At 43.7% G+C, this 144179-nt stretch overlaps 6 protein-coding genes and 1 long non-coding RNA gene across 21 annotated transcripts in view; 2 read left to right on the plus strand and 5 right to left on the minus strand.

The window, feature by feature from the left end:
• Positions 1 to 401: 401 nt before the first annotated feature.
• On the plus strand, positions 402 to 18235 carry LOC109873831 (ras-related protein Rab-14). The gene is made up of 8 exons (XM_020465553.2): positions 402 to 773; positions 7383 to 7441; positions 8951 to 9004; positions 10144 to 10321; positions 11138 to 11204; positions 12988 to 13075; positions 16416 to 16446; positions 16553 to 18235. The coding sequence occupies exons 2-8, from the start codon at positions 7390 to 7392 to the stop codon at positions 16731 to 16733; spliced, it is 651 nt and encodes a 216-aa protein (XP_020321142.1). The 5' UTR covers positions 402 to 773; positions 7383 to 7389; the 3' UTR covers positions 16734 to 18235.
• Positions 18236 to 18660: 425 nt separating this feature from the next.
• LOC109873830 (tyrosine-protein kinase ABL1-like) lies at positions 18661 to 70789 on the minus strand. Of its 2 annotated transcripts, none has more exons than XM_020465551.2 (11): positions 68985 to 70789; positions 31566 to 31730; positions 28625 to 28920; positions 26505 to 26777; positions 26060 to 26144; positions 25765 to 25942; positions 23710 to 23894; positions 22300 to 22452; positions 21728 to 21817; positions 21381 to 21506; positions 18661 to 21228 (listed from the first exon to the last, which is right to left on the minus strand). In XM_020465551.2, the coding sequence occupies exons 1-11, from the start codon at positions 69115 to 69117 to the stop codon at positions 19622 to 19624; spliced, it is 3291 nt and encodes a 1096-aa protein (XP_020321140.1). In that variant the 5' UTR covers positions 69118 to 70789; the 3' UTR covers positions 18661 to 19621. The 2 variants fall into 2 exon arrangements, with proteins under 2 accessions (XP_020321140.1, XP_020321141.1); XM_020465552.2 differs by lacking the exon at positions 68985 to 70789 and adding an exon at positions 45304 to 45911.
• A 23-nt stretch (positions 70790 to 70812) lies between these two features.
• Positions 70813 to 80576, plus strand: LOC109874282 (uncharacterized). Its single transcript, XR_002252687.2, has 2 exons — positions 70813 to 71193; positions 80211 to 80576. It is a non-coding gene; the product is annotated as an uncharacterized LOC109874282 (long non-coding RNA).
• Positions 72459 to 79234, minus strand: LOC109874281 (exosome complex component RRP4-like). The gene is made up of 9 exons (XM_020466130.2): positions 79070 to 79234; positions 74791 to 74892; positions 74536 to 74581; positions 74342 to 74431; positions 74065 to 74130; positions 73761 to 73829; positions 73463 to 73639; positions 73116 to 73244; positions 72459 to 72862 (listed from the first exon to the last, which is right to left on the minus strand). The coding sequence occupies exons 1-9, from the start codon at positions 79228 to 79230 to the stop codon at positions 72782 to 72784; spliced, it is 921 nt and encodes a 306-aa protein (XP_020321719.1). The 5' UTR covers positions 79231 to 79234; the 3' UTR covers positions 72459 to 72781.
• A 259-nt stretch (positions 80577 to 80835) lies between the features above and the next one.
• On the minus strand, positions 80836 to 85650 carry LOC109873524 (PR domain zinc finger protein 12-like). Its single transcript, XM_020465183.2, has 5 exons — positions 85221 to 85650; positions 83330 to 83520; positions 82829 to 82984; positions 82362 to 82476; positions 80836 to 82118 (listed from the first exon to the last, which is right to left on the minus strand). The coding sequence occupies exons 1-5, from the start codon at positions 85438 to 85440 to the stop codon at positions 81679 to 81681; spliced, it is 1122 nt and encodes a 373-aa protein (XP_020320772.1). The 5' UTR covers positions 85441 to 85650; the 3' UTR covers positions 80836 to 81678.
• A 5796-nt stretch (positions 85651 to 91446) lies between these two features.
• Positions 91447 to 120877, minus strand: LOC109873747 (far upstream element-binding protein 3-like). Of its 14 annotated transcripts, none has more exons than XM_031809525.1 (18): positions 120554 to 120877; positions 116150 to 116261; positions 113130 to 113163; positions 111648 to 111697; positions 111411 to 111482; positions 110995 to 111052; positions 108683 to 108845; positions 108265 to 108363; positions 106890 to 107097; positions 106433 to 106533; positions 106144 to 106278; positions 105644 to 105785; positions 96016 to 96176; positions 95674 to 95747; positions 95387 to 95463; positions 94224 to 94295; positions 93897 to 94027; positions 91447 to 93755 (listed from the first exon to the last, which is right to left on the minus strand). In XM_031809525.1, the coding sequence occupies exons 1-18, from the start codon at positions 120650 to 120652 to the stop codon at positions 93726 to 93728; spliced, it is 1818 nt and encodes a 605-aa protein (XP_031665385.1). In that variant the 5' UTR covers positions 120653 to 120877; the 3' UTR covers positions 91447 to 93725. The 14 variants fall into 14 exon arrangements, with proteins under 14 accessions (XP_031665385.1, XP_031665387.1, XP_031665382.1 ...); XM_031809527.1 differs by having other exon boundaries at positions 91447 to 93764; XM_031809522.1 differs by having other exon boundaries at positions 106427 to 106533.
• A 17102-nt stretch (positions 120878 to 137979) lies between these two features.
• The window catches only part of ass1 (argininosuccinate synthase 1), a 29849-nt gene continuing 23649 nt past the window's right edge, over positions 137980 to 144179 (minus strand). The window contains exons 12-15 of the mRNA XM_020465539.2: positions 143649 to 143780; positions 142369 to 142525; positions 138350 to 138415; positions 137980 to 138204 (exon numbers count right to left, since the gene is read on the minus strand). Coding sequence (XP_020321128.1) covers positions 138156 to 138204; positions 138350 to 138415; positions 142369 to 142525; positions 143649 to 143780 — 404 coding nt within the window. The 3' untranslated portion in view covers positions 137980 to 138155. The remainder of the gene's footprint in view (positions 138205 to 138349; positions 138416 to 142368; positions 142526 to 143648; positions 143781 to 144179) is intronic.

The raw sequence follows: 144179 nt of genomic DNA on the forward strand, positions 1-144179 counted from the left end.
GCACAGGGGCCAGAATTGACCCCTGCGGGACACCTTTCTTAATATCGAGGAAACCTTATTTAACACCATCAGTAGATACACATTGACTTCTGTCAAGTCATTTTTAAACAAGTTACATGCAGCATGAAGCCTTCCCTCCATAGCCTATTCCATATCAACAAAAGGGAATTGGGTCTGATAGCCTCTGAGGTTTACAAAATAGATCATCTTATTGTGTCTGGGTGTGAATCATAAAGAAAATACATTTGATCTACAAATCATAAGTCTAGTTATGGAATATGTTGTAGTTGGCTTAGATCCCATTCCCAACACAGGTCTTTCTTTATAAATATTCCTAGTGTGGGGCCACAACAAAAGGACCAGCAATTAAATATATAGTACTGTACTTTGACACTGATGGTAGAATATTAGGTTAGTCTACTCGCACACATGTAGGCTGAGGCCGTCGGATGCAGCACTGTCATCACACCGACCAAAGCATAAGTGATTCTTCATGCCACTAAACTGTTTAACATCGGCGACACTACCTATCGCGTCCAATACATTGATAATGATTTTTCAGTTTGCGCACTTCATTGCGCATTTATAATTAGTGCAAACAGCGCAAATCGCCCCATATGCATTGCCCTTTGTCCCAGAAGCCACACAACAGAAGGAAAAACCCTGTGCAGTGCAAGCAGCCATCTTGGACAGGCAGGCAAGGTAGATACTTCAGCCAGGATAACCTGCATATCTCTTCTGAAGAGCTCAAGACATTAAATCGACAATTTCCGGTAAGAATATAAACATAATATAGGAGTGTTCGTATCCACATATAGCTGACACATTTATAAAACTTTGAACCTTCTGTGTTACAAATTATAGTGGCTAGCTAACAGCAAGCTACTACGCTAATATAGTTAAGTTAGCGGCTAGCTAGCCAACGAGTAAAGTGTACTAGCTAATGTTATCTATCTTGCGCTGTGTAATATATTACCATTCTTCACAGGCACTCGTGGTTTTGTCTAGCGATTGTGGATCTAGCCAGGTGTCTGTCGTTTTTGGGAACAGGCCATTGCTTTTGAGCTAACGTTGGCTAACTACGGTAGTATCCGAAAGAGTAACGTTACGCTGGCTATCATTTGTTGGCCCCAACATTTCGCCTCAGTTAGTTATCAAGGCTCATGTCATGGTAACGGTATTCCTCCCTTTAGGTCGACACGGCTAGCTACCTGTTCGCCAATAAATGATGACACATGTATTATGGTTCTCTAGTTAGCCAGTTTAGCCTGTTTCCAGCTGGCTAGTTAGCTAGCAGGTCAATGGAGATGGCTAATGTTAACTAGTCTAGTACGTTATGGTCATAGCTGGACATTTAACCGCTCCAGCTAGCAACACACATCTGTCCCAACTTCACTGCCAGTACATTTTACATTACATTATTTTAGAGTCCCGTCTTAACAATAAACCAATATGCTAGCTTTCTAAACAGACTGTTGCCACGGTTTGTGTTGATAGCATCAGCTAGCTAACGTCGTTGGCCAGTAGATAGAAGCTTTGGGGTGTTGTATTCGTAGGTAATTAGTTTATCAACGTTTTCATCTCATGTAGCTAGCTATAGTCAGATGTGTACTTTAACTGTCATGAGCAGTTAGCTAGATTATGCCCTCCCACTAGCCTACACGGTCACAAGCCAACTGTATTGTTCTGAAATTGTGGCGTTCATTCATCCATTAAAAGGTCCAACGCTGCCGTTTAATCTCAATATCAAATCATTTCTGGGTAACAATTAAGTACATTACTGTCATTGTTTTCAATTTAAGTTGTAAAAAATAAACAAACAATTTCTCAAGCATAAATGTTGCTAGGAGTGGTCTGATTGAGTGGTCTAATGCAGGGTTTCCAAAACTCGGTCCTGGGGCCCCACTAGGTGCATGTTTTGGTTTTTGTCCTAGCACTACAAAACTGATTCAAATAACCAACTCATTATCAAGCTTTGATCATTTGAATCAGCTATGTTTGGGAAACCCTGGCCCAATGGAAGGGACATGTAACCTAAAAATGAGCTTTTATTGGCAGAGAGGAGGGCAAACTCTCTTTGTTATTGGTCTATTAACTTATTCTGCCTGGCAGGCAGTCCAACCCAATTTCATAGTGTGGAAATATATTTAAAACACAGGAAAATTACATTTTTTACTGCACAGGCCCTTTAGTTTAAAAATGTATAGTACAGTCGCTGTTTAGCTCAGCCAGCTATCCAGTAATAACATAGATGACACAGCATGCATCCATATCTAGGCCTTGTCTCGGGCCAGCCTTTACTTTCAATCACTGAAATATTTATTTGATATAAGAATGAGGCTTTGATTAGGATGGGATATGAATGTATTCATGTAGATGTGTCATCACCTGAGATACTCCTCTCTGTGTGACAAGAGCTGAGGCATTGTGTATTTTCTTGGCCTTGAATTTTACTTTGATGGAAAAATATTCCCTTAAAAGGTCAGATCACACAGTGAAAGAAATACACTCTATGTGCACTGATTGAACCCAAGTTTTGCAATTGATTTGTCCATTCCATCTCTGCCTTTGGTAATGGTGATCACAACCCAAATGCGCTTCTGCAATTTACAGCAGGATTTTGTTTGTATAGCAGCATAGCAATATGACAATGAGGAAGATAAAAAATAGCCCAGATGTACAGTATGTGACACCAATTCTATTTGTTCAACAACAGGAAGTGGATGTGATAAGGTGACAGCGCTCTGTTTTATGAATCAGTGCTAGTGTATGGAGAAGTGCTGAGACTGCAGTCTGGTCACATGCTCTCAATCGCGCTCTCCTTGGATGTATACTTCTCCAGGGCCTCGTTTGGGGAAAAAGGGAATTATTCCTATAATTTACCCAAAGAAGGAGTAGCCCTAGTGTGTACAGCTCTAGTAGGCCTATAGCTTTCCCCTTATGGAAAAACTCACACGAGTCTGGAGGCACCACATGACAGAGGGTCATGTGAGGGGAGGCAGTCAGGCTAGCAGCAAGGCAGGCTGTGATACTAGTTCACGTCACGGTCAGTGTATCAAATCCCTTATTGGAGCTTATCCCACACGCTAACTACATGACTTCCCTTACCACCTCAACTGTCTTTCTACTTGTTTACTTCTCTACTGTACTCTCGCTGCACTTTGTTTTCCAAGCAGGCAGAGCTGGAGTGGGGCCATTTTGTTGAGAGGATGAGGCAACGGGGACACCTTGACCTGGAATTAACCCCCTCAGATGATCAGCACAAATTCATTCAAATCTGGAAGATGATCCTAAATATCAGTCTTCCGTGATTAGCCTATTTGCCTCTTTATATCACAATGTGAGCGTCCCTAATGCACCCCTCTTTCTTCACCCGGACTGTTCTCCTTTAACACTCCTTTTCTTCACCTTCTCCCATCTTCTCTCAAGTCAACCCACCCCAGCTCTAGCCTGAGGCATTTGTCATAGTGCTATATTGTTTAGCAGGAAAACTTGGTCATTGAACAGCAGGCCACATCATGTGTTTTTCTGGTTTGCACCAGGCTCTATTGCATAGCAATTTTAATCTCCAACATCTGGTTTAACTGCAATGCATTTATAATTGCTGTGTACTGAACCACAGACTTAAGAGAAACTTCTCAGATAGAGGGAAACATTCTCTAGAGATGATAACAGATAGCCTAGTCACAATTAATCGCAAGTTAGAAGACTTGTATGTGTAGGCTATTATTCAGGGTGATTGATTTGTAATCAGATCCCATTGTTCCCTTGTGCCTTCTACTTGCATTACAGATGTCCACTATAGTGTGAGACTGAATTACTGACAAGTGAATTATTTGAATCGATCGTGAGAATGCCCTCTCTCTTCCTGAAAAGTTGATGCTCTTATGTGAAGTCAGATCATGTATTCATAAACGAGGATCATTTCAATTTGAGACTATATTTAATCCAAGCATTTGTTTGAATATTTTCAAATGTAAATGACTGTATGTGTGTCTATATTCCTGATTATCACCCATTCTTTCTTATAGACTATGGAATAGACTATATTACCATATAAGCAGCAATGGATAATAATTCAGAGAGGTGTCTGTGCTATAAATAGCAGGCAGCTTCTAACAGCGATGCCTGATCGTCTCTTTATATACAGTACCAGTCAAAAGTTTGGACACACCTACTCATTCAAGGGTTTTTCTTTATTTGTACTATTTTCTACATTGTAGAATAATAGAGAAGACATAAACACTGAAATAACACACATGGAATCATGTAGTAATCAAAAAAAGTGGGTAACTGTGCCTTGAATTCTAAATAAATCAGATCATCCGTTCACCTGCTCTGCGTCTCACAAAGACACGACAGTTGGAACCAAATATCTCAAATTTGGACTCATCAGACCAAAGGACAGATATCCACCAGTCTAATGTCCATTGTTTGTGTTTCTTGGCCCAAGCAAGTCTCTTCTTCTTATTGGTGTCCTTTAGTAGTGGTTTCTTTGCAGCAATTCAACCATGAAGGTCGGATTCGTGCAGTCTCCTCTGAACAGTTGATGTTGAGATGTCTGTTACTTGAACTCTGTGAAGCATTTATTTGGGCTCTAATCTGAGACTGGTATCTAATTAACTTATCCTCTGCAGCAGAGGTAACTCGAGGTCTTCCTTTCCTGTGGCGATCTTCATGAGAGCCAGTTTCATCATAGCCTTTGATGGTTTTTGCTACTGCACTTGAAGAAACATTCAAAGTTCTTGAAATGTTCCGTATTGACTGACCTTCATGTCTTAAAGTAATGATGGACTGTCGTTTCTCTTTGCTTATTTGAGCTGTTCTTGCCATAATATGGACTTGGTCATTTACCAAATGGGGCTATCTTCTGTATACCACCCCTACCTTGTCACAATGCAACTGATTGTCTCAAACGCATTAAGAAGGAAATCAATTCCACAAATGAACTTTTAACAAGGCACACTGGTTAATTGAAATGCATTCCAGGTGACTACCTCATGAAGCTGGTTGAGAGAAAGCCACGAGTGTGCAAAGCTGTCATCAAGGCAAAGGGTGGTTACTTTGAAGAATCTAAAATATATGTTGATTTGTTTAACACTTTTTTTGGTTACTACATGATTCCATGTGTGTTACTTAATAGTTTTGATATCTTCACTAATCTTCTACAATGTAGAAAATAGTGAAACAATAAAGAAACCCTGTAATGAGTAGGTGTCCAAAATTTTAACTGCTACTGTAGGTGTAGTTAGTTATTCTAACCCATATGAATGAATGTCGCTCAGCAGAAAGGCAACAGATGAGTTGTGTGGGTAGCTGGTATCTAGGGATACCAATTACTTAGGGCCTAGACCTGTGTGTTTCCATGCAGTATCTAGCCAGACTGTTAAGTGGAATCTAAAGGTGCTACTTGTCCTCCCTTGGGTACTCTTGTGAAATGACACCTGCTAATGGTTCTGACAGAGCCTCTGTATAATGGACTAGGGAGACGCAAGGAAACGCTATCCCTCTTAAAACCTTTCCTCTTCCTCAGCCTAATGTAACGTCTTCCTTTCATTTGAGATTAAAAGGAGCTGTGCACATATGATGCAATTTCCTGAATGTGAAGTCTAATGAAATCGCTTGCCTCAAAGTGACACAACACTGCTGGGGATGTTGGCTGCCTGTACTTGCTGTATCGATGACACAGTTGGCTAGAAGCCTCATATTTATCTGAGTGTATCATAGAAAATAGCTGCTTATTTTCTATGCAGATCGATGTTGTTCTTTTTAATGATGTTCATACACACACCTCAGTCTGCCCGGGACCATGGACCTAAGCCGTTGCTGTTGTGGAGAGTATAGCCTTGTTCCCCCATTGGCTAAGCACAGGACAAGGCTAATGCTTACCATTAAATTTAAACCTCTCTGTTTACTCCGACATCTGTCTGAGAGTTCTCAGAGCAGCAGTTGTTCGAGGTTTGTGATGCAGAGAGAGGAAACACGCCACTGAACATGGTGCATAATGGTGATGATCAACCAACCCAACATAAACACCCATTTGGTCCTATGCACTTGTTTTAGCTTCTGTTGTGTGAGATTAGGCTACATCTAGAGAAGTTCTCTATCTTCATCTTGATGAAAACCAGATTAATGAGCCTCTCAAAATGATTAATATCCGTATTGTAATTGGTGGTTATTCATCCTCTAACTAACCCCATTAGTTAATGGCTGCTGGCCTGAAGATCATAATGGAAACTTCAAATTGTAGGTGCATCTCGGGATAGTAATACAGGGGAGTCTGGAGTCTGGCTCTGCCCCGTCTCCACTTGTTACAGTCCGTGGTACTGTTCTGAATAAGATGGCTTATTGGAAGAGCTCCCCTGACAGGCCCTGTCCATCAGTGTGTGTGATCTATGATGACCTTCCCTGTCTGAATTTTATTTTATTTAAAAAAATGATTTTGCAGCCTCCCTCCCCTTTTTAGGTCTCTTTTCCTCAACTAGGCTAAGAGTCGTTGTCAAATCCTGGTTGGTTTCTCTTCTTACACAACCTGTCCACAGGGTGCGTCCTAATAATCTTTCCTTTCTCCTGAAGTGTACACTCGTTCACCACTTCCCATAAATCTAAATGCGTTGGATTGGTGGAGGCATGAGCTAGATCTAGTTTCCACCATGTTTCTTATACCAGAAATGTCCTTTCAAATCAGTGTAGGGAAGTGAAAAAGTGCGCACTTTGGGAGGAAGGACAGATAATTGGGACCATTCCAGTGATAGCTGGGTGAAGCTTGACTTCTTCATGCTGATTTGATGGACAGACATCAGTTGAGTTTGGCCCTGTAGATTAATATCCGATATTGGAGTTACAAATACGTTGACTTTATGTGGTCAGATGCATCGCTATCAGATGGTTTCTGCTCTTCCAGCTGGGTTGAGTCCTACCCATATGTTTGAGAGGTCAGTGCTCCTGGGCCTGCTGTCTAACTGAGAAATCACATGACAGGAATCCTGAGAAATCAGGAATTATTCATACTACCTAGAATAATGTTTTAGTTCTCATACAGCACACCAGCTGCTCAGTCTGTCTAGTACGGTCTGAGACATGGTGACATCATTCTTTACTGAGCATGTTGACCAATTCACAGGCCCATGCTATCTGCCAGGCATAATGTTGTAGTTTAATGTTATGGAGTGCTAGTGGTCGAGCAGCGAGATGCAATGTTTCAGTTGACTAAGTGTGTGGTCAAACCAAGCACTGTACAATTAAATGGGATAGTGAGTGATGTCGACAGACAGAATTCAATGATAATGTGTGGTTTCTGCATGATGCCCAGCTAGAGTTGGTTCATAGACAGCACCCTGATTCTTTCTCTGACTCACCTTGAGCCTTTCTCTCTCTTTCAGAGTCACGATGGCCACCGCACCGTACAACTACTCCTACATTTTTAAATACATCATCATCGGTAAGTGAGGCGCGAGCATGCGTGTTGACTGGATTGGAATGGAGGCCTGTTTGTTTGTGTGTACAGTGCTGTATGTAGGTCACCCATTGGTTGCAGTTAGCACACAGCTCACTGAGATGCTACAAGCACTGAAAGAGCACCAATCACGAGACTAGAACTGTAGCTCAGGAGTTGGTTCTGGTCAGGTCATGTGGTCAGGATTACTCCAGGTCTCAACCATGACCCCATTACAGCAGATTCCTTTTGATTCGGTATGTGGGTCGCCATCTCTGTGATTTTTTTTTTTTCATCAATAAATGTTTTCCCCGGAAGCTAGCCTAAGCAAAGCTAAATGGTTTGTGTTCTAATGACATACTGTACCGACAATGTGCTCGTAACAGGGTTATTAATGAACTTAAAAAAGAACGATTGCTCTCCTGTTTGATTTAAATTACCAACAGAAGCAATGAGTGTACAATAACCTTATGCATCGTTGGTGCATAGCCCAGGCCAAAATGTTCTGAGTTGTGGTGGTAGTTTTATCTTGTTGTGCATTCCACTCTTCCCCTTCATCTATTTTCCAACCAGTTTGGCACCTCAAAGTAGGGAAGTTAAATCTCCATATCTCTCCAACTCCCTGGAGCTTGTTTACCCTGCTGCGTTGAGGCCTTTAAAACCCCCACCTCAATGTCAACTTTGTGGACTTGTTTGACAACTGCCAAAGGCCCCCTCTTGTTTGCTGTCTGTTACCTAGACATTAATGTGGTCATACAACACAAACACGTCACTTTAGCTCCGTAGCTAGAGCAGACATTCGTATATAGGCCTTAAAGGTGCAATATGCAGAAATCGCTCCGCCATTTCCTGGTTGCTAAAATTTGAGTAGTTTGCCTAATTTCAGTTTGACAAAACAAACAAGTATTCAGAAACATTGTACCATCTAAACCGCTGTGAAATATATTTTCAATAACTACAAATATTGTATTATTCAGCTGTTTGAAGCTGATGTACAAAAACCGACTGCAGAAGACGCAAGAATGGGAGGCCTAGAACTAGCACACAGAACAGATCTACTGCTTCTTAGACTTGCTTTCAATAAGAATGACAGATCTATGACTCACATTTCTATGTGAATTTGGTCGGGTCACCCAAAAAGTTACATATTGCAGCTTTAAAAAGTAAATAAAATGCTCTGCTCTCCCCACTCCACTAGAGGTGACCATGCCAGCTATTAAGCCCTGCAGGCCTGTTCATGCTGCCTCTTCAAGCGCCCTCCATATGTGTAAAGCACACAACTGGCAACCACCATAGCATTCTGTTAACAATGTCTGAGGGGGAGAGGGAAGATACTCTTTCTGTGTTACAACCAGAGTTGTTCCTGGTCAGACCGAGTGGTCAGTGAAAACGAATCCCTTCATAGGAAAATATGAAACAAGTTGTATGTCTGTGTGTTTTTTGTCCTCTTCGTCTTGTATGTAATGTTAATATTTGAACATGGATCCTGACACATCTCCCTCTCTCTCTCTGTAGGGGACATGGGGGTAGGGAAGTCATGTTTGCTTCACCAGTTCACAGAGAAGAAATGTAAGTACATCTCTGGCTCCCCACTGACTCCAAACAGATACCCCCCCCATCTCACACAGGCTGTAGGAATGGACTGTTTCACTTTAAATCCCCTCTGACGACTTCAGCTCATTTAGAGAGGGGGAGAGTGTGGGTGCCACTTTGAAATGTGTGTCTGCTTCATGTTATTTGTGTGTGCTTTCTCAGCTGTAGCCTCAGTCAGTTCACTATAACACCCAGGCGTTTGAATGCATTTTAATGGCATTATTAGCAGGCAGCAGTAAATGCAAATGCTCTGCTCCTCATTCATCTATTTAGCATCGCATCCTGCATGTCCCGTAGACTTGGGCTCGGAACAGGCAGCTGCTTTGTGAGTGCTGAATGCCAGGTTTGAAGACTTCCTCCCTGTCTCTGGTTAACATTGAAATGCAAGTGGTAAAAACCAACTGATCTGCCAGTCTGAAATGGATGCTCAACCCAACCCACCTGCAATCTCTGTTCCCTCACAATGGAGGTGATGAAGTGCGTGTATACGGTCAAGGGTGCACCTGTTTTCTCTGTGTGGTTGGATGTGTTTGACTGTGTGGAAAGATGCGTATGTATATGGGTGCTGTTCATAGTTCAAGTTGGTGCTAGCTGTGCCACTGGCAGGCTGTTTTATATGGTAGGGAGAGGAGTGAGATTGTGCAGGGGAAGGAGGAGGTGGTGTAGTAACAGTAAATGGAGTAGAGAGCAGGTTAATCACAGCAGTCTGACACTCCGGAGAGGAGGAAGGGAGAGCGAGAAAGGGAGGCAGGCTGCGGAAGGTCGACTGAGTCAGACTTCCGTGATGGGAGATGTAGTCGGTGAAGAAGATGCGAAGCAAGAGGTTTCACCAATGCATTTCTATGGGCTTATTTTGTCCCGACACTTGTCGCCTGCCTTCCCCGCCTTTAGGAAAACGACTCTCATTGTTTGGGCGGAGACACGAGCATCTCGTCATTATTTTCAGATCTCTGATGTAGTTCACTCCCCAGAGTCTCTTCATGTCTCTTGACAAAGTGACAATACTCTGTTTTGATATTTATTGAATTCTGTGTGTTATAAAGGAATGTTGTCTCCTTGGATTCCTCATAGCTATACTGACTATCTATTCCTTTCCCCACCTCTCGCTCCTCCAGTCATGGCGGACTGCCCCCACACGATCGGCGTGGAGTTTGGCACGAGGATAATCGAGGTGAGCGGCCAGAAGATCAAGCTGCAGATCTGGGACACGGCGGGCCAGGAGCGCTTCAGGGCCGTCACCCGTAGTTATTACAGGGGGGCCGCGGGCGCACTCATGGTCTACGACATCACCAGGTACGCGCACACACACCGACGTGCCCGAACCTTAATGCTCCAGATAGAAGCTGTCTGTAGGCAAAGAGCTAGGGTCAAATTACCCTTCCCCAATCCTAGCTCAAACCATACAGAAAAGAAAATGAAAAACTGGCCTCCGATAAGCATCAAGGGCCAACTTCATCCTACTCCCACCTAGTCCCCTCAGCTTGTTCTACAATACACAACCCACCCCGTTAGCTGTACTAGTCAGATTGCTCTCGGTCTGTAGGCCTATATGTCTGTGTGGGAGACAAAGGAAAGGAAAAGGGGCAGATGGCCCTCTCTTCCTGAACGAACATGGTGTCTGCATCCTGTTGCCCTCCCCACCTTCCTCCCCCAAACTGTGAGAATGTATCAGTGGCCATCTAAACTAACAGTGGAATGTGTGTCTCCTCTCATAGAAAGCATAGGCTCAGAGTAAAGCTTTAAGTAGTGCAGTATTTCTATATTGTAGTTTTCCCACTAATAGTAGTTGGTGTCTATGCAGCATATCATTGCCTCTGTTTTATGAATTGGGATTCGATTGTGCGTTTTGTTCCCTAGCCTAATTTTAGAGTTCCATATTGACACCCGTCTCTCGGACTGTAAGAACTTTTGTCAAAACTGAATCAGTAAGTGATATCAGAAAGTTTATTCTATTAGTGAAAGGATATATATATAGATACAGACCCAGGAACATTTCTCCATTCGTCACAGCCTCTCCTTTGATCCCACTTATGATGTGGCACACTCGGTTTTGTCCCGACCTGCCACCAGGTTAACTAACTCCCACTCTTCCCTGTGTGTGTTCCACAGGAGAAGTACGTACAACCACCTCAGCAGTTGGCTGACTGATGCCAGAAATCTGACCAACCCAAATACTGTGAGTATGGTTTCACACTGCTCCACTCTAGCTGCCTGTCAAACACACTGTGTCTGGTTGGATGTACTACCAAGTAGTCACTCCTTCTTGCATTCCCTCATCTAATGCTCTTTGTGTCTCTGCTGTATCCCAACGCAGCACACCCAGTGTGTATGATTGATGCCCCAGAGCCCCGTCCATTTCTAAATTGCATTTTGACTATATGATAATGGCCAAATCACGCTGCTTTCATGTACAGATTAGAATATGCGTTTAGCTTGCTTATACAACGTCAACATCCTAAACTCACTCAGACTGTGCTTGTTTGTACCCGAAGACCAGTCTCTCGTTGGAAAATGGGACATGACTAGTGCCCAGTTGTGTATTCATTAGAGGTCAACCGGTTATGATTTTTCAATGCTGATACCGATACCGATTTATTGGAGGACCAAAAAAAGCTGTTTTAATTCAAAAAAATATATATTTGTAATAATGACAATTACAACAATACGGAATGAATAATGCACACTTTTATTTTAACTTAATATAATACATAAATAAAACCAATTTAGTCTCAAATAAATAATGAAACATGTTACATTTGTTTTAAATAATGCAAAAACAAAGCGTTGGTGAAGAAAGTAATGTGCCATGTAAAAACTTTTAAGTTCCTTGCTCAGAACATGAGAACAAGCTGGTGGTTCCTTTTAACATGAATCTTCAATATTCCAGGTAAGAAGCTTTAGGTTTTAGTTGTTATAGGACTATTTCTCTCTATACAATTTGTATTTCATATACCTTTGACTATTGGATGTTCTAATAGGTACTTTAGTATTGCCAGCCTAATCTCAGGAGTTGATAGGCTTGATGTCATAAACAGCGCAATGCTTGAAGCATTGCGAAGAGCTGCTGGCAAATGCAGTAAAGTGCTGTTTGAATGAATGCTTACGGGCCTGCTGCTGCCTACCCCCGCTCAGTCAGACTGCTCTATCAAATCATAGACTTAATGGACCTCCCGGTCGTGGCCGGTTGCAAACAGAGCCTGGGCGTGAACCCAGAGTCTCTGGTGGCACAGCTGGCGCTGCAGTACAGCGCCCTTAACCACTGCGCCACCCGGGAGGCCCATGTATTGATTTTAAGAAAGGTGTTTATGGTTAGGTACACATTGGTGCAACGACAGTGCTTTTTATGCGAATGCGCTTGTTAAATCACCTGTTTGGCGAGGTATGATTCAATGATAAATTAACAGGCACTGCATCGATTATATGCAACGCAGGACAAGCTAGATAAACTAGTAATATCATCAACCATGTGTAGTTAACTAGTGATTATGTTAAGATTGATTGATTGTTTTTTATAAGATACGTTTAATGCTAGCTAGCACCTTACCTTGGCTCCTTGCTGCAGTCGCATAAACAGGTAGTCAGCCTGCCACGGAATCTCCTCATGGAGTGCAATGTAATCGGCCATGATCGGTGTCCAAAAATGCTCATTACCGATTGTTATGAAAACTTGAAATCGGCCCTAATTATTCGTCCATTCCGATTAATCTGTCGACCTCTAATATTAATATCTGTGTCTTTCACGGTGTGTAGCCGATACAGTATTGTTGAATCCTTTTCTCCCACTGGAGCTAAGTTCTGTAAGAGCTCTCGCTCAGTGAAGTGTGTGAGCTGTCTCGTATGTCGTTTTCTGACTATAAGTGAGTGAGGATGTGAGTTTAGTGCTTGCCAGGCTGCTACTGCCACTGTGTTAATGTGTTTGGTGCCTGGAGGACTGACCGACTCATTGTGTCCTCCCACAGGTGATCATTCTCATAGGTAACAAAGCAGATCTGGAGGCCCAGAGAGATGTCACGTATGAGGAGGCCAAGCAGTTCGCCGAGGAGAACGGTGAGACAGGGAACACCCTCAGGCTCAATGAGAGGGATGATGGGAGAGGAGTAACTCCCATCAATCTGTCTCTTCCACCCTATCTGAATGGCTGTGAGAATGCCCCCAGGCCCCTCCATTCTCACAAGGTGATTGGAAGGGGGAGTGTGAGGGAGACCAAGAGAGAAGAGACTCCTCCATATAGGGAGAGATGGAGAGTTTGAGAAGTAGCAACTCGTCTCTGATTGAGAGGATGAAAGGGAGTAAATGGAGCATACATTCAGGTACAGAGGGAGAATGCAAAAGAGGTGAACGCATAAGTGAGGACACATTCATAGTGAGCGAGTGAGAGACACTATATACAGTACCATTCAAGTTTGGATGCACCTACTCATTCAAGGGTTTTTATTTTATTTTTACCATTTTCTACATTGTAGAATAATAGTGAAGACAAACTATGAAATAACACATGGAATCATGTAGTAACCAAAAAGGTGTTAAACTAATCAAAATATATTTTAAATTCTTCTTTGCCTTGATGACAGCTTTGCACACTCTTGGCATTCTCTCACACATGCAGGAGTTCCCACACATGCAGAGCACTTGTTGGCTGCTTTTCCTTCACTGTGGTCCAACTCATCCCCAACCATCTCAATTGGGTTGAGGTCGGGTGAATGGAGGCCAGGTCATCTGATGCAGCAGTACATCACACTCCTTCTTGGTTAAATAGCCCTTACACAGCCTGGAGGTGTGTTTTGGGTCATTGGCCTTTTGAAAAACAAATGATAGTCCCACTAAGTGCAAACCAGATGGGATAGCGTATCGCTGCTGAATGCTGTGGTAGCCATGCTGGTTAAGTGTGCCTTGAATTCTAAATAAATCACAGACAGTGTCACCAGCAAAGCACCATCACACCTACTCCTCCATGCTTCATGGTGGGAACCACACATGCGGAGATCATCCGTTCACCTAGTCTGCATCTCACAAAGACACGGCGGCTGGAACCAAAAATCTCAGGACAGATTTCCACTGGTCTAATGTCCATTGCTCGTGTTTCTTGGCCCAAGCAATTCTCTTCTTCTTATTGGTGTCCTTTAGTAGTGGTTTCTTTGCAGCAATTTGACCATGAAGGCCTGATTCATGCAGTCTCTGAACAGTTGATGTTAAGATGTGCATGTTACTCTAATTCAAAAGCATTTATTTGGTCTGCAATTTCTGAGGCTGGTAATTAACTTGTCCTCTACAGCAGAGGTAACTCTGGGTCTTCCTTTCATGTGGCGGTCCTCATGAGAGCCAATTTCATCATAGCGCTTGATGGTTTTTGCGACTGACCTTGAAGAAAGTTTTTAAATATTCCATATTGACTGACTATTCATGTCTTAAAGTAATGATGGACTGTTGTTTCTCTTTGCTTATTTGAGCTGTTCTTGCCATAATATGGACTTGGTATTTTACCAAATAGGGCTATCTTCTGTTTACCACCCTACTTTGTCACAACACAACTGATTGGCCCAAATGCATTAAGAAGGAAAGAAATTCCACAAATGAAAGGCAGGGAAGGGTAGATATAAATCTGTAACAGTTTGGGTCTGGAGTTTCTCCCCCTTTAAAGAGGGGGATGACCGCGGGTGCTTTCCAATCTTTGGGAATCTCAGATGATATGAAAGATAGGTTGAACAGGCTATTAATGGGGTTTGCAACAATTTCGGCAGATCATTTTAGAAAGAGAGGGTCCAGATTGTCTAGCCCGGCTGATTTGTAGGTGTCCAGATTTTGCAGCTCTTTCAGAACATCGGCTATCTGGATTTGGATGATGGAGAAATGGGGAGGCTTGGGCGTGTTGCTGTGGGGGGTGCAGGGCTGTTGACTGGAGTAGGGGTATCTAGGTGGAAAGCATGGCCAGCCATAGAAATATGCTTACTGAAATTCTCAATTATAGTGGCTTTATCGGTGGTGACAGTGTTTCCTAACCTCAGTGCAGTGGGCAGCTGGGAGGAGGTGCTTTTATTCTCCATGGACTAGTGTCCCAGAACTTTTTGGAGTTTGTGCTATAGGATGCAAATTTCTGCTTGAAAAAGCTAGCCTTCGCTTTCCTGACTGCCTGTGTATACTGGTTTCTAACTTCCCTGGAAAGTTGCATATCACGAGGGCTAACAAGGCACACCTGTTTTAATTGAACTCCATTCTAGGTGACTGCCTCATGAAGCTGGTTGAGAGAATTCCAAGAGTGTGCAATGCTGTCATCAAGGCAAAGGGTGGCTACTTTGAAGAATCTACAATTATATGTTGATTTGTTTAACATTTTTTTGGTTACAACATGATTCCATACTGTATGTGTAATTTTATAGTTTTGATGCCATCACTATTATTTTATAATATAGTAACAATAGAGTAAAACCCTTGAATGAGTAGGTGTCTAAACTTTTGACTGGTACTGTATACAAAAGTATGTGGACAGCCCTTCAAATGAGTGAATTTGGCATGCATGCGTAAAAATCGTCTATCCTCGATTACAACACTCATTACCGAGTTCCAAACGGCCTCTGAGCAACGTCAGCACAAGAACTCTTCATCGGGAGCTTCATGAAATGGGTTTCCATGGCTAAGCAGCCGCATGCAAGCCTAAGATCCCCATGTGCTATGCCAAGCGTTGACTGGAGAGGTGCAAAGTTGGAGCAGTAGAGGGATAAATCACGCTTCACCATCTGGCAGTCCAAATGACAAATCTGGGTTTGGCGGATGCCAGGAGATCTCTACCTGCCCCAATGCATAGTGCCAACTGTGAAGTTTGGTGGAGGAGGAATAATGGCCTGGTCTGTTTTTCATGGTTCGGGCTAGGCCCCTTAGTTCCAGTGAAGGGAAATCTTAACACTACAGCATACAATGACATTCTAGATGATTCTGTGCCTCCAACTTAGTCACAACAGTTTGGGGAAGGACCTTTCCTGTTTCGGCATGACAATGCCCCCGTGCACAAAGCGAGGTCCATACATAAATGGTTGTTAAGATCGGCGTGGAAGAACTTGACTTGCCTGACCTCAACTCTATCAAACACTTTTGGGATGAACTGGAACGCTGACTTAAAAATATTTTTTTATCCAGTCAGATAAACACTCCAAACAGCCTACCCGACCGCTCGGGGGGTGTCCTCATGGTCCTAAAGCACACTGTTGTCTCGTTTTGTATCACATACCAATGATACAAGGGGGGTGACAATAATGCATTTTCAGAATGTAGGGGGGGGCATGTCCTTGTGAAAGTTGCACCCCTGAGCATAGGCATGAGTAAGGAGGATGGTTGGGGATCTGTCATTTTCTTCTGCAGTAGTCTAACTCCATCTTGTGTCCATTCCTTGTTACAGGTCTCTTATTCCTGGAAGCCAGCGCAAAAACGTAAGGCGTAGGCCACTGCCTGCTTTTACCTCACATTTGGTCTGAAATGTGCTGAAATGCTTTGTGTTCCTAACCGTGTGACTGACTGTGTCTGTCCTCTGCTCAGGGGTGAGAACGTGGAGGATGCCTTCCTGGAGGCAGCTAAGAAGATCTACCAGAACATCCAGGATGGCAGTCTGGACCTGAATGCTGCAGAGTCTGGTGTCCAGCACAAGCCCTCCGCACCCCAGGGAGGCCGGCTAATAACCAACGAACCACAGCCCCAGAGGGAAGGCTGCGGCTGCTAATGACCAACGCCTCTCTGTTCTCATCCTCCCTCCATCTCCCCCACCCCACTCCACTGGGGCTGCATGAGTGTAGGGCACGGGTGGGGGGAGGGAATGAGGGATGGGCTGAATGGGAGTGTACCTCTCTATGAATCTGTCATTCCTCCTCCCCCACCTTTTTCACTTTGTCTTCTTCCTCACTTCTCTCTTGTTCCCTCTCTTCGTCTGCCCCATTCAGTCCAGCTCATCTGCCATGGAAACCCAGATCCACACACATTTAATATATATAAAGACATGGGTTACTGACAAAGATAGGTAATGTTCATAACACAACCAGAATAAATGCTTTTTAAACATTTCCTTTTATAGCTTCTACCTATACTATATACACCGAAGTCTCATCCACCACATCCCAAACCAAGCCTGTGTAGTCGATAACCGCCATTGACATGAAGCTATCCAGACACACTCCCCCCGCGTCAGTCCTGCATGGTTTAATGATCTAGGACTGTTTTAAACTGAAATGGTTAGCGAAGGGATTGATGTAATGTATGACACAGCCCCGCTACAGCTCGCTATCGGCGATGGCAGATGTCTGTTCATGTTTGGTCCAGTTGTTGAACAGGGTCTAGAGCAGTCCTTAGCCAAAGCTTTACCCCTGGTCCTTATGGTGAAGCTCTGATACTAGACAGATATTTCATCCTTCTGATGGTGTCCTACAATACAGTACACCTCAGTGTGGCAACACTAGTGTAGTAGACACTTAAAGCCCAAGAGACCTGGAATTCCCCAGAATCTCCTCTACCTACATGATGTCACAGGAAAGGGTGTGCGTTGCCGGGGGGTGGGGCAGGATTTATGACTGTTAATGACACTTCAAATAAAACTTCTCATCTTGTTTTTTATGGGAAGGATTCCTTCGGATCATCAGTTTCATTGCACCCGCCCCATATCAATACAATCTGTCCTTAACAGCATTTTCTTTGTTGTGGTTTGCCTTATGATTTAATGTTAAATATTTTCTTTGCTGCACTTGCTCTACATACTGCTGTCAAATTGTTTTACTATATGGTAATATTGTAGTGGAGAACATGGAACTGGTTTAACAATGAGGAAAAGACTGGGGTAGAAGTTTACCCTACTCCAGTCCTTACTGAGGTGAGGAATTCAAACTGACCCCAGATCAATGCTAAGGGTCATCTTAGACCTGTTTGCACCACAGGTGTAGGGTTCTCTCTCCAGCCTGCTCTCCCCATAGGCTTGTATAACAAGACCAAGCGACACGCCCCATATTGGATGAGTGACTCATCCCAAATCAATTTCTGTACCATAGAATAATTCCCCCAATTCGGCAGCTGTGTATATAGCTTATATATGTTGGTGACCATGCTACTTTGAGGATAAACAAACCATGCTGGCTTCGTAGAGATCTGTACAGTTGTTTGTGGGATGCTTGTATTTCGTGCTTGGGAATTCTGTAACATAGTTTCTATGAATAAATGTGTATGGACAGACTTCCTCTACTCACTAGTGATACTTGATGTTTCTTCCCTCTGTTCAGTCTCTGGGTACAGGGAAAGTGTGGTCCATTTCCTCCTAACTCTTTTTTAAGGGGCGGGGGGTGGAGAATGTCCAATTTATATATATATATTTTACTCTTTCCATGTTATATTAGAGGGGCCTGTGCTGTCTTAATTTTGGGGAGTGGGGATTGGCTGCAGGGGCTAGTGATGGCTCCTTGTGCTGTCCCACCTCTGCTATCGGAGTCACAACGTACATGTATAAATTGAAGGAGCTGTGCATGATTAAGATGTTGACTTTGATTTCAATGACGATAACATGCTCTAGACAGAAATACATAACCTGTTCTGCTTGCGTCATTCGTCACATTGTCCATGGACAATCACACTTCCACCAATACTGTGAAGTAAAAACACAGGACATTGTGTTGCAAATTGCTTTGTATTTTAATGTTACATTGCACCACGGTTACAGGGAGGAACAAATGGAAGAGGGAAAATAAAGTGTACTTATTTACAAAGGAGCAAAATTAGTCTAAAAAATTTTTGAGGCGGCTCGGATCCAACAAAAGTAGTGGCATGATTTTTATGGGAAGAATAAAACAAGGACTCAACATCGAAATAAAGGCAACTTGTGGTTGATGGCATCGCAGTCAGACAGGGCAAAGGTACATTTAACTGAAATCATTATTTCAATGACAAGTAGAAAAGAAACACGTCTTGGTCACCCCCTGACTACACAGTGAGATTTCATTGGTTTGTTAAGTAGTAAATCAAATTGATGCATGTCCTCAGATCCATCTAGTTTAGTTGGAGACAGTGTTCAGTATTTGTAAGGCCATACTGCTCTGTTTATAGTTTGGCTTTCAGTAGAATTACAAAGTAATTCCACATAGTGTTAAGGCACTTTATTCAGACGCAAAATGTTTCCAGGTGGTCTTCTTTCCTCTATGGTGCAATACTGACAGTCACATCTTTACCATTCACATCAGAGATCGGCAGCAAGCTAAGGGGAAAAAGGTAGAGACAATGTGCACTTCCCATTGTAAACCACGACAGTAACGGAAAGAATGTGACATGCGTTTTGTCTATAGTGTCATAATTGATGCAGAATTGGGCCCAGGCCTCCATAGTTAAGGGAAACTAACTTCTGAATTTTGATTCTGAACACAGTAACCAGTCTTTAGTGTTCTCCGACCTCCTGTAAAGCTGAATAAAGTCTTCCTCTGAGGTGTGCGTCATGCTTTAACCATCCAGTGGCACTGTAACATGTCCTGCCCTCAACCTCAGCACGACCCCGGTAGAGGAAACACAGAATGGAACATTACATGCAGGGGGGGGGGGGGGGGGGGGGTTCAGCTTTTTATCCCAGTCAATGTGGCCTCTCTGCTACCTCTGAACGATGTCACTGATCTCTTTGACAGACAAGAGCAGCTTGCTGAAGTCCTGCTGCGCTCCGCTGGCGCCCCCGGTGGAAGCAGGGCAGATCTGCAGCTCACGCAGACTGCTCTCCAGCTTGTTGATTGCCTCACGGAAGGCAAACTTGTTCCTCATCTGCTGGATGGAGTCCACGTAGCTGACGCAGTACTTGGACAGGTTCTTGCCCGCCTCCAGCACGGCGCTGTGGCTGCCCGTCTGCTCAGAGTTGTGTCCGATGGCGGTGCGCAGCAGCTCCGTGCCCTCCAGGACCATCTCCCTGGTGATGGCAGAGTTGGGCTGGCGCTCTGGGGGCGCACGTGTCTTCCTCAGGGAGCGGCGGGTGTTCATCAAGGGGATAAAGGCTGTGGGAGAGGCCTGGTCTCCTGGGGAGTTGAGGGAGGAGAAGCCCAGGGGGCTGGAGGTAGAGCCAGACACTGAAGAGGAGGGGGTCTTTAATGGCTGTGGTTTGGAGGAAGTGGTGTTGAGGTTGAGTTTCTTGTGGGCCTCCAGGGGAGAGCGGACTTGGTCACTGAAGCTAGATGGGTAGTGGGGGTCTGAGGCCTTGGCTTTGGCATCTGTGGGTGAGGGGAGCTCGTGGGTGGGGCTGCGGGAGATCTTGGCACTGGGGGGTGGAGGGGGAGCAGGTTTGGTCTTCTGGAACTTGCCTCTCTCCCTGGGGCCGGAGGAGTCCAGGTTGGGTTTGTGGCGGCGGGCCCTGCACTCATCCCCGGCTGCCCCCAAAGCAGGGAACACGTTGGGCTTGAGCAGCTCGGCCTGCAGGGCGCTGGTCTTGGAGCTGTCCACCCCCAATCCTAGAAGCCTTCTGCCAAGCTTGGGCGTCAGGAGGCTGGGCTCAGCGTCCTTAAACACCTCGTCTGACATGTCCTCTGTCTTCTTGGGCAGGCGGGGCGGGGGGGTCAGGGTGCCCATGCGAGGGGCGCTGATCTCTGGCTTCTCGTTGGCCCTCTTGCGTGGCAGGGCGGGCTTGCTCCTAAAGGTGCCCGAGTCAAAGTGGCCTTTATGCAGGTCGCGTGGCAGCGTGACTGACTTCCACTCAGTGCGCTCTGAGCCCGGGGGCATGCTAGAGGCCGAGGAGGAGCGCAGGAAACGCTTGGAGTTAGAGACTATATCCTCCTCATTGGGTGTTTTACCCACTACACTGGGCACCACCGGCGTACCTTTCTTCCTGGCATGATGCGGGGGGAACAGGGGGCCTGGGTAGGTGGGGCCCCCGTTGGTAATACCCCCTACCCCATTGTTGTTAGCACTCGGGAACTTGCTGGGGTCGATGGTATGTGTAACACTGAAGGCTGAAGAGACGTTGTTGAAGTCGTCTCGGGGGTCGGGCGCTAGCCCCAGTCTCTCCGCGTGTCCGTCCATGTCCCTGAAAGAGCTGCTGCGTTTGGGCGGGGCGGGCGCAGTCTTCTTCTTCTTCTTGATGAGGTTGAAAAGGCTGTTGCGGGACTTGTCCTTGTCTTTGGGCAGGAGGCGGTCGTCCTCGTTCAGGTTGCTGTCCAGGAACGGACGCTCTTTCCTTGGGAGCATGGGGGACACAGCCACCTCCGGCTCCACGGCGTCTGGGTGAACACACAGATATGCAAATCATCAGTTTGGAAGACACTGTAGCATTGAAAATGTAGTAGAACATTGTCCCAATGGCATCGGTTTAAATATGGGTTCCATCCATTTAGGGTGCAGTGTATTCGGACGAGGGGTAGATAAGTCTCACCAGGGCTGTCTCCGTCTCTGTCCACATTCCTACGGAGGGTCCTGGTCTTGGTGGGCAGCTGTGGAGCCTGTTGGATGGGGCCCAGTGTCACCTTCTTCCCTTTCTTCCCCAGCTCCTTCTCCACCTCTGTCACATGATACACAAACAAGCATCAGAGACTGTTTTAACCTACTACTTACTCTGATGTACAGCAACTGGAAAACATATGGTAATGACCCAAATCTCTCGGTCCGATCTTTTTGCAACAAGCACAAAACCTACAGCTAATGCCTCAAATTAAAGTTGTAGTTGCTGTCTTAAATTCAGCTATAACGTGTGTAATTGTGACAGGAGACAGGTGTTCTCACCATCAGAGATGCTGGATTCCTGAAACATGGTCTCAAAGGCCTGGTGGGTCTCTGCAAAGGAGGGCCGTTCCGCAGGGTTCCACTTCCAGCCTGGGAGAGGAGAGAACAGGAAATTGGTAATGTCTAGAAGGGATACAGCGATTGTTAAATTAAGTCAAAATATATATATTTTTGTTGCATTTTAACTAACCCCAACCTGTTGCATAAATTCTCCTCACCTATGAAAAGTCCATTTTACAAAAGCTGTATCCCTTCAAGACAAATCCCAGGAAAGGAGGTTTGGTACTGGTCAATAATTTAATTCCCGTAGACATTACACAACAAACATTACACAAACAAAAAAATGAAGTACTGACTGGCTCAGCCAGGTTGTGCTAATCAGCCATTATCCGATGTAAACCGAGTGAACAAAACATTACGAACACCTTCCTAATATTGAGTTGCACTGCACCCCATTTTGCAGTGGATTTAACAAGTGACATCAATAAGGGATCATAGCTTTCACCTGGTCAATCTATATGGAAAGAGCAGGTGGTCCTAATGTTTTGTACACTCAGTGTATGCATACTCACAGGCCCTCATGAGCTGGTAGACCTTCTCTGGGCAGCCCTCCGGCCGGTCCATGCGGTAGTCCTTCTCTAGGAGCTCATACACCTGGGAGAGGTCTATGCCAGGGTACGGAGACATCCCATAGGTGGCGATCTCCCATAGCAACACTCCAAACGCTGGGAGTTTGGGATGAAGTACAGAGATGAGTCGATTTTCATGCAAAAACAGGACTATTCATGACATTGTAATCGTAAACACTGAATAAAAATATAAAACAACAATTTGCACGATTTTACTGAGTTACAGTTCATAGAAGGAAATCAGTCAATTGAAATGAATGAATTAGGGCTAGAGTTGATCACGCTGTTGATTGTGGCCTGTTGTCCCACTCCTCTTCAATGGCTGTGCGAAGTTGCTGAATATTGCCAGGAACACGCTGTCATACACGTCGATCATCCTAGACATGCTCAATGGGTGACATGACTGGTGAGTAATGCAGGCCTTGGAAGAACTGGGACATTTTCAGCTTCCGGGAATTGTGTACAGATCCTTGCAACATGGGGCCGTACATCATCATGCTGAAATGGCGGAGGATGAATGGCACGAGAATGGGCCTTAGGATCTCGTCAAGGTATCTGCATTCATAAATTGCCATCGATAAAATGCAATTATGTTGACTGTCTGTAGCTTAATGCCTGCCCTTACCATATGGAGCACTCTGATCATGTTGACATCAGCGAACCGCTCACCCACACAAGCCGTCTGTCGTCAGCCCGGTACAGTTGAAACCGGAATTCATCCATGAAGAGCACACGTGCTACTGTCCCATCAAAGGTGAGCATTTGCCCACTGAAGTCAGTTAACTACAGTCAGGTGAAGACCCTTGTGAGGACGACAAGCACGCAGTTGAGCTTCCCTGAGACGGCTTGTGATAGTTTGTGCAGAAATGTTTTGGTTGTGCAAACCCAGTTTCATCAGCTGTCTGGGTGGATGGTCTCAGACGATCCCAGAGGTGAAGAAGTCGAATGTGGAGGTCCTGGGCTTGCATGGTTACACGTGGTCTGTGGTTGTGAGGCCGGTTGGATGTACTGCCAAATTCTCTAAGATGCCGTGTGAGGCGGCTTATGGAAGAGAAATGAACATGAAATTCTCTGGCAACAGTTCGGGTGGACATTCCTGCAGTCAGCATGCCAATTGAACGCTCCCTCAAAACATCTGTGGCATTGTGTTGTGTGACAAAACTGCACATTTTGGTTCCATTTTATTGTCCCCAGCACAATGTGCACCTGTGTATTGATCATGCTATTTAATTTTAGAGAAAAGCTTTTTGTGCGTATGGAACATTTATGGAATCTTCACTTTACATGTTGCATTTATATTTTTGTTCAGTATAAAAGTCATTCTAAATACAGTTGTCGCATCTCCAAACTCACCCCAGACGTCAGATTTGATGGAGAACTTGTTGTAGGCCAGGCTCTCCGGGGCAGTCCACTTGATGGGGAACTTGGCCCCAGCGTGGGCCGTGTACGTGTCCCCCGTCATCAGCCTGCTCAGCCCAAAGTCAGCCACCTTCACAAGGTGGTTCTCCCCTACCAGACAGTTACGGGCTGCTAGGTCCCTGGAGCAAAGAGAACATGGCGTCAAAGGCAGCACTAGGTTTTTATTTTGGATGGCAATCTCTTCTAATATCCATGTCTTGAAGTGTTGGCGTTGCGTGCACACTTGAGCAAGCAGGGGAGTCTCGACAAGCTTGAAAATTGACGGCAGGACATAAATCATATCACCTTCTAGACCATCATAAAACATGCTGGGGCAAAGTCAATCTGACAGCAATAGCACACATACAGTGTATTCGGAAAGTATTCAGACCCCTTTACTTTCCCCACTTTGTTATGTTACAGCCTTATTCTAAAAATCCCATAAAGACTAAGTGAAAACAGGTTTTTAGAAATGTTTGCAAATTAACAATAAAAAAAAAATATATATATATATCTTAATTACCTAAGTATTCAGACCCTTTGCTATGAGACTAGAAATTGAGCTCAGGCGCATCCTGTTTCTATTGATTATCCTTGATGTTTCTACAACTTAATTGGAGTGCACCTGAGGTAAATTCAATTGGTTGGACATGTCCCACAGTGGACAGTGCATGTCTGAGCAAAAACAAGCCATGAAGTTAAAGGAATTGTCCGTAGAGCTCCGAGACAGGATTGTGTCGAGGCACAGATCTGGGGAATGGTACCAAAAAATGTCTCAGCATTGAAGGTCCCCAAGAACACAGTGGCCCCCATACTTCTTAAAAAGGAAGAAATTTGGAACCACCAAGACTCTTCCTAGAGCTGGCCGCCCAGCCAAACTGAGCAATCAGGGGAGAAGGGCCTTGGTCAGGGAGGTGACCAAGAACCCGATGGTCACTCTGACAGAGCTCCAGAGTTCCTCTGTAGAGATGGGAGAACCTTCCAGAAGGACAATCTCTGCAGCACTCCACCAATCAGGCCTTTATGGTAGAGTGGCCAGATGGAAGCCACTCCTCAGTAAAAGGCACATGCCTGCTTGGAGTTTGCCAAAAGGCACCTGAAGACTCTCAGACCATGAGAAAATAGATTCTCTGGTCTGATGAAACCAATATTCAACTCTTTGGCCTTAATGACAAGCATCACCTCTTGAGGAAACCTGGCACCATGCCTACGGTGAAGCGTGTTGGCAGCATCATGCTGTGGGGATATTTTTTAGCAGTAGGGACTGGGAGACTAGTCAGGGTTAAGGGAAAGATGAACGGCGCAAAGTACAGAGAGATCCTTGATAAAAACTTGCTCCAGAAAGCTCAGGACCTCAAGACGGGAGAATGTTCACCTTCCAACAGAACAACGACCCTAAGCACACAGCTAAGACAACGCAGGAGTGGCTTCGGGACAAGTCTCTGAATGTCCTTGAGTGGCCCAGGCTGAGCCCACTTGAACCTGATCAAACATCTCTGGAGAGACCTGAAAATAGCCATGCAGCGACGCTCCCCATCCAACCTGACAGAGCTTGAGAGGATCTGCAGAGAAGAATGGAAGAAACTCCCCAAATACAGGTGTGCCAAGCATGTAGCGTCATACCCAAGAAGACTTGATGCTGTAATCGCTGCCAAAGGTGCTTCAACAAAGTACTGAGTAAAGGGTCTGAATACTTATGGAAATGTTATCAGAAAGAAAAAAATTACAACCAAAAACAACTGATTTTTCTTTGTCATTATGGGTTATTATAGGTTATTATGGGTTAGTGTGTGTAGATTGATGAGGGGTAAAAAAAACAAACAATTTAATCCATTTTAGAACAAGGTTGTAATGTAAGAAAATTTGGGAAAAGTCAAGGGGTCTGAATACTTTCCAAATACACTGTCTAATATCTTTGTCTGGGGGAGAAGAGGACAGGTGATGAAAGAGTGAAGCAGGAAAGATGAGTGATGGGTAAGAAATGGGAAGAGAGAGAATGTCATGTCTCACCTGTGGATGAAGTTCTTCCTCTCCAGGTACTCCATGGCGGAGGAGATCTGCGTGGCCATGTAGAGCAGCACCACAGCGTTCACCTCCTCCCTGTTACACTCCCTCAGGTAGTCCAGCAGGTTGCCATGGGTCATGAACTCTGTGATGATGTAGAACGGGGGTTCCCGCGTGCACACGCCTGGCAGAGAGACGACATTAGAGTACAGCACTGACAATGGCAGTACAGAGTGGCTTTTCAGGAAGAGACATTTATAGGACATCTGCAACTGAAAAGTGTTGTCCCACAGTAACTCACCCAGTAGCTGTACCAGGTTGGGGTGTTTGATCTCCTTCATGACAGCAGCCTCCTTTAGGAACTCCTCCACCTCCATGGTGTCCTCCTGAGTGGGTGAAAACAGGACTAGATGGTCAACCACACACATCAGGAGAAAATACATTGAAACGGATAGCTACATCTAGACTATAGGCCATCGTGACATGTTCCCAACATGGAACTACCTCTAGAAGCTTTCCAATAAGAATGTTTGCTCAGGAGATGTCTCGGTTCTACACCTACGTGGTACTCAGCACAGTTACCAGGCTCAGATCCCATCATCTGAAACGCCACTCTTATCCTTCAACTGCCTAACTAATATTTCAGCAGCTAACAGACAATATTGTCTTTAACTCATTCTGATGGTCCAATCTCACTCCCTGAACTCCCAACAAACTCCAGAGACAAGTCCCGTCTCCCTGCGTACCTTGAGGGTCTTGACGGCCACGGTGAGGCTGTACTTCTTCCAGATCCCCTCGTAGACCTCTCCATACTGCCCTCCTCCCAGTTTGTGCTTCATGGTGATGTCGGTACGCTCCATCTCCCACTTGTCATAGTTGGGTGACACGCCGTAGATGGTGGGCTTGTTGCGTTTGGGCGCTGGGTAGTGCAGCGTGGTGATGAGGCCGTCAGCCACCGTGGAGTGGTGGTGCACCAGCTCTGCCAGGGTGTTGAAACGACTCTCAGATGACACGTATAGCTGGAGAGAGGGATACGCCGTTTTGAGTTTACATTGTATGACTGTTTAGCCAATAACAGTGAGGAGATTCAGAAACACCAGAGTTGTGGTTTTAATTCCAGCTCAAGTTACTTAGGTCACTGTAAATTAAAGTGTCTGATAAATTAACATCTTATTATCATATGCTGCAGCAAGTATCATATGAACAAGTAGATATATTCTTCTGTAAAAATGAAGCAACTGAACTGGCTGGATAATATGTAGAATAGCAGCAGCACTCTCAAAAAGCACTGAGAGCACTTCCCAACTGCACACAATCTCTGGTGAGGGATCTTGGTCAAAGCTGACTGGACACAGTCTTTTCCATTGTCCATGTCTTACATAAGACCTCAGTCCCAGATCCTGTGGTCAGTGTGCTATGCATGGCCTGTTCCACTCTGGAAACATTTTATAGTAGTCTGCACATCTTCACAAATTTATAATTTTTTATAGTTTAACAGAATGTAATTGGATATAATGTATGTAGGTACTGACTCAGTAGACAGTGAATGAAAAACCTGAAGAGAACAGCATCCGAAGGTCTTGAACAATGAAGAGACTCTCTCACATTTAGCCTAAAGCTCCAGCTTGACCACTTACGTAAGCAGGGCCTGTCTCTCAGGAACAATCATCCCAGCAGGGGATCCATTTCATTAACACAGGAATCTGGGCTGATCAGAATACTGTTCATCACTCAATTTGTGTTGTGTGGGGTGATATGAGGAGTGTTCCACAGACAAGAGAAGTGAGGTACAGATATTGGAAAAGTCTGCATTCCAGACGGCTGAATATAAGCACAGTGGGAGATAGTGGAACTGCAGGGGGTAGGGAGGGTGGGAGATTGAAAGTCTGTGTGTGCATGTGTTAAAGTCTGTGTGTGCATGTGTTAAAGTATGTGTGTGTGTGTGTTATATATATATATGCTGGTCTGTCCTTATCTGGTGGCTGCTGATCCTCTTGCTCACCTCTGTGCAGTGAGGAATGCTGGGATGCTGCGGTCAAGAGTGGGGAGAAGACTGCGGACAGATTATCCTAATGTTCATATAAGGCTTCTTTCCTCAAGACCACTTATAAGGGTTGGTGTAGCACACAAGCAGGGTGTGTCCTAGTCATATACGACCTCCTTTCCTTCAAGCCCCCGTCGAATTGAGGTAGAAAATACGTGAGAGGATAGGCTTCTACAATGAAAGATGATAATTATGATGATCGAGGTGAAAATATACTTGGTTGATACTGCACTATTGGGAGCTTATTTTTCCCACTCCCTGCATCTTTCCTGGATTTGGTCCCCAGCATCTTTCTGGTACCTGTTGAGGTCAGAGGTCAGTGGTCATGAAGGAGAGGCCATTTTAGAGTGTTGGAACATAGGCCAATCAGCTCCAGACCTGCCATGTCCTCTCTAAATGAGCCTTTCCCAGAGGGGGTAGAATAAGCTGCTCTGTGGAGACCTCCACTAAAGCCCACTGACAGTCAGGCCACTTACAACTGCCGGGCCACTTACAACTGCCGGGCCACTTACAACTGCCGGGCCACTTACAACTGCCGGGCCACTTACAACTGCCGGGCCACTTACAACTGCCGGGCCACTTACAACTGCCGGGCCACTTACAACTGCCGGGCCACTTACAACTGCCGGGCCACTTACAACTGCCGGGCCACTTACAACTGCCGGGCCACTTACAACTGCTTACAAAAGCAGTGGCTGTTTAGGACTTGGGGACATAGTCTGTGGGGCTTCATTTCATATAAACATGTGCTATGGCGATGTGATATAATAGAGGTAGGATGTGTGTGTGTGTGTGTGTGTGTGTGTGTGTGTGTATCTTCACCTTCCCGTCAGAGGCTGTGTTGATCCTGTAGTGGTAGACGCGTCCCTCGTAGCGGAGTGAGATAGACCTCTGCCCGGGGCTGCTCTCGCTCTCCCTGACCAGGAAGCTGCCGTTGATACCAGAGCTGAGCAGGTACTCTGCTGCGTTGCGCGACACAGGCCCATGGTACCAGCTGTGCTTCTCCAGGCTGTTGACCGGGGTGATGTAGTTACTGGGCACCCAGCCCTGGCCGTGGTTGGTCTGCGCCTCGCACCACTCCCCATTATGGTTATAACCCAAAACTCGCAGCTTCTCTCCTGCACGGGGGACATGCCATTAGGGTGAAAGCAGGGGAAACTACAGGGGAAATCTACAGTGAGTATGGTAGGTGGTTTACATAGACACCACGCCAAGTACGCCTATATTTCAACTGGTTACAGGATAAACTTCACATGTAAAAGAGACTTGCTATAGAAAGGTTGCTTGCTATAAGTTACTAGTATAGTGACTATGTTCTGTATAAAGGTTCTACATTATACACAATTGAGGCTACGCTTGCAAGGAGACTGTGCTAACGGTTTTTCCATTGGAGTCATAGAGAAACATGAAAGTGTTAGTCTGAGGTGACACTATGCCACATGCTCACTATTCTGAGACTGAGCCAGGCTGGTCAATCCTTGACTCAGGATTCCACTGTATCTAATACAATGTTTACTCAGATTGCGACACTGGGTTTATTTCCATTGGTCTTGAGGTTAGCTGGGTTGACATCATAGTCTGCCCCCGGTTTTAGACTTGAGTTTACATAGTGGCTCAGCATAAAACTACAATAATACTATTTTCAATAGCTGTTAATATACTTATTTCTAAACTTCATCTGGGACTGAATAACTTGGAAGAACTTCTCCATTTGGAGGCATGAATCTAACCCAACTCTTTTATTAAGAAGTAAGCTTATCCCCCAAATTATAAATGACATGACTACATAAATTAGATTTGTACCATGTTTTGTGCTGCTACCATGTTGGGCTGCTACCATGTTGGGCTGCTACCATGTTGGGCTGCTACCATGTTGGGCTGCTGCCATGTTGGGCTGCTGCCATGTTGTTGTCATGTTGTGTTACTACCAGAGGTGTGGACTTGAGTCTCATGACTTGGACAAGAGTCAGACTCGAGTCACAAATATGATGACTTGCAACTGGACTTTGACACCATGTGTTGCTTTCTCATGGCTACCCATGTATTTCCATGGAAAATAACACATTTGGAAAGTAATAAATATAGATATTTTTAAAAGTATTCATGATTTGCGTAAATGTAATATACTAACTATTACTCTTGTTAAAAATATTACATTTGGTGAAGAGCACATTATGACTTGTTCAGGACTCAAAACTCAAAGTTTAGGACTTGAGACTTGACTTGGTCCCACCTCTGGTTGCTGCCATGCTGTGTTGTCATGTGTTGCTGCCATGCTGTGTTGTCATGTGTTGCTGCCATGCTGTGTTGTCATGTGTTGCTGCCATGCTGTGTTGTCATGTGTTGCTGCCATGCTGTGTCATGTGTTGCTGCCATGCTGTGTCATGTGTTGCTGCCATGCTGTGTCATGTGTTGCTGCCATGCTGTGTCATGTGTTGCTGCCATGCTGTGTTATGTGTTGCTGCCATGCTGTGTTATGTGTTGCTGCCATGCTGTGTTATGTGTTGCTGCCATGCTGTGTTATGTGTTGCTGCCATGCTGTGTTATGTGTTGCTGCCATGCTGTGTTATGTGTTGCTGCCATGCTGTGTTATGTGTTGCTGCCATGCTGTGTTATGTGTTGCTGCCATGCTGTGTTATGTGTTGCTGCCATGCTGTGTTATGTGTTGCTGCCATGCTGTGTTATGTGTTGCTGCCATGCTGTGTTATGTGTTGCTGCCATGCTGTGTTATGTGTTGCTGCCATGCTGTGTTATGTGTTGCTGCCATGCTGTGTTATGTGTTGCTGCCATGCTGTGTTATGTGTTGCTGCCATGCTGTGTTATGTGTTGCTGCCATGCTGTGTTATGTGTTGCTGCCATGCTGTGTTATGTGTTGCTGCCATGCTGTGTTATGTGTTGCTGCCATGCTATGTTGCTGTCTTAGGTCTCTCTTATATATAAATATATATATATATATATATTTTATCCCAACCCCTGTCCCCACAGGAGGCCTTTTGCCAGGCCACTATTGTAAATAATAATTGGTTCTTAACTGACTTGCATAGTTAAATAAAGGTTAAATAAAAAATACCTTATTTCATATATTACATAACATTTTTGGGATCTGTATTTCCTGGTCCTTTAAAGTGAATCTCTACATCCCATCCTCCATCACACTCTCTCCTGCAACTGTTTTCCAACTGCTCCATTGGAAAGAACTCGTGTGTGAGCGGACAGCCAGGATGTGAGCGTCACAGGGAGAGATAGGGAACGGGACGCAAATATGTGGATTTCCAGTCAGATATGTCACCCTCTAAACCCTCCCCATCCCCCTGGGAGGACACTGTACCCATCTCAGCACAGTCAAAAGTTTAAGGAAAAGAAAAACAATCATGCTCACGCATACTGTGTGTCCTGTTTAACTGCTGCTGCTGAGGGCCGTATTGCACATTAACCCCATGACCAGTGACTGAGGCAGATCCCTGACCACAATATGCCCAGAGGGAGTATTTTCACAAAGCCTGATGCTCTCTGGGCTATGATGGACAGTTTTATTGTTAATCGTTTCAGAGCACAGAAACAGTTCTCTGACAGCTGTCTGGATGGAAAACGAATGGATTCTCACAGAGACAGACTCACAGCGCAGAGCTGGGTTCTGTTCCATTTCATGTCACGTCATAGTAGTGAAACTCAATTCCTGAATTGACAAGAATTTTAAGATATTGATCCCAACTCCCACCAAGAGAATCTCTCGTCTCCCCACATACACACACCATTTTCTTACCTTTAGTTATGCTGAGAGTGTTGTCCCCACTGGCCACAAAGTCATAAAGAGCAACAAACAAGTTGGGGTCATTCTCGCTGGGTCCGGCCAACAGGTTCTCTTTTGAGTTCCAGCGGGCCGCTTCGGTCAGACCCTGGGGCTCAAAGTCTGGTCTCTGGAGAGCTTCTGGAACACACAACAGACAGATCCGGTGTTAGAACATGTCTTTATCTATTAAACAAGTGGACTTTGGGGGAAAGAGAGAGATCTGGAGAGAGTCGATCAGATCCGTGTTAAATAAACCAACAACTAATCAGGCGAATATCCTTCCTATCACCTTGTCAAAGAAACGCAGCCTGGGTTCCAGTCTGTTTAGCTTTCATTCCACACCTGGTCACGCATAACGTCAAATCCATGAGGATTTGGCAAGAGAGCAGAAACAGACTTGCACCCATCAAATACCAACAGAGAACGCAGAAAAAACAATGTCAATGTGCTGGCATTTCAGAACAGGTATTGTCACTGCTTCAGTCTATTCCATGGACACACACATTCACACCTGTATGCGTTCTGTGTATTTAAAACAATATATACTCCAGAGAACCTCCCCACGTCACATCGAAGGAACATTTCCCCGAAAAAAGGTTTCATGGTTGCACCATTGTCCTGGACTGCACAGCTACTGTGATTTGACTATGGTATTAAAGGCAGCAACATTAAAATAGTTATTTAATGAAGTCCAATAACATAGTCCACCTCTCCACCACCTGTACGATTCATTTCCTGGAGTTCCAGGCTTTCCTTTAAATTTTAAGACTTTGTTTTCAATAACAAGACTCTCCAATAAGAGTTGGGCCATCATAGTTTTGTAGTGAGAGGGGAAATTCGAGCTGCGTTAAGCTTCCAATTAGGACTGGAATAACACCGTAAGAGATAATCGACACTTCAGCCACAGATTACGCTCATTATACTCAAATAATGTGACTCAGGGGGCTTTGGATGCTACGTCAAGGTTACCAGAACTGGAATGAGTTACGGGGAGGTGGAAATATAGAGAAGGAAAGAGAAAGGGAAAGAGATAGAAGACGGAATTTTTACTGAACCCCGGCTGGCCCACACAGTGAATTCATTTTGTGGCTCCTCTGTCAGCACACATCCACACCTTGCATCTCTCACAACACATGTCCTCAGCTCGGGCACTTGGACCAGAGAGAAGCATTTGATCATCTGCTGAGGCCATAGAGATACCCGAGAGAATGGACAAAAGCTATGAGTAAAATATTCAGTTCAAGAGAAAGGCATGCTGTGATATATTGAACCCTGGCAGAGCACGGATCCTTGACTGTTATGATTTTTATCTCAAATCAAAGTTTGTCATATGCACCGAATACAACAGATGTAGACCTTACAGTGAAATGCTTACTTACAAGCCCTTAGCCAACAATGCAGCTAAGAAAAATAAGTATTAAGTAAAAAAAAAAAAAAAAGTTACAAATAATTCAAGAGCAGCAGTAAAATAACAATAGTGAGGCTATATACAGGGGGTACTGGTACAGAGTCCATGTGCGAGGGCACAGGTTAGTCAAGGTAATATGTACATGTAGGTAAAGTTAAAGTGAATAAGCATAGATAATAAACAAAGAGTAGTGTAAAAGAGGGGGGGGGGGGCAATGCCAATAGGCTGAGTAGCTGTTCAGGAGTTTTATGGCTTGAGGAGTAGACGCTGTTAAGAAGTCTTTTGGACCAAGACTTGGCGCTCCGGTACCGGTGGCTGGAGTCTGACAATTTTTAGGGCCTTCCTCTGACACCGCCTGAGGTCCTGGATGGCAGGAAGCTTGGCTCCAGTGATGTACCACCTTGCGGTTGGAGGCTGAGCAGTTGCCATACCAGGCAGTGATGAAATCAGCTCTCGATGGTGCAGCTGTAGAACCTTTTGAGGATCTGAGGACCCATAACAGATCTTTTCAGTCTCCCGAGGGGGAATAGGCTGTGTCGTGCCCTCTTCACGACTGTCTTGGTGTGTTTGGACCATGATGGTTTGTTGTTGATGTGGACACCAAGGAACTTGAAGCTCTCAACCTGCTCTACTACAGCCCTGTCGATGAGAATAGGGGCGTGCTCGGCCCTCCTTTTCCTGTAGTCCACAATCCTCTCCTTTGTCTTGATCACTTTGAGGGAGAGGTTGTTGTCCTGGCACCACACGGCTAGGTCTCTGACCTCCTCCCTATTGGCGGTCTCATTGTTGTCGGTGATCAGGCCTACCATTGTTGTGTCATCGGCAAACTTAAATGGTGGTGTTGGAGTCGTGCCTGGCCATGCAGTCATGAGTGAACAGGGAGACAGAAGGGGACTGACTACACACCCTTGAGGAGCCCCTGTGTTGAGGATCAGCGTGGCAGATGTGTTGTTGCCTACCCTTACCACCTGGGGGCGGCCTGTCAGGAAGTTCAGGATCCAGTTGAAGAGGGAGGTGTTTAGTCCCAGGGCCCTTAACTTAGTGATAAGCTTTGTGGGCACTACGGTGTTGAACGCTGAGATGTAGTCAATGAATAACAATTTCACATAGGTGTTCCTTTTATCAAGGTGGGAAAGGGCATAGTGGAGTGCAATAGAGATTGCAACATCTGTGGATCTGTTGGGGCGGTATGCAAATTGGAGTGGGTCTCGGGTTTCTGGGATAATGGTGTTGATGTGAGCCATGACCAGCCTTTCAAAGAACCTCATGGCTGCAGACGTGAGTGCTACTGGTCGGTATTCATTTAAGCAGGTTACCTTAGTGTTCTTGGACACAATGGTGGTCTGCTTGAAACATGTTGGTATTACAGACTCAGTCAGGCAGGGACAGGTTGAAAATGTCAGTGAAGACACATGCCAGTTGGTCAGCGCATGCTCGGAGTATACATCCTGGTAATCCGTCTGGCCTTGCGGCCTTGTGAATATTGACCTGTTTAAAAGTTCTTACTCACATCGGCTATGGAGAGCGTGATCACACCGTCGTCTAGAACAGCTGATGCTCTCGTGCATGTTTCAGTGTTACTTGCCTCGAAGCGATCATAAGTAATTTAGCTTGTCTGGTAGGCTCGTGTCACTGGGCAGCTCGCAGCAGTGCTTCCCTTTGTAGTCTGTGATAGATTGCAAGCTCTGCCACATCTGACGAGCGTCGGAGCCAGTGTTGTACGATTCAATCTTAGTCCTGTATTGACGCTTTACCTGATTGATGGTACGTCGGAGGGCATAGCAGGATTTCTAATAAGCTTCCGGGTTAGAGTCTCGCTCCTTGAAAGCGGCAGCTCGACCCTTTAGCTCAGTGTGGATGTTGCCTGTGATCCATAGCTTCTGCTTGGGGTATGTAGAAGAGGTCGACCGATTATGATTGTTCAACGCCGGTACCGATACCGATTATTGGAGGACCAAAAAAGCCGAAACCGATTAAATCGGCAGATTTAAAAATATATGTATTTGTAACAATGACAATTACAACAATACTGAATTAACACTTATTTTAACTTAATACATCAATAAAATCAATTTAGCCTCAAGTAGATAAAAAAACAAAATATACATATATATATATATATCGGAAATCGTTTTTTTTGGGCGCCGATTTGCCCATTTAAAAAAAAAAATATATATATATATATATATATATATATATATACACACATATATATATATACACACACACACACACAGTGGGGCAAAAAAGTATTTAGTCAGCCACCAATTGTGCAAGTTCCCACTTCAAAAGATGAGAGAGGCCTGTAATTTTCATCATAAGTACACTTCAACTATGACAGACAAAATGAGAAAAAAAATCCAGAAAATCACATTGTAGGATTTTTAATGAATTTATTTGCAAATTATGGTGGAAAATAAGTATTTGGTCACCTACAAACAAGCAAGATTTCTGGCTCTCACAGACCTGTAACTTCTTCTTTAAGAGGCTCCTCTGTCCTCCACTCATTACCTGTATTAATGGCACCTGTTTGAACTTGTTATCAGTATAAAAGAAACCTGTCCACAACCTCAAACAGTCACACTCCAAACTCCACTATGGCCAAGACCAAATAGCTGTCAAAGGACACCAGAAACAAAATTGTAGACCTGCACCAGGCTGGGAAGACTGAATCTGCAATAGGTAAGCAGCTTGGTTTGAAGAAATCAACTGTGGGAGCAATTATTAGGAAATGGAAGACATACAAGACCACTGATAATCTCCCTCGATCTGGGGCTCCACGCAAGATCTCACCCCGTGGGGTCAAAATGATAACAAGAACGGTGAGCAAAAATCCCAGAACCACACGGGGGGACCTAGTGAATGACCTGCAGAGAGTTGGGACCAAAGTAACAAAGCCTACCATCAGTAACACGCTATGCCGCCAGGGACTCAAATCCTGCAGTGCCAGACGTGTCCCCCTGCTTAAGCCAGTATATGTCCAGGCCCATCTGAAGTTTGCTAGGGAGCATTTGGATGATCCAGAAGAAGATTGGGAGAATGTCATATGGTCAGATGAAACCAAAATATAACTTTTTGGTAAAAACTCAACTCGTCTAGTTTGGAGGACAAAGAATGCTGAGTTGCATCCAAACACCACCATACCTACTGTGAAGCATGGGGGTGGAAACATCATGCTTTGGGGCTGTTTTTCTGCAAAGGGACCAGGACGACTGATCCGTGTAAAGGAAAGAATGAATGGGGCCATGTATCGTGAGATTTTGAGTGAAAACCTCCGTCCATCAGCAAGGGCATTGAAGATGAAACGTGGCTGGGTCTTTCAGCATGACAATGATCCCAAACACACCACCCGGGCAACGAAGGGGTGGCTTCATAAGAAGCATTTCAAGGTCCTGGAGTGGCCTAGCCAGTCTCCAGATCTCAACCCCATAGAACATCTTTGGAGGGAGTTGAAAGTCCTTGTTGCCCAGCAACAGCCCCAAAACATCACTGCTCTAGAGTAGATCTGCATGGAGGAATGGGTCAAAATACCAGCAACAGTGTGTGAAAACATTTGACCTCTGTTATATACCCTTTGGTGGCAATGACAAAGTATTGAGATAAATAAGTATTTGGTCAATAACAAAAGTTTTCCACCATAATTTGCAAATAAATTCATAAAAAATCCTACAATGTGATTTTCAGATTTTTATTTCTCATTTTGTCTGTCATAGTTGAAGTGTACCTATGATGAAAATTACAGGCCTCATCTTTTTAAGTGGGAGAACTTGAACAATTGGTGGCTGACTAAATACTTTTTTGCCCCTGTGTGTGTGTGTGTGTGTGTGTGTGTGTGTGTGTGTGTGTATATATATATATATATATATATTTTTTTTTTTAATGGGCAAATCGGCGCCCAAAAAAAACGATTTCCGATTGTTACGAAAACTTGAAATCGGCCACAATTAATCGGCCATTCCGATTAATCGGTCGACCTCTAATATGTAGGTGCAGTCACTGTGGGGGAGGGGGGGGGGGGGGGGGGGGGGGGGGGGGGGGGGGGGGGGGGGGAAGTCATCGGTGCACTTATTGGTGAAGCCAGTGACCGATGTGGTGTACTCCTCAATGCCATCGGAAGAATCCCGGAACATATTCCAGTCTGTGCTAGCAAAACAATCCTGTAGCTTAGCATCTGCTTCATTTGACCATTGTTTTTATTGACCGAGTCACTGGTGCTTCCTGCTTTAGTTTTTGCTTGTAAGCAGGAATCAGGTGGCTAGGATTATGGTCAGATTTTCCAAATGGAGGGCGAGGGAGAGCGTTGTACGTGTCTCTTTTTGTGGAGTAAAGGTGGTAGAAATGAGGTAAAACGGATATAAGTTTCCCTCCATGAGAGTCCCCGGCCACTAAGAGCGCCGCCTCTGGATGAGCGTTTTCCTGTTTGCTTACGACCGTATACAGCTCATTGAGTGCGGTCTTAGTACCAGCATTGGTTTGTGGTGGTAAATAGACAGCTACGAAGAATATAGATTAAAACTAGGGTGGTCTACAGCTTATCATAAGATACTCTACACCTTAGGCGAGCAAAACCTTGAGACATCTTTAGATTTCGTGCACCAGCTGTTGTTTACAAATATACATAGACCTCCATCCCTCGTCTTACCAGAGGCTGATATTCTATCCTGCCAAAAAAGCGTAAAACCCGCCAGCTTGTTGTTAATCATGTCATCGTTCAGCCACAACTCAGTGAAACATAAGATATTACAGTTAATATCCCGTTGGTAGGATATAAGTGCTCGTAGCTCGTGTATTTTGTTATCCAATGATTGCACGTTGGCTTATACGACCAATGGTAAAGGCAGATTACCCACTCGCCGTCGGATCCTCAAAAAGGCACCCAGACCTATGTCCCCAATATCTCGGTCTCTTTCACCTGCGAATGGCAGGGATTTGGGCCTTGTCGGGTGTCTGGAGTAAATCCTTCACGTCTGACTCGTTAAAGAAAATATCTTCATCCAGTACAAGGGGAGTAATCGCTGTCCTGATATCCAGAAGCTCTTTTCGGTCATAAGAGACGGTGGCAGAAACATTATGTACAAAATAAGTTACAAATTACACGAAAACACACAATAGCACAATTGGTTAGGGGACCGTAAAAAGACAGCCATCTATTCCGATGCCACCACATTTGTATCTTATGTCAAACCAACACCTTTTGTGTAGGTGAGAAGTGTTCGGTGGTTAACTGAGCCCTAACAGAGTTACCTGGTGAAATGCAGAGGGAGGCTATTTGGTGATCTACTGTGGAGCCACATTACATGATGAGATCCACTGAGGGAGAATTATTCTATTTAAAAAAAAATGTAACTTTTGTTTATCTAGGCAAGTCAGTTAAGAACAAATTTTTATTTACAATGACAGTCTAAACCGGCCAAACCCGGACGACGCTGGGCCAATTGTGCGCTGCCCTATGGGACTCCCAATTACGGCCGGTTGTGATACAGCCTGAATTCGAACCAGGGTGTCTGTAGTGCTTTAGACCGCTGCGCCACTCGGGAGCCCCCTGAGAAAGATGGTCACCACACACAGCTGACAGTCTGGGCACTAGGCTCTCTAACTGGGCACATGACAGAGATTAGGGATGTGCATATTAACATTCCTGGGGAGTGTGAGATAAGAGCAGAGGCATCGCAACACGTTCTGCTCCCCAGCACTATGGCACTGGAAGAGCAGGAATATTCAACTGTAAGTTCACACAGGAAAAAAAAAAAAAGAGTTAACACATTTTGAATAGCATACCTAGAGTACAGGTTTATCTTATTTCTAATGATGTCGACATTATTTCTCAACTCCTAATCTTGAGCTTATTACACTCACTGGAGTATCTGACATAGGGTTTGGAAAGGTACCCGCAAATAGGCTACCAGTGTGGGAAGTGCCGCTGGCTGCTAGTAAGCTTTCTTGACTGTATTTAAATCAGATAATAGTGCTGAGCGATTAACAATAATCCTGTTATTAAATTACTAATTGACCGACATCGGTCCAATTACTTGAATTCCATTCAGATCTGTTTTTTTGTGCATCCAACATGTACCTGTCTCTAGAGAGAAATCATATAATTCACGAAAGAAAGAGTTGTAGTTTTCATTAAGCAAATATTCACTCTAGTTAAGCACAGACACGTGGCAATTAACTACAATGATCATAATCCATTATGCCAGTTTTTTCACTTCAGAAGGGAAGAGGCGAAACGAAGTTTCACTCTGTCAAATGGTTAAATGGACATGATTTGGAATGGCACACATCTGTCTATATAAAAGTCCCACAGTTGACAGTGCATGTATGAAAGAAAACCAAGTCATGAGGTCGAAGGAATTGTCTGTGGAGTTCCGAGATAGGATTGTGTGGAGGCACAGATCTGTGGAAGGGTTACAAAACCTTTCTGCAGCAAGAACACAGTGGCCTCCATGGAAGAAGTTTGGAACCACCACAACTCTTCCTACAGCTGGCAGCCCGGCCAAACTGAGCAATCGGGGGAGAAGGGACATGGTCAGGGAGGTGACCAAGACTCAGATGGTCACTCTGACAGAGCACCAGAGTTCCTCTGTGGAGATGGGAGAACTTTCCAAAAGGGCAACAATCTCTGCAGCACTCCCATCAATCAGGCCTTTATGGTAGAGCGGCCAGACGGAAGCCACTCCTCAGTAAAAAGCTCAAGGCCTCAGACCATGAGAACCAAGATTCTCTGCTCTGATGAAACCAAGATTGAACTCTTCGGCCTTAATGCCAAGCGTCATGACTGGAGGAAACCTGGCACCATCCCTCCGGTGAAGCATGGTGGCAGCATCATGCTGTGGGGATGTTTTTCAGCGGCAGGGACTGGGAGACTAATCAGGATCAAGGGAAAGATGAACGGAGCAAAGTACAGAGAGATTCTTGATGAAAACCTGCTCCAGAAAGCTCAGGACCTCAGACTGGGGTGAAGGTTCACCTTCCAAGAGAACAACGACCCTAAGCACACAGCCAAGGCAACGCAGGTGTGGCTTCGGGAGAAATCTCTCAAAGTCCTTGAGTGGCCCAGCCAGAGCCCGGACTTGAACCCTATCGAACATCTCTGGAGAGACCTGAAAATAGCTGTGCAGTGACGCTCCCCATCCAACCTGACAGCGCTTGAGAGGATCTGCAGAGAATGGGAGAAACTCCAAAAATACAAGCGTGCCAAGCTTGTAGCTTAATACCCAAGACTCAAGGCTGTAATCAATGCCAAAGGAGCTTCAACCAAGTACTGATTAAAGGGTCTGAATACTTATGTAAATGTGATATTTTAGCTTTTTTTTATATAAATATGCGAAAATCTCTAAAATCCTGTTTTTGCGTTTGTCATTATAGGGTATTGTGTGTAGATTGATGAGGGGGGCTCCAAAAAAATGTATTCAACTTTAGAATAAGGCTGTAACGTAACAAAATGAAAAAAGTCAAGGGGTCTGAATACTTTGATAGCACTGTAAATGTCCATGAATATTTTATATGTTTTGACCTGTCCCCAAATTAATATAGTTGGTTCAGAGTTCGTGTTGATATTACAACCTGGGTGTCCTGATCTTGTCTGGTGTGGATGGACAAAATCAACATGCGCGTGATGGCAGACGTGTGCCCGGTCTAGTCAGTATGTACAGTGGCTTGCGAAAGTATTCAACCCCCTTGGCATTTTTCCTATTTTGTTGCCTTACAATCTGGAATGAAAATAGATTTTTTGGGGGGGGTTGTATCATTTGAGATACACAACATGCCTACCACTTTGAAGATGCAAATTTTTTTTATTATTGTGAAACAAGCTAGAAATAAGACAAAAAATCTGAAAACTTGAGCGTGCATAACTATTCACCCCCCCCCCCCAAAGTCAAACTCTACTTTGTAGAGCCACCTTTTGTAGCATTTACAGCTGCAAGTCTGTTGGGGTATGTCTCGATAAGCTTGGCACATCTAGCCACTGGGATTTTTGTCCAGAACTGTTCCAGTTCCTTCATGTTGGATGGGTTCTGCTGGTGTAAAGCAATATTTAAGTCATACCACAGATTCTCAATTAGATTGAAGCCTGGGCTTTCACTAGGCCAGTCCAAGACATTTAAATGTTTCCCCTTAAACCACGAGTGTTGCTTTAGCAGTATGCTTAGGGTCATTGTCCTGCTGGAAGGTGAACCTCCGTCCCAGTCTCAAATCTCTGGAAGACTGAAACAGGTTTCCCCCAAGAATTTCCCTATATTTAGTGCCATCCATTATTCCTTCAATTCTGACCAGTTTCCCAGTCCCTACCGATGAAAAACATTCCCACAGCATGATGCTGCCACCACCATGCTTCACTGTGGGGATGGTATTCTCGTGGGGTTTGAGAAGGGTGTTGTATTTGCGCCAGACAGTGTTTTCCTTGATGGCCAAAAATATACATTTTAGTATCATCTGAACAGAGTACCTTCTTCCATATGTTTGGGGAGTCTCCCACATTCCTTTCGGCGAACACCAAACATGTTTGCTTTTTTTCTCTTAAGCAGTGGCTTTCTTCTGGCCACTCCTCTGTAAAGCCCAGCTCTGTGAAGTGTACGGCTTAAAGTGGTCCTATGGACAGATACTCCAATCTCCGCAGAGGAGCTTTGCAGCTACTTCAGGGTTATCTTTGGTCTCTTTGTTGCCTCTCTGATTAATGCCCCCCTTGCCAGTTCCATTTTTCATTTCAATTCACCAATTTGGACTATTTTGTGTATGTCCATTACATGAAATCCAAATAAAAATCCATTCAAATTACAGGTTGTAATGCAACAAAATAGGAAAAACGACAAGGGGGATGAATACTTTTGCAAGGCACTGTAATAGGCTAAGTTAAAGTTTACACTTCCTATTCCAATTATCTGGGGAGTAGGCTTGGGCGGTGTACCGTATACCCGGGTATTTGGAAAAAGCCATGGGATGGTTTTTCAATACCGTCAAAACTGTGTCTGAAGTTTCTTTAAAAACTTTAATATTTGTAGCTACTTTTTAAGTAAATACCTGCAGTCAACTTGTGCAATACGTTAGGAGATAAAGACTGCGTTCTATTTTACCTGTCAAAATGTTTCATTATGAAGCTTACCGGCAGACCCCAGTCATGTGGTGTTTATTTACAAGCACACAACGACGAGAGCCTTGTGCTGCACAACAGTGAGTGATGTGCCAGGTGATCTAGCTACAGTATGGAATTCACAACTAAAATGTTGCCAGCTAAATATCTTAGAAACTATAACTATTAAGGTAAATGCACAACTGCAGTTTATTTTTTAATTTAGTAGATAGTTAGCTAAGTGGTCATCTTCTTCCAAAATCAAGCTTTATTTGGTAACAGCACAACGGCAGAATACCTGACCACTGTGACTGACCCAAACTTAAGGAAAGCTTTGGAAAGCTTTGACTATGTACAGACTCAGTGAACATAGCCTTGCTATTGAGAGCCAGGTCTGCCTATGTGCTCACTGCCCACAAAATCAGGTGGAAACTGAGCTGCACTTCCTAACCTCCTGTCAAATGTATGACCATATTAGAGACACATTTCACTCAGATTACAGATCCACAAAGAATTCGAAAACAAACCTGATTTTGTTCAACTCCCATATCTACTGGGTGAAATACCAGTGTACCATCACAGCAGCAATATTTGGGACCTGGTGCCACAAGAAAAGGGCAACCAGTGAAGAACAAACACCACTGTAAATAAATCTATATTTATGTTTATTTATTTTCCCTTTTGTACTTTAACCATTTGTACATTGTTATATATATATATATATATACACACACACACACTGCTCAAAAAAATAAATGGGAACACTTAAACAACACAATGTAACTCCAAGTCAATCACACTTCTGTGAAATCAAACTGTCCACTTAGGAAGCAACACTAATTGACAATACATTTCACATGCTGTTGTGCAAATGGAATAGACAACACTATAGACAATTATAGGCAGTTAGCAAGACACCCCCAATAAAGGAGTGGTTCTGCAGGTGGCAACCACAGACCACTTCTCAGTTCCTATGCTTCCTGGCTGATGTTTTGGTCACTTTTGAATGCTGGCGGTGCTTTCACTCTAGTGGTAGCATGCGACGGAGTCTACAACCCACACAAGTGGCTCAGGTAGTGCAGCTCATCCAGGATGGCACATCAATGCGAGCTGTGGCAAGAAGGTTTGCTGTGTCTGTCAGCGTAGTGTCCAGAGCATGGCTGGCGCTACCAGGAGACAGGCCAGTACATCAGGAGACGGGGAGGAGGCCGTAGGAGGGCAACAACCCAGCAGCAGGAAAATGACCTCCAGCAGGCCACAAATGTGCATGTGTCTGCTCAAACGGTCAGAAACAGTCATGGTGTGGGGGTGGCATGTCTTTGGGGGGCTGCAAAGCCCTCCATGTGCTCGCCAGAGCTAGCCTGACTGCCACTAGGTACAGAGATGAGATCCTCAGACCCCTTGTGAGACCATATGCTGGTGCGGTTGGCCCTGGGTTCCTCCTAATGCAAGACAATGCAAGAGGAAGGGACATCATGTCTTGCTCCATCCACCAACGCCACGTTGCACCATAGACTGTCCAGGAGTTGGCTGATGCTTTAGTCCAGGTCTGGGAGGAGATCCCTCAGGAGACCATCCGCCACCTCATCAGGAGAATGCCCAGGCATTGTAGGGAGGCACGTGGAGGCCACACACACTACTGAGCCTCATTTTGACTTGTTTTAAGGACATTACATCAAAGTTGGATCAGCCTGTAGTGTGGTTTTCCACTTTAATTTTGAGTGGGGAAGAGAGAGAAAAATGGAATAAGACTTAAAATGAGGCAAGAAAGAAAGGGAAAAGGGAAACAGCAGTTGCTAGTGGAGAGGCTGGGATTACAGCATATCCTGGCTGGATCACTGGGGGAGATAATCCATCCAGCAGTGATTAAATATGTGTGGAACTCTTGACAGCTATGACAGAGTTGGTATGAGCAACAGGGATGAATTAAAACTAACTACAAACACACTGACAGAACAGGGGATACAGAGATTGGCCAAGTGGAGTTCATCACTACCTCCTTGACCTCTGAGATCAAAACATAGTGACTAGGGCCATAAGAATCCAAACAACAGTCAAGTTCCATGACGTAGAACCAAGCCACTTGAGGCGAAGTTGGAGGGAGGGAAAAGGACTCACGCTTGGGCGATTCTGTTGCATCACCTCGCTGTCGACACCTGTGATGGGTGACAAAGAGCTTGACGCTGGATCAAGCCTGAGATCTGGAGGTCTAACCACTGTTTAAAGATTCTATCTGGATCTGATGCCTTCTGTTGACTAGTTCTCCCCCCAGCTCGACTGTGATTAGGTCAAACATTGGTACACTAGACATGAGGGTGAGTGAACCTGCCACACAGAGAAGGACAGGTGTAAAATGCTAGGCTTTATTGACTGCAGAAGAATTTGCCACACAAGGCTATGAGTAATGTACACAGAAAGAAGGGTAGCTAACTAGCTAACTTATTGCAAATTCAATAAGTGGATATCCCTCCAAAGAGAGAATTGCTCATTTCTTTCCAGAAATACATGAAACTATTCCAAATTAGAGACTGCTCTTTCATTGTTGGTCTGTGTGTGTGTGTGTGTGTGTGTGTAACCACCGCTATATAAAAATGTGCGTTTAAAAACTACTTTGCTGGAAAGTGTTCCAGGACTACAGTATATTGTCTATTAAATCATTTCGTTGTGCAATCCTTAGCACATGGATTTCCTCAAATTTCATTCATCTTTGATTCAGGCTAATCTATTTAGCGCATCTTTGTTTAAAGTAGGCCGAGTGTAGGTTTGGAAAATAATTACAATGGTACACTCTATAAGGCCGATAAATCTTAAAACTCTATAACTCAGCTCAACTTTTCTTTGCACTCAATGTAGAAAAACAATAAACAAGATGCAAAGAGTGAAAAGGAAAGCGTAGATTTAGATGAAACCCTCAAACAAAAGTAAAAACGAGCCCAGCCTGGAGTCAGATTTCCTTGTATTCTTTCATCCCTCTTCTTTCCCCTTCTTTCCTCTGCAGCAAGCCAGTGTCTAGCTTCCCTCTCCCTGATGGTCTCCCCCTCCGCTTTCCAGAGGAACGACAGAGGCCTCACACGGAGAGATAGAGGGAGAAGATGCGCTACGTTCTCTCCCCCTTCTCCCCTACAGTGTCATCTCCTTCTCTGACCATCTTTGTCTTTCTCTAAGAATCAAACCCAAAACAACCCCCCTTATACTCCATACCAACCCCCTCCTGCCGTTCCTCGAATTCTTACCTTCCAAGTAGCAGCTGGAGGAGGACGAGAGGCCTTTCTTAGATTTACACCCCACCAATTTCAGGCAAATCTCCAACATTTTCATTTGCTTTCTTTCGCTTCCACTTGAAAAATGCTGTTTGTTTATCAGCTCAGTGTCCCTTATGTTTCCTTTTGCCGGCAGATCAACAGAAAAACTTCCCCAGGTCTGTCATGAAAAGACAAATAACAAATAAAAAAAGGAATTCTGCTTTTCTCCTCTCAGAATCTTTGGCTGTTGTGACCCCCTTTTCTCTCCTCTATTCCACCAAACAAAAGCGAACTCTGTGCTGCCCGCAAAGTCTACAAACTTTGCAGTCCAAGCGGCTCCATCTTTTTTTCTCTCTGGCTTGGTTAGCTCCTTTCCGGAGGAGGCAGACGCGACCCAAAAGTGCACCCGTTCTGGCCGAAAGCTAGCTGGACATGCGGATATGTCAGTTGAGCGGGCAGTAGGGCAGTTTGGATGGTGCCATTCTCTCTCCTGTCCCCGGTGTGTGCGTGTGTGTATGTCCGTTAGCATGAGAAGCACAGGGACTCGTGCTACAGCCTGACAACAAAGGGCCTCTTTCAGGCTCTGCTTGCTGCACTGAATGACATCAGATGGCTGGGCCCTCCCACAACACACAAGAGAGCAAGAACTACTATACACACACACCAAGAGGAACGCAAACAGAAACAGTATGCAAAAAAACACATCCAAAAAAGACAGATGAAACCTCTTTTGACAACCAAATTTGAAGTTACAACTGTGAAAGATCCAGTCAGATGTTTCTCTTTGTCCTTCTGTTGGAGAGCCACAAGACACTTTTTCAAAAAACCCTTCTCCAACACTTCAAACCCCCACCCCCACTTCTTCTCTCCCTCAGTTTCCCCCTTTCTCTTACTCAGATCTGAAATGCTTACAGGTTAAAGAACAGGGTCTGGAAGCCGCCTGGCTTTTTAAAAGCACAAAAGCTTGAGCTCGGAGTAGGGAGCTATTCTGCAACCAGATAACAGAGGAAAGTACGCTATTCCCCTGAGCCCCCCCCCCCCCCCCCCCCTTAACTTTTTACACTGCTCAAATAAGGTTAAATTGCCCAGGGCTGTTTCAACTGGAGGTGAACTGCAATAATTGTGAAATCTAATATCTCAACTGATTAAAAAAAAAGAAACATGCGGGGCCATGTGCTTCTAGGGAGTGAATGGTTGGCCGTTTCTGTGAGGAACAAATAATCATTGGCATTAGTCAGGCACTCTTGCGACATGCCTTTCTCTATCCCCCGTCTTCCCTCAGCTGTCTTTACAGTGGACATACTGAACTCAAGGATTGGTTGTGTCATTCATCAGCATCTTATGCCATGAAATGTTATCAACAAGAGTCATTAGAATGAATAGACTATAAAACAGGTATGCCCACATGGTCTCTCCAAACCAGAACATTGACAATAAAAGGTGCAGAGTGGGTGCAAATTAAGAGTTACCGCTATAGAAAGGCAATGTTAAAATATAGGTATTCTTTGGATAGATTTCTGACTTCAGTCTAGACCAGTATCCCTCAAAACCGCTGATTCACTTTCCTTGCCTTTAAGCAGACGCTACATTCAAGTGTGTGTAATACCACTTCAGCGGGTGACTCCAGACTGGCTGGAACCTTAGATCTGTCAGTCCACAGCCCAGAAGCATGCTAACTGGCTAACACGCTCACTGAAATTTCCAATCATAAGGAAAAGGAGGACAATTGACTGAATATAGGCCAGGAGTCTGTTGCTATAGTCAATCCCGTCTATAAAAAGGTGAGTCAGTGGTATAGAAGGTGATAACATGCCACCAAGGAAGACAATTGTAACAATGTTACTATTGTTATTGACTGTACTTTTGTTTATCCCATGTGTAACTCTGTTTTTTTGTCGCACTGCTTTGCGTTATCTTGGCCAGGTTGCAGTTGTACATTAAAACTTGTTCTCAACTGGCCTACCTGGTTAAATAAAGGTGAAATAAAAAATTTAATTAAAAAATAGAATTCTCCAATCAAGCCATTGATAATCATTTCGGGACTGACAGTTGAAGTCGGACAAATATCTTGTTAACAAACTATAGTTTTGGCAAGTCGGTTAGGACATCTACTTTGTGCACGACACAAGTCATTTTTCCAACAATTGTTTACAGACAGATTATTACACTTATAACTAACTCCCTGTATCACAATTCCAGCAGATCAGAAGTTTACATACACTAAGTTGACTGTGCCTTTAAACAGCTTGGAAAATTGCAGAAAATGATGTCATGGCTTTAGAAGCTTCTAATAGGCTAATTGACATCATTTGAGTCAATTGGAGGTGTACCTGTGGATGTATTTCAAAGTCTACCTTCAAACTCAGTGCCTCTTTGCTTGGAATCATGGGAAAATCAAAAGAAATCAGCCAAGACCTCCAGGATCCAGTTGCAAAAATTGTAGACCTCCACAAGTCTGGTTCATCCTTGGGAGCAATTTCCAAAGGCCTGAAGGTACCACATTCATCTGTACAAACAATAGTACGCAAGTATAAACACCATGGGACCACGCAGCTGTCCTACCGCTCAGGAAGGAGAAGCATTCTGTCTCCTAGTGATGAAGGTACATTGGTGCAAAAAATGCAAATCAATCCCAGAACAGCAGCAAAGGACGTTGTGAAGATGCTGGAGGAAACAGGTACAAATTATCCATATCCATAGTAAAACGAGTCCTATTATCGACATAACCTGAGAGGTCGCTCAGCAAGGAAGAAGCCACTGCTCCAAAACCACCATAAAAAAAGCCAGACTAGTTTGCAACTGCACATGGGGGACAAAGATCATACTTTTTGGAGAAATGTCCTCTGGTCTGATGAAACAAAATAAAACTGTTTTGCCATAATGACCATCGTTATGTTGAGGAAAAAGGGGGATGCATGCAAGCCGAAGAACACCATCCCTGAAAAAGCGTGTGCGAGCAAGGAGGCCTACAAACCTGACTCAGTTACACCAGCTCTGTCAGGAGGAACGGGCCAAAATTCACCCAACTTATTGTGGGAAGCTTGTGCAAGGCTACTCGAACCGTTTGACCCAAGTTAAACAATTTAAAGACAATGCTACCAAATACTAATTGAGTGTATGTAAACTTCTGACCCACTGGGAATGTGATGAAAGTAATAAAAGCTGAAGTAAATCATTCTTTCTACTATTATTCTGACATTTCACATTCTTAAAATAAAGTGGTGATCCTAACTGACCTAAGACAGGGAATTTTTACTTTTATTTTTAGGATTAAATGTCAGGAATTGTGAAAAACTGAGTTTAAATGTATTTGGCTAAGGTGTATGTAAACTTCTGACTTCAACTGTATGTTTACTGCCAAAAAAAGTATACGGATGCAGTTACACAAAGCAACTTGCACAGAAATTTTGTGGCTTGTAACAGAGTTGCTTCTTGATTGGTGAAAACCGTAATAAGCCTGCAATTAATCTGCAACTCGGATGCATCCAGCTGAAATATTTCGAGTTTGCAACAGCCAATTAAAAATGAATGCTTTGTCACATGATCCATTTCAAAGGTTAGGAACTCTGGCCGAGTTGTCATGTCAACAACACAGCTGTCAGTACTGCGGGAACCATGATCAAGGTGGCCAGAAGAGACATTACCCAAACGGGAGCTGAAGTAAATACTGGCATCAAGACCATCAATAAACTAACACTTTCAACATTAACTGGACTAGCTAAAAATTGTTGCTAGCTTGTAAACTTGTTGCTAGCTAAGGAGCAAGAGAGCTTGATCAAACAGTGATGGCTACACTGGACAAAAATATAAAAAGGCAACATGTAAAGTGTTAGTCCCATGACTTCCCAGAAATGTCACATATGCACAAAAAAGCTTAATTCTCTCAAATTTGGTGCACAAATTTGTTTATATCCCTGTTAGTGAGCATTTCTCCTTTGCCAAAATAATCCATCCACCTGACAGGAGTGGCAAATCAAGAAGCTGATTAAACAGCATGCTCATTACACAGGTGCACCTTGTGCTGGGGACAATAAAAGGCCACTGAAATGTGCAGTTGTGTCACACACAATGCCACAGATGTCTCAAGTTGAAGGAAAGCTGTTGCCAGAGAATCTAATGTTAATTTCTCTATCGTAAGCCACCTCCAATGTCATTTTAGAGAATTTGGCAGTACATTCAACCGGCCTCACAACCGCAGAGCATGTATAACCATGCCAGCCCAGGAACTCCATATTCTCTTCTTCACCGTTGGGATCATCCAAGACCAGCCACCCAGACAGCTGATGAAACTGTGGATTTGTACAACCAAAGAATTTCTGCACAAACTGTCAGACAACATCTCGGGGAAGCTCATCTGCATGCTTGTCGTCAATAATTGCACTTTATCGATGGGAATTTGAATGCATAGAAATATCGTGCCGAGATCCTGAGGCCCGTTGTCATGCAATTCATCCACCGCCATTACCTCATGTTTCAGCATGATAATGCACAGCCCCACGTCACAAGGATCTGTACACATTTCCTGGAAGCTGAAAATGTCCCAGTTCTTCCATGGCCGGCATACTCACCAGACATGCCACCCATTGAGCATGTCTGGGATGATCTGGATCTACACGTATGACAGCGTCTTCCAGTTCCCACCAATATCCAGCAACATCGCACAGCCATTGAAGGGGAGTGGGACAACATACCCCAGGCCACAATCAAGAGCCTGATCAACTCTACGCAAAGGAGATGGTCCATAATGGCACCGGAGGGGATGGCTGCAGTTTTACGGGCTACTTAAAAACTGTGCTATTTTGTTTGTTTTTCCCGAATTGTTTGTAACTTATTTAGTACATAAAGTTGCTGCTACCGTCTCTTACGGCCGAAAATAACTTCTGGACATCAGAACAGCGTTTACTCACCTCGATTTGGACAAATACTTATTCTTTAATGAATCCACCGTGAAAGGTATACTGCTTTCCGGAGACCAGGCACAAATCCCCGTCATTCGCAGGAAGAAAAGGCGGAAATACAGAGGGAGAAGGTCGGGGTGCCTTGTGAGGATTCTGAGGCGAGTGAGTAAATCTCCTCTACCATCAGTTCTATTGGCCAACGTGCAATCACTGGAAAACAAACTGTAGACCACACTATCTAGCAAGAGAGTTCTCATCTATATTATTCATAGCAGTCTATTTATCACCACAAACAGATGCTGGCACTAAGACTGCACTCAACGAGCTGTATAAGGCCATAAGCAAACAAGAAAATCCTCATCCAGAAGCGCCACTCCTAGTAGCCGCGGACTTTAATGCAGGCAAACTTAAATCCGTTTAACCTAACTTCCACCAGCATGTCACATGTGCAACTCCCTTTACTCCACACACAGGGAAGCATACAAAGCTCTCCCTCCATTTGGCAAGTCTGACCATAATGCTATCCTCTTGATTTCTGCTTACACGCAAAAACTAAAGCAGGAAGTACCAGTGACAAGCTCAATCCGCAAACTGAATCCTACTACACCGGGTCTGACACTCGTTGGATGTGGCAGAGCTTGCAAACTATTATGGACTACAAAAGGGAAGACCAGCCACGAGCTGCCCAGTGACACAAGCCTACCAGACAAGCTAAATGCCTTTTATGATCTCTTCGAGGCAAGCAACACTGAGGCATGCATGAGAGCACCAGCTGTTCTGGACAACTGTGTGATCACACTCTCCGTAGCCGATGTGAGCAAGACATTTAAACAGGTCAACATTCATAAGGCCACAGGGCCACACGGATTACCAGGATGTGTACTCCGAGCATGCGCTGACCAACTGGTAAGTATCTTCAGACACTTTCAACCTCTCTCTGACAGTCTGTAATATCTACATGTTTCAAGCAGACCACCATAGTCCCTTTGCCCAAGAATGCGAAGGTAACCTGCCAAAATGACTACCGCCCCGTAGCATTTGGTAGCCATGAAGTGCTTTGAAAGGCTGGTCATGGCTCAGAACACCATCATTCCAGAAACCCTAGACCCACTCCAATTCGTATACCGCCCGAACAGATGACGTAGTCGCACTCCACACTGCCCTTTCCCACCTGGACAAAAGGAACACCTATGCGAGAATGCTTTTCATTGACTACAGCTCAGCGTTCCAACATCATAGTGCCAACAAAGCTCATCACTAAGCTAAGAACCCTGAAACTAAACACCTCCCTCTGCAACTGGTTCCTGGACTTCCCACCCCCAGGAGGTAAGGTTATATTTTATTTATTTAAACACTTATTTTACCAGTTAAGTTGACTGAGAACACATTCTCATTTACAGCTACAACCAGGGGAATAGTTACAGGGGAGATGAGGGGGGGGTGATTGAGCCAATTGTAAGCTGGGGATGATTAGGTGACCGGGAAGCGTAGGCAACAACAAATCTGACATATTGATCCTCAACATTAGGGCCCCTCAGGGGTACGTACTTCGTCCCCTCCTGTACTCCCTGTACACCCAAAATTGTGTGGCCAAGCACAACTCCAACACCATCATTAAGTTTACCGATGATGCAACAGTGGTAGACCTGATCACTGACAAAAATGAGACAGCCTATAGGGAGCTCAGAGAGCTAGCAGTGTGGTGCCAGAACAACAACCTATCCCTCAATGTGAGCAAGAAAAAGGAGATGATCGTGGACTACAGGAAAAGGAGGGCCAACTAACATCGATGAGACTGTAGTGGAGCGGGGTCGAGAGTTATGTTCCTTGGTGTGAACATCACCAACACCCTTTCCCCCTCAGGAGACTGAAAATCTGTGGCATGGGTCCCCAGATCCTCAAAAAGTCAAGAGCATCCTGACCGGTTGCATCACCACCTGGTATGGCAACTGCTCGGCATCCAACCGCAAGGTGCTACACAGAGGGTAGTGCGAACGGCTCAGTACATCACTGGGGCCAAGCTTCCTGCCATCCAGGACATATATACTAGGCAGTGTCAGAGGAAGGCCCAAAAATTGTCAAAGACCCAAGTCATAGACTGCATTGTCTGCTACCGCACGGCAAACAGGACCGGAGCGCCAAGTCTAGGTCCAAAAGGCTCCTTAAAAGCTTCTACCCCCAAATACAATAACGAAACAGTTGGATAAACAAATAATGTAAAGCATCAGATGACATGTGCTGAGTTTAGAATTCTCAAACAATATGACAGAAGCAGCTTCAATTTGATTGTCAATTTTAAAATTGCATTTAACTTCTTTGGGATTGTGGGCGGTATTTTGACGTCCGGATGAAAAGCGTGCCCAAAGTAATCTGCCTGCTACTCAGGCCCAGAAGCTAGGATATGCATATAATTGGACGATCTGGATAGAAAACACACTTATAAAACTGTTAAAATAATATCTGTGGAGTGTAACAGAACTGAAATGGCAGGCGAAAACACGAGCACAAACCATCCCCTCCCCAAAATGTTTTACCCTACCACTGATTTCAATGGCTGGCACTCTCATAATATGGCGAAATCGTGCCCGATTGCAGTTCCTAGGGCTTCCACTAGATGTCAACAGTCTTTAGAAAGAGTTTCAGGCTGTTTTTTGGAGAAATGAGCCAGAAATTGTAGGTTTTCTGTAGTGTTTCTAAGCGTGTTAATGAGAGCGCGTTCTTTGGTATTTTTCTCCGGTAAAGACAATAACGATTCTCCGTCATAAATGTTATAGTTATTTACATATTAGGGTACCTAAGGTTTCATTATAAACGTTGATTGACTTGATTGACAAAGTTGCTTGACATGTCAGTTGCAACTGCAACTAAAATTGTGTGGAAGTTGCGTCATGTAACTGCAGCCTAACATTCTATGAGGTCCTCAGATCGGATGGAAATCCATACTTAAAACTCTTGAACATTAAAAAAAAAGCACCCGCCAGAGGACAATGGTATTTGGATGTAACTACTATTTGGATGTAACTCCTGCCCTAGAGCGGAAACGCTCGTTTAGGTTCCAGGAAGGTACCAGTTTCGCGATACTCGTTAGTGTCGTACCAAGAAGCAAAACACGAAGCGGATTTATCTTCTTTAGGAAAACAGCCCTAATGGTTGTTAAACATCCTTATGTTGTCATCTAGAGTCACATGTATTATTTTCTAAGCTATAGCACACTCTTACATACAGCTAGTTTTTAAATGACCAAAGAGTTTAGTCTGCTTCGTGTTTTCATTTTTGCCATGGAAAACAATTTGCGCGATAGTGGTATCGTCATAGCCCTACTACTTACACATATTCACAAATTGGGGATGGGAAAGAACATTGCGATGATTTCCACATGGAGTGGAGAAACATGGGCAACTGGCAGCTGTCATTGTAGCTAGCAGCATACTAACCTTATCTAGCTAGCTGATGTTCTGTTTCTGTTTGTATTTTATTTTTTACTACAGTGTATTCAAAAGATTAGCCAGCTGGCTTGGCTGGTTCTGGATTGGTCATAAGCATTTAGGGAAAACTTTGTCACATATGGAAACCAGCATCTTTGACTTTGCCATCTACTGTTATCGCCAAAGAGTTGTCATCTTCCATAAGAGACATCCGTTTTTCTATGTTGTAATAGACACCTTTTTTCAGGTGGGCTGCTGGCAGGCTTCGGTACAGCAAAGACAAATATGCTTCTCATAGGGAAAGTGAAATGATAGGCTGCAAATGACTTTGCTCATCATGATTCACACCGCAAATGAGACTTAACAACCCCCTGAGCACATCAAACATGAAAGACCAATACAAATATAAGAGCGCAACAAAATAGATAAACAACTTCCTTGAATTTTCTTCGCAGGTGCCTGTTCATTATAGGATTTCTAGCTGCACCAATCAAAGCAGTGAAGCAAGACTAGTGGTCAAAACCTTTCAGAGCAGGGTTGCAAAAAACAACTAATTAAACAACTAATTAATAACTATTAATTATAAAATGGTCAGATGTATACTTTTTTTTTTAAATATAGACTAGCTATAAAATAAGTGAATATTTACAAATTATCCAATGGATTATTGAAATGTTCTGGTAAAAAAGGGAAGTACAAAATAAAGCTGTTTGGCTCAGTCGCGACTCTGAAGAGGAAGAACTTAGCAAGTGTTTCTGATTAATAAACAATGCCATGCTGGTGGGTGGTAACATTTTTTTTAAACTGTCCTGAAAAAAAAAAAGACTGAAAAGTATTGGAGGGGGGTGACATCAGGGCATCTATAGGGCATAGGTTCTCAAAACGAGTTCCGCTATTGAATATTACCAACAGATTAAACGACCTTTGGCCAAGGGATCCATGGAATACTTTTGAAGTGTGTAACACAATGTCATATTATTCATCTACAATTTGTTCTTAACCCTGGGGCAACATTGGCCTGGGAGACTCACAGGGATATTGGTATCCACAGTACTTCCACTTTAACTCATTACTATTTGTATTTTTTTATTCATTTACATAAACACATTGTAAGTTAAGCTTTAAAACTGCAAAGTTCTCTCTCTGCCTCATGGCAAAATTGCAGGATATTAGCTTTAAGGCTGCAACAACCCAAAACTTCTGCTCCATGACAAAATGTGTAAAATTACAGGAAATTAACTTGAAACCTGCTAAATGTTCTCCAATGCCAAGAGATGGGCCTTTAAAATGTTCCTTCCCAGGTCCCGACTGTTTGTCCGGCCATGCACTGCCAAAGTCATAGTAAAACCTCTTGCATGCTATTTTTACATCACTCAATATTGTATTCTGATGAGTGGGTTCCTGATGAATTTGCTATCACAAGAGAGGACCCAGCTCCAAAAGGTTTGAGAACCCCTGCTATAGGGCATCCTGACACATGGTGTGAGACTTAGAAATGACCAAAGTTTCCAGAGCATCCAGTCACATGCCACCAGGCCATACATCCTCTCAGCCTGGCATGGCAAACGTGTCATCTCACCAGCACACAAATCAAATAGAAACGCACCTGCTTCCTCAATCTCCCCAAAACTCCATTAACTCAGCGCAGTCACAGAGTGGAGGGGATGAGGAGAGATGGAGAGGCTGTAAAAAAATAAAACGAGGGGGAAAAAGGTTGCAGATGGAGGAACATGAAGCGCATTGTTTGGCCATGAGCTCAAATGAGAATGAATCCATTGCGTTTTATATAATCCGTCTCTCTGTGTGTTAACAGTTAGCCGACATACACAGGATGATTTTCGGGACTTTTCCTATTTTGCCACGTTCATTGCTCCCCTTTTCCAACCCCTCCAGCACAGGAGAGATGGGGACGAAACAAAGCAACGTGAAGGAAACTCCTTTCAGACAACATTTTAGTATTGACAAAAACCCTTGCAGAGCTTTGTGATTACATGGGACAAGGAAATTATTCAGACCATAGTTGTCTCTTTGACTGTAATTTGACACTTGCCCCTCGTGTGTCACCTAGGAATGCATTTGAGGAAAAATATTAAAACCCGCAATTAGTAATTACAGCTGCTATGACCATTGACTAACATGGACGATATCTGGTATGAAGGACCATGAAAGACCATAAATAGGAGTCAAAGGCCGCCTCAGATGGGTAGTAGAGTGGTGATACTGTAGGTAGACATTACCAATAAATTGAAGAGGAAGTAATGATGTTTCCAACACAGACACACCGGTATGGCCAGGCAATAAAGATCTACAGTGCCTTCAGAAAGTATTCATACCCCTTGACTTACTCCACATTAAGTTACAGCCTGAATTCTAAATTTGATTAAATAGATTTTCTCTCACCCATCTACACACAATACTCCCTAATGACCAAGTGATTTTTTTTTTGTGTGGATAATTTAACAAATGTTTCTCAAATTAAATACAGATATTCCTCATTTACATAAAGTCCCTTCAGAAGTATTCACAACTCGACTTTTCCAAAATGTAGTTATGTTAACGCCTGCATTTAAAATAGATTACATTTGGATTTTGTTTGTCACTGGCCTCCACACAATATCCCATCATGTCAAAGTGGAATTATGTTTTTGTAAATGGTCACAAATTAATCAAAAATGAAAAGCTGAAATGTTTTGAGTCAATAAGTATTCAGCCCCTTTGTTATGGCAAGCTGAAATAACTTCAGGAGTAAAAATGTGCTAAACAAGTCACATAATAAGTTGTATGGACAAACCGTGTGCAATAATAGTGTTCTACATGATTTTTGAATAACTACCTCATATCTGTACAGGTCTGTAAGGTCCCTCAGTCGAGCAGATCATTACAAACACAGATTCACCCACAAAGACCAGGGAGGTTTTCCAATGCCTCGCAAAGAAGGGCACCTATTGGTAAAAAGCAGACATTGAATATCCCTTTAAGCATGGTGAAGTTATTAATTACACATTGGATGGTGGATCAATAGACCCAGTCGCTACAAAGATACAGGCATCCTTCCTAACTTAGTTGCCGGAAAGGAAAGAAACCGCTCAGGGATTTCCCCATGAGGCCAATGGTGCCTTTAAAACAGTTAGAGTTATATTTCTGTGGAAAAAAGTATGGATCAACAACATAGTTATTACTCCATAATACTAACCTAAAGGACAAGTTGAAGACTAATTTGTAAAAAGAAAATGTATATATATAACATAATTCCACTTCGACATTATGGGGTATTGTGTATTAAATTATTGTTTTTTTAAGTAATACATTTTTAATTCAGGCTGTAACAACAAAATGTGGAAAGGGTTGTGAATACAATCTGAAGGCACATAATCCTGGCAGCATTCTGTCAACTGTCCTATAGTCACTTCCAGACATGGGGCTAAGAGCGAGGGAATCAGTCAGTTTATCAACAAGTCATCTTAGAGTCTCTCTCAAACACACAAGATGCAAGTAACCTAAGCTGAACATTAAACACAAACGTCTCGCATGTACCAGCAGACTGTCTAACAATGTCACAAATGTCAGCAATGCAAAGCTTGGCACTGGTCCTGCCCATCTTAGTGCGGGAACCTGAGGTATTACACCCAGAATACTAATTAGAGAAAGAGGCGCCCTGCTGTAGTTCATATCAGCATTTGTAGTGTTATTACACCATACTAGGCTCCTCATTCCATCGCTGTGCCTGACCTGGTTACTCCCTCAGCTTCCCTCGGTCAGTCAGACAGTGAGGAACCAGGCGTGTGTTTACTCAGGGTCACTGGAGAACGCAGCCTGGATGTCTCGGCCTTGCAGGCTTGGGGATGAGGAGAGGGGTTTTGGGTTCCACATATCCCCCATCAGTATGGCACAGCTGTGGTGGGAGATGGGCCACTCAGGCTAGGGCCCGGGTGTAAGGTTTTTGGGTATGGTTTAAGACAACAGGGATGAAAAATCAATGGCTTGTGCGTGTCATGCATATCTGCCTCCGCACCGATGACTTGACGACTACATATCACCACTGCTACTCCCCTCCTTGCCTCGCCCTTTAGCCATCATTGCCTCAGAGTTAAGATCTAGGAGGAGACCTGTTGCCAAAACAGGATCTGTCAGCATTGCTCCATTGGCCCTTTGATACAGGCAGCCCAGACCACCTACAGAGCAGAGCTGAAAGACTGATCCCATGTGATTGGTGGATGGGGCCTTTTATGATGTGATGGCTCTTTTCTTCTTTTTCATCAGGGAAATACTGAGGGGGCGCCATGGCAAGGAAGCAGCACCTGTGCTAATCTCCACATCGCAAGCTGGAATGCCGAGACGGTGAAAGCAGTTGAAATGTTTCAACGCACACACGAGGCAGATGCACGCACACACACACACGAGGCAGATGCAGGCACACGAGGCAGATGCAGGCACACGAGGCAGATGCAGGCACACACACACACACACGAGGCAGATGCACGCACGCACACACACAAGGCAGATGCACGCACGCACGAGGCAGATGCACACACACACACACACGAGGCAGATGCACGCACGCACACACACGAGGCAGATGCACGCACGCACACACGAGGCAGATGCACGCACGCACACACGAGGCAGATGCACGCACGCACACACGAGGCAGATGCACGCACGCACACACGAGGCAGATGCACGCACGCACACACACGAGGCAGATGCACGCACGCACGCACACACACGAGGCAGATGCACGCACGCACGCACACACACACGAGGCAGATGCACGCACGCACGCACGCACACACACGAGGCAGATGCACGCACGCACGCACACACACGAGGCAGATGCACGCACGCACGCACACACACGAGGCAGATGCACGCACGCACACACACACACGAGGCAGATGCACGCACGCACACGAGGCAGATGCACGCACACACGCACACACACGCACACACGAGGCAGATGCACGCACGCACGCACACACGAGGCGGCAGATGCACGCACGCACACACGAGGCAGATGCACGCACGCACACGCACACGCACGAGGCAGATGCATGCACACACACACGAGGCAGATGCATGCACACACACACACACGAGGCAGATGCATGCACACACACACACACGAGGCAGATGCATGCACACACACACACACGAGGCAGATGCATGCACACACACACACACACACACACACACGAGGCAGATGCATGCACACACACACACACACACACACACACACGAGGCAGATGCATGCACGCACACACACACACACGAGGCAGATGCATGCACACACGCACACACACACACCACACACACGCACGCACACGCACGCACACACGAGGCAGATGCACGCACGCACACACTAGGCAGATGCACGCACGCACGCACACACGAGGCAGATACACGGCGGCAGGTAGCCTAGTGGTTAGAGCATTGGACTACTAACCGAAAGGTTGCAAGATCGAATCCCCGAGCTGACATGGTAAAAATCTGTTGTTCTGCCCCTGAACAAGGAAGTTTACCCACTGTTCCCCAGTAGGCCGTCATTGAAAATAAGAATTTGTTCTTAACTGAATTGCCTAGTTAAATGAAGATTAAATTGTTTTAAATAAACATGAGGCACAAGAGGCAGATTCACACAAGGCACACACACACACGAGGCAAATGCATGCACACGAGGCAGTACGAGCAGAGGGCGATGCAGTACAAACAGAGGGCGATGCAGTACACTTGTGTATACACAAACATAGGAATAGGATTTAGAAAACTCCCAGACAGACATACTCACAAGCCCAAAAAGGCCTCTTTGATAGTCAGAAACAACGCCATAATTGAAATTTTTTGAGTAGTGGAGTCTAAGGACTGGCCAACATATTCCTTTCCCACTGTAGGGAGTGGTGGCTAGTGTAACCCGGCCAAGTCTTATGGATCCCAAAAGGGTCACTTGTTTTTATGAACGATGAATCACCTGATGCAATAAGGGGGTGAAAAACAATCCGGAGTAGGAGAGAGAGGGCTATCAGACAAATACGGTAACACTACGGAATGCAACAGGACGCTGTCACGATATCAGCATTGAGATTTGACAATACCAAAAAAGAAAATAAGAAGCAGACAACTCCATGGTCCTTTAAAACCTACTTTTGTACAATATTGTGTGCTACATCAAAATAAACAAATGTGACTGGGTGACAACACAAGTCAGTTTTTACCAACATTACGAATGTTTTCCTTAAAAATGATGCTCACTTCATATTTTGTTTCCTTTTTCCCCCTTACTTCCTAGTATCCCAATATTAGTAATGTGACAACATGGGTGTGGGTGTCTTTCTAGTTTTATTAGTCGTGTGTACCTGATACACATGGTATACATCGTACAACAACATGCTTCCTTGCAGGTTCCTTCTCGACAATGCTACAACAATAAGAAATAAGAATATGAACATAAAGTGAATGGCAGTAAGATTTCTGCGTAAGTATAATACATTAAGGCACAAGTAAATCAGTAGTTTTCACAATTTTACAAAAATCATAATTTGACCCAGACAACTGGCAATGGAGCAACATTTGATATTCCATTATGTTAGGAAGGTGAAGAACAGAAACGCCTAACTGATGCGAAAGGAGGTGGTGAGTGGGTGTGCACCTGTGTGGGTGGGGAGAGACGGGAAGAGGGAGAGACAGTTCTATCTCCCATTTGGTGACCATAGATACCCTGTTAACGGCTATGAGGTCCATCTGCATAAGAGAATACATGGTAGTGGCGGCAGACTCAGTTCAGTCTAAACGAGGCCAGTTGTATACACTTAGCCCAAACGCAGTAAACAGGGCACATGCAGTAAATGCCTCAGCTCTTTTTTACAGGCTATCGACCTTAATGAGATGTCCTGCAGATGTTTCTAGGTCTGGGAGGGAGAGGGCCTGCCTGTCCAGAGGTAGAGAGAGAGAATGGTTATTAGCATATGCTAGGAGATGGCGAGCTAGAGCGGAGGAGCCACTGGTTGGTTTTCTGTGTGTCTAAGTGGATCCAGATGCAGCCAGAATAGCAGAAAAACTGAAGAATAGAGATCTTCCGGTTCTAGGCATTTTCTCACATGGAATAGTCTTCATTTCTCAGAGCAAGAATAGACTGACGAGTTTCTGGCCATTTTGAGCCTGTAATAAAAACCCACAAATGCTTATGCTCCAGATACTCAACTAGTCTAAAGAGGGCCAGTTTTCAGCTGTGCTAACATAATTGCAAAAAGGGTTTTCTAATGATCAATTAGCCTTTTAAAATGATTCACTTGGATTAGTTAACAAAACGTGCCATTGGAACACAGGAGTGATGGTTGCTGATTTACCTTTATTTAACTAGGCAAGTCAGTTAAGAACAAATTCTTATTTTCAATGGAAAACAGTGGATTAACTGCCTGTTCAGGGGAAGAACGACAGATTTGTACCTTGTCAGCTCAGGGATTTGAACTTGCAACCTTTCGGTTACTAGTCCAACGGTCTAACCACTAGACTACCCTGCCGCTGATAATGGGACTCTGTACGCCTATCTAGATATTCCATTATTTATTTTTTTTAATCAGCTGTTGTTTCCAGCTATAATAGTCATTTACAACATTAACAATGTCTACACTGTATTTCAATTTGATGTTATTTTAATGGACAAAAAAAAGTCATTTTCTTTCAAAAATAAGGACATTATATAAGTGACCCCAAACTTTTATTTATTTAATATATATATATATATATAAAAAATTGGAAGCCATGATCAAAATGGACATTTGTGGCCCCAGCATTCCAATAGGGGACAGAGGCATTAGGATTAAACATGCTGTGACTGGACGGAATTTCTATCACAAGATGGAATTCACATCATAGGTAACAGGCTGTCCATAGAGAAAACAACAGCTGTGCTGCAGGCCTAGGCCAGAGGGGAGGCAAGGTGGCAGAGAGAGAGAGCTCACACAGTGCATTCCTGCCCCGACTTAGAGCGTGTGTCTGCTCCGAAAAATGGAGGAGCACCAGAAGGAGGCGGACTCAGAGATGGGCTGATGAGTGTTTTTTTGCACAGGATTCTGTTGTTGTTTTAAAAGCCGTCCAGAGGGCTCGCTGCTGCCCTGCCGGTTAGCACAGCGATGATGAAACACGCTCCCCTGAGCACATTTCACGCAAGGCTTAAACTTATTCCTCAACTCCGAAGCCAGGCTGCTGGTGAGGTACTCCACCCCCCTGCTCTCACACCTCACCCAGCCCGCCTACGCCAGAGAGCAGTCACACAGAGGAGGAGCAGAAAGTGAAAATTATGCCAAATAAGATTAATGAACTATGAAGACGTGACCACAACAACACACAGTTGATATGAAGTTCATAATGGAACATCAACATACATGCCTGTTGTTGTATAGCCTACCTGGAGTTAGAATAAGGTGAGGACAGTATGACCTAACAAAACAAGTACAAGCCATTGACCTAGGCTAAACTATGGGAATCTGAACAATCATCAACCAGCCTTTTACAATGTGTTTATAACAACGACAAACACCTCGGCCGACATACCTCTACGATGAAAAGGTTCACTGATGATTCAGCCTTGCCCTCAGGCTAGATAAAGACCCATCTGCCCTACAGCCTGCATTAGGTAACTAACAATAGTACCCCAGACAATTATAAAAGCATGTGTATGCACTGCAAAATGTATACAATATATTTATTCCATCACTGTTGGCCATTTCTCTAACCCATTAGCAAAGTAGCTCAGTCTTTCATGCTCCCCCATCTAATTCATGTCACTATCAAGACCTTTAGCCAACTCATTCACACGCACTAATGATTGGCTATCGTAGTGATTAGGCCTGGTTTATCATAATCATAACCCATGTTACCTTACATGATCAAACCTCAACTCCATAGCCACCAAACCGGTTTCTGCCACTGGGACCAATTGCCTCAGTGTTTCGCTTGATGGTATTTGAGCAAGAAAACAATATGTCTGTCTATAATTGCTATGAAACAAGAGCAAGCGAGGGAGACAAAAGGAAAGTAAGAGCAAGGAACAGAAAGGCGCCTGAGCAAAAGAGAGAGCGAGAAAGACCAAGCTAGCAAATGAGAGAGTGAGAAGGGGGGGGGGGGGGGTTTGCACCAGCTATTTGAGAGAGGAATGCACAGGAGGTCACATTCCTGACTCCACTGCTGTGGCTTGCCCTATGTTCAACTCTCTCTCGCTGCAAAATAGGCAATACTATTCTAGCTGCTTCTGGAGCAACATTAATCACATTTTTATTGTCACAAGCTTCGTTACAAAACAGGTGTAGAGCAACAGTAAAATACTTACTTACAAGCCCTTTCCAACAATGCAGAATACAATCAAATATTTGAAATTTAACACGAGGAATAAATACACAATGAGCAATGATAGCTTGGCTATATACACAGGGTACCAGTACAGAGTTGATGTGCAGAGGTACAAGGAAATCTAGGTAGATATGTAAACATAGGTAGGCGTAAAGTAACTAGGCAATAGCAGCAGCAGCGTGTGTGTGTGTGTGTGTGTGTGTGTGTGTGTGTGTGTGTGTGTGTGTGTGTGTGTGTGTAAGTTTGTGTGAGTGTGCGGGTAGTGTCCAGTGTGTGTTTGCATAGAGTCAAAAAGAGTAGATAGTCTGTGTAGCTAATTGGTTAACTATTTAACACACAAAATGTTTCACACTGGGCCAATGAATGAATAGAAAGGAGGGGTGGATGGGGTGTACAGATAAGACTGGTGTACAGATAAGACTGGTGTACAGATAAGACTGGTGTAGAGAAGACTGGTGTAGAGAAGACTGGTGTAGAGAAGACTGGTGTAGAGAAGACTGGTGTAGAGAAGACTGGTGTAGAGAAGACTGGTGTAGAGAAGACTGGTGTAGAGAAGACTGGTGTAGAGAAGACTGGTGTACAGATTAGACTGGTGTACAGATTAGACTGGTGTACAGATTAGACTGGTGTACAGATTAGACTGGTGTAGAGGTCACTGGTGTAGAGGTCAGTGGTGTACAGATAAGACTGGTGTAGAGGTCAGTGGTGTACAGATAAGACTGGTGTAGAGAAGACTGGTGTAGAGAAGACTGGTGTAGAGAAGACTGGTGTAGAGAAGACTGGTGTAGAGAAGACTGGTGTACAGATTAGACTGGTGTACAGATTAGACTGGTGTACAGATTAGACTGGTGTAGAGGTCACTGGTGTAGAGGTCAGTGGTGTACAGATAAGACTGGTGTAGAGGTCAGTGGTGTACAGATAAGACTGGTGTAGAGAAGACTGGTGTAGAGAAGACTGGTGTAGAGAAGACTGGTGTAGAGAAGACTGGTGTAGAGAAGACTGGTGTAGAGAAGACTGGTGTAGAGAAGACTGGTGTAGAGAAGACTGGTGTAGAGAAGACTGGTGTAGAGAAGACTGGTGTACAGATTAGACTGGTGTACAGATTAGACTGGTGTACAGATTAGACTGGTGTACAGATTAGACTGGTGTAGAGGTCACTGGTGTAGAGGTCAGTGGTGTACAGATAAGACTGGTGTAGAGGTCAGTGGTGTACAGATAAGACTGGTGTAGAGAAGACTGGTGTAGAGAAGACTGGTGTAGAGAAGACTGGTGTAGAGAAGACTGGTGTAGAGAAGACTGGTGTAGAGAAGACTGGTGTAGAGAAGACTGGTGTAGAGAAGACTGGTGTAGAGAAGACTGGTGTAGAGAAGACTGGTGTAGAGAAGACTGGTGTAGAGAAGACTGGTGTAGAGAAGACTGGTGTAGAGAAGACTGGTGTAGAGAAGACTGGTGTAGAGAAGACTGGTGTAGAGAAGACTGGTGTAGAGAAGACTGGTGTAGAGAAGACTGGTGTAGAGAAGACTGGTGTAGAGAAGACTGGTGTAGAGAAGACTGGTGTAGAGAAGACTGGTGTAGAGAAGACTGGTGTAGAGAAGACTGGTGTAGAGAAGACTGGTGTAGAGAAGACTGGTGTAGAGAAGACTGGTGTACAGATTAGACTGGTGTAGAGGTCACTGGTGTAGAGGTCAGTGGTGTACAGATTAGACTGGTGTAGAGGTCACTGGTGTAGAGGTCAGTGGTTTACAGATAAGACTGGTGTAGAGGTCAGTGGTGTACAGATAAGACTGGTGTAGAGGTCAGTGGTGTACAGATAAGACTGGTGTAGAGAAGACTGGTGTACAGATAAGACTGGTGTAGAGGTCAGTGGTGTACAGATAAGACTGGTGTAGAGGTCAGTGGTGTACAGATAAGACTGGTGTAGAGGTCAGTGGTGTACAGATAAGACTGGTGTAGAGGTCAGTGGTGTACAGATAAGACTGGTGTACAGATTAGACTGGTGTACAGATTAGACTGGTGTACAGATTAGACTGGTGTAGAGGTCACTGGTGTACAGATAAGACTGGTGTAGAGATCAGTGGTGTACAGATAAGACTGCTGTAGAGAAGACTGGTGTACAGATAAGACTGGTGTAGAGAAGACTGGTGTACAGAAGACTGGTGTAGAGAAGACTGGTGTACAGATAAGACTGGTGTAGAGAAGACTGGTGTACAGATAAGACTGGTGTAGAGAAGACTGGTGTAGAGAAGACTGGTGTACAGATAAGACTGGTGTAGAGAAGACTGGTGTAGAGAAGACTGGTGTACAGATAAGACTGGTGTACAGATAAGACTGGTGTACAGATAAGACTGGTGTACAGATAAGACTGGTGTACAGATAAGACTGGTGTAGAGATAAGACTGGTGTAGAGATAAGACTGGTGTAGAGAAGACTGGTGTAGAGATAAGACTGGTGTAGAGATAAGACTGGTGTAGAGATAAGACTGGTGTACAGATAAGACTGGTGTACAGATAAGACTGGTGTACAGATAAGACTGGTGTAGAGAACACTGGTGTAGAGAACACTGGTGTACAGATAAGACTGGTGTACAGATAAGACTGGTGTACAGATAAGACTGGTGTAGAGAAGACTGGTGTAGAGAAGACTGGTGTAGAGAACACTGGTGTACAGATAATACTGGTGTAGAGAACACTGGTGTACAGATAAGACTGGTGTACAGATAAGACTGGTGTACAGATAAGACTGGTGTACAGATTAGACTGGTGTAGAGAACCCTGGTGTACAGATAAGACTGGTGTACAGATAAGACTGGTGTAGAGAACACTGGTGTAGAGAACACTGGTGTACAGATAAGACTGGTGTAGAGAACACTGGTGTACAGATAAGACTGGTGTAGAGAACACTGGTGTACAGATAAGACTGGTGTAGAGAACACTGGTGTACAGATAAGACTGGTGAAGAGGATATGCACCAGATGTCAAAACACCCCATTATGAATGGAGGAGGAAGTGCAAAACAGAAAAGCCAAATGAGAGATTTGGCAAGGGTATCCGTGTTCATTCACTGCCTTCAAACTAGGCTACGTGTAGGCTAAAGGTGTGTGAACCCTGGGTCCGTGGAGCCTTGAGCTCTACCTATATGGACTGGGACTCAATTTGAAACGTGCAAAAGAGCGTGTTACTTGTGACAACATTTGTTTCAAAACCTCTCATTTGAATTGTTTTTTAACTCAAATGTTATGGAGGATAGGAAACAAGGAAAGGAGACCATAAGTGAGAGTGTTGGTACCACCTGCATTCTGTGAACAGCCCCCTAGGGAGAGGGGACGTGTCAAGCTGACCTAAAGGAGAGATTCACCATCTGTCTACACACAGGCATACCTGCTTTAGCCAGTCATCAGCTAGGGACTAAATTGGCTTTGCTGACCACTCCTTTCCAGGTGGTCAAAATGACTCATCGAGGAGATGTTGCTCAAGCGGGGGCACAAAGGCCGTTACAGAGAATTGACAGTGCAGACTGTAGGGGGAGGGGGGGGGCAAGACGGCCCTCCAACCACCCCCGCAGTGGGACATTCCAACATGGAAACAGATGACATGAGAAATGTCAATATCTACTTACCGGTAAGTTCCACCAGCTAGCCTAACTGTTCCAGAACTGTCAAAATAGGCGTGAAAACTTCATGCCAGCATTATAATCACAAAATCACATTTCCTTGACCAGTATTCTCTTCACCGTTCAGAGTCAGAGTTCCCAACATCACATCAAGAGTCATAGTCTACGTATCATCCATCTAAACAGTCAGATAGTAAAACAGTAACAGAGAGTCATGTAGCCTAGTATAGGCCTATTTCCTCTGACACATCAGAGTGCTCTCTGTCTCTAGAGCTTGGCGACGTGGCCAGGACCAGGCCACCAGGGGCGAAACAGCTGGCCGCAGTGAGCGGCAAATCTTACCAGGAGGCGCCTGCTGCCCCCGTCTTCAGGACCCAAAGGGATCAGGGGGTAGATTTTGTGTCTAGACTGCACAGATTCCATGAGTTCCAGACAAAAGACAGGGGGGGGGGGGGGAAACAATGGGTGACTCTTCCATGGGCCATACATGATGAATGCAGCTGCTAGAACACCCCAGGTCCCTGGCATAGGACACCAGGAAGTGGGGGTGATATTCACAACAAGCCTGCACTAGAGGGGGGTAGGCTAACCAATGCTCCTCATATGGAGAGACTGGAGAAGTATATCCCGGCTATCATCAGAAGCAATAGTCTTCCAAATTAGATCAGGCTACCTATAATTTAGTGTATTTTACACTAAGTCTATAAAATTTGAAAGTTTATCTCACTGGCTCATTGACCTAAACCAGGCAAGTAGGCCTGCCTCATTAGATTTTTCCATGGCAGGTGCATTAGTTGGTCTATAAAATATGTACAACAGCCAGTATGTTTCTTATGTTAGTCGACATGAATCCTGGAAGAGGCCAAGATAAACGCAGGAGGACCATGTCAGACTAGCTTGCAGCACAAGAGGGCAATAACCTGGAAAGTCAGTCAGGAACCTGGGGGAATGGCCTCCTCACTCTGCTCACTTCCCTTTCTGCTCTACAATCTCCATACTAGACCACACGCCTCTTTCCTCCTTCCTGTTTCAGGCTTGTTTTTGAGGGGACAAAGGGAAAGAAAACAGAGCATCTCAACTGTCCTTTAGATACATTTACACAGCATTTCCACTTTCTGAACCCCCGCAAAAATCTCCCAGCAGGCAGACGTCATGCCTTGGTGCAAGCGCCCTTGAGAGGAAAAACAATAGCCGATACGGAACTACGGCAATGATCAGGTAACAAATGACAGGCTTTTAAACCACTTCTTGTTATCTGAATTGCAATATTACCAGGAGTTAGAGGAAATTAGGTAGGGAAGACCAACCTACTCCAATTACTCTCTAGAAGCCCAAATCTGATGTTCTTGGGTGGTGACACAGTGGTGCAGGGGGGAGACAGGTCTTTGCTTGCTCTGCCTCTATCCCTGGCTGTGTGCAGAGGTCTAAACCAGCCTGGTGAGAAGCTTTGCGTAGGCTAGCAGCTCACTAGCTAGCGAAGGCGTCCCGGGTAGAGCAACATGGATGTGAGTGACTGAGTGCTGACATCACCCTCCTCTCGCAACATGACTCACATCACCTCGTAACCTGACTGACTCATTGCAGGAGGAAGGAGCCAAAATCTATAATAATTCTGCCACTATCTATCCCTGCCGAGACAATCGCTGTATTTAAAAGACATTCAGTATCACTGGCATGCAATCTGATTGAAAAGGGAATGTTGTCAACAAACAGGCTACCAAATCAAAGTTTTCCATACAGAATCCCAGAAAATGTTTATGCTTAATATGCTTACACAGTGCCCCTGTGAAAACAAGGAGATGCATATCCTGGGGCGTTTCCAGTCAACTCGGCCTGACTTTCAGTCAAAGCAGGCCATTTACTCTTTATATCACCTGTTGGTTGTCTCCACTAGCCTACTACGGTAAGCTTCATCTGAAAAGCTGAGGAAACACAAAAACTGTCCAACCCACCAATAACTGGAGTACAGTGATGAAAAAATATATACATAAATTGCCATGTCAATTGACATCACAGTGGGATATTATTCATCAATCTCCATGACCAAACACTCACACGACCCCTCTCACACAAATCAATAATGCTGCCCACAGAAGATTGAGCAAGTGTGGGCATACTAGCACGGTCAAATGATTGCGAAGGGAACTTCGATGCAGGCCCCTTAAAAACGGTGCCTGCCTCATCACAGCCCTGAAACCTATATCCCCAACAATCATAAAAAGCTTGACCTTCGGGGTGAACAAGCATGATGAAACCAATCACGACCAAACTCTACTGAACTGTGAATGAGGAAGAGGTAAGTAGAAGCAGATTCAGAAGAGAAGACAGGGAGAAAAGAAAGACAATATATTGTTAATGACCAAAGTAGGGGTTGGGTACAGAAACAGTGTGTTTTTACCGTGCACAGCGAACACGTTACAGTGATGGGCTCCATGTCGTGATGACTCCCTCTTCCCTCCCTTGATGAAATTCAGCGCTGGCAGACTCGGTCTCCTCTGGTCCCCAACAAATTTCCCCGGCTGCTGCCCCATAAGGGCAGGGTGCCAGGCCGCAGCCGGGTCAGCAAACTGGGCTCTCTCACCACCTGGGTGTAGGGAACCTGGTGGGTAGGAGATGGAGAGCAGGGAACCCCCTCCGTGGTGCGATTTCCCTCAGTCAGTTTGGTCTCTCCTGGTGCGGTGATGACTGGAAAGTGGAGGCGGCGGGAGATGCTCACTTCTGCATCCCACCACTGACACCAATGCAGGAGTTTTGGATGGAGGTCAATGCAATGGCGAATGGGCAGGCTGGTCCTTATTACTCAAATTCCTCCCTCTTTATCATTCATTGACTGCTTTGGTTGTTTCTGTTACTGTTAGAGAAGGTCTCTAATGGCACTTGTGGGTTTTATTTGTACGACGAAGGCAGTCAGAAGAATACTGGAGGCCCAATCAAAAGACATTCATGTTGATCCAAGGACTAATCGTGATGACTTACATTCATCCAGCATGAAATAACATAATGCAGGCCTAAGCCACTACTGTGCTCCATCGACATGGTTGCTTTAAAAGTGAAGAGGACTCGAGAACAACTGAGAAAGCCCCTATCAAGATGGGGAACTACACAGAATCATAGAAAAGGCACAATTCCTACATTTACCAGCTGAGCTGAGAAACCTCAGTTCCATATCTGGTAAAATGGTTCATAGAGTTAGCAACCGCGGTAGACAGCTACAGGCACCAATCCTGGTCGTCCCAATACAATATCTCTGCAGACACTGGTCATATAACACTTGCCTAGTCAAATACCGGCTACATGTTGTACAACAGTTGTGATCATGTCAATACTGCACATGGCCCTGTGGCAACTTCCTCCTAGACTACAATAACTAGATATTATGTTTTCTCATTGTGCCCTTTAACAAACGTATTGGCATTTAGCTCGTTTTGCGGTCATATCCCTCTGTGGCCATCTCTCGTGCTTTTCAGGCCACACTTAGACATGACAAAAGGCACTAATACGGGCTAAACTGTGTTTGATGAGCAATCATGGGAAACTTAACTAGTTCGCATTACTTAGATGATAGCTTTCTGGTAAAGCCAGTGGCTAATATAAAAGGTTTAAACACTCATTCGATGAGCTAGTTTGCAGACAACTGAAGAATGTTATTCAGTAGCTTTGAAGATGCAAGAGTGCTCGTGCAACACTGTTTGTTGGAATGCTAGTTACAGCTAACCGTGGAGCTAGCCTTGCCTGCTAGATGGCGTTCGAGAACCTGGAAACACACATCGGAACAGTCAACATCTGTCTAACTAGCTAACTTGCTAATAACCAACGAGAACTTCGGACTGAGTACGTTGTCTTCTCGTTTGAGTCAATAGTGACAACATTAATGAAGTTTTGGCTAAATGTCCACCCAACCCTTGGTATTCAATTATTTGTCAAACTTCCGCGTCCACCGTTCTGCAGAGTTTATCTCCAGCAGTGCATCCCGAACCAGGTACTTTAACCAAGGCGCAGACTCCAAACTTCTCAAGCCAGCCAGTGTGTTGTCAGGGAGTTTTCGCAGCTCCTTCTCAACAAGTGCAAATAACAAGCCCGTCGTTTGTATCTCCCTGATTCCTATACTTATTCATAGCTCTTTCGATAAATTGTGTGCAATTAACTTCGGTCGGATAGTCTCGGCTGAGGCAGCCATATTATTTCCGTAAGCAAGGTGGTTTGCTAAAATATGGGTGGGGATACGTTTTACGTCAGAGCGTGCGTGGGCAAGTAGATAGGGATGGGGCCCACACAGACCCATCTCTTCTGTGTTTTTGATGGGACATGCTGAACTACTCTGTAGTATGTCAATGTGGCTAAAGTCATAGACTGACATAAAATCATTGCAAAGTATCAACTGTTGATAAATAGCAGTTTCACTAAAGGTAAAGGGCAGGCAGTAGAGTTGGTTTCATGAATCAAAAAGTTGTCCTTACTGACTGGAGTCGTTTCAACTCATCTTCCGGAAATAGGAGTAAACAAAAAAGAAAGAATCAGCGGAGAACTTTTTGGGATGGACATAGAGGGGCTGTCTAAGATTCCTCCACAAGGATCTCTCATACTCTCAGAACGTGTGCCCTCTTGAGGTAAGATCGTCTTATTGGGGGAAACCTCTAATTAGAAACACTACTTGCAAGCATGATTATATCAAGTTCTCACACACTGATAGCTTGAGGCATGAATAGCTTGGTATTTATTTCTTACGAGAGTAGTTATTCATACAAAATTACAACATTATCAACATTCCTCTGACCTCCCCAGCTATTGCACCAGCAGCTCTATTGTAAAAAAACATTTTGGTTCCCCGAGCAAAAACCCTGTGCTTACCCAGGAGCACGAGTACAGAACATTACAAGACTGCTTCCGACCGCTCTACGACAGATGCCGGGAGCTGATGCTGTCGTAGTCAATGTGGGGTCAAACGACATCCGGAGGCCTAGCTTGGAACTTCTGAAAATGTATTTTAAAGAACTGATTCAAGCACTGGAAGATTCCAAAAAGCGGTCAATCATTTCAGGTCGACTACCATTGTTGGTCCATGGACGTGAAAGATTCAGCAGACTAATGGCATTACACACCTGGCTAAAAGATTACTGTACCTCTGTTGAAATCACTTTTATAGATAACTTTGACACCTTCTGGAAACAGGATATTCTACAGGAATGACGGAGTCCATCCAAATGATCTTGGCTCCTGGACTCTGTTCACACATTTCAAGGCTGTGTTGAGACAATGACTTATCAATGACTCAAAACCAGCAACCTGGTTCAGGTTATCAGTCAACCTACCAGGGTAGTTACAAACAGCAGAGGAATGAAATCATCAACATGTACTGATCACATCTATACTAAGGCTGCAGAAATTTGATTTAAAGCAGTATCCAAATCCATAGGATGTAGTGATCACAATATAGTGGCCATGTCTAGGGAAACCAACGTCCCAAAGGCTGGGCCTAATATAGTGTATAAGAGATCTTACAATACGTTTTGTAGTGATTCCTATGTTGATGATGTAAAGAATATTTGCTGGTCTGTGATGTGTAATGAGGAGCAACCAGACGCTGCACTTGACACATTTATGAAATGGATTATTCCAGTTACTAATAAGCATGCACCCATTAAGAAAATGACTAAAAACTTTCACCATATTAAAATTAGTTCAGTTCACAGGGTTGACCTTAAATTAAGGGACAGATGTAAATGAATCCCTAATCTTCAGAAATGACTGTCGAAGCAACACAATTACTAGGGATTTACAATGATGGTGAAACTTGGGAGACAATGTGGGATTAAGTGGATTGAAATCTTCCGAGAAGAGACACAGGGTTAAATAAGGGACAAGTCAAAATGCGGCATGTTTACACTTTAGCAAGCCTTTATTCATATAAAAAACCCATCTGATTTATTGAATGCTCCATGTGGTCTTTATTAAAGAGCACTTCATTTAATATAACAATTCAAATGCAAAATTGGTGTACAATTTCTACTTAAAATATCAAAGGGACACAAAATGCGCTTTTTGTGGAACGACCCAAGGTATCTTCTGGTTGAGAGTGCAGACCTTGGGCGGGGGTTCAGTCCCTAACACAGTTAAGGCCTTGGTGCCTAGACTTGGAATGCAGGGAACACCGACCTTCCATTGTGACAAGGTCACAGAAAGGTTGCATCTGATACTCTAACCCTCCTGTTCCACCAGTTTCTGACGCGTCACCATCACAATCTCCTCCATCACCTCCGGTTTTAAGATATCCTTGATCTAGAAAGACAGAGAGACAGGTAACTTTATATGCTTTGTAAACACTTTGAAATCTGATGAAAGGTGCTAAAAATGCAATGTCATCATTGACATCATATGAATGGCTTGGATGGCTATAGATTGTGTGTCATGCAAAATAGCTTGCCATCGTGTCCCTTTTAAAAATAATGATCTAACTGAGGCACAATGAATGGAGAGGTTTGCTTCTCTCAGATCCTCTTTCCATTAGCCAGATCAGTACAGAAAGCGTTACCTGGTGTGGGAGTGATGACTCGTAACAGTAGAGCACACTGGTGTCATACAGAAGCACCTTGTGTGCCCCCAAGGCCAGCAAGCAGTTCCTCAACCGCGAGATCACCTCCCGATCAGAGAGCGAGACCGGCTGAGAGAGGGAGAGGTTACAGTGAGGTGAGCCGAAAGACCATGTTGAGACAGGGAAACAGAAGGATTGGGGTAGATAATATAGTAAAAGTCAAACAGTTAAGTCTTGTTGATAGATAAGTACAAATTCAACACTTCACATTATCTACGTAGAAGTACGTAGAAGTCAGATCCCTTGCATTTCCCACTCGCATCTCTGTAGCCCCAGGCAGCTCATACCTCCAGACTGGTGTAGTATCCTCCAGCCTCCTCGTCCTGCTGTCCTGGGGCGGGGTACAGCCACACAAAGCCATTGTTGCCCAGGATGATGGAGGCCCCACACGGCAGGTTGTGGAAGTGGGTTTTCTGTCTCTTGATGAGAGAGGGAGATAGCTGCACAAGAACTCCTTGCCCCAGCTGATGTGATGTGGTTGCAAATTAATTAGAGAAGAATATGAGGTCAATGATTTTCAATCACTTTAAAAACCATAGAACATCAAAATTGTTGATCACACATTGGGTAGTTCATCTTAGCTACCTTTCCGTACTTTAAACTGCGGGTGTGAAGAGAGAGTGCTCCATCCGAGAAAACAGACTGTACCTCTGCCTGAGAGAAGAGCTAGTCAAGGACAACCTTGACCATAGTCACATACAAATGATGGAGCAGATAGAAGTTAATGCATTCATCAATGAGAGAATTACACTTTCTAGTAGACGGTAGAGTAAAAAAAAAAAAGGGAATCTCAAGATTCCATGTAATTTCAGTGTAGTTCGGAGGGTAGGCTGGATATGATGAAGGAAAAAGGGCCCAGGTTACTGGTTAGGGTCAGATCAGAGGATACACTGATGAGGTCCCCCTCCTGAAGGTAGTCTCTCATGGTGAGCTCATCTTCTGCTGACCGTCTCCTCTAAGAAGGACAGATATAGACATAGAAAGATGGATTTATGGTAAGACAAAGAAAGAAAGAGAGAATAATGTAAATAAATATCCAAAGATGTTTGACCAACAGCGTCATAACAATATGCTTGCACTGGGTGCTAAGAGGAAGAGAGGACCAAACACACATTTACCCAAAGACACTTCCATATTCCCAGATCTAAGTTGTCTATTCCACTCACCAGCTCTCCTCCGGGCAGATTGACAGAAGACAGCAACAACACAGAGTCCAGTCTGGAGTTGGTCTCCACCTTCCAGCGCTTCTGTTGCACCTACAAACAGCAGACAAACACTAAGCTCCAACCAGGAGAAGCACGATCACCCCAAGTCATTATTAGCCTTACTGACCGTATCACCACCTCAAATGGAAACATACCTCTGTGATCCTTCCGACCACCACATCTCCAACCTCCCCATTGAACCTGGGAATCAGAATAGATAAAGATGGCAAAATTAATCAATAACAAGTCATATATATATATATATATTTTTTTAACATACCAACTTAGACTGTGATACAATAACAGCAGATGCTGCACAATGGAACCATTGTCTTCAACATAGAGTCAGTAGCTAATCACTGTGGTAAATCTAAGCCTACAGACATTACTGTGGCACCTGGTCCACTTACCTGGTCCTGAGCGGCCGTACACAGACGAGCTTATTCACCCTCTCCACCTCTCCTGCCACAGAGGCTGTTAGTTTTTCTTCATCCATGTAAGTCCCATGACCCCTAGAATGACAATCAGTTTGGTCTAATCATGACTCACTCAATATACACATATCCACTCATGTATACTCCGGACTCAGACATTGCTCGTCCTAATATTTATATACTTCTTAATTCCATTCTTTTAGATCTGTGTGTATTCTTGTGAATTGTTAGATATTACTGCACTGCTGGAGCGAGGAACATAAGCATTTCACTACACCTGCAAGTACATCTGCTAAATATGTGTATGCGACCAATAAAATTTGATTTGAACACAATTCAAATTAACTTGGAAGAGGGGGTATGATTCAATGAAGAGAAACTTGAAATTGTGCAACAAATATTAACAATAGTATTAGTAACCCATATGGAAAAGATTGTTACATGTTCTACCTGGAACTTGTCAGTAATACATATAGCAGTAAATATACTTACAAGATTCATAGAATATTATTGTAATATCTGACATATGGGTATTTAACATGTAGACATAACAGAAATATTGCATGTATTATATATTTTTTTAAACATACAAGAGACATGAAAGCGAAGCATTCTAAAAAGGTGTCACATACATGGGACATGGGAAATACACATTTCAGTGCATTTGCATACCACTGTCTGATGTCATTGAAGCATGCAAGACCACCACGAGGAGGAGGAAAGCAGGAGGAGGAAGGGGAGACAATGAGGAGGAGAGGGGAGAAAGGGACAAGAGGAGGGGGAGAATGAGGAATGACTGGTAACTAAATAGATTCACTGCTGTTAAGTGGAGATCTCGCAACAATCATACAATTGTTCTCACGATAGCACATTGGTACTAGTCTGATATGAATATAAAAGCTAAGTGGAGGTGTCATGCCCATAGGGGACAGAGGCATGTGCCCCCTCATAATTGTCCTGTTTAATATGGATATAGTTATAATTTGTTGTTGTTTTTCTCTGTAATGCTACCAGCCACCTGGCAATTTTAGGAAGTTGGCTTTAGCTTTCCCAGATTGGTTCCCAATATCCTAACTTGCTACCACGAAGACATTTCAGGCTATCAATAAAAAAGTTAAGAGTAGCTAGATTGTCTAACTATCTTCGCTGGAATGCCTGCTGGCAAGTAATTACTAAATGTACTGAATAAGACTCACATTCCTTTCCATCTTTTACCCAGATTTCAGCAGATAAGCATATTTAGTTTAATTAAAAGGTGCTACACATAGCAACCACGATATACTCTAGATCAGGGATGAGCAGCTTTGATTGGGGCGGGGCCACACAAAAACAGAACTCATGAGGGGCTGCAGTGGCTTGTGGGTCTGCGTACCCACATCCATAACCCCTCCCCCCAATTTCTGAAAGGGAAGATTTTGCAATTGTATAACTAATTTCATGCAATTCTACTCATTTTGCCATGCGGCATATAGAAATATTTGCAGTTTTAAAGCAAATTTCCTGAAATTCTACACATTTTGCTATCGAGTGGAGGCAAATGTTTGCAGTTTTAATACGATAACTGATGTGTTGGGTGTACTGGTTTTTAAATCTATCCACGATTATGCACCACAATACATGTCAGAGATGATTTTAAGTTGTGTACCCAGTAGGTCTCTCAGGTTCTCTGGCACTGGCTTTTTAACTATCCCAAAGCCTAGGACCAAAAGGCATGGAGAGACAGCCTTTAGTTACTATTCCCCCATCCTCTGGAATAGCCTGACAGAGAACCTGAGGGGGCTGAAAATGTGGACATTTTTAAAAGCAATCTTTGCTTTTCAGTCTTTTGTATTCTATTCTCTCAACAGTAAAAATCAAGTTGCACATCCCTGCTCCAAATTTCAGGAAAAAGCTCTCTCATTTCAAAATGCTAAATTCTCCAACGTGACCCCCTCGAGACCAGCCCTTTGCCATCCTCACGTACTTTGTGCCCCCTCATATTTTTGGGTTGCATGACACCCCTGAAGCTAAGCAGGGCTGGGCTTGGTTAAAACACTGGATGGGAGACCAAAGGCATAGCTGTAGATAAATCAACTGTCCAGTAGGAGGTGCTGCCCAGCCTCAATCATGGAAACTCATACCTAAAAGTGAAAATGTATATGCAAATATTGTATTTATTTTAGTAATTATCATGTTTTTTTTTATGTTGACTTATACAAAACAATGTAAAACCTACAATTAAAGCATTTATTTTGTAGAGGTTACATTCTCAGAACACACTTATAATATTCAGACGACTCATAATTAATATATTTTGGCTGAAATATGTCATACCATATATTTGTAGGAAATGCAGCACAATCAAGTATTCAATTGTGTATATCATATAAGTCATATAATTTAACACAAATACACCACTGACATACACTACTGTTCAAAAGTTTTGGGTCACTTAGAAATGTCCTTGTTTTTCATGAAAACATACATGAAATGAGTTGCAAAATTAATAGGGAATATAGTCAAGACATTGACAAGGTTATAAATAATGATTTTTAATTGAAATAACTGTCTCCTTCAAACTAGGCTTTCATCAAAGAATCCTCCATTTGCAGCAATTACAGCCTTGCAGATCTTTGGCATTCTAGTTGTCAATTTGTTGAGGTAATCTGAAGAGATTTCACCTCATGCTTTCTGAAGCACCTGTCACAAATTGGATTGGCTTAATGGGCACTTCTTACATACCATACGTTCAAGCTGCTCCCACAACAGCTCAATAAAGTTGAGATCCGGTGACTGTGCCAGCCACTCCATTATAGACAGAATACCAGCTGACTGCTTCTTCCCTAAATAGTTTGTGCATAGTTTGGAGCTGTGCTTTGGGTCATTGTCCTGTTGTAGGATGAAATTGGCTCCAATTAAGTGCCATCCACCGGGCATGGCATTGCAAAATGGAGTGATAACCTTCCTTCTTCAAGATCCTTTTACCCTGTACAGATATCCCACTTTACCACCACCAAAGCACCCTCAGACCATCACATTGCATCCACCATCCTTGACAGATGGCGTCAAGCACTCCTCCAGCATCTTTTCATTTCTTCTGCGTCTCACGGATGTTGTTCTTCGTGATCCGAACACCTCAAACTTAGATTTGTCTGTCCATAACACGTATTACAATCTTTCTCTGTCCAGTGTCTGTGTTCTTTTGCCCATCTTAATCTTTTATTTTTATTGGCCAGTCTGAGATATGGCTTTTTCTTTGCAACTCGGCCTAGAAGGCCAGCATCCCGGAGTCACCTCTTCACTGTTGAAGTTGAGACTGTGTTTTGCGAGTACTATTTAATGAAGCTGCCAGTTGAGGACTTGTGAGGCGTCTGTTTCTCAAACTAGACACTCTAATGTACTTGTCCTCTTGCTCAGTTGTGCAACAGGGCCTCCCACTCCTCTTTCTATTCTGGTTAGAGCTAGTTTGCCCTGTTCTGTGAAGGGAGAAGTACACAGCGTTGTACGAGATCTTCAATTTCTTGGTAATTTCTCGCATTAAATACCTTAATTTCTCAGAACAAAAATAGACTGACAAGTTTCAGAAGACAGTACTTTGTTTGACCATTTTGAGCCTGTAATCAAACCCACAAATGCTAATACTCCACATACTCAACTAGTCTAAAGAAGGGCAGTTTCATTGCTTCCTTAAATCAGCACAACAGTTTTCAGCTGTGCTAACATAATTGCAAAAGGGTTTTCTAATGATCAATTAGCCTTTTAAAATTATAAAACTGGATTAGCTGACACAACGTGCCATTGGAACACAGGAGTTGCTGATAATGGGCCTCTGTACGCCTATGTAGTTTTGCTTTTCTTTCAGAAACAAGGACATTTCTAAGTGACCCAAAACTTTTGAACTGTAGTGTATAAGGGAAAACACCTTACAGGATACTTAATCGATATTTGTATAAATAATCTTCTGCTATACAAGATTCTTATTTTAAGTTCATTATTATTATCCATACGGGACGTCAAGCTGGCTAAATAACCTATGAATGGAGTGAATAGCTACAGTACTGTACAAGTGAAACTTCCCGAGTATTATGCACTAACAAAAGAGACCCGACATATCATGTCAACATCATATCTAACGTTAGCTAGCTACCTATCTAAAGCAAACAAGGCGTGGATTAATATTGATTTACAGTAAAGGGGGGGGGGGGGCTCAGACTCAAAATGTTATAAAATGGGAGCAGTACTCGTGAGGTTCATACTAGCTTGTAGACAAACATACCTCATGAACCCTGTATCTGATGTAATCACATCACCGGGCACAACTAGATCTTTCCCATCCAAAGCAGACAGAGAGGGTGATAACGATACTTGTTTCCGAAAAGTTGGTAATCTCATGTCCGCAGCCATGTTTTCTGTCTTCTGTAAATTTAAACGGCGCATGTAAATGACGTCATCAGATACTTGGCCATTCAGAATGTACCGAAGCCGATTTCCACAAAATCCAAATAATGTCTCTCGACATTCGTTCATTTTAGAACTTATTTTCACAATATTTCAAACTGTATGAGTAATAATGTGAAACAGACAATGCGTTGCTTTGCAAAAAAAAAACATTGTTTACGTAAGGATGCTAGTTTTCTTTAGTGTCTTGCGCCATCATGTGGACTTGAAGCGGTACTTCAACCCACCGCATTTTTCATTATCATTATGTGTGGAGGGCAATAAATAAATAACAGAAAATCATAGCATTTTAACATGGAAATAGCTGTTCTATAATTCAGCCTACAGTAGTAGCGAATGTGTGGTGTTCAAAGTAGGCTTAAATTCCATGAGACTTTCGAAAAGGAAGTGACTGAAAATGTTGTGTTGTTTGATGCAAGAAACCACTTTACAAAATAAAATGCGTTATTATTCCCATACCATTATTACAGAGAATCAGACAAATTATGCTACCCTCTGCCTATTGGCTACTTAGCTGATTCAAGCCTGTCCCAAAATACAACACTGCCCCTTTAAGACAAAAAAAAGCTCTTTACCTGACTAGATTTTTAAAGATTGATAGAAATGTACACGTTTTGTGCTCTTGTAGGCACCTACTGCAGTACCCTGTTTAAAGGCACTTAAATATTTTGTCTTGCCCATTCACCCTCTGAATGGCACACATACACAATCCATGTCTCAATTGTCTCAAGGCTTAAACATATTTATTTAACCTGTCTCTTCCCCTTCATCTACACTGATTGAAGTGGATTTAACAAGTGACATCAATAAGGGATCATAGCTTTCACCTGGATTCACCTGGTCAGTCTGTCATAGAAATAGCAGGTGTTCTTAAAGTTTTATATACTCAGTGTATGAAGTATAAGATGTTTGACATCTGTGTGGACAGTGCTTTGTCAACTGATATCTGTCACCTACAGGGTCTGAACCATTCTTGTGTGAGTTGGATGGCAGTGGTAGGATGTTTCACATCCGGGAGCCAACCTCCATGCATCTCCAGGCCAGCTACCTGAAGACATTTGCCCCCTTCCAGGTCCTCCAGGAGGATGGAGGCAGTGTTTGCGACTGCCGGATGTGGTTCCCCAACATTGCCTCCCTCCAGATGCACCTCACCCACAACCCATGCAGCCTCTACTACAGGTTCCTCCCTCGCCAGGGAGTCAACACACCACCGTCCACAGAGTCTGTATTTTGCAGGAGGCACAGGGAGAAGGATGAGAATCCTCACCAAGTGGTGCAAGGAGGAGCTATGGTCCTCCCAAATAAATATTATTACCCGATTATAATCACTTGTGTGCTTTTGACAGGTCATGGTCTTCTTTACACCTAATAAACATTCACAACACGCTAGTTCACAGGAGGTTGGTGGCACCTTAATTGGGGAGAACGGACTCGTGGTAATGGCTAGAGCGGAATAGTATCAATTGCCTTTCCATCCGCGCCGTTCGCGCCGTTCTTGTGAGCCGTCCTCCCCTCAGCAGCCTCCACTGCGTTAGTTCATAATAGGCTACCAAAAGGTCCAAAGTAAAGAACACTATGCAGACGTATTAATATCATTCTTTATTTAGAATATAAGGAAAGCACACGTCTTTACATTCACATACAGTTCATCATTACACAACACTTTACATTAATATACAGAGATAAAGGGACAATTTATTACAGTGTAAAATTTTGAAAAATGTACACCTATTTCTACATACTGTACATTTCATTGGAATTCAACTTTTTTACTTGACTTTTTCAAACAACCTTCCTCCTGAGTTGGAAGGCCTACGATGACAGGACGTAAAGTGAGGATAATCGTATTTCATGACAGCATGAAGGAACCGCCCAAAAGCTCAAATCTGTTATGGTAAAACATCCTTATCTGAAATACAGAGAACTCGTCTTGACCAATAGAATTATTAACTAGAATAGCAAAGTATCTCCTTTGACATGCTGCATCCTGGCAATACTGTATTGACTATAGAAACAGATGAATAATGGACAGTTAGCCTACTCTTGGAACCAACATTCAGTCCTTTGTTCAGATTCTCTGTACAGGCAATAGTACAACAGTTTCCTTTGGAACAACAAAGTGTTTTTGACACACTCTGATTTTTTTGTGACCGTTACAAACATAATACCCAATAAGTCTAAGCAGACTCGATTGTAAATAAGGCAACCAGTAAAAATGTATTTGAGAAGGGCTGTACTATCAGCTCAACCCACCAGACATAGTACACCCGGACATACTCTGGTCCATTGCAAAGTCATAGCGATGCCTGCCACACCAGCAAACAGTAGCCTCTCTGAGAAGGAGGGAGAGCGCAATCTGTGGCTCAAGTGTGCAGAGGTAAAGTGCAGAGTTGTTTGCATTAGCAAGTTTCTCTTTCTTCTCTGCCATCATAGCACCATGGTGGGGATATGGTGAACCAGGGGGACCTGGTGTTGGGTCAGGCTGGTGATCGGTGGGGGTGGAGGTGAGATTTGGGAGGCAGTGTCTGCGCCCCCCGCCCCTGGTCTGTGCCTGGCACTCTTCTGGTGTGCCCGCAGACCTGCCAGTTGGGAGTAGGCGCTCTGGCACACGTGGCACTTGTAGGGGCGCTCTCCGGTGTGCAGGCGCACGTGGTTGCGCAGGGTGGACGACTGGCTGAAGCGGCGGTTGCAGAAGCGACAGACAAACGGCTTGTCCAGGGTGTGGATGCGCATGTGGGAGCGCAGGTTACTACGCGAGTTGAAGCCCCGGTGGCAGATGACGCAACGCATGCGGCTGGTCGCAGACGAGGAAGAGGACGAGGACGAGGGGGAGCAAGATGAAGAGCCGTCACATGAGTGGGAGTCCTCTGAAGGGAAAGGAGAAAGAGGGAAGGTGAGATATTTATGTCAGTCACATCAGTTTATGAATTATCAAATGTTGATTTTGACATGGAAAAGAATTCGTCTATTTGCAGTAGTTTGAAATGAACAAGGGTGATGTAAATCTGTTGGCTGCAGCAGAGCCCATAACACACTGGCCCCACAGGTAAAGGGGGTCAGATAGTAATCTGGTTCTCTAACGCCCATAGCGTGAGGAAAAAGGAGCTCACCATTGCGGCTCTTTTTCTGATGCTCTTCTTCTGTACCGGGAACGCCAGGAATACCAAGGAAGGTGTTGTGGGAGTTTCCGTACCACACTAGCAGCTCCTGGTCTGGAGGGATAGTCTGTAGAGAGCAGGAGGAGGAATGTTAAAGAACTAATAGGATGAGGTAACTATATCTGTGGAGATCCTTTGTTCCGATGACACTCTCCACCAACTTTGCATTACGCATCAAGAGTCAGATCTCTGTACAAACAGCAGGTTGTGCTATTCAGCAGCTGAAAATAGGTTGCCCTATACAGGCTAGGGGAGAGTTGACCCTTTTATACAGTCTATGGAGTCTACACCAACAAAGAAGGCCTATAAATGAATGGGCTTAGCAGAACTTGTCATGGCAGCAACCACACGCTTTCAAACGGTCCTTGTGAAGGCTGCATGTCAGAGTTGTGATTGACCGTATCTGACTTGGTTCTCACCTCCACGGCCCTGTAGAAGATGCTGCTGCCGATCTGCACCACCTCCAGGTTCTGCTCCTGCTCGTTGCGCGCACACTTGATGTAGGTCATCCAGCTGCGATGGTCCTCCTGACTGGCATCAATGAAGTAGCGTACCGTGCCATCATCGTTGAACACCTGAGATCAACAGCAAGAGGTTAGGAGTCTGGTACAATTTTAATGCAAATTACCCACTGGGCGCACACACACTGGTTAAAATAAAGTGGTTTCCACATTATGTCAATTAAATTACTTAAAACAAACGTGGAATTGACGTTGTGGTTATTATTGTCCATGTGTGACATAGACTCTTATACATATTTTTTTTTTTACAGCTTACTTGTGAACTAGACCAACTATTCCCCCGTGCACATGTGCTTCCTTCACAAACATGACATACAGAGATTCAATGCTGTTATTCTCTTGCCTAATTGTGATAGCAGCTTAGTCTCTAGTTATGGTAGCTGCACAGATGATTCTCACCTCCCACATGAGGTTGTTGTTCTTTAGCAGGTCCACGTGTTCAGGAGAGATGACCGTGCCAGTAAATGGACCCATCTCTGTGCCTGCCTTGATCCAGGTCTTGGAGAAGATGCCCAGGCCCTCGCCAGGTATGGAGCTCTGGGCAATGATCACCTCACTGGGCAGCACCAGGCTGGACAGCTTCTGGACCTCTGCAAACAGAAAAAAAGAGTAGGTTATTTGACTGATGCGTACATTTCATTAAACCTGTGAATTTGGTCATTCCATGGTTATAAATGCATGAAATTGTCGGCCTACCCAAGCTAATCAATTTGCCTAAAAGACGTTGAGGATAGGAGTGGTTTAAGTCAGGCATTGTGCATTAATGCCAACATTGTTTTTTTCATAAAATAAAATGTCAAAAAGCAATGGTTGATGTATAGGCCCATCTTTCGAATAAAAAAAGTTAAATATGATGCTTTGATAGCGTTTTGATAAATCATGAATTTAAAAAATATATTTACTGACTTATCTAAAATAATATTTAATTACGTGTCTTACGAATTAGGTGTTTAACATTTTGTAATTGCCAACACAGCAAATAGGTTGCATCTTATTTTGGTCACGAAATATTAGGTAGCCTAACATCTCATACACCGTTTAATTCGATTAAATGGATGAATTGAAAGTTGTTTAAAAAAAAAAAAAAATACTCGCAAGCATTTTCATCCTCATTCATTTTTTTTTTTTTAAACACTTGGGTTTCTTTAATGTCAGAATCAAAGAAAATGTATTTGGGACTGCGAAAAGACGGCTCGAAGAGAGGTTAAATGGTCTTCTATTGCTCAGGGTCCAGCCATTTGTCATGCTTCAGATGTGATATTCATTATACCCTACTGGAAAGAAACGGCTAATTCCAAATTCATTATCCTTTTAAGAACTTTGTAGCAATAAAATTGCGTTGAATGAAATGAGGACTTGTTTAAAAGGCCCAGGAATTTCTCGAACAAAAAAATGGAAAGGCGATTAGATGGTTGACATGGTATGAATGGCAATAGAATTAGCCTTCACGGCGCATTATCTGAGGAACAGAAATCTTTTAAGGCGAGAGAAAGAGAAAAGCGCCGGAGCCCATAGCTGCCAAAATAGGAAAAGAGACTGTCCGGAGATTGATGAATGCGGGATAAAACCCGGGACACCTCAAAGAAAGGGAACCTTTCTCTCCCTTCGGTTTAAGTGGAAACTTTCTCAGGTCAAGCACAAAGTTAACCAAATGAGTTTAATACCCTTCGTCTTTCAGTCAGCAACAGTTACACGCCTAACAAGCTTCTAAATGCAAGGTCTCAAAGCACTAAATGGGTTAATGCGCTAAATGGGTGGAAATAAAAGGGCCAAAGAATGAAAATACGGGAGAACAGTAATGAGAAAGTCACAGAGACCTTGGGAAGAAATCTAGAACAGAAGAGTGACGGTTTCCACTTCTTTTGGTTCACTCTCAATGACACATGAGACCTCACTGAGGTTCTTGTGTTGAATACATTCTTACAAAATGCCCATTTTACACGCCTTTTAGTCAATTATTGTCAACAAGAGGGACACTTGTTAAAATAACAGAAATTGTTAATAGAAAATACATCTAGGTTGAGTCAACATGTTGAGGGTATTGTTTTTTTGGACCAGTTGTTTTATAGCCTAATAAAATGAACCATATTTAAACAATATATATGATTTCACTCTGATTATAGCCCATGTCACAATTTGGTATAATAATAATAATAATAAGGCTACATTTAACGAGACAAGCATTAGGATGTTAAATTGCAACAGATAGGCCTAGGCAATACGTTCTTTAGGCCTAGTGGCTGGTTGCCCGTACAGAAATCATAGGAAGAACTCTAAAAGGGACAATTACCTCCAACGAACGACTGTGCGAGGACCTCGGCAGTGAAGGCTGTCTTGGGACCGATGCTGCTCTGCCTCTCCTCCATCAGGTGCTCCCCGATCACATTTCTCCACCGTCCATACAGGAAACTGTGCAGAATGTCTGAGGTGATAATATCAGACAAGGACCGACTCTGGCATTTAAATCCAGACTTAAGGGCTAAAGCCTCTGCAGGTAATACCGAGCCCATCTCGCAAACTATTGCAAGCCGTGTTCAGATATGAGTGTCTTTAAATGCAAAGTGGATATTCCTTCCCGTTAGACGGCTGGGTGGAAATGTGCCGTCCTCCTGCAGCGAGGGTCCTCTTTATAAGTTGCTGGTCTGACCCCTCTCTAATTAGTTATTAATGACACTCCCCTTATGGTATGGACCTGCTGCAGCAGAAGAAAAGCCGCCTCTATTAGGCGGTCCTTCCCTTTCATATGAGAGAGAGAGAGAGAGAGAGAGGGGAGAGAGAGAGAGAGAGAGGGGCGAGAGAGAGAGGGAGAGAGAGGGGGGAGAGAGGGGAGAGAGAGAGGGGGGGGGGGAGAGGGGGGGGAGAGACAGAGAGGGAGGGAGAGAGAAGGAAAGAGAGAGAAGGAAAGAGAGAGAGAGAGCGAGAGAGAGAAGGAAAGCGAGAGAGAAGGAAAGAGAGAGAGAGAGAGTGTGTGTGTGAAATGGAGAGAGACAACAAGGAGCCTATAAGCCAATAGACTACTCAGCCATATAAATGCAGACATGATTGTAAATAAACAAAAATATGTTAGGGGAGTATCCATTTTTTTCAGTCGCTTACAAATGATTCAACATCCCTTTACACACCAATCAGATGAGATGTTTCTTCATGAGAGATGTCTAAGACAGCCTTCTATAAAACTAATTCCAAAAATCACTTGGTCGCCAGTTCACCAATAGTTTTAGTAAAATATAAAATGTACATTTTAAAGTTACTGAATAGGGCCGTATAACATATAGCGTAGATCAAATGTAAATATGGCTAAACAATTGATACAAAATTCACGTTTCTATATTCCCCTCAAATGCTATACAACACAATGAGTCCCACGATTATTTAACAGAGTGAAAATGCTGTCAACTTTAAACTGGTTCAACAATTAGTTTAAAAGTTTGTCTGTCATCAAATTAAGGTCATTGGGTCTGGGAGTTTCTTAAACGTTCTTTCTCAGGCATTCCGCATTCATGTGGTTGGCAATATTAATTTTCTTCCAGGGAGTTATAGCGCGGGAATAATAGAATAGAAACAAGCTCAACGTGCTTTACCGCATTGTTCCCATGCAAAAAATGCAAAGCTGCTTTGCCGTGGTTCACTTCTCTAGCCCTTGTTGAAATAAGCGGTTTAATATTCATGGTTGTTCATAGCCCTTCAGTATATTGTGACAGCGTTTAGATGAGTATATACAGCCCCTTTCTTCTCAATAGCCACAGTTCTCTCTGTTTTTTCCTCTCTATTTTTCGGGCTTGATGGACTGGGGGTAAATGAGCAGTTTTCCTTCTCTTCCAGCAGAGAGAACATCTTTATTCCGTCCCCGGCTCGCGGGTTTCCTATTCAGTTCCTCTCCAAGTAATGTCAGGGGGCTGAAAAGTGCTGCAAATCAATCTTTCATGGTGTTTTGAGGGCACATTGACACCCATGCACTCCGCCTTTCATTCCAACAACTACAAGGGGATGGTCCGAAAAGTTGGTCTCTGACGAATGTGGACTAGAATTCGAATGGAAAAGAAGATATGGATTCTAAATGCAAAGTATAGAACGGGTTGTTTTGAATACAGAGATAGTGAAAAGGTGAGTGACAAAGCACGAAAAAAGATGACTGTGCACACAGCTGCTTTTTTTGTTTTGTTAGGAGGGGCACCTCCTACATGTGTGCCTTTTCCCAGATGAAATGTCCCTCTCGCTGAATCTGATTCGTTCTCAGATTTATTTACATGTATTGCATTTCAGCATTTATTTTACTAAGAGGCTTCAGCTTTGAGTTAAATCGTAGGGCCAGGGGGAGGGACCGTTCTTTATTAAAGATGAATTAAATTAATTGGAATGGGGTAACGCATGGATTTGATTTATTTGATGCATTAACCTTTTCTTTTTCTGTCTGGTAAAGGATGTACACGTCAAGATCTTTTGAAAAAAAAATGTAGGCCAATATTTCCTAAATTAAAGTGTAGCCTATGGATTAAACAATAGCCTTTAAATTTGCTATAGATTTCTTTCCAATATTTTGCTAAAAACTCACATTTTAGGCCGAGGGAAAGCAGCCACTAAACCTAAAATTCTTAAAGAAATATGAAGTTGTATAGAATAAAGAAAAATATTGCAGATTAATCTTGTAGGCCTACAACAATTAAACTAAAGGTTCTTATATCACTACAAATTACGTTAGTCTATATATTCTTAAACTTTATATGCACTATATGATATTCATTGTTTAACGGGTTTGAGCTTAAGAGTAGGCCTTTTTTATCATTCCATTTAAAACACCTTATTTTATTTCATTCATCAAATTATAACTGCAAAGACTCATTTTCTTTGTACATGGCATGTTACTTCACTATTTGTAGTCACCCGTGAAATAGACCAATCACATAATACCCCCTATAATTATTTTGAATTACTGTAAATCCATACTTCCTAATTTAAAGGCTTACATAAAACATGCTTTCCTTAAAACAGTCCTCTTAGAAGAGACAAAAACACCCCCTCAGTCATTATATTATATAACAAGCATTCAACATTAAAGTGGGCTGAATAAATCGTATTAAAAACACCAAGCTCCTTTTAGTTTTTAACCAAACAAACATTCCCAACCGGAAGACAAATTGTCATTAATTTCTAAGCTGAATCATTCCTGTTACTAAAAAAGCTACTTGCCAACTACAACCTCAACAGAATATCAGCTGAGAGGGATGGGCAGACAGGTCTCCCCTGGGCTTCTCCTTGGGGCCATTAAAAAGAGATTAAGGTAGATATCCCAGCATGGTGGATACAGTAGATCGGCTTATCTGCAGGAAAGGTGAGAGAGGGCCAGTCCCTCCCATAAAGGGGTTTCCCTGGAATGGGACAGGACACCTGCTTAACGAAACTGGAGCTTTAGAGGAGGGGGGGGGGGGGGGGTGCAGATGTGTGTGTGTATATGTGTGTGTGTGTTTGAGAGATAGAGAGCACCCCCAATTCCCCACCTGCTCAGATAGTACCAGGCCTGAGTAAGTAAACACATTGTTAAAATGGCCAAATTAATTAGACTATAATCAAATGGTTGCATTTCATCAAATAATTTGTCTCACTGTTGACTTACTCAGACCCGTGAAAACAGATTGCACAACCATCCATTTTTCATTGGACAGCCCTGCATAAACAAATCAATAAAACCCATTTAATAAACTATTCATTGCTGTACAGGGCAGCTATTCAGGACCAACGCTGTGAACAGTGAATGAGCCATAATACATACTGTCCCCTTCACATTCCACATTCTCTACATGAATACCCCCTGGCGTACACCTAAAAACGAAACATATACAGTTAGCGATACTATAGGGATTAGGTTTCACATATAGCAGCATAGAGAACCTATTCAAAACTGAATGGTCCCCCCTTCATAATAATGGCTCTCAACCCGTCTGGAGGTGATGTGGAGAACAACTAAATGATCACGCCTATACAATGGCCAAGCAGACCAGGGACTGTCCGCAGGGGCTTCATATTAAAAAGCAAGAGGATCAAAATCAAGGGCTGGATTTGGAAACAGCTGCACAGTATCAATGGGGGGGGGGACAGGGCCGGGGCAGAGTAGGGTCCACTATGGCCGAGGCCCCCCCACGGGGAGTAAAGATGTGGGATGACAAAGCTGCTCAATAACGGTGCTCTGGGGACACCCCTGTGGACCGTTCACAAAGGGAGAGGGACAATGAGAAGAGTCAGAGACAAGAGCAAAGAATAACGGGGGAAAAATGTATCCAAGAATATGCTCAACCTACGCGTTTAATGTTTGGTATAGACGGGAATTATAAAGCTTTGCGGTAGTATAAAACATTGCCAAACTGAACTATGGGAGAACTTCAGGAGAATTCCACCAAGTGTTTTGCCATACCTGCAAAAGTTGTCCAGCCTGGCTCTGGCTCTCGTCTGAAGTTGATGGTAGATAAAGCGCTGTCCAAATTACATCTCATTAACTACAAGAGCGTATAGTAGAACATAAACTAAGGTTGAAAAATATGGCAAATGCAAAAATGGCATATACTAACTTGTCCACAAACCTTTTCGTGCATGGTCACAAGATTAAGTTCACGCAGTGATGATGCATTAAAATGGGTTTAACAGCAGAGTGGATCAATTAATCCCCTTTCCCTGATTTTGGGATGGTTTTGAAAATCAGCCAATAGGTGGTCTATGGAAAGAATTTGAGTCGTTCCGTGAAATTAGTGTCTTTTGTGTCCCTTTGATATTCAGTAGAAATTGTGCACCAATATTGACATTTAAGTCTGTAATATTCAATAAAGTGCTCTTTAATATAGACCATGTAGATAATTCAATCAATCTGAAATATGAAGTCTTCCTAAAGTTACAAAACACAGCATTTTTGCATGTCCCTAACTCCAAAATGTTTCACCATTGTAAAGCCCTAGTTATTTTGTTGCTTTGACAAAGTCATTTCTGAAGATGAATCACTAACATGAAACAATTTACACTTGTTTCATGTTAGTGATTCATTTACACTTCTCCCTCATGAAGTCAACCTTGTTACCTGAACTCTCATTTTCATTTGGTGAAACTAAAACTTAAAATTAAAAATGTAACATCAAATAGTAAAATCAGTGTATAAGCAGGTGAGCGCTGGTTATAGGATAACAGGTTGAGGATAACACGTCAAAGCCTTCTACCCTGCAGCCTAGAATGTTTAAATAAAACGTTTTTTTTTAAATGTGAAGCTTGCATTCGATTGCCACTCCCTGTTGTACACAAGCTTCCATGCCCCATCACAATGTGATTTATGGATGATTTAAGATTAACTAGACAACCCTGTTACAGTCAATCCTGTTTATTTTGAATTTAAGTCATTTTATTTAACCTTGAGATGGGAAAATATGTTTATGAAATTGAACATGTGCTCTGACAATGATAAAATTAGGTGAAAACAAAATACATATATTCTTTTACCAAGTTACACATCTCCAAAGGCACCGAATTGGGGGAACTTGCATATACATACAAATACAATAAGAAACCACAATGGCCATATTCATACAGCTGAGATCACACAGGACCTTGTTGTAAAGAAAAAACACCTTTTAACTGATTGTATGGGAACCCAAATAATTCCAGTTCTGATCTGATTCACTGACAAATAGGTGAGTAAAAGCAGGGGTGGGAAAAATGGCACTTCTGCATGTAAATTGCTTATTTACGTTTACGGGCAAGTGATCAGTCTTTAGGCAACCAAAAAAAAAAAAATAATCCTCCTGACTTTCCCAATAGGCAAATGCATTTTAGACTTTGGTAATCACTGCCATGCATCTTCTGGACATGTATATGAACTTTACACATTTGTATTGTTTCTTCATGTCTTAAGGTTGTCAACTGCCAAGCAAAGAAAAAAACTGAAGAGAAATGGTAGGGGAAAAAATGTACCGTGTTGAGCTTAACATGACATAAGAGCATACAGAAAATATTCTCACCCTAGACTTTTTCCACATTTTGTTGTGTTAATAGTAGATGGATAAATTTCCCTCTGAGCATGGTGAAGTTACTAATTGCACTTCGGATAGTTTATCATTTACACCTAGTCACTACAAGGATACACGCGTCCTTCCTAACTGTTGCCGGAGACAAAGAAAACCGCTCAGGGAATTCACCATGAGGCCAATGGTGACTTTTAAACAGTAAGATTTTAATGTGGCTGTGATAGGACAAAACTGAGGATGGATCAACATTGTAGTTATTCCACAATACTAACCTAAATGACAGTGAAAAGGTCTGCACGGAATCAAAAAGTATTTCAAAACATGCTTTCTAAAGGAACTAAAGTTAAAAATACAATTAAAAAAAGAGGAAAAATAGAATTTCTCCTGAATACAAGGTGTTATGTTTGGTGCAAATCCTACACGTCACTAAGTACCACACTTCATATTTTCACGCATGGTGGTGGCTGCATCATGTTATGGGTATGCTTGTCATCGTCAAGGATAAGGGATATTTTTTTTTGGGGGGGGGGGGGGGGGGGTAAAAATAAACTGAATAGAGCTAAGCACATGCAAAAATCCTAGCGGTAAACCAGATTCAGTGTGCTTTCCAGCAGACAGACAAATTCACCTTTCAGTAGACAACCTAAAACAAGGCCAAATATACACTGGAGTTGCTTACCAGGACAACATTGAATGTTCCTTCGTGGCCTAGTTACATTTAACTTAAATCAGCTAGAAAATCTAAAAGGCAAGAGTTGGAAATGGCTGTCTAGCTTGATGTATTTTACAACGTGCAAATATTGTACAATCGAGGTGTGAGAAGCTCATAGAGACTTACCCAGAAAGACTCACAGCTATAATTGCTGCCAAAGGTGATTCTTATATGTATTGACTCAGGCGTGTGAATACTTAGGTAAAGTGAGATTTCTGCCACTCATTTTCAATACATTTAGCAAAAAATGATAAAAACGTGGTTCTCACTCATTATGGGGTTGTGTGTGTAGTAGATGGGTGAGATAAAAAAACAAAAACACTTTCATCCTTTTTGAATTCAGGCTGTAACAGAATGTGGAAGTCAAGAGGTATGAATACTTTCTGTAGGCACTGTAGCAACTAATAAAGATCGTATACTTCAACCACAAGAGAGGCTTGTGGAACATTTATTTGAATTTGTGAACTGGCAAAGTAATGTTCTATAGAAAAAATATATATCTTCTGTTTATACAACATACCATACAGTTTGACCTTTATATTTACTTCATGTATAGCGAATACTCAGTCTTAAAACAGAGCGCGGAGGAAAGGTTTCACAGTTTAAACCCAATAAAATCGTTAACACTCAATACTGGAATGTGACAAGAAAACTAAGCTTTCAAATGGCAAAATAAAACAATTTTAACAGAACACAAAGGTAGTCTTGACGTTTTTAATACACGGTTACCTGTACATATGAGGAAAAAACACTAAAATTAAACATTTCGAAATTATAATATCCCTTTTCATTAAGCAATGAAGTTAACACTAGATTCATTTCGTAACTAATCAATCATACATATATTAGATCACACAAAGTAGAAAGAAAAATGAATTAAAAAGTTTAGCATTGGACTGTACACGAGTCCACAGTGTGTACTGGATGGGGCATTAGGGAAACTGGGTGGTACCAAATAAGACAATTTTGATCGTAATACTTAGCATATAAAAAACTACAATTAATTATTACACAGGTAGAATCCAGAGGCTTAGCAGTCTTGAATTATTTAGGTACAAAACATACATAAAAACCTGGCATTTCTCATTTTTGTCCATAGCAAGATGCAACATCAAATTTCAAATGACACATTCACGATCTTTGAACATTTTCAGTATGAAAACAGAACAGAAAAACAGGGACAGTTTTCCTGTGATAATGACTCCATGAAAAAAACTTCTTTGATTTAATTATATATATATTTTTAAATAAAGTATTTAGTCAAGTATCTGAGCATACATACATAGTTTTACAAGATAGCAAAGGCAAATAACTCACAAAATGCAACATCCCCTTTCCCATATCAGATCATTGTAATAAATTATTCATTACATTTTCATATGCCTAAAAAAAATTCATCTAAGAACTACAAGTTAAACGCCTGTCAAAATATTAGAGAATCCATCTTTGTTTCAAAAATGAAATAAGATATTGCACCTTTTTTAAACCAGAGTACAATAAAAGACAATGGAAAACAATACAAAGCACAACAGGAATTAAATTAGGAATTGACTGCCATTTGCCAACATCTCTCGTATTTTGCAACAAAATTATACATTTTCCTGTAACAAAATATCACAGTTTCATCTTACTGAATTAAAATGCTTTTTGTAAAAGGAAAAGAAAACATTTTTACACATTCTTAAAACATCTTATGACAAAACAAAAATTAATTCAAGACTGCTAAGCCCATAATTGCGATTTTATTGCAACAGAACTAGAAAAAATAGATTATATTGCGTTTACTGAAAAGTTACAACTCCGGGGTTCGTTTTGGCAATGTAATTTGAATCAAAAAGGAAAAAATAGAAAACAAAACAGCTCTCATAAGTCCAAAAGGGATCCCGGAAATTGTCAATTCAAAATAATGGTGTACACAAGTATTTAGTAACAATTAAATGTTCCTGATTTAGAAATATTCTTTTTTTAAATTGTATAAGTCATTCTACAGCTAGTGTTTCTCACTAAGAAAAAAGTAAAAGTCTTCAAGGCGTTGCAAATCTAGAAACCTCTGTTACAAAAGGTTTGTTTTCATCCTCTCAGTGATTCAAAAATCTTCAACTAAAGGGTGTCCTCTCTAATGATCCTGCAAAACAGGTTCACATCAGTGACAATGGACAGACATACATTTACATGTGCAAGTTACAGTTCATCTCCTTACAGAAACAACTTAGTTAAACAGGTGGAGAGGGTGCTAAGAGTTGGGATGTGTTCTCACCTGAAGGCCTGGGGCCGGTGTCTGCTGTGCACCCTGGCCATAGTAGGCCCCCTGCTGTCTGTAATACTCCACCCAGGCAGCACTGTAGTCCGGAGGGGAGCTCTGCTGGGAGCCGGGGCCTGCTGCCTGGCCTGGGGAGAGGGTGAGCACAGGGTAGAGGAATGGGGGTGACAGAGGAAGGTCAGGGGAGAGGGAGTTGGAGGCACCAGAGCATAGAGCACTACTGACAGCATCAAACAGCGAGCAGAAATCTACTTCCTCCGATGTTGTGCACTCAAAAGGCAAGTCTATTGGAGGAGTTTGGTGGCCACGTGGGTGCAATCTTACTCTGTTTCTTGTAGTAATCCTCCCATGCTTTGCTGTAGTCAGAGCCACTGCTCTGGGCTTGGCTCTGCCCACCTGGGCACAATAAAACAAGGATGAGTCAATACAACACACACCAAACCAGCTACCAAGATCTCCCCAATTAATGCGTTTGGCTCCATAAATTCAATTTCTTCTGACTCAAATATATTCAAATATTCAAACAAATGCTAATGTACATTGGCGATAAAATCAAGAGTCTGCTCATTACACGTTTAAAATGGCATTGATACACTCAGCAATCCAGCTGCACAAACATGTAACCAAAATGGTAAACTTCTGACTACAATCATCGGCGTCAAATGGTGTCAAGGTGACATGACATTTCTGCCCATAGACTCAAGTTCCTTTGCACAAAACTTCTTTAAACAAGGGCAGGGGGAAGGTTTGAGGTCTGGTTCTGCGCACAACCCTAACCCTTAGTGGTGTTACACAAGCGAGAAGGGGTAGGAGCTCCCTTCTCTGATCTCCCCCAGAAGACTGACTCTTGCCTATCTTTTTAAAATACGGCTCCCATGCTTTGGAATAGTCCATCTGGCCGGTCTGGGATCCATTGAGACCTGCAACCAGACAGATAACACTGTTGGAGGACAGAGTTACTGCATGAGGGTCTTTCAATGGAGGCTGAGGCTTACCATCCAGACATGTCCCACTGTATCCTATTGCTTGAGGCCTCTACCCAAACCCTAACTTGAACTTCCATCGAGTGAAAATTGGCTTTGAAATTTGAAGAAACAACGAAGGAAAAAAATGTAAGTAAACCCATATCTGGACGGTTAGTCACATTCTGAATGCAAGAACTTCTCTGCCCCTCTCTTGAGTTGAATTTAAATGTACTGCAGCATTGCCAAAACCAGCCTTCAGTCTTTAATCTCTCCAATTCCTTGTATTCCTAGGAAATTTCTGTTCAACTAGCAACGTGTTGTCAGTAAGCAGAGCAGAGAGCATAAGACATAGCTAGTTTTAGTCCTCCTTCCACCTCTTTGTCCTCTTTCATTTCTCTGGGAGGGACTGTTATGCCCAGCATTATTTTGATGATTACCATATATCAAGGAATTGTAGTGAAATGGCGGACCGATATTGGTATTAAGTGTTATGGTATCCCACCCTGAACCTAACTGACTTACTGGGGTCCTGCTGGCCTGGAGCCTGCCATGTCTGATATGTTGTGCCCCATCCTCCTGTCAGGAATGTCTGGGGTCCACTAACACCACAAAAACAGAGATAAGCATGTTAGACGGTTTAAGAGACCTACGGTCACAGTTTATATTTATACTAATTGTGTTGGCATGGGAATTGTTAAATCATTGTTTTCATATTTTGGTCAGTGTAAGTAGCAGCCGAGAACATAGATTAAGGCATGTTAGACAAATGTAACAGTAGTAAAAAGTGTGGAGACCAAGAAGCTACTCACTTCTGATGTGGGGTAGTTGGTCCTTGTCCGAATGGGTTCAGACCAAAACTGCTGTTGCCCCCCATTCCTGAGGCCTAGACGAGAGAGCAAGAAAGGACAGGAGAGACCACACTTGTGGTTAAACGGGGGTGAACAGGCAAGGCCAAAGGGCAGCGCTGGCCGCTGACGCACTCCATTAAGTCCATTTGATGGATTCTTCATGTTTAACCCCGGGTGACATACTGGTGGATGGTAGGGGCACAAGAACCAGTTGCACCCCCCCTTTGACATGTGCCCTCATGAATATCAGGTCAGACAATAGCTTTTTTTTTGGGGGGGGGGGTATAAAAAAGGACCACCTACCCCAATCTTCTCATCGATCAGCTGGCGGGCCATTTCCATCTGCTGGTGGGTGCCGCGGATGGAGAAGATGCGCACGTTGGGGTCAGTGTTAGGTGGCGGGTTTCTCTGCAGCTCCACGTGCGCTCCGGACTGCTGGTTGATGTTCTTGATGGTTTCGCCACCTTTTAGGGAAGAGGAAATACACAAGTTTACATTTTTACCTCCAATCAATCAGTTAGTAAAAACCACCAACAGGTCTTCCTCTGCTGTCTGGTTCTTAAAAACCACCAACAGGTCTTCCTCTGCTGTCTGGTTCTTAAAAACCACCAACAGGTCTTCCTCTGCTGTCTGGTTCTTAAAAACCACCAACAGGTCTTCCTCTGCTGTCTGGTTCTTAAAAACCACCAACAGGTCTTCCTCTGCTGTCTGGTTCTTAAAAACCACCAACAGGTCTTCCTCTGCTGTCTGGTTCTTAAAAACCACCAACAGGTCTTCCTCTGCTGTCTGGTTCTTAAAAACCACCAACAGGTCTTCCTCTGCTGTCTGGTTCTTAAAAACCACCAACAGGTCTTCCTCTGCTGTCTGGTTCTATCCTTTAAGGCTTCACCATACGTACCTAAACTCAACCGACTGAGGGTTAGTGATACCTACACCTTCATCCCCATTCTATTTTAACATCCGTGCTAATCAGAGACAAAGGACGACAACACTTCTTCCCCCACACTGACGAATCAGACGGCAGCTTCCTGACGTGAAGGAGAGCAATTAAACCAGCAGGAAGAAATGAAACTTAGATGGGGGAGAAAAGACAAATTAAAGCGTATCCTCTTTCTGGGATGTCGTTAGTCTCCTTTTGCTTTCCCGACTCCATGTTGCGTTGTGGGGAGGGGGGGGGGGATACAATTACAACCCCTCTCCCCCCTCCTGCCATCCCAGTGAAAGGAGCGAGGGGGCTGTCCCAACATCAATTACACATTTGTTCACTGGTGGCTGACACTGGGCTGACCCCAGCTGACCTCGCAGTAAAAACGCTCATCCAAACCGCTCCTCCTCCCGTAGCCTCTTCCCTGCTGCCAATAGACTACACATGGGCCATTAACCCATTGTCAACCAAATGAAACTTCTGCCTTAATGAAGCCATTATGAGGTCCCCCCAGTCAGACAGCAGAGGGGAATGAAGAGCCACACTATTCATTTCATGAACTGGGCCTCGCTGGGACCACATCATACGGCCTTATTATTGAGACTGGTTTAGTAAGCTGGACAAAAAAAGGAGGGGATATAAAGTGCAACTGGCGAGGGACTTAGGATAAGGGGGAGGGAGCCCAGACAAGTTGGCCAGCAGTATGGGAAAATCAACCAGGCGCTTAAACTTAAGTGAGAATAAAATAAAATGTTTTGTCAAATGCTTCGTAAACAAGTGTAGACTAACAGTGAAATGCTTACGAGTCTTTCCAAACAATGCAGAAAAAAAGGAATAAATACAATGAGTAACAATAACATGGCTATATAAAATGGGGTATCAGTACTGAGTCGAGGTGCAGGGGAACGAGGTAATTGTGGTAGATATGTACATATAGGTAGGCATGACGTGACTAGGCAACAGGATAGATAAACAGTAGCAGCAGCGAATGTGATGAGTCAAGAGTTCATGCAACAAAAAAAAAACATTTAATGCAGATAGTCCGTGTAGCTCTTGGTTGACTAACTATTTAGCAGTCCTATGGCTTGGGGGTACAAGCTGTTCAGGGTTCTGTTGGTTCCAGACTTCGGTACAGATTGCCGTGTGGTAGCAGAGAACAGTCCGACTTGGATGGCTGGACTCTTGGCCAATTTTTAGGGCCTTCCGCCGTAGAGGTCAACCGATTAATTAGGGAAGATTTCAAGTTCATAAAATCGGTAATCTGCCTTTTTGGACACCGATTACATTGCAGGCAGACCACCTGTTACAGACCACGAGTACAGCGTCAATGGGGCCTTGTGGCTGCAATGAGTCAAGGTAAGTTACAAGCTAGCGTTAAACTTAAATTATAAAAATTTAAAAAATATATAATCTTCACATAGTCAGTCACTAGTTAACCTAGTAATATCATCAACCATGTGTTGTTATAACTAGCTTGTCCTGTGGTGCATATAATCAATGCAGTGGCTGTACATTTATCATAGAATCACAGCCTACTTTAACCCAAACGGGTGATGATTTAACAAAAAGCGCAATCTTGGTACAAATGTACCTAACAATAATCATCAATGCCTTTCTTAAAATCAATACACAGAAGTAGATATTTTTTAAACCTGCATATTTAGTTAATATTGCCTGCTAACATGCATTTCTTTTAACTATGGAAATGGTGTCCCTTCTCTTACATTCAGTGCAAGCAGAGTCAGGGTATATGCAACAGTTTGGTCTACCTGGCTCATTGCGAACTGTGTGACCGTAACTAATTTGCCAGAATTTTACATAATTATGACATAACATTGAAGGTTGTGCAATGTAACAGCAATATTTAGACTTAGGGTTGCCACCCTTTCGATAAAATATGGAACGGTTCCGTATTTCACTGAAAGAATAAACTTTTTGTTTTCGAAATGATAGTTTCCGGATTTGACCATATTAATGACCAAAGGATCGTATTTCTGTGTGTTATTATATTATAATTACATCTATGATTTGATAGAGCAGTCTGACTGAGCGATGGTAGGCAGCAGCAGGCTCGTAAGCATTCATTCAAACAGCACTTTACTGCGTTTGTCAGCAGCTCTTAGCAATGCTTGAGGCACAGCGCTGTTAATGACTCAAGCCTATCAACTCCTGAGATTAGGCTGGCAATAACAAAGTGCCAATAAGAACATCCAATAGTCAAAAGGTATATGAAACACAAAATGGTAGAGAGAGAAATAGTCGATGTGTCATAATTCCTATAATAACTACAACCTAAAACTTCTTAACTGGGAATATTGAACCACCAGCTGAGCAAGGAACATACGTTAGCTTCTTCTTTTTTTTATTTTTTACATGGCACATGTTGCACTTTTACTTCTCCAACAGTTTATGCATTAATTAAACCAAATTGAACACATTTCATTATTTGAGACTAAATAGATTTGATGTATTATATTAAGTTAGTGTTCTGTTGTAATTGTCATTATTACAAATATATGAAAATCCGCATCTGCTTTTTTTGGTCCTCCAATAAAATCGGTAACGGCGTTGAAAACTCATAATCGGTCGACCTCTATTCCCGACACCGCCTGGTATAGAGATCGTGGATAGCAGGAAGCTCAGCCCCAGTGATGTACTGGGTCATACGCACTATCCTCTGTAGCGCTTTGTGGCCGGACGCCAAGCGGTGATGCAGCCAGTCAAGATGCTCTCAATGGTGCAGCTGTAGAACTAAGGTGCCATGCCAAATGTTTTCAGTCTCCTGAGGGCAAAAAGGCATTGTGTGTGGACCATTCCTTAGTGATGTGGATACAGAGGACCTTGAAGCTCGACACGCTCCAATACAGCCATGTCGAAGTGGATGGGGGCGTGCTCCGGCCACCGTTTCCTGTAGTCCACGATCAGGTCATTTGTCGTGCTGACAGTTAGGCAGCTCTACCATTTAGCTCAATGCAGATGTTGCCTGTAATTCATGGCTTCTGGTTGAGATACGTACGTATCGTCACTGTGGGGACGACCTTGTTGACGCACTATTAATGTAGCCGGTGACTGAGGTGGTAAACTCCAATGACATCGGATGAATTCCATAACATATTCCAGTCTATGCTAGGGAAACAGCCATGTAGCTTAGCATCCGATTCATTGCACTACTTCTATATTGAGCGTGTCACTGGTACATCTTTTTTTAGTTTTTGCTTGTAAGCAGGAATATATACACTGCTCAAAAAAATAAAGGGAACACTAAAATAACACATCCTAGATCTGAATGAATGAAATATTCTTATTAAATACTTTTTTCTTTACATAGTTGAATGTGCTGACAACAAAAATCACACAAAAAATATCAATGGAAATCAAATTTATCAACCCATGGAGGTCTGGATTTGGAGTCACACTCAAAATTAAAGTGGAAAACCACACTACAGGCAGATCCAACTTTGATGTAATGTCCTTAAAACAAGTCAAAATGAGGCTCAGTAGTGTGTGTGGCCTCCACGTGCCTGTATGACCTCCCTACAACGCCTGCGCATGCTCCTGATGAGGTGGTGGATGGTCTCCTGAGGGATCTCCTCCCAGACCTGGACTAAAGCATCCGCCAACTCCTGGACAGTCTGTGGTGCAACGTGGCGTTGGTGGATGGAGCAAGACATGATGTCCCAGATGTGCTCAATTGGATTCATGTCTGGGGAACGGGCGGGCCAGTCCATAGCATCAATGCCTTCCTCTTGCAGGAACTATTGACACTCCAACCACATGAGGTCTAGCATTGTCTTGCATTAGGAGGAACCCAGGGCCAACCGCACCAGCATATGGTCTCACAAGGGGTCTGAGGATCTCATCTCGGTACCTAATGGCAGTCAGGCTACCTCTGGCGGGCACATGGAGGGCTGTGCGGCCCCCCAAAGAAATGCCACCCCACACCATGACTGACCCACCGCCAAACCGGTCATGCTGGAGGATGTTGCAGGCAGCAGAACGTTCTCCACGGCGTCTCCAGACTCTGTCACGTCTGTCACGTGCTCAGTGTGAACCTGCTTTCATCTGTGTAGAGCACTGGGAGCCAGTGGCGAATTTGCCAATCTTGGTGTTCTCTGGCATATGCCAAACGTCCTGCACAGTGTTGGGCTGTAAGCACAACCCCCACCTGTGGACGTCGGGCCCTCATACCACCCTCATGGAGTCGGTTTCTGACCGTTTGAGCAGAGACATGCACATTTGTGGCCTGCTGGAGGTCATTTTGCAGGGCTCTGGCAGTGCTCCTCCTGCTCCTCCTTGCACAAAGGCGGAGGTAGCGGTCCTGCTGCTGGGTTGTTGCCCTCCTACGGCCTCCTCCACGTCTCCTGATGTACTGGCCTGTCTCCTGGTAGCGCCTCCATGCTCTGGACACTACGCTGACAGACACAGCAAACCTTCTTGCCACAGCTCGCATTGATGTGCCATCCTGGATGAGCTGCACTACCTGAGCCACTTGTGTGGGTTGTAGACTCCGTCGCATGCTACCACTAGAGTGAAAACACCGCCAGCATTCAAAAGTGACCAAAACATCAGCCAGGAAGCATAGGAACTGAGAAGTGGTCTGTGGTTGCCACCTGCAGAACCACTCCTTTATTGGGGGTGTCTTGCTAATTGCCTATAATTTCCACCTGTTGTCTATTCCATTTGCACAACAGCATGTGAAATGTATTGTCAATCAGTGTTGCTTCCTAAGTGGACAATTTGATTTCACAGAAGTGTGATTGACTTGTGGTCGGATTTGCCAAATGGAGGGTGAGGGAGAGCTTTGTATGCGTTTCTGTGTGTGGAGTAAAAGTGATCTAGAGTTTTAGCCTCTAGTTGCACAGGGGACATGCTGGTAAAAATGAGGAAAGATGTCAGTTTCCCTGTATTAAAATCAATGGCCACTAGGAGCACTACCTCCAGCTATGTATTTTGTTGTTTGCTTATGGCCCGATACAGCTCATTGAGTGCAGTCTTAGTGCCAGCATTGGTTTGTGGCTGTAAATAGACAGCTATGAAAAATACAGTACCAGTCAAGAGTTTGGACACATCTACTCATTTAAGGGTGTTTCTTTTTTTATTATTTTCTACACTGTAGAATAGTGAAGAAATCACAACCATCAAATAACACATATAGAACCATGTAGTATCCAAACGTGTTCAACAAATCAAAATATTGTTTATATCCGAGATTCTTCATAGTAGCAACCCTTTGCCTTGACAGCTTTGCACACTCTTGGTATTCTCTGAACCCGCTTCACCTGGAATGCTTTTCCAACAGTCTTGAAGGAGTTCCCACATATGCTGAGCAGTTGTTGGCTGCTTTTCCTTCTCTGTGGTTAAAACTAATCTCAAACCATCTCAATTGGGTTGAGGCCGGCTGATTCTGTAGGCCAGGTTATCTGATGCTGCACTCCATCATTCTCCTTCTTGGTCTAATAGTCCCTACACAGCCTGGAGGTGTGTTTTGGGTCATTGTCCTGTTGAAAAACAAATGAAAGTCCCACTAAGCGCAAACCAGATGGGATGGCGTATCGCTGCAGAATGCTGTGGTACCCATGCTGGTTAAGTGTGCCTTGAATTCTAAATAAGTAACAGTGTCACCAGCAAAGCCCAATCACACCACCTCCTCCATGCTTCGCGGTGGGAACCACACATGCAGAGCTCATCCATTCACCTAGTCTGCATCACAAAGACGACAGTTGAAACCAAAAACCTCAGTTTGGACTCAGACCAAAAGAACAGATTTCCACAGTTCTAATGTCCATTGCTTGTGTTCCTTGGCCCAAGCAATACTTCTTATTGGTGTCGTTTAGTAGTGGTTTCTTTGCAGCAATTCGACCATGAATGCCTGATTCACGCAGTCTCCTCTGAACAGTTGATTTTGAGATGTCGGCTACTTGAAAGCTGAAGCATTTATTTGGGCTGCAATTTCTGAGGACGGTAACTAATGAACTTATCCTCTGCAGCAGAGGTAACTGGCTTTTCCTTAACTGTTGCGGTAATCATGAGCCAGTTCCATCACAGTGCTTGATGGTTTTAGCAACTGCACTTGAAGAAATGTTCAAAGCTTTTGAAATGTTCCAGATTTACTGACCATGTCTTAAAGTAATTTTGTTTCTCTTTGCTTATTTGAGCTGTTCTTGACATATGGACTTGGTCTTTTTAACCAAATAGGGGTGGTATACAGAAGATGATCCTATCTTGTCACAACACAACAGATTGGCTCAAATGCATTGAAAGAGATTCCACTAATTACCTTAACAAGGCACACCTGTTAATTGAAATGCATTCCAGGTGACTAACTCATGAAGCTGGTTGAGAGAATGCCAAGAGTGTGCAAAGCTGTCAAGGCAAAGGGTGGCTACTTTGCCAAATCAAAAATCTATTTTGATTGGTTTAACACTTGGATACTACATGATTCCATATGTGTTATTTCATAGTTTTGATGTATTCCTTATTATTCTACAATGTAGAAAAAAGTCAAAAGAAAAATCCTGGAATGAGTGGGTATCTAAACTTTTGACTTACTGTAGATAAAAATTATTTGTAAATAGTATGTCTGCAGCTTATCGTGGGGGTATTGTTACTCTGCCATGAAAACCTAGAGACTTCCTTAACATTAGAGATACAGCAGACCAGCTGTCGTTAACAAAAAGAAACAACCCCCCTAACTTTACCCGAAGCAGCCTTTCAGTCTTGACAATGCATAGAAAAAAACAGCTCGATAATTATCCATGTCCTTGTTCAGCCACAACTCAGAGAAACATAGGATATTACAGTTCTTCAGGTCCCGCTGATACTCAAACAGAGCTTGTCCAGTTTCTCTAGTAATTGTATGCTCGCCAATAGAACAGAGGGTAGAGGCAGTTTATTTACTCGCCAAAAAAGTCGTCAGGAGCCCAATCATTTGTCTCTCATTTGTCTGGTTCAAGAATGTTTCTGAATATAAACTTTTTCTTGAATTTCATTTGCAAAGAAAGTAAATCCTTGAATATGAGTTGTGGACACGAGAGTAGAAGTACTCTTTCAGTTGAATGTTTATATCTCCACAGTTAACATAAACCACAACAAAGACATGGGTCTAATACCTTAAACATGTTCAGAAGATCTTTTTTACATGTTTTTTTATACCTTAACTGGACGATGCTGGGCTAATTGTGTGCCGCCCTATGGGACTACCAGTCATTGCCGGTAGTGACACAGCCTGGGATTGAACCCGGGTCTGTAGTGACGCCTGAAACAGACCGCTGCACCACTCGGGAGGCCGGAAGATGATAGTTGATGACTTGTCTAGAGTTGAATCCCGCAAACAATTACCCCCCCAGCCAGTCACTACAAAGACAACGCTCCTACATGTCAGACTCAATCTCACAAGCACAAACATGACTCGAGCCACGCTACCTACCATGGTAAATTCCCGCCCTTAAAAGGGGCAGGTGAATTTGTCACATCTGTGATATTTTGGTTAAATGACTGTTTAATTAAAAATACATTTTGACAGTCTACCACATTACTTCTTACTAGTAATGCATTTATTGCTTCAGAAACATTACAAAGCATGCTCAGCCGTTGTTTTGTTGGTGTAATTTTAGCAGGGGGAAAATGTTGGCTGGTAAAAAAAAAAAAAGAAGCTGATAGATTTTTTTATCCATCTACCTGCCACAGTGGCTGGTGGAGCAAAAAGTACATTTTATGCCCTGTATGTGTGGGTGGGTGGCGTGAGCCCAAAGTTACCAGGCTGTGTGTATTTGGGGGTGTAATCAGTGGGTCAAGCAGCTGCATAAAGGCATCGTAAAGATATTAATCACCTCAGTCTCTAAGGCCAGGCTGACAGGACCCAGACCCACAGTCATATTGGACCAGTTCATATGCTAATGCAGGGAGGGGGGGTTCGCAGGGGGACGCAACGCCCAGGTTTATTCGCCCCCCCACCTCACAAAAGCCACTTGACATTTCTATTGCCTTGTTTCTATCATAGGTAAAGAGCCCCCCCCCCCTCTAACCACGCCCACCACAGCACACACACCCATAGGACAGGGACACACTCAGGGCTCCTCCGTAAGCGCAATGGTCAATGACTTTTAAATAGCTGGCAATGGAGTGAGCATGAATGGCCAATAAGCTAATTCCTCTCATTCATTCCCTCACTCCACTCCATTGAGCTGAAAGGGCCTCATTAGATGCCAGGAAACCTTCCACGTGATTGAAGGCTGTTATTATGAACCTTTAACAATTAATGTCACATTACATGCATTATCCCTGTCATTAAGCCCTTAGGGATGGGACACAATGCCACTTGTGCTGCATGCATGAGCCAGTGGAGGGGGTGAGGTGAGGGGGTGGCTGGACCCACACCATACGGGCTCATTGTGCAACTTTAAATGGCATTTCATCACGAGAGAACAAGCACAAGCTAATGGCCTGGCAATGATTCACTTTGGGCATAATCAAGGTTCTTGATAAATTGCTTATGCCTCTTTAAGTGATGAAGACCGCTGGTAAAAGAAAGAATCGACTGAAAGACAACATTATGCATTAAGGCTTGGTTTTCCCTGAGAAGGTACAGTAGGGGATGGCCTCGAACAATTTTTTAAAAACTTTTCCTATTGGAAGTACACACACACACACACTGAAGGGTAAAAAAAAACAACGTCAATTAAAAAATTTAAAATAAACACTATTTTGCTCAACTGAACTTTAAGGGCTTTCAAGGAGTTGGTCTGATTGTCACCGGACTCGCACCTTGTTCCCACCCCCCCACTTGTTCCATGTCATACCTGAACCACCATATGACATGTGCCTTTTGTTAATTTACTCAGGTTTTAAATGAGGCGAAAATGAGACCAGAAAAGGACTTTAAATGGGTTAATGGCTTTACTCAAAAATACATCCAAATGACAAAAATTGTTTTTGCTGGTGATGGATCTTGACAGCACCAAATGTAAAACTTGCAGAATAATTTACTCACTGCGTTTGCTTTCTCACCTTTTCCAATCACCAGGCCACACTTGTCGGCAGGTATCGAGTACGTCACTTCCTGCAGTCCACCAGGCGCACCCATGTTCCAGTCTCCGCGGCCTCTGCCCCGGCCTCTGGGCCCCACGGGACTCCCAAAGCCATCCCTCTCCTGTAGAGGAACCAGTGGGTGAGAACAGGCTCCTAGACAGACACCAAACATTTTACACCCCCCCCCCCCCCCCCCCCAAGTATCACCAGTGCAGCAAAATCTTGTAAAATTAAACAGTTCAGATTGTTAGGCATTCTCTTCAAATTCATGTGACTTGCATTATTTTACCTTCGACCCGAGAGAAAGAGTAAACCATGGGATATGACCAAGAGCGCCACCATGTGGGAGATTCTCTATGTTCTAGGGTTGGAGACATGCCTCAGACTAAGCTCACCCACCCAGTGTACATCCTCTGCTCAGGGGCAGTGGGTCAGGTGACAGAAACTAGAAAGGAGGTGGAGACCCACTGCCCTGTTACCTGTCTGTACACCTGTGTGAGGAGGTCCCCCCCACCACCCAGCCACAGGGCTAGGGGGTCCAGAGAAGCTTGAGAGGGGGCCAGGCTGGCCCTGTCCGGGAGCCAGCCAGCTAGAGAATGGGCTGGGGAGGCCTGCTACACAGGCAACAAGGAGTTTAAGGGGGGCATAGCTTACTTCAGAAATACTGTAAGGCAGGAGTGAACCAATCTGATACGATTCATAAGGGGTTGTTCATTTCATGGCAAAATATTTAAAGTAAAAAAAGTGGAATCCGTGCTGTACCTGTACCTGTGCCGTTTGGACCAGCTCGTTGATGAGATGCACTGCATGCTGGCAACGGTCAGACTGGCCCATCACCTGGGCAATCCGGTCGGGACTGATGCCATCGTCTGAAGGAGAGGGGGACACTAGTCAGAACTGTTACATTAAACATGGTCCTTTGTAGCCCAGTTGGAAGAGCATGACACTTGTAATGCCAGGGTAGTGGGTTTGATTCCCAGGACCAACCATAAGGAAAAAGTATGCATGCATGACTGTAGCTTTGAAGTGTAATCATGGCACAGCCTCACTGAACATTACAGATTCCCCAATATATTTGTTACAGCCACCATGTGAGTCAATTGAAGAACAAGACAGGCAAACAAGAGATTCCAGATAGATTCAAGATTGAGGCCATCACTAACATTGACAATTGTATTAGCCAAGCACAAGGGAAAACACCTTTAGTAGAGGGGAGCGGTCTCACCTGGTTTGAACTGGATCCTGACCCCAGAGTCATTCTGGATCTTCTTGATCATCTCTCCGTTCCTGCCAATGACGATGCCCACAGCAAACCTGGGGACTGCCACATCCAGACTGCTTCCCCCCAGTCTGGATCCAAAGTCTCCCCTGCTGGCCCGGAAGTCTCCCTGGTCCTTGTCCCGGATGATCTCCACCACCAGCTCTCGCGCTTGCTGCAAAACACCAATGCCACCAGCACAGAAATGTTCACATATTTTAACTGTAATATACAGTTGTATATTGTGGGAGGGGCTAGGTCCACATAATGGTGCAACTTTTTAAAAAATCCCAAAAGCTCTGACGAAGGCCGTGTGGCCGATACGTAAGCTTATTAAAGATCGGTGATACTATCAAGAGCAGTGTGCAGTTTCCTTTTTCCCTCACTGTGTTCAATTGTTGCCATGCACCTGCAAATTAGATTGCTCAGATGTGCGAGTGCCTTTTGGATTGTTAACTGTAATATACAAAATGGCTGATTGATACCTTGAATCCTCTATCCTTGCCTTTTTCAAACTCATTGGTCTTCTGACATATACTTTACAGAAATAGAAAACGCAACAATTTCAACAGTTTTACTGAGTTACAGTTCATAAGGAAATCAGTCAATTGAAATAAATTCATGAGGCCCTAATCTAGGGATTTCACATGACTGGGGAGCCCGGCCCAGCCGCTCAGAATGTGTTTTATCCCCACAAAAGGGCATTATTACAGACAGAAATACTCCTCAGTTTCATCAGCTGTCCAGGTGGCTGGTCTTAGACCATCCCGCAGGTGAAGAAGCCAGATGTGGCGGTCCTGGGCAGGTGTGGTTACACGTGGTCTGCGGTTGTGAGGCCAGTTGGACATCTTGCCAAATTCTCTAAGATGACGGAGGCAGCTTATGGTAGGGAAATTAACATTCAATTCTCTGGCAACAGCTCTGGTGGACATTCCTGCAGTCAGCATGACAATTGCACGCTCCCTCAAAAACATAAGACATCTGTGACATTGTGTTTTTTGACAAAACGGCACATTTTAGAGTAGCCTTATTGTCCACAGCACAAGGTGCACCTGTAACGATCATGCTGTTTAATCATCTTCTTGATATGCCACACCTGTCAGGTGGATGGATTATCTTGGCAAAGGAGAAATTCTCACTTAGAGGGATGTAAATAAATGGGTGCACAAAATGAGAGAAATAAGCTTTTTGTGCGTATGGAACATTTCGGGGATCTTTTATTTCAGATCATGAAACATGTGACCAACACTTTACATGTTGCCGTTATATTTTTGTTGAGCACACGAGCAGGCGTGGAGTGTCGATATGAAGGAGGGGATCCACGTTTCAGGGACTGACTGACCTGCACTTTGTAGGGGTCCCCAGTGATTCTCAGGGGTTTGTCTGCTCCAGTGGGCATGGGGCCATCCTGGATCATCATCATCTTCACACCGGTTCTCTCCTGTGGGGAGCAAACATGTCATAAATAATCTGAACTACCTATTCCAGATGTAGAGGAAGTGAGATGGTTGAATAATGTTGACAACGAAGCACAAACGAGTAGATATCTTCCCATTGCTTATTGACAACTTCCTCCATTTCAATACCCACGCTTTCTGAAGAACTGCCTAAACGAATGTAGTTAACTTCAATAACCCAAAACAGTGGCATAAGGAGACATTTATTTCGCAGCTTAAAAACAAAAATCACTAAGACCAGAGCATTTTGTTAATACACATGTGCCTCAACCACAGAATCCACTGAGCGTCTCGTGGACGTACCTGCAGTTGTTTGATGGTGTCCCCTCCCTTGCCAATGACCAGGCCCACTTTGCTGGCAGGGATGAGGATCTCCTGGATGGCGCTGTTGCTGTCCATCTCGCTGTGGAACCCCGGGCCGTTCCGACACCGGTCCACAATCTGACTCAGCAGCCTCTTGGCCTGCCTGGTGGGAGAGGGGCACAGTCCACTCATGGCCATGTTCATACATAGCCAGACCATATGCATACAAACTATACCTGATGGGTTTCTCCATGTGCAAAAACTACATATTGAATAGTGTCAATGGATTATAAGGTGGTGCCACCTAATAACAGCACTAGACCATTCATCCGGTGCTGGTCATTATGGTGGAGTTCAAGAGGGCGCCGAGTAGAGCAGTACGGTAAACCGACACAGCCTTCCTCTTGCTGAAGCATTTTGCTTAGGTCTGTAATTGTGGCCGATTTTTGCTAGACAACGTTCCCGTAGATTGTAAAAGCATTATTTGGTCAACAGTAATAGTCTATGCATTATGTTGATTCCTGCTATGAAAGTATATGCCGGTCTCCGCTTCGCTGCCGGCTCCCACTCCCCACAGCGCGCAGAGGGAGAAATGCAGCCGGAGAAGCATCAGCATATGACCTTTCTTCAAAATGCTATTCCGGGAAAAACACCGTTTTCAAAGCAACCAATGTTCTAGTTACAGAGCAGAGAGTGACAGCTTTCTGAGAGTATATCATGTATTTCTCACCTCTTAATATTGAGTTCATGGCAACACTTTACAACCAGTGTAGGCTGTGTTGTATGGGTTTTACGCCACTGCGGAGCAGAGCGTGCTATTTACAGTGAATAGGCCTACATCACATAGCTTGGGCATTGCGCTGGAAAGCATTTGTGGGACTTTAGCCTACATTTACTGATACATGAATCAATTAGCCTACATTTACTGATACATGAATCAATTAGTCTACATTTACTGATACATGAATCAATTAGCCTACATTGCTATATAGCAATAATATCATATTTAGAGTTAGCAATCTAGCTAAGTGTTTATCAGCTGGCGAATAATATAACTTATAGGGCAATATGGACAAAGATTTCAGCAAATTCTCTGGAGACAAAAATAAATCTGATAATTATGGATACTATTTTTAAAGGTTGCACGTCAAAATACAAAATCATGCATTTCCAAGATATATTAGATGTAATTGCTTACTTTATCAATCATAGGCTACCATCTCAGTTGTCTTACTTGGCACTGGAAAAATGTTTTGTCTAGGGAATCCTTTTGTTATCTGGCATAATAGTTCAATTTATTGTGACTGTGTTGCAATAAACTCTGGTTCTGATTTTCACGACTTGTGACTCGACCATTGGGCGCCTTCTTGTGACTTGTATTTGCACTTGGACTGGATAGGCTACTATGATAAGCAGAATATTAGCAGCACAGGATGTGCACAGCAGCGAGGGTTCTGTTCTCTCGCAGTGGGAAGGACTCGCCACACCGGCACACGCAGCCTACATCAGCTGGTGAGCTGTGGAGGAGAAAGACATGTGGGCAGACAGGCAGGCACCGCTCGTAGGCGACACGACGCCAAAGCGACTCGCTTGCTTCTCCGTAACCCCCAGTCACCAGCCTACCATTTAGCTTTGCCTGGTTATGAAAAAACAAACTGTTTATGAAATTGAAAACTATACTATTGTTACCCTCCCAATTTCCCCAGTCTCCATTTAGTCTTCACTCTGGAATAAAAAAAACTACAAATAAAACGGGCATTACAAAAAAAGTAGCCGAGAGCCCGTCACAATTATTGTAAATTATAATATGGTCAATCTGACAGGAGCAATAGCCAACTCCGTAGAGAGACCATTCATCCCTTCAAAACAGCATTACCGATTACACATAACTATTGAACATTATATAAAAAGCGTGTGTTAGCCTGTGTGAGGACTTGTTTCATAGGCTATTACAGGCAATCATGACCACATTATTATTGGTTTCACACAGACTAGAGCACTTGGACCAGGACTCGAGCACTGGGGCTCAGTCTCATGACTCGACCTTGAGCACACAGGACTAGGCCTTGAGTGACTCGACTATGACCCCCCCCCCCCCCCCCCCCATAAAAATATTTATAATTAAACCGCTGATTTACCATTATCACAAAAATTGTCCATTTATGGCCAAAAATCCATATTGTCATATCACCCAGCTCTAGTCACCCAGCTCTAGTACCACAGACATGTTTCCTTACAATATATTTCCATCTGATCACTATGTAGCCAAAACCAAGGTACCAAATCCCTGAGGGGAATGTGCTGTAACTTACTCAATGTTCTCTGGACTTCCGGTTAGGGTGCAGGCCCTGTCCATCATGCCGCCGCTGTCTGTTACACAACACAACGCTCCATTATACACACCTCCATGTTAACAGCCTACATGCTACCTTATTATTGATTCAGGTTTATGAAGTCACACTGGTTATTTCACTACAAAATGACTCAATATATTCATTGTGGGCGTATATATGGTTGTAGATAAACTGAAGCCTTGTCAAATCTTCTCTCAGCTGAACCTGTTGAGCAGGTTGTGTCATGAGTTTGCCTCGTACTCAGGGTGTGCTTCTGGGCTTCCTGGAAACGCTATCACCGATAACAGGAAGGACCTTAGTAGCAACTCAGTCAAGTACCGACATGACAAACTAAGGTATAGAGGGACACTGTCTCTTCTTTAGGCAGAACTTACCTGCAGCTATCTGAATCTTGCAGCCTGACTCCAACTGAATTCTCGTGATCTGCTCTCCTCCTCTTCCAATGACTGAGTGTGGGTGAGAGGAAAGGGAATTACAACAGTTAAAATGTCAATATCCCAGCCCGTGTTTGTTGCAAATGACCCCAAACAGTTCAGTTGAGTACTGTAAGTTGGAGACAATCACTAGAATGTGTGTGGGAGTATTATCAACAGCTAAATAGTGTTACTTACTGAATCCAACCATCTTATCAGGCACTTTGAAGTCTTCTGTCATAATAGCCCTGCAAGACACCACGACAACAATCAATGACCGAGGCCCCAGTACAAAACCATTAAGGGTGTATACCGTATCTACTGGGACATAGTATGGCCTACTTATAAATGATAGGATTTTATTATCATACTTATGAAAGCTTGACGGGATAGTTCACCCTCAACCCAAAGATGCATCTCAGTGTTCCTCTAGGATTTCTTTCAGCAGCAATGACAAAGTGAGGTTTGGGGGGGGGGGGGGGGTTGGTTTAGTAGTGGGCGTGGCCAATGGCACTGTCTCTGACCAAAACTTTATATAACCTGACATATTTGCTGTTTTAAAGTAATTTTCCTGCAAGCCTACACATTTTGCAACAGGGCTGAGAAAACGTAAGCCAAAATAATATTTCATGTTTTTATTAATCTGACTAATATTACAGTAAAGCCACGTGCAGTGAAGTACGAATTTTGCTGACCAGGATCAAAAAATGGTCATGAGAAGCGAACGCAAAACACAAGTATTAATTAATAACTTTGTAAAATGAACAATACATTATACAAGGCCTAAAGCTTAAGTTACAAGGCAATACTGACATTAACAAGACAATAATGTAGGCACCAGAGACTGAGTGTTCATGGCCTGAGTCCCTAGGGAGGAGAGAGTCAGTACTGAATCTCACCAGAGCAGGTCAAGAACAAAATGCAATGAATCTAAAACCCCTTCATAAACATTGAACCGTTTCAATAAAAAAAATCTGCATTGTTAACCAATACTATTACAGATATCAGACCTATAGGAACTAAAGACAACAGAACCTCTGCTTCAGAGGTCTAAGGAATTGGATAGGATAGGGAGAGCAACACAGAAGGCTAAATGGTATTTGCCATGGTCTTATGCTATGACTGACTCAAACAAAATCAAATGGGGGGGGCTCCATGCCAGGACTTTTTATTTTAGGTTCTGCCCGTCTAGTTTTTATTATGGGGTTTGTTAGTTCTCAAAGATGATCCATTATCTTTACTACATACATTATATCTGGTTTGAGTCTTAAGTTTACACTGAAATCGTTTTAGTCACGAAAAATATATAAATAAATGCATCATCTTTTTCTGGAGTGGCGGCCCGCCTCGGCATCTTATGTTGCGCCCATATTTCCCATTCATTTGGATTGATGGCTGCCGATTTCTACACAACATGGACTCTGCTCATCTTGAGACATGAAAACTTCCAACTAGGTATCCCTTTAATTCATGAAAGTGTCATTCTGTGCCAAACTTGATGACAAGAAGAACATGTGTTTGACTGAAACCACAAAGGCCTATTTGTTCTGCATGCAACTATCTGAGATGCTACTGGATACAGGGGCAATAGTGAGGTTCATAGCCTGATTGATCTACTGTTAAATCAATATCTACTCACACATCCATCAATACAAAGTCATTTGAGAAGATGAGTCTCACCTTTGATGTACCATTCCACCCAGCTGGTTACCTACTGAGAAACGATATGGGAAAACAGGAAGGGGGAGAGAAACGGGGAAACAATTAGCTTGAGACCAAATTAACTCCAATCAATGCAAAACTCAAAAATACAGAATAACCATTGTGGCTGCAGGACCAAGAGAAGTGACTCCGGGTGGATTGGATTTAAAAAAACAGATGGAGATGGCTCTGTCTGACACACAGCAGGGGTGTGCACAGCTATGGAAATGAGGCGTGTGCATGGTTCAGAGATAGTACCCGGGTCACTGGTTATCAGCACAGACATGCATTTTGACAGGTTGCAATAAGCAGTGGACTTAAAGGTTCACTGAATGATATGGTGCTACTGACAGAACACCATAAACGGATATCTACAAGGGTCACTACATTTTTACGGTCGTTTGCACATATTTAGTTGTTGGAAATGCATTGAGGTAAAGAAATTAAATGCCTATGAATATAAAGCATGTATGATGTGGTGTCAATTCACACAGACATTACACTGCGGAGGACTTGTGCTTAACTTAAACGGTGTTAAATGGTACTTGTATTATTTAAAAGTGACCATTAAGGACCTAACAGGGGTGACCGATGTATTTATACAGCCGACTGTTGTTACATTTCATATTTTGTGTAGCTTAACCTTGAGAAACTGAAGAGCAAATTGTTGAAAACAAGTGAGTTGGCCAGCCAAACAGCCACCAGAACTGCACACAACTTATTCAGCCATGCATTCAGAGCAAAAATATACCACACCATGACAGGTTAAGAGGACAATAACTGACTGGAGTTTCTGCTTCACCGACACAAAATTGCCCAAATCTACATTTTGGGTGCATATGGGTAACCACACGAAACATTCCACCATTCTGCAAAGCCACACCCTTGCGGGTTAGCTACAATTCCAGAAGAATCAACCGCCGACATACACAACAACAATAATAATAACGTGTAAAACTAAGGACAGCTTGTCAAACATGCTTGGTGAATTGAAATCATTTTGTTGGTAAACAAGATAGGCTAGTTCAAATTTACTGAGTATTCCATTGTCATATGCTTCTAAAACAGACTGAGTAAAGTACGCAGGAAAATACTGACCTACAGAGGGAAAACTATGAGCAATGACAGATACACACTTTAGACAAGTATTAGGACAAGTCATGAATTCTTTCACAGACAAAATACAGTGTACATTTGAAATCAGAAACACACCCAGCGCTAGAGGCCCAAAGGAAAAGGCAGATGTTGGAAAATGAAAATGCATACAGTTCAGTTACATTTCTAGTTTGCCAGGTTTCAAACTGCGAGAGCAAAACAGAATTGAGCCGGAATGTGAATCGAGGGCTTCAATACAAAAACGTAAAACCATGTTCACACTGACCTTTGCGACCATCAGACAATACCTCTTAACCCCTTATTAGATTAGGCCAAGCCATTTCCTGTTTTATAACATAAATGCTCTGACAGAACTGCTTCCTCAGGGAGAGGCTGGAGTTAAGTCATGAGTAAAGCCTTACATAAGGTTTAGCTGACTTCTGTTGCTCCTGCTTTTACTGGGCCTGTAAGCTTAGAAGGTAATTTTCCACATCAAGGACCCCCCCCCCCCCCCCCCCTGAGCATGTAGGCTCATCTCATCCCCTGCAATTCCTTCAAGGCAGCTGCAGCCCATTTGCTGAACTGATTCTGCAGCAAGATGTAGCAACCACACTAACACCACAGAATTACAATTCCTATAACCACTGGAAGTGTGAATGCGAAGCCAATGCAGCAAGATCCTTAATGTAAGGGCTCACTCAATTACAATGAAATCCAGATCAGTTGTGCTGTCTATTGAATTGTTTTCATCTGTAAATACACGTCATTGGTCATTAGCATAACAAAAAGTAACCATAACGACAATAGTTACAAAAATGAATCTTTATGAATAGCAACAACTGATGATCTCAATCAGCATTATCCACATTTCTAGAAGCACGGTTCCTTTCTCTACTTGGTGGACTTGCCTCTAACCACAAACCTGTTTCACTTGCTGCTGCTCGCTGCATTTGGCCTTTTTTTTTTTAAATCCCTTACAGCTTTGGAGGCATGTAACCTGCAGTTTGTGGTTTATCAAGCAACCAATGTCGATCAATCATATCTGTCGCAGCTAGAGCATTGTGCTGCAGGAGGAGGGAGGGTTAGAATGAGAAATCCCCTCAATGGCCTCTGGGTAACTAGGGATCTGCTTCTGTTCTGACCTAACAGTTAATTTACTTTGTGGTGTTGGACAGTAATCCTGCCCTGAAATAACACAGGACGAGGAGGAGAAAGCTCTGTCTGAATCGAGCTACAGAGAGGCAGAGCACATCCCAACTCCTCCTGGCTAGTGGTTACTCTACCCACTTCCACATTTCCCCTCCCATTGGCACAAGACGGCACCGATCCAAGCCAGCCCACTACTAGTACAATTACATGTCATTCAAAACGCAACAGACCTGCTATCCAGAGGGCCCCATTGCTTGACAAACATACTGGCTAGCTCCTACACCTTCCACAAATAAGCTACGAGACAGAATATACATAAACAAGTGACAAGAGCTCACATTACGTAGTGCCGTCATGACTGATCTCTTGACCTGGGGGTCGCTGGTTATCCTGGTCAGTTGGCTACACCAGTCTCAAGACAGCTGAAATATGGAGTGGATTTAAAAAGCTAAGGTGGACCAATCAATTACTTCATAGTGTTTGCAATGGCACTTCAGACAACAGGGTTTGATTAAGCCAACACGGTATTTGGCTTAAGTGTTGTACCACAGTCCTCAACAAGTACGGTAAGATTGCATAAAAACCAGAAGGACCCTCAAACTCGGTTGCAGCGCTCTTTCCCAAAGCCGTTTGAAGGGTACCCAGTTGAGCATACTGTAACGGGGATAAGTGTTAAGGCTCATATTAAAACAGGAGGATTGTTTTGTATAGTGCATGAGGGAGAGTGGAGAGACCCACTGCCACCGCCTGCTTACCTCCATCATCCATTGAGCGCTTCTGGCCTCCGTAGCCATAGAGAGAGGGGTCTAGGACTGGAGAAGAGTTGTTCATGTGGGGCATCTGGTCACCTCCCATCTTCGCCGCAATCTGAGGAGACAAGAGGGATAGAGGAGAGGGAGGGCTAGGGTGAGCACACTTATAGCAGCACATAACCGATCCTAGATAAGTAGACTAGTTATATCATTAGAAAGGTTTTATTTTACCTTTATTTAGCCAGCCAAACTATTACCCAAAACTATGTACTACTTTTCATGTTTTAATTTCAGTAGTCAGACATTTTTACTCAGTCCCCTACATCTGAAGGAAAATGAAAGGCAGTAACTACCTAGTTATGAAACTAGCTATAGCTAGAAACAAAACACTGCTTGCAACTCCTCACCTGAAATTTTCCCCTTGCCAACACCAATTAACTACATGTATTCTCAGTAGATTGACATTCAAATCCAAACGTCGCACAAAAGCATGAGGCCAGTTTCTCCTAAACCCCTCCTCCACCACTACCTCTAGCCATTAAAGAAAGTATAGAGTTTCGGCAACATAGTCGCAAATTAGAAGCTGACAATTAGAGCCTTCCATCAACTTCAGCGATCATTATCTACTTCAGTGCCACCACACAGAGCTTCCTGCCTGCCTCTGAAAGTGAGAGGGGAGGAGAAAAAAAAACTGCTTTCCAACATGGCTCCTGATCCCAGTTAGGGCTGAGCTGAACTGGGTAGGGGGCCACGGACTGGGTGAGTGAAGGCTCCCCCTCTTCCCTAGAGCTAAACCTTCTTTCTGGGAAATGTCGGGGTGGTATGTCAACACTGTGAGCCGCACACTGATAAATCAACTACCTAGCGAAAGGCTTGTGCCTAGAAGACTAGTATAGTCCTCACAAAACAACTGTTGCTGACTGTCAAGGGGGTTTGGGGCAGGCTAGTTCCATGAGGGAAGAAATGCCAGAGGATATTCTGATGCTCAGGGAACATGCCAGAGGTTGGTGAGGCCAGTTTTGTCTGAAATTACAGGTCAAACACTCATGTGTCAGAGGGTAATTCAGCTCTGCATACCACACTATGGCATTGATGTTAAGGTTCTTGTAGTAAAAAATATTTGTATTCTATTTTTCATTAAGGACTGGATGACTTTTTGCATAAATATTCAGCTATATCAAAAACATTGCGAAGTGAAACATTCTCCGGAACTTTTATATAGTTTTTGTCCAGTATTTCGGAAAGTAGCGCAAGGAAAAATTGGTCCCCGAAAAACTACAACACATATGTGTACCACATCATTGCTCCCTCGCTCTGCTCTGGGTGCATCTTGTGCCTCTTGCTAGATGTCACTCAAATGACAAGGGGCTGAAGCTCATTGGATTGAACCCAAATTGCCTGGGGGCTGGCCCACGTGGGGGGAAATGGCACAGCTTCCAGAAAAAGTCCATTTTAAACAAGGGATTTCGTGGCTAAATGAGGTAATACAGTAATTCCGCGCAAATTATGCATGTATGAACTAAATGTCGACCCATCCAGCGCAAAGCTATTTCTATTCTTCCCATTCTTAAGTTTAGTTTTTTCCTCTTAATCTTGGTTTTGTCCATCAGTGTCAAACAGCTAAAAATACAATATTTTTGGTTAATGAAATTATATTTCACCGCAGTTTAGATGATACAATGAAATTAGGCGAACAATGAGGATTTTTGCAACCAGGAAATGGTGGAGCAATTTTTGCATATTGCACCTTTACGGAGAAACGACATGCATTTACTTGACCAGAGAGAGAATAGCAACTCAACCTCAACACAATGACAGTAGGCCTAATGTTCAGTCACAATATCAGATACATAGGGCCTACAGAAAACATAACACACAAGGGCTATTTTGGGGTGGAGTGCTATTTTCAGTTAGAAACTGTAGTGCTGAGCGATTAATCAGCATTCTAGTTAGGCATGTTATCCATTTATTAAACTAATTGACCTACAATTCATTTATTTGAATTCCCATATTGGTTCTGTGCATTCTACATAGTTTAGCAAAGAAAACATGGTAATGAACTACAATGACCATAAACCATTGTCTGGTCTGTGAGTCAGTCACAGAAAGGGAAAGAAGAGAGACAAATAGAGCTGTTGCTTCAAAGGCATCAACCTGAAAATATATGATTAAATGACTGATAGTTAGTATTCAGGAGTCATAAAATGATGCCTTATTTATTTTGATGAACTACTAAAAATAGTGATTTTGTCAGACAGCAGCTCTATAGAGATGAGTTGAGTTGGAATGAAATCAAGTAATCAAATAAAACAAATGTAATATTTCATTAAAATAATGTGAATTAATCCTGGTTATGATAAACAGTAATGGGCAGTCACTACCATAATTTATTAATTATTTTATTCTGTTTTACAGCATTCAAACCACATAATGTGATATTTTATAAATCTAACCAAAAACAAACTCAAAAAGCACTAACCGCTCAGCACTAAGAAGCAGTGTATTGAAAACTTTGGTCTTTGTACAGGCTAGCAGTAAAATGGGCAGGGTCTCTGGACCTGTTCTACTTTTCCCCCTATGGAGTTGATAAAAGCTAAATGGGCAAATGGCATGGCTGTCCTATTCCTCTTCCCAGAAGCACAGACCTGGGGCCTATAGGGAAGCCGCAAGGGACAGCACAGTGCCACGGTTATCAGAGGAAAACTAAAACCTGACCCACAAGCGTGATGCATGACTACAAGGCAACACGCTTGTAGCTCATGGGATACGCACACAGCTGAGAGAGTTGGGGGAAGAGACCTCGGGCATTATGAAATGGACACCAGTACACCCAAACATGTGCCTATGCCATATGTTCATCTGGGTTTATTTGCAGGAATGTGTCTTTCTCAGGGCGAATAGGTTGTGAATATCTGGGTTAGTGTCGATTATGGTAATGAGACTAATAGTTGCTTTTAAAATACGCAGTTATAGGAGGATTTCAGCTCATTATTTTCTTTGTCATATTTCCCTGGCCGAGACTATGTGAAAACAGGTGTGGGTTTTAGCCCTGGGAGTAAAGGCTTCACAAGAACTCAGCCCCGAGTGCAGATACCAACTAGGAAGGAATGGGGAGCGGTTGGCAGTTTTCCTTCACTGTTTTCAATAGCCTACGTCCTGAAGTTATAGTCATCTCGGGAAACTTTTACCATGTTGCATGCATGATACTGGTATTTTAAATTTAATAATTTGCACCGTAGTAGCTATGTAGCTAGCTGTGGTTTGATGATCAATTGTAATATTGTAGTGGAATACAGAGTGTTTGGGAGGTTAAAGATTAATAAATTCTGAATAACTACAGTGCCTAGCATTTTTTCATCATATGCCCAAATGACATAGCTAACTTCGAGACGTCAAGAAGTAGCTAGTTAGCCAGCTAAAAAAATGCATAGGAAATATTGGACGTTACAACTCGTTAGCTAATTAGCTAGATAAGGTTAGCTAGTTAGTTACCGGTAGCTAATTCCAAGACTGGAGTAACGTTGTTGTACCGTTAGCTAGCCAGTAGCTACTGAGTTATAACGTCCAATACCATTTAGCTAGCTGACACCCTGGCTGCAAAAAAAAGTTCAGTGATCATATTTTCGCTAAACTTTACGGTCAACATAAGCTGTTGCCGTTGCTAGTTAACCGTGCATGTTATCTGGCTTAATTTGTATAATCGAGGTTAGCTAGTTTTGCTACCAGACTGAAGCACTCGATAGCTTAACAGCTAGCCAACGTCAACTCGGTCCTGGATTCTGAAATAGTTTGACATGGCTACATCGCTGTATTTAGCTAGCCAACTTATTTTATCCAGTGTAAATGTGCGAGTGGTTGCAATTTAACACATCGAGTTGTCTTGTGTTCTGCTATTAAGACAACTTTTGACAGCGCTTGGCTGAAATCAGCTGATATTTCTGGCTTCACCACGAAACTAGGCCACGGCCATACCGGTAGTTTCTCGACGCTGGTGGTAGAAATAGTTAGCTAGTGTTAACTAGCTTCAACTTATGTGGCTTTACAACAGGTTGCAATTTGTTGCTTATGCCTTGCTTTAAAAAAAGTTACCCTCACCTCAGTTTCATGCAGTTGATTTCTATGTTGCGTCAATCATGCTTTGCCTAATTAACTTGCTTGTTATTTTTACTTTTTAATTGTGCGTCTTTTGGTCCGCATTCTCATAATCTGCAGGCACAGCCATGCAGTCACTTGGACCTAGTGTGGCTAGTTAGCTAGCTATATATACGGGAGAAGTGTGTTTTTTAGAGTAAAGGGGGTTCTGTGGGTGCGCTGGTAGAAAAAAAAGTGCACTCCTCCACCACGCAGAATGGTCTTGTTCGTTTCTCGTCTGAAATCATTCGGTTTCTCTTCGTTGTAATGAATTACCTGTCGGGCCCGGTGTAAAGCGTCGGCGAAGCCATCTGCTTTCGTTCCAGGCTGAGCCACCGAGGCCTGTCCCTGTACCAACTCCGCCATCATCATCATCCCTACTACAGCAGCTCAGCGACACACCAAAAAAAACCTTTAGACTAGCGAGCAAATCAAGCAGCACACGCGCCGACCTCAGGAAGAAGAAGCTGAGCCCCTTCTACACGATACCGCGAGATTCAGAACCATCCATTTTGGATACATGTATTTGATGAAATCACGCGTTACTTGACAGATAGCATGACCATTTTAACCGGAAGAAGTACTGATGGAGGTCAGATGGGTCGTCTTTAGTTACCACAGCCACAAAGTCATAAACTCCGCCCATTTCTAAATGTAACTTCTTAAATATGCATTTCCTGAATGCTAAAATTATAATAGGTCGCCTAATTTCAGTTTATGTGATAAAACAAGAACGTATAGTGTAGATAATCATTGTAAACCGCTGTGAAATATACACTGCTCAAAAAAATAAAGGGAACACTAAAATAACACATCCAAGAGCTGAATGAATGAAATATTCTTATTGAATACTTTTTTCATTACATAGTTGAATGTGCTGACAACAAAATCACACAAAAATGATCAATGGAAATCAAATGTATCAACCCATGGAGGTCTGGATTTGGAGTCACACTCAAAATTAAAGTGGAAAACCACACTACAGGCAGACCCAACTTTGATGTAATGTCCTTAAAACAAGTCAAAATGAGGCTCAGTAGTGTGTGTGGCCTCCACGTGCCTGTATGACCTCCCTACAACGCCTGGGCATGCTCCTGATGAGGTGGTAGATGGTCTCCTGAGGGATCTCCTCCCAGACCTGGACTAAAGCATCCGCCAACTCCTGGACAGTCTGTGGTGCAACGTGGCGTTGGTGGATGGAGCGAGACATGATGTCCCAGATGTGCTCAATTGGATTCAGGTCTGGGGAACGGGCGGGCCAGTCCACAGCATCAATGCCTTCCTCTTGCAGGAACTGCTGACACACTCCAGCCACGAGGTCTAGCATTGTCTTGCATTAGGAGGAACCCAGGGCCAACCGCGCCAGCATATGGTCACACAAGGGGTCTGAGGATCTCATCTCGGTACCTAATGGCAGTCAGGCTACCTCTGTCGAGCACATGGAGGGCTGTGCGGCTCCCCAAAGAAATGCCACCCCACACCATGACTGACCCACCACCAAACCGGTCATGCTGGAAGATGTTGCAGGCAGCAGAACGTTCTCCACGGCGTCTCCAGACTCTGTCACGTCTGTCACGTGCTCAGTGTGAACCTGCTTTCATCTGTGAAGACCACTGGGCGCCAGTGGTGAATTTGCCAATCTTGGTGTTCTCAGGCAAATGCCAAACGTCCATGCTCTGGACACTACGCTGACAGACACAGCCAACCTTCACAGCTCGCATTGATGTGTCATCCTGGATGAGCTGCACTACCTGAGCCACTTGTGTGGGTTGTAGAGTCCGTCTCATGCTACCACTAGAGTGAAAGCACCGCCAGCATTCAAAAGTGACCAGGTGGTCCCCACCTGCAGAACCACTCCTTTATTGGGGGTGTCTTGCTAATTGCCTATAATTGTCTATAGTGTTGTCTATTCCATTTGCACAACAGCATGTGACATTTATTGTCAATCAGTGTTGCTTCCTAAGTGGACAGTTTGATTTCACAGAAGTGTGATTGACTTGGAGTTACATTGTGTTGTTTAAGTGTTCCCTTTATTTTTTTGAGCAGTGTATTTTCCATAACCAAAGTACTGTATTTTCAGCTGTTTTAAGCTGGAGTACAAAACGGAAAGTAAAATACGCAAATATGAAACTTAAGACCAGGAAGCATAGAAATAGCGCACATTGAACACATCTACATAGGAATAGCGCACATAGAACAGATATACCGCTTCTTAGACTTGCTTAGACCCTAACCCTATGTGAATTTGGTCACGTCACCCAAAGAGTAACATATTGCAACTGTAAAATGTCATTTTAAACCTAACCTTTATAACACTTTTAACTTTTACATAACTAGGCAATTCAGTTAAGAACAAATTCTTATTTTCAATGACGGCCTAGGAACAGTGGGTTAACTGCCTGTTCAGGGGCAGAACGACAGATTTGTACCTTGTCAGCTCGGGGATTTGAACTTGCAACCTTCACGGTTACTAGTCCAACGCTCTAACCACTAAGCTACCCTACCGCCACTTTATGACCCACCTTAACTTTAAATTAACACAACAACGTGGAAACCGGTCAGATGGTGGTTGGTGGGTTATGTTTCACGGTATTGGATCGCTCCAATATATTGGTATCACTCCGTGGCGGAGGTAATGATTTACAGATTCACTCCGGTGTACACCTGTGTCACAGCTGGGGTCCGCCCCTATATATAGACCCCATGGCCGTATGGTTTGAGGTACAAACTTTCTGAAGTTCTCTTGGTAAGTCACTGGTAAGTGTAATATAACAGATTACTGCACCTGTACATAGCCCACCTATAATTTAGTCCAAACAACTACCTCTTTCCCTACTGTATTTATTTAATTTATTGATTTATTTTGCTCCTTTGCACCCCATTATTTTTATTTCTACTTTGCACATTCTTCCACTGCAAATCAACCATTCCAGTGTTTTACTTGCTATATTGTATTTACTTTGCCACTATGGCCTTTTTTTGCCTTTACCTCCCTTATCTCACCTCATTTGCTCACATCGTATATAGACTTGTTTATACTGTATTATTGACTGTATGTTTGTTTTACTCCATGTGTAACTCTGTGTCGTTGTATGTGTCGAACTGCTTTGCTTTATCTTGGCCAGGTCGCAATTGTAAATGAGAACTTGTTCTCAACTTGCCTACCTGGTTAAATAAAGGTGAAATAAAATTAAAAATTAAAAAATATATCTTGCGTGGTAGTATACTCACTGGCTGTTTGCAGCCTGGAGTAGCTGCCCCTCCTCTTGAGTGCTCCACACGTTTGATCTGTATCTTCTGCCGGTGGTTTATCGTACTTGTTTCGTTAGCGTTACAAAACGACTCAGTGTGCATCCATTAGTATGGTGGCTCTTGCTATTATAAAATGTAATTTACCTTTCACAACTTGCCGACAGGCTTGTTCTATGTGTGTGTTGTGAATTGCTTTAACATGCTGTTGCATGCGTGGGTTCTGCGCTAATTACCCTGCTATTTATTTTCTGGGTCTTTCCTCTGCAAAGTGTAAGAGTATCATGGTGGGCTTTCCACTACGTAGAGACATTAACTTTGGAGTTCCTTAACGGAGTTACTCCATCATATGGCTGTTTTTACTGCTTGGATATTAAACCTGGTAATATTGCAGTTTGCGTAAAACAAATAAAATCCCTTACCTGTTTTTTTTTTTTTGTCTGTCTGTTTTTCCCACATGGGTCTTCCCTGTTTTTTTTGCAGAGGTACTGGGTAATTTATCCCTCACCGGGTTCCTATTCCTCACTGGGTTCCTACACCGGGTTCCTATTCCTCTGCCATGGCACAGGTGGTTACCTCCCGGCGCCTTCTCTGGCTGGCCCAATCCCATCTCCCAGCTGCTCTCCAGAGAACCAGAAGGGTTCAGGCGATCTTATCTTGCTTCAACCACTTTCGGCAGGGGCGGGTGGTATCCGCCCTGACCTGCCAACGCCTGTTGGGCCTGCTGACGGCAGCCTCGTTGCTGATTCCAGTGGGCCCGCTCTATCTTCGGCCTCTTCAACGGTGGTTCAATTCCCACCGACTGCACCCGAAGCGCCACCGTCACCGCCAGCTGCGGGTGACTGCACAGTGCCTCAGGGAATTGTTGAGGTGGCACTGTTGCTCCTTTCTCTTAGGGGGTGGAGATGCTGAGGATGTGTTGCTGGTCAGTACAGACCCCTCCCAGATCAGCTGGGGGGTGTGGCCAAGGGCAAGTCGGCAAGCGGCTGTTGGCTACCCCCTTGGAGCGGCAGGCGCATCAATACACTAGAGCTCCGAGCTGTACTGCTGGCCATGCGGTCTTTCCTTCCGCATCTGAAGGGAAGACAGGTCCTGGTGAGAATGGACATCACCACATGTGTGGCTTACATCAACCATCAGGGTGGACTGAGGTCCCACTGCCTCTGGGACCTCTGGTGCAGCACCTGTGACAAGTTCGGGTAGGTGAACCTGTTTGCCTCCCTGGACAATGCACACTGCCCCCTGTGGTACTCTGTCGGAGCCACCAGGGCCTCTGGGATTGGATGCTATGGCTCACAATTGGCCAGGGCTGGAGCTTTATGCATTTCCCCTGATCCAGGGTGTGCCAGACAGGACCAGGATGGCAGAGCATCCTCTGCTGCTGGTGGCCCCATACTGGCTCAGATGACCCTGGTTCAGCCTCCTCCTGTCCCTGTTGTCTGGGGCCTTCTCCTGTCCCTGTTGTCTGGGGCACCTTGGCAACTGCCCCCTGAGATCTGACCTGCTGTCTCAGGCCTCCCTCCGGCATGCTGTGTCCTGTATGGGCACTAGCTGCCTATGTGGAGCAGACTCGGTGAGTGAGAACAACACACCAGCTCTTTGTCTGCTATGGTGAGAGAGTCCTGGGGGCTGGGTTTCCAAAGCAGAGGCTCTCTCACTGGATCATGGACACGATTATGACAGCATTCCACCTGGTTGGCAGGCCAGTGCTGGGATCTGTGGTGGCACATTCAACACGAGGTGTGGCTGCATCTTGGGCTCTACTGAGAGGAGTGTCCCTCGCTAATATTGGTGCTGCGGCCAGCTGGGCATTGCTAGATACTATTGGGTAAATGTGGTACCTCCCCTCTATGGTTGGCATCGCCTCCCCTTCCCAGGGACTGGGCCAGGACCCCCCCTTCCACATTGATGGCCCCTGCATCTCAGTCCCGCACTGGGACTTCACCGTTTGCTGGCCAGGTCCCACTAGCACCAACTAAATCTGGTATGGGTATACCAATATATTGGAGGGATCCAATATAGTGAAACATAACGAAGGTTACGTATGTAACCACAGTTATGTGAGCTATATGGATCACTCCAATCCTCTATGGCACTACAGGCGCCTCAAAAATGATGTAGAGAACGTGTCGCGGCCATGGGGTCGATATATAGGGGCGGACCCCAGCCATGACACAGGTGTACACAGGAGTGAATCTGTAAATCCTCACCTCAGATGTATCCCTCCACTGCGGAGTGATACCAATATATTGGAGTGACCCATATAGCTCACAAAACCGTGGTTACATACAGCTGATGTCGGAGTTTACATACACTTAGGTTGGAGTCATTAAAACTAGTTTTTCAACTACTACACACATTTCTTGTTAACAAACTATAGTTTTGTCAAGTCGGTTAAGACATCTACTTTGTGCATGACACAAGTCATTTTCCCAACAGCTATTTATAGACAGATAATTTCACTTATAATTCACTGTATCACAATTCCAGTGGGTCAGACGTTTACATGCACTAAGTTGACTGTGCCTTTTAAACAGCTTGGAAAATTCCAGAAAATTATGTCATGGCTTTATTAGCTTCTGTTAGGCTAATTGACATCATTTGAGTCAATTGGAAGTGTACCTGTGGATGTATTTCAAAGCCTTACATTAAAACTCAGTGCCTCTTTGCTTGACATCATGGGAAAATCAAAAGAAATCAACCAAGACCTCAGAAAAAAATTGTAGACCTCCACGTCTGGTTCATCCTTGGGAGCAATTTCCAAACGCCTGAAGGTACTACGTTCATCTGTACAAACAATAGTATGCAAGTGTAAACACTATGGGACCATGCAGCCATCATACCTCTCAGGAAGGAGACGCATTCTGTCTCCTAGAGATTAATGTACTTTGGTGCGAAAAGTGCAAATCAATCCCAGAACAACAGCAAAGGACGTTGTGAAGATGCTGGAGGAAACGGGTACAAAAGTATCTATATCCACAGTAAAACGAGTCCTATATCGACATAACCTGAAAGGCCGCTCAGCAAGGAAGAAACCACTGCTCCAAAACTGCCATAAAAAAGCCAGACTACGGTTTGCAACTGCACACGGGGACAAAGATTGTACTTTTTGGAGAGATGTCATGTGGTCTGATGAAACAAAAATATAACCGTTTGGCCATAATGACCATTGTTATGTTCGGAGGAGAAATGGGGACGCTTGCAAGCCGAAGAACACCATCTCAACCGTGAAGCACGGGAGTGGCAGCATCATGTTGTGGGGGTGCTTTGCTGCAGGAGGGACTGGTGCACTTCACAAAATAGATGACATCATGAGAATGGAAAATTATGTGGATATATTGAAGCAACATCTCAAGACATCAGTCAGGAAGTTAAAGCTTGGTCGCAAATGGGTCTTCCAAGGGCAATGACCCCAAGCATACTTCCAAAGTTGTGGCAAAATGGCTTAAGGACAACAAAGTCAAGGTATTGGAGTGGCCATCACAAAGCACTGACCTCAATCCAATAAAAAAGTTGTGGGCAGAACTGAAAAAGTGTGTGCGAACCTGACTCAGTTACATCAGCTCTGTCAGGAGGAATGGGCCAAAATTCACCCAACTTATTGTGGGAAGCTTGTGGAAGACTACCTGAAACATTTGACCCAAGTTAAAGAATTTAAAGGCAATGCTACCAAATACTAATATAATGCATGTACATTTCTGACCCACTGGGAATGTGATGAAAGAAATAAAAGCTGAAGTAAATCATTCTCTCTACTATTATTCTGACATTTCACATTCCTATAATAAAGTGGTGATCCTAACTGACCTAAGTCAAGGAATTTTTACAAGGATTAAATGTCAGGAATTGTGAAACTGAGTTTAAATGTATTTGGCTAAGGTGTATGTAAACTTCCAACTTCAACTGTACATAACCTTTGATTTTTAAAGAGCGCGAGCAGCATGTTGATCAATATGAAAATGTTGGATTACATGAGGCATTAGGTGTGAATGTTTGTTTGTTTTGGAATGCTCTTTAGAAATGTTTTTGTATAAAAATAAGTACAAGCTGATGTGTATTTTTAAACTTGCCCACTTAGTATGCAGTAGCACAACACTGTTCTTTTACCGATGTTTGGTTAAATAAATATGAATTGTTTCCAGGTAAAAAGTTTTTAACACTTCCTCACATCGCTAACAGTGCGTATGGTCTTGAATTTGACCAGGTCACAGGATTTATTGAACTGGCAAAACATTTTAAAACAAATTAGCATTTTTTTGTTAATTTTCTTCTGTTACTATTTGTGTGCCCTCCTTTGTTTAACACTAAATGTAGCCTACTCAGATAATGGGCTACAAGGCAATTGGTTTTAAAATGTTTTTGTTGTTGTTGTGTGTTACAATTGCCTCCACAGTTGGCTAAATGTGTCTGTTTTTGCATGCAGGCCTATTCCTTATGAGTAAAGACGTGTTTTATTGTGTAATATGGGGAGCATCGTGTAACCAATCTGGTTGGACCCAAAACAGCCTACAGAGAGATGAAAATGGAGGAATATTGATTTTCCTTCTCATTTTCTCCTTGCACATGTGGAAACATCTATCGTTACACATCTGGCAGATTCCAGCACTTTGGAGAGAGGCAAGTAAAATTGCCTCAAATTTATAGATGTTTATGCAAAACAGTTCATGTTCCTTAAATTCCACCCAATCCCAATGCTACAAGAACAAGATGCAAGTAGGCCTCACTCAAATTCATTTGGAGACGATGTATAATGAAAGCACATTTGTTTGAGTAGCCTATTTTTATGTTTCTTTTTTATTGTCCATGAAATGCAGTGCTTTACATTTTCCCCTAACAATGCAAACAATGTGTTCTCTGTATGTACACCAAACATTGGGAACACCTTCCTCATATTGAGTTGCACCCCCTTCTGCCCACAGAACAGCCTCAATTCATCAGGGTATGGACTCAACAAGGTGTTGAAAGTGTTCCTCAGGGATGTTGGCCCATGTTGACGCCTGTGCTTCCTAAAAGTTGTGTCAAGTTGGCTGGATGTCCTTTGGGTGGTGGACCATTCTTGATACACACAGGAAACTGTTGCGCATGAAAAACCCTTCAGTGTTGCAGTTCTTGACACAAACTGGCGAGCCTGGCACCTACTACCATACCCTGTTCAAAGGCACTTGAATCTTTGGTCTTGTCCATTCACATTCTAAATGGCACACACACAATCCATGTCTCAATATTTAAAAATCCTCCTTTAACCTGTCTCCTCCCCTTCATCTACACTGATTGAAGTGGATTTAACAATTGACATCAATAAGGGATCATAGCTTTCACCTGGGTTCAGATGGTCAGGCTATGTCATGGGAAGAGCAGGTGCTCTTAATGTTTTGTATACTCCGTGTACAGTATGTGTGGGATATAGACATAAGTCAATGCTGTGGGGTGCTTGGAGATGACTGATTTGGGTGGCCTGTGAGACAAGGAGATTGACGTTCCCTTGGTCTGCTGCCTCTTATGGACACAGAGATATCAATTTTCCTGCCTACTCAGCCTCATGCATTTTATCACTTCCAAAAAAGAAGAGAATAAATTAAGTGGCTGAGAAGTAGGGGTTCCCATTACCATAACCAGACTGACACCACTAAATTAAGATATCACATTTCTGTGAAGTATGATCTTGTGCCGATATTGCTACCATGTGCTCAGCAATGTATTCAGACTCAGGGATGGGTAGGAAGGGAAGTCAAATTCACACAGAACCATTAGAGAGTCGGCCGCCTGCAGCCCCAGTCTCTCTCTCTCCCAGCGGTACAGGAGAACAGGGATAGCCAAAGCAGGTGTGGTAGGCCTCTGGAGTCCTGCCAGTCAACAGTGGGAACTTTCATGAGAATGGAGGGGATGGTGGGGTGTGCAGAGTGTGGTTACCATACAAGGCTGATCAAGTGTCATGTTGCTCCCTCTCCTCTCCATTATTGTTGAGAAGGGTCTCTTGTCTCCTGGGTCGTCTGTGGTGGAATGTACAGACTTTCTCACTGTGTGTGTGTGTGAGCTAAGCTTTACAACAACATGCTGAAGAATAACCAACCTGTGGGATTCCTTCCAAATGACAAAAACATGACTTTCCTCTGAATGTTCCACTTGCTTCAGGCTTGTGACGTAGATCTATCACAGTATAAATGGGTGAGGGGGAATAAATGCACACATGCAATTGTCAGTCTCCATGATGGATTGCATTTAGACAGGCAGCCCAATTCTGTTTTTTTTTTTTCATTCATTGATCTTTTAACCAATCAGATGCGCTCTGAAAAAGATCTGATTGGTCAATAGACCAATTAGTGGAAAAATATCAGAATTGGGCTGCCTGTCTAAATGCAAGCCAGGTGTTTGAACTGGTTTTGAGTGAAGTACAGTAGTGCTAAGCTTACGCATTCATGCAGTTGTGAAAAAAGCATACAAGCATACATGTGACTGCTAATTTTCTAAATCAAAAGTAACAGTCAGTATCAGTCAGTATCTGGTGTGGCCACCAGCTGCATTAAGTACTGCAGTGCATCTCCTCCTTGTGGACTGCACCAGATTTGCCAGTTCTTGCTGTGAGATGTTACCCCACTCTTCCACCAAGGCACCTGCAAGTTCCCAGACATTTCTGGGGGGAATGGCCCTAGCCCTTACCTTCCGATCCAACATGTCCCAGACGTGCTGGCCATGGCAGAACACTGACATTCCTGTCTTGCAGGAAATCATGCACAGAACGAGCAGTATGGCTGGTGGCATTGTCATGCTGGAGGGTCATGTCAGGATGAGCCTGCAGGAAGGGTACAACATGAGGGAGGAGGAGGTCTTCCCTGTAATGCAAAGCGTTGAGATTGCCTGCAATGACCACAAGCTCAGTCTGATGATGCTGTGACAGACCATGACGGACCCTCCACCTCAAAATCGATCCCGCTCCTGAGTACAGGCCTCGGTATAACGCTCATTCCTTCAACGATAAACACGAATCCGACCATCACCCCTGGTGAGACAAAACCGCGACTCGTCAGTGAAGAGCACTTTTTGCCAGTCCTGTCTGGTCCAGCGACGGTGGGTTTGTACCCATAGGCAACGTTGTTGCCGGTGATGTCTGGTGAGGACCTGCCTTACCACAGGCCTACAAGCTCTCAGTCCAGCCTCTGTCCGCAATAGGCTGAGAGTCTGAGCACTTTTGGAGGGATTGTGCGTTGCCATCCTGTACCTGTCCTGCTGGTGTGATGTTCGGATGTACCGATCCTGTGCAGGTGTTGTTATATGTGGTCTGCCACTGCGAGGACGATCAGCTCTCCACCCTGTCTCCCTGTAGCGCTGTCTTTGGCGTCTCACTGTACGGACATTGCAATTTATTGCCCTGGCCGTATCTGCAGTCCTCATGCCTCCTTGCAGCATGCCTAAGGCACGTTCACGCAGATGAGCAGGGACCCTGCGCATCTTTCTTTTGGTGTTTTTCAGAGTCAGTAGAAAGGCCTCTAGTGTCCTAAGTTTTCATAACTGTGACCTTAATTGCCTACCGTCTGTAATCTGTCAGTGTCTTAACGACTGTTCCACTGGTGCATGTTCATTAATTGTTTTCTAGGTTATTGAACAAGCATGGGAAACAGTGTTTAAACCCTTTACAGTGAAGATCTGTGAAGTTATTTGGGTTTTTACGAATTATCTTTGAAAGACAGTGTCCTTTTTTTGCTGAGTGTAAATGCTTTAATTGAGCTACCCCAGAACCATGAAATATCCAGATGTTGGGCTTGTTCAGTAATTACTTTGGAAAAAGAAACATGGATAGAAGCTGAAAAATAAGAAGCTAATTTAACACCATTTTGAAACATCTCAGAAAATGCAGGATTATGAAAACAGTACCTCCTCGGGGGATTATTGGGAAATAGAAAGGTTAAACACAAACACCTGCATATTTATCCCAGTTGCCGCTGAATATTTCACCCTCTCCCGCAGAAGAAGGGGCCATATAAAACTGTAATTGCCTTACATGCTGAGAGATACTGCAATTATATGTGGAATTCTGACGGCAGGATACATACAGGGATATTGTTTCATTGAGAACCCTCTTAGGTATCTCTCTCTGTCCAGCTTTCAGGTTTCCTTCAAATACAAATCATTGTCTATGGAGAGAGGAAACACCCCCCCCCCCCAAAAAAAAAACAAGTTTCATAAAATGCAACTTCAAAAGGCAGTAAAGGAAAGGTCATTTTCACTTCCAGTGTAGTGTAATTATAAGAAGACTACAGACAATAGGAAATTAAAAAGGAGATCAGGCAGGAGAAAAAGGCATCTGATCAGTAAGTATCACAATGCAAAAGTGAAAAAAAACAGAAATGAAATGAAACTGTATGACGGCTGGAGAAGGAGTACCTTAAAATAAAAATCCCTGACAGGACAAATCCTGCAATTCCCAATTATTTTTGTTGACAGATGAACATTTGAAAACAGACTGTCTTTCTCCAATGACAGGAAATGTATACATTTACCTCCTTATTTCCCCCCTTGTCTTTTCAGCTTCCTCAGCCCCCAACCCCCAGCCACTTTGCTTTGATTCAGCTCTGTATCTGTATTTGAAATGACTCAATTACATTGGATCCTGCGGTGAAAATTACGGATGTTTTCCACTATTTCTCTCTCTCCTCTGGGACAGCATGACCCCGCCCTGCCACCAATCAACCCCACCTCTTCCCTCCACCAATTTTTCCTGCCCTCCTGCCCCACCTGTCCTACTCTCCTCTTCTTTCCCCAGCTCTTTCCTCTGAAAATGTTCACTTTATTGTGTGTCTATCTGCGACTGAGAGGAAATAATAGCTAAATGGGCTTGTGTGTGAGCTCTTTTCGCCGTGAACTGACAAAGAGAGTGTTTGGCTGCTGTTTTTCCAGCAGCTAAAGCTTCGCCTGTCATCACTGCATAAGTCAGAGTCTAGAGTGTATCCTTTCAATGACAGGAGCCCACAGTGCTTCCAGCCATTCAAAGCCACCCAGACAGAAGTCAACACACACATCAGCAGGAATAGTAAACAGAATAGTCTCTATTCTTTAAAAGCAACAGACGTTTCCCTTCAGACTCACAGTTTACAACCCTGGTTAATCAGGCTCACAGTTTTACAACCCTGGTTAATCAGGCTCACAGTTTTACAACCCTGGTTAATCAGGCTCACAGTTCACAACCTTGGTTAATATGTATGTCTGTTTCCACAACAACGAAAATGAAAATAACGTCAAGGAAGTATTCAGAAAATGCAAGTTGTACCGGTTGATTATTCTCTCTCTGTGTGAGAAAGACATGGATCCACAATTGAAATCTGTCTCATTACAATCTCTGTTGAAGCGCAAATGGTATCAATCAGAATATGAGGTGCTTTATCTAGCCCTCTAGTGGTGAAAGTAATCCATATATATATATATATACTATTGCACGGTGTATTTCCCTTATTAGAGCAGTAGTGTAAAGTGGTCATTAAGAAAAAAGTGGCTCTGATGAAGATTTCAGAATGTGCAAAGATGCTAACAAGACACTCCAACCGACCACTGACAATCAGCATCAGTCATTACACCACATGCACATATTCAGCACACTGATCAAACTTTCTGAACATCTTCCAAATATTGAGTTCCACCCCCTATTGCCCTCAGAACAGCCTCAAGTCGTTGGGGGATGGACTCTACAAGGTGTCGAATGGATGCTGGCTCCTGTTGACTCCAATGCTTCCCACAGTTGTGTCAAGTTGGCTGGATGTCTGTTGGGTGATGGACCATTCTTGATACATGCGAATAACTGTTGAGCATGAAAAACACAGCAGCGTAGCATTTCTTCACACAAACCGGGGCGTCTGGCACCTACTACCAATTTATTGGTCCTCACCAGACATCACTACTACCCCGTTCAAAGGCACTTATATTTTGTCTTGCCCATTCACCCTCTGAAGGACACATACCCAATCCATTTCTCATTTGTCTCAAGGCTTAAGTATCCTTCTTTAACCTGCCTCCTCCACTTCATCTACGCTGATTGAAGTGGATTTAACAAGTGACATCAATAAGGGATCATAGCTTTCCCCTGGTCAGTATCATGGAAAGAGCAATGTTTTGTATACTCAGTGTAAACAGGGCCATTAAACATTAAAATCACCTTCCTAGGGATACACTCAAGCAGGATCACCACCTTGAACCTGATACGCCACTCATCCATTCACCACCTCTCCCAGAAACAAATCGAAGGACATAATGAGTGGGCCTGCTAACAAACCAGCAGACTCCAGGGAGGGAGCCAGAGAGCGTAGTCACTGCCAGGGAGATAAATCTATTGATTTGAGATAAACATACTACATTACTGCTGCCCTGGGGAGTTGGATTTTGGAGCTGGTCTGAGACCACAGGGCAGCTGGTTATGGGATAGAGACCAGATCCCTCTGATCCTGGCTGCTTCTCCCTGGTGAGATCTGTGAAGACTTCCTGGCTGCCCACTCCCTCTATGGAACTGGCTGGGGGAGGAAAGCCCCTCTTAGAGAAGCTTTAAACCCCATGGATTTGGCATCTATGGATTTGTATTGGTCTGAATGGGGCACAGGGCAAACCATCATTCACATCTATCCCTACACGAACACTGTTGTGACAAAGAGGAAGAGAGGTATGAATGGGGTGGAGTAGACAGCAGGTAATATTAATTTATTTAACCTTAATTTAACTAGGCAAGTAAGTTAAGAACACATTCTTATTTACAATGATGGCCTATGAACAGTGGGTTAACTGCCTTGTTCAGGGGCAGATTGACAGATTTTTACCTTGTCAGCTCGGGGATTCAATCTAGCAACCTTTCAGTTACTGGCCCAACGCTCTAACCACTAGGCTACCTGCCGCCCCTAACATAACTGTTAAAATAATATTGAGAATATGAAAAGTAAAAAAGTGTGTTGGACAATATTTTGCAGATGATGAAATACAACAGAATTTCTGTGCAGTGACCACATCGTAAATCGACCAAACCTTCCAACATATTTAAATCTTGTATTTTGGTGAACAAGATTCAGCCTGGCCACAAAGACCTCATAGACCAAGAAAAAGTTAATCTGGCATTGTAAAAGGCTATCGATTAGCCATGGCCCCAGGGGGACAGACCCTAGAAGTCTAGTTGCTGTAACAGGAGACAGGGTATCCCAAACACTCATTAACCCTCTCAGATGGGCAACATTAAGCAGGAGGCAAAATATTTATAATTTTCCATCAATATTTCATTACTGGCTGTGTCCAAACAAAGACAAGGCTTTGACCATAATGGTCCTCCATCCGTTTATAGATTTTGGGGAGAGGAAGTAACATACCAGTGTCCTTTGACACCAGAACGAAGTCTGTCCCAACTGCCGTGTACACAGGATCCATGCATATTAGATAGCTAGGTTGTCCTACACTCAAGTACTGTAGAATAAGTACTGCAAAAGGAGAGGCTGTTCTGTTTCTCTGATACACTTTCACAGCTTGGGTTTGCTTCACATTAAACATACTGCAACTCATATGTCGGACACGGTGGTGGACTTGGCAAGGCATCTTCGGTGTCACATGTCACCGTCTGTGAAACCTCCTTATACCATCCTCACATCTCATCACAGTGGGATTAAGTCACCTAATGCCTACATCCATTAATCCCAGCGGTTCCACTTAACACACTAGAACAGTATATAGTAGGTCCGAACCAATCTGTGGTGTGTCTCGGCCTGTCGTAAATCTCCCCGACTCACTCTGCAGTGAGAGGATGACCTCATTGTCTTTTCCTGGCCCATTAGCTTTCTGGGAAAACCTCTGGGGACCGTTGTTAACCCCTCTGGTGCTGGACCAAGCAGCATTACACTCCATCCCAACCAGGTGGAATTGGTTTCATATTATAAAATATTGATGGACTAATTTGCTCTACATGCTATGCAGATGTCACACATTGGTTTCATAACATTGAGGATTACATGCATATTATTTGGGTGCATTTCGACAGTCAAAAGTGTCTGCCTCCCCACACATCTTCATTTGCACTGATCTGTACACCCAGGGGCGTTGAAGGCAATAAGGTACATACTGTGAACTTTATTTCACCCATCCAGTTCCTTCCTCAGTGCCAATCTACTCTGCCCCCAGAACCAAAGCTCATGTGAGACCCGGCCTCTTAATGTTTCCATCTGTCAGGAGAGACTACCTCAGTGCAGACGGAGTGAACACAGGGAAGGACTGCGCTCATGCGTTACTGCCACTCTTCCAGGTGTCTAGCTGGGAACCGTGGACGCAGGGTCTACACTCCCAGTCCCAGGGTGAAGTGCACTACAGACATAATAGAGAAAGCTTATGGGGCTGTCGTCTTAGGTTACAGGTTCACCATAATGATGGGACCTGCCTTGCATTCTAATTGCAGGTAATTGACCTCCTGTGGACTGTTATTGTTCCAGCTTCTTTTGTGCTGGCTGCCGTTTAGAGCAGAGGTCAGTGAACCTGGGACCCCTGACTCCTCCAGACAGGTAGGTAGGGATTAAATGACCCAAGACGTTCTGTTAGAGAATAGACTCATCTTCTGTGCTTAATAGACCCCCAGCTCTCCCTCCTTTACTGTTACATTGTTTGCCATTAACTTCAGTTTACAGAAAACTTGAGGTTGACTTGATTGAAGAGATCATTTCTCGTTCAGTTATACACTTTAGAGCAGGTACAGATGAATTCCCGAGAGAAAGAAAAAATATGTATAATTTGAACGGAATTCACAATTTGAGATAGCGCAGTTACAAATTGGACTACAGTCCATGTCGTTCATATTTTTCACTGCAGCAGAGACAAATCACCTGCACCCGTACACCCTCTCTGTCACAAAATACTAGAGGATCCGTCTCAAGAGGCCACAGTAACCTGGGAACAATGGTGTCCTTTGTGTGCAGTGAGAGAGTGACAGAGAGTGAAGGTCTGCTCCTACGGAGACAGACAGAAGAGCATCCATTAGGGCTCCATTCAGGGACGCCGTTGACTTTCATGTCATCCCATTGTGGCGCGTCTCCTTGGAGAGGCTGACACAGAGTGGGTAATGAGGGGTAATTGACTCAGGGTCAAGGATGATTAATTCCCTTGGTCAGGTGTCCTCGCTTTCATACCTGACAGAGACGCAGGTTGCCGTGAAGCCACAGGCGGGCGGGCAGAGCAGGAGGCTGGCTGGCGCTGAAACACGAGACACAGGCAACACACACGGTACATACTGCCCAGGCCGTTCTCATGATGTCATCCAATCCTTGGACAGGCTAGTGGTTAATGCTCTAAACTGCGGCACCTTGACTGCTGCCACAGACCACAGCTCTCCATCACTCTCTCTCACACACCTAGCAGTGTTCACATGTCAGTCTGCTTCATTTATATGGCTAATGACCTGGGGTAAGACACAAAGGTGAAAGGTCATAACTATCTTCCCCCTACACAGAGCTATACTGAGCTCCCACCACAGACCACAGATTGAGAGTGACAGTCGTACTACCCTACCCTCCTTTCTCCTTCAGCTTCACTGGCTAATCTGAATCCCTCATTTTCTGCACAAGCAATTCCCCCCCCCAAAAAGGCCAGTGATTACAGGCGACCTGCTGAATGTATGCACGCGTTACTAAATGCCAGGGCTAGCTGGTAATTGACCAGGCAGACTGAGACGCCTGCGGTGTAATTGAGCAGGGTTGAGGGGTTTTGGTGGGACTGAAAGGACCTGGGGATCCCCCACCGGCCATTAAGCCCAGCAGGAGGGCTCCTGCCTGGGTCCACCTCAGGCTCAGGGCGCCCCCTCATCCAGCCTATCGCCCCTTCAACAGTGTGGGACACCCCAAGATCTGGAGAGGGTTTGAATCATATAGTGTGAGAGGAAGAATGAAAAATAATAAGACTATAGGGCACTAACTTTAAAAACGTTTCGTTTAATTATTATTATTTTTTTTAAACATCGATTCTGCATTGAGACACACACACATCCATGTCAATGGAGACTCAAAGCGAAGGTATCATTTAACTGCAATACATATACGTGTCATAAGTTCATCTCTTGCTGGCTGTCTGTCTATATGCAGTTGGGATGAACAGAGCAGAGCACACATGCTGAGCCTGATATACGTCGACCCCCAATTGGCCTGTCCTTTCACTCCAGTCGCGCCGTCACATACCAGAAATAGCCTCATCACTTCCACTACAGTAGATGACAGCTAGCCTAGCAACAAGGCCCAAGCACACCAGTGCAACCAACCAACCTCCCACTAGGCAACAGCGTCATCTACTGATCTACATATACTGTTTACATGATACAGCTTCCCTGATACCCTTAACCCCTTTGACGGAACAGTGCCCAGATACGACTGTTCTGTACCAAAAGGACACCTATCAGATATACTAAATCAATGTAAGAATTCTCATTTACCCTCTTAAGCACAAAATGTAGTGTGACAGCAATACACTTCAATGATTGAAATACATTTTATTACAACATACAGTAACAAACACCTCATTTGAAATATGCAACTAGAAAACTACTCCGGTAAGGCAAGAGGGGTGAGAGTAAACATTAGGAAGTGTAAAGCTGCATAAGACACAGGGGAGAGAAAGATGATCCAAGGCTGACCGTCTAGCCCTAGTGCTTGGAGCGATGTTCCCCCTGCAAACGGTGGTGCTCCCTTAGTCTGCAGTGAGAGAACAGAGTTAGTTAGAGCATTTATCGAAATCAAAAAAGTGTATGTAAAAAAAGAAATATGGTTGACGCTCAAGAACCCTTCATGAAAATATAACTTTTGGGGACATTTGAGTTTGCTTATGAAGGACACAAACCTGACAGCGTTGATCTTGATGAATCCAGAGGCATCACATGGGTCATAGTCTCCCTGCACATCCATACTGGGACAAAAAACAGGGGTGTAAGTCAGGTTATTGTGTGGGCCTACGTGGTTGGGGAAGGGCTTTTGCAGTCACATTCTAAACTGAACTTATTCCAACACCCGTCTATCCCACAGGAGAGGTAGGATAGTGAATAACATTAACCATGGATTATTGCATCATTCAAAAAAAATGTCAATAGATTTCTCTCTGAACGCATTTGCTCTTTATGTTTGCGATTTCAGGAGGGGGAAAAAAACAACCACACGTTGAGAAAAAGCACAAACACCCAACTCATTTGTAGACAATCCAGTTTTGTACAAACTCCTAAGCAGAGGAAATGAGTTTCTCATAACCGGATGTTTTTTTTTGTCTGTGACATCCTTTTTGTAAGCAACGGCCGTGATGTAAAAATGATGCTAGTGAACATTATTATATAGGCCTCTTGTGGCTCGTTCCCTTCTCCTCCTCGGTGTGTGTATTTGTAAAGGTGTATGGTTTTGTAAGGTGTGCGTATTTGTAAAGGTGTGTGTGTGTGTGTCGGAGAGAGAGAGCCCCCCTCTCTCTCTCCGACACACACACACACACACCTTTACAAAGAGTATGTTCCTCTATGTTAGAGTCTCGCTACCCTCCGAAGGTAGTACGCGACAGTTGAAGCAGGGCAGTGGAAACAATTGTCTCCTTGAGCCAACATTCCTACAGTATAAAAGGTAATAGCAGAGGAATCTTTTTTTAAACAGCTGAAATGTATAGACATTTTCCTTATATTGGAGACTTGTTATATTGCGTTTTTACCTGAAATTGCAGTAACAACCTGTTTAATTTGGAAATTGTAGCTGCCGGCTGCACTGAGACATGTATAACAAGACCATCCCACTACCAAAAACATGTCAAAGGTAGATCCTACACATAGGATGTGTTGTTTCATTTGTAACAATGTGTGGTTGTTTCAGAGGTGACACCACAGGTCCCAGAGTGGTGCTGGTGGGGAGGGGGGGGGGGGTTGTTCTCCTGGGGCCCAGAGTTTCCCCTGACCTGGTAGTAGGCTAACCTAACCAACTTCAGACCCAAGTTGTGGTGTATGACATAGCAATAAATCAGCTGTAAAAAAAACAGTTTTATATGGGCTATGATGGGACCAGATAGTTTTTCTAATCTGGTCATGTGGTTTAAAATAAAACTCCTGGAAAGACTCCTGGCCCTAACGTTTAAACCATTTACAGAAACATACTAGTCTGAGCTCGCTGTATGCAGGGTTGCATCATGTAGACCTAAAAAGACACTCAAACAGCATGTCATCACTATTGTGTTGATTCATTCCACTAAAAAGACTTAGTTAGCGCAGCCACCCGAAGTGTGACTAGAAACCAAATTTTATCACATTTTCTCAAACACAAATAAAAACGGGCCTACTTTAGGCTAGAAAAACACACCGTTACATTTCCCCTGGCCCACATGGGATCAGAGAGCATACGATTCTCTAGGCTACCTGCAGCTGTGGTTGTCATCAGTAGCCCACAGTTAATCAGACTGAAGCACAGACTAATTGCACACGTTGACCAATCCAGCCATTTTATTTCATTACATTTTGTTGGTGGCAGGTATGGGCTTCCATACAAAACAGCTCATCTAGGTCAATTCACCTACGCCCATGTTTTCAGTAGCAATTAGCTTTTACCACATTTAATCGATTCACATGATATTGAAAAAAAATAAGCCTGGTTTGTTTTAAAGGTAGGCCTAGTGTACTTTTATATTCACATGAGAAGGTTAATCGTTCCTTTTTGATAGGCTAACGTTACTTGATGAAGGCATGATATAAATCTAAATGTAATGAGTGTATCAAACAGACAAGAAAATAAACCTTTCATTGTCTGCACAATGCATATAAATGCTTATGAATTATTGTATTACCCATGAGTGTAATATGCTTGTTGTATTATTCAATAAAAGTTAGGTTTCCATCCAATTGGCAACAGATTTCCATGAGAATATTCTAAAATCAGCATAAAAACAATATGCACATTTCCCCACCAGAAACGTGTCTCCGTCAAATGGACTTGTTGTGGATAAAAGGCTGTGCGTGATGAAGTAGTGCACATAAAAATAACTTGGTTAAATTCCCATGTAACCAATTAAAAAGTACAAGTTAAATGGGTTTCCATCGCATTTTCAACTCTGCTGACGGTCGTTTTATAGTGACTGTGCCCATTCTGGTATGGGCACTTGTGCTCTAGCCACCAGCTCCAGATACAGTGCAGGTATAGCCTACATGATGAGAATATTATGGACAGCGAGATTGTTTATTTGTCAAATGGCAACCAAGCATCGACCATCATATCACCAGAATAAGACCCTCGATATTTATTGAAAAGTTGCATCAAGCTCATCACTGTGAACTTTCACCACACTGAAGTTCATCATAACTTATTTCATCTGTAAGCCTCAAACTGTATACGTGGACGACACATCGCATGACTCCAAGTTTACTTCCATATGATGGTTATAATATAAATATGCGTATAAAAGCGTTTCCACTGACATTTCTCAAAATGAACTTTACCGACAAAAATAGCCCACCTTGCTAAGCGTGTTTTGTTTTGTCGACATTTGGAAAGTTTACCGACAAATTGTCTGTTTCCAACAGGCCTGTTGTGATTTATCTGACATGTACTTTATTTGCATAAAAAGGCTGGATAGAAACCTGGTTATTGCTGAATATTTTGTGTTTACTTGCTACTGTGATATTTACAGTCAATTTGAGCTGCGTACCAAGAATGTCGCATTGCCAGCCACAACAAAAGGTTAGACAAGGATGTAATGTGAATTGAAAAGTAGAATTATCTTTTTCACCACCCCATCCCCTCATACTCGCCTTCATATCTCGTAGTGGGAATAGGGCCTAATTACAGTAGTTTTTACCTGCAGCGCTAACACCCTCAGCTCTTCCTCCACAGAGCCCCAGCTGCTAATCTAAGACCTGCACTCATTCTTCAGACACACCGTGCTGGAGGAAATCAAAGAATGTCAGAAAAAGAAAAAAAAAAGACTCCGTGGAGAGAAAGAAAGGCAAGACCACCATCAACTCTCAAAACAAGGCTCCCTACCTACCATCTTATGAGTGCGGTCTATGAGGTGTTGAATGGCTGTGGAAGCAGGTTTCCTGAAGGTGAATACATAGGAAAAACCATGTGGTCTAATTGACTGCCAAACACCTAGCAGGAAACCTTTTGACATTTGTCCCAGATCAATGCAGCGTGTATGTGATGCTATACCACTGTGTTAATGACACTGTTTACTGAGGAGACGCAGCTAGCTGTCCACCAGGGTCTTACAGTTAAGCATGGGTTTGGAGGGTGAAATGGTGTGTGTGTGTGGGGCTGTACTTCAGGTGGTATAAGTGGACTTTGCACCACAAAGGGATCCTTCACAGGACACTCAGCACATCTGTTACCTCAGAATAGTGCCCCTAAGAGCTTCTCCTCCAGTGCAACCCAACACTCAGTCACCAACAGGAGTGTGTGTGAAAGAGAGCGAGGTTGAGCTCTCAGCTGCACAGCTCCCCCTGCTTAACTAGCATGAAACCTGTGCTTTGGCCCTAAAAGCAGCACTCTCCTCTCCTTTGGCTGGAAATGCCATTAGCGGTGGAGGGTAGATGGAAGGGGGCATATGGAGGCTTTGCTTTGGTCAGCACTGAGCCAGCCCAGGGGGCATTGGGGGCTTAGGTGTCTGAATGGACTCACTGTTCCACAGCGAAGAGACCAATGGGGAGAAAGCCCTCCAGGAATTGAGCTTGACACCCCTGCTCCGCACTCTGATGTCTTTGGAGCCAGTGTCCATTTATTGTTGGTGTAGGGTCAGTGGAGAATGAAGTGACCTGAGCAAACAATGGGGATACTGCATATATGCAGTGAACTGATTATACTGTACCCAGAGATTAGTCACATGCACACAATGCTAGAGGTCCTTACCTGACCAGTTCCTCGTTGTAGAGGGATTTGGGCGACTCGCGGCCCAGGATGTAGACTTGGCCTTTGAAGACAGACAGCTGCACCTTGCCCTCCACGCTCTCCTGGGACTTGTCTATGCAGTGGCGCACAAACTCACACTCCGGACTATACCAGAAACCTGGGGACAAGGAACTGGATGTATACATGCTACTATAATGGAAATCATCCTTCAGCCTCCATTAGAAGTGTGGTTCAACTGTGCACATATGACCCCCCCCCACCACCACATTCTCCTCCCATCCCACTCCTCATGCGAGTGCTCGTCCCATCGCTCCAGGTGAGGCTCAGACCAGACCCCCCCCCCCGCCTCACCCAGGTGACCTGCTCTGTCAGTCTGAGGGACAGCTGGACTGGGGGGGGTAGAGAAAAATGACGCCCATCTCCATGGGGTGAATCTCTCCCTCTTCCATGCCCTTCCACCTCCCAATCCCAAGAACAATCCTCTCACCCAGTCCCTTTCCACTGAATCTGCACTGGTGTGAGTATCACAGTCAGGCCAGGGCTGAGTGGATGGATCAAGCCACAGCTGTCCTCTTTCTCTCTCTCTCTCCATACTGTGTTCTGTTCAGGGAATCCCCTGTGGCTTTAGCCCATGCAGTGGGCCAGGCAGAGACAGTGGTATTTCACGCTTTAAGACCATAATGAGTTTAATCTCTGCCCCCCTCCTAGAAGGAGCTAGCTAGCGCCTGTACCTTGGTGTCTCGCTCGCTCTCCCTGGTCTCTCTGCCTGCCTGGCCATCTCCCTCCTCTCATGAGGATTTAAATTGCAGTGGCTCAGTAATCAGTCTCTAACGGCTGTGATCCTATTATAGGGGATGAAGGAAGGCCGGCCGGGGGGGATTAGGACACCTGAGCCAGGCGGACAGGAGGTTTAGGCCCCAGTCATTCAGTCACACATTACCTCTGAGAGGCAGAAGTAACATAGTCACTCCTCACCTGTCAATCACCGTGATTGCCACTGTGTGAGGTGTTCTGGCACAAAATGGCTGCCGTGTGCCATGCACAATTCATCACCCAGGTCAGTGTAAAGTATTTTGCATAATTTTATCATCAATGTAAAGTGCTTTGAAAGCAAGTGAACATGATATAAATCAAATATATTATCAGGAGGCTGAATCGTTTTTGGCTAACCATTTAGTGTGTGTTCTAGGAGAGAACATAACCATGAATCCACCGTTTCTGAATGCTGTATGAGCACTGTTTTAAATGTGTGCTTTTTCTGCGTAATACACCAAACGTACCGTTGTAGAGCATCTCGGCGAACTTGACCCCCAGGCCCTGTTTGATCCTCCTGACCTCTCGGTCCATGGTGAAGGTCTCTATGTCCAGGTGAGCGTGGTACAGGATGGTGCCTCCTGGGGTCTCATAGATACCTGGGGGAGCACAGAAACACACAACTAGGTGCGGAACGAATGGTGGAGAGACAAATTAAGCACATAGGTTGCATTGCATTTCAAAATAGTCTGAAGTTGCCCCCCCTCCCCCAAACAAAATATTCCATTCTTACTTTTAGATGTGTGTATGGTTGTGAATTGTTAGATTATACTGCACTGTTGGAGCTAGGAACACAAGCATTTAGCTACAGCCACAATAACATCTGCTAAATATGTGTATGCGACCAATATAATTTAAATTGATCAGAAGAGGTCTCTGGTGGTCCTGTGTCCATGACAACCTCATTGTACTTCCTTCCAGGACCAACTCAACTCAGACAGCTCTATTAGGCACCAGCCATCTTCACCCTCCTCCTCCAATACCTTGGCTGACGGACA

The sequence above is a fragment of the Oncorhynchus kisutch genome, linkage group LG29 (genome assembly GCF_002021735.2).
Source record: "Oncorhynchus kisutch isolate 150728-3 linkage group LG29, Okis_V2, whole genome shotgun sequence".
NCBI lineage: Eukaryota > Metazoa > Chordata > Actinopteri > Salmoniformes > Salmonidae > Oncorhynchus > Oncorhynchus kisutch.

What these genes read in the sequence shown, in the direction of transcription:
- LOC109873831 (XM_020465553.2), top strand. Translation starts at nt 7,390, where the DNA reads ATGGCCACCGCACCGTACAACTACTCCTACATTTTTAAATACATCATC. An exon ending in ATGGTCTACGACATCACCAG is followed by an intron (nt 10,322 to 11,137) that starts GTACGCGCACAC and finishes TGTGTTCCACAG; the next exon opens with GAGAAGTACGTACAACCACC. An exon ending in GCAGTTCGCCGAGGAGAACG is followed by an intron (nt 13,076 to 16,415) that starts GTGAGACAGGGA and finishes TCCTTGTTACAG; the next exon opens with GTCTCTTATTCCTGGAAGCC.
- LOC109873830 (XM_020465551.2), bottom strand. Translation starts at nt 69,117, where the DNA reads ATGGGGCAGCAGCCGGGGAAATTTGTTGGGGACCAGAGGAGACCGAGT. An exon ending in TAACGTGTTCGCTGTGCACG is followed by an intron (nt 31,731 to 68,984) that starts GTAAAAACACAC and finishes TGTGTGTTCCAG; the next exon opens with AAGCTCTCCAGAGACCAGAC. An exon ending in CAACCTGGTACAGCTACTGG is followed by an intron (nt 25,943 to 26,059) that starts GTGAGTTACTGT and finishes TCTCTCTGCCAG; the next exon opens with GCGTGTGCACGCGGGAACCC.
- LOC109874281 (XM_020466130.2), bottom strand. Translation starts at nt 79,230, where the DNA reads ATGCGCCGTTTAAATTTACAGAAGACAGAAAACATGGCTGCGGACATG. An exon ending in TGGTCGGAAGGATCACAGAG is followed by an intron (nt 74,432 to 74,535) that starts GTATGTTTCCAT and finishes TGCTGTTTGTAG; the next exon opens with GTGCAACAGAAGCGCTGGAA. An exon ending in ATCTGCCCGGAGGAGAGCTG is followed by an intron (nt 74,131 to 74,341) that starts GTGAGTGGAATA and finishes TGTCCTTCTTAG; the next exon opens with AGGAGACGGTCAGCAGAAGA.
- LOC109873524 (XM_020465183.2), bottom strand. Translation starts at nt 85,440, where the DNA reads ATGGGCTCGGTATTACCTGCAGAGGCTTTAGCCCTTAAGTCTGGATTT. An exon ending in CGCACAGTCGTTCGTTGGAG is followed by an intron (nt 83,521 to 85,220) that starts GTAATTGTCCCT and finishes TTCTGTTTGCAG; the next exon opens with AGGTCCAGAAGCTGTCCAGC. An exon ending in TCTTCTACAGGGCCGTGGAG is followed by an intron (nt 82,477 to 82,828) that starts GTGAGAACCAAG and finishes TGCTCTCTACAG; the next exon opens with ACTATCCCTCCAGACCAGGA.
- LOC109873747 (XM_031809520.1), bottom strand. Translation starts at nt 120,652, where the DNA reads ATGATGATGATGGCGGAGTTGGTACAGGGACAGGCCTCGGTGGCTCAG. An exon ending in GCGCTCAATGGATGATGGAG is followed by an intron (nt 113,164 to 116,149) that starts GTAAGCAGGCGG and finishes ATCGTTTCTCAG; the next exon opens with TAGGTAACCAGCTGGGTGGA. An exon ending in CCAACTACCCCACATCAGAA is followed by an intron (nt 95,464 to 95,673) that starts GTGAGTAGCTTC and finishes TTGTGGTGTTAG; the next exon opens with TGGACCCCAGACATTCCTGA.